At 41.4% G+C, this 144179-nt stretch overlaps 5 protein-coding genes across 6 annotated transcripts; 2 read left to right on the top strand and 3 right to left on the bottom strand.

The window, feature by feature from the left end:
* Nucleotides 1-710: 710 nt before the first annotated feature.
* Nucleotides 711-50352, top strand: DYNC1H1 (dynein cytoplasmic 1 heavy chain 1). 2 transcript variants are annotated; one of them, XM_063440287.1, is made up of 78 exons: nucleotides 711-1037; nucleotides 2426-2513; nucleotides 2683-2856; nucleotides 3136-3391; nucleotides 3955-4141; nucleotides 4239-4510; nucleotides 4896-5123; nucleotides 5440-6516; nucleotides 6600-6779; nucleotides 6997-7146; nucleotides 7581-7727; nucleotides 7839-7979; nucleotides 8687-8863; nucleotides 8957-9067; nucleotides 9165-9284; nucleotides 10376-10615; nucleotides 11082-11237; nucleotides 11470-11583; nucleotides 12109-12219; nucleotides 12342-12551; nucleotides 12744-12890; nucleotides 13362-13528; nucleotides 13617-13790; nucleotides 14544-14709; nucleotides 14970-15158; nucleotides 15298-15492; nucleotides 16290-16572; nucleotides 16743-16843; nucleotides 16964-17123; nucleotides 17743-17983; nucleotides 18531-18714; nucleotides 18862-19074; nucleotides 19163-19401; nucleotides 19755-19911; nucleotides 20001-20225; nucleotides 21036-21266; nucleotides 21392-21532; nucleotides 21720-21953; nucleotides 22966-23172; nucleotides 23268-23389; nucleotides 23894-24059; nucleotides 24218-24381; nucleotides 24491-24620; nucleotides 24736-24869; nucleotides 25434-25548; nucleotides 25636-25797; nucleotides 25923-26137; nucleotides 26241-26445; nucleotides 26611-26784; nucleotides 26884-27003; nucleotides 27892-28012; nucleotides 30236-30431; nucleotides 34509-34626; nucleotides 35073-35288; nucleotides 35535-35747; nucleotides 36557-36684; nucleotides 36890-37043; nucleotides 37195-37341; nucleotides 37423-37573; nucleotides 38534-38787; nucleotides 38923-39057; nucleotides 39650-39744; nucleotides 40333-40507; nucleotides 40596-40671; nucleotides 41266-41426; nucleotides 41907-42018; nucleotides 42099-42159; nucleotides 42495-42618; nucleotides 42833-42946; nucleotides 43551-43721; nucleotides 43929-44146; nucleotides 44282-44385; nucleotides 44953-45164; nucleotides 47812-47965; nucleotides 48353-48495; nucleotides 48726-48894; nucleotides 49191-49318; nucleotides 49905-50352. In XM_063440287.1, exons 1-78 carry the CDS (start codon nucleotides 785-787, stop codon nucleotides 50031-50033), a joined length of 13932 nt encoding a protein of 4643 aa, XP_063296357.1. In that variant the 5' UTR covers nucleotides 711-784; the 3' UTR covers nucleotides 50034-50352. The 2 variants fall into 2 exon arrangements, with proteins under 2 accessions (XP_063296357.1, XP_063296356.1); XM_063440286.1 differs by lacking the exon at nucleotides 30236-30431 and adding an exon at nucleotides 29521-29716 and having other exon boundaries at nucleotides 712-1037.
* A 2325-nt stretch (nucleotides 50353-52677) lies between these two features.
* On the bottom strand, nucleotides 52678-62547 carry LOC134582537 (uncharacterized). Its single transcript, XM_063439204.1, has 5 exons — nucleotides 62420-62547; nucleotides 57601-57665; nucleotides 55808-55861; nucleotides 55185-55256; nucleotides 52678-53879 (listed from the first exon to the last, which is right to left on the bottom strand). The coding sequence occupies exons 1-5, from the start codon at nucleotides 62460-62462 to the stop codon at nucleotides 53259-53261; spliced, it is 855 nt and encodes a 284-aa protein (XP_063295274.1). The 5' UTR covers nucleotides 62463-62547; the 3' UTR covers nucleotides 52678-53258.
* Nucleotides 62548-81709: 19162 nt separating this feature from the next.
* On the bottom strand, nucleotides 81710-89012 carry LOC134583066 (heat shock protein HSP 90-alpha). Its single transcript, XM_063439821.1, has 11 exons — nucleotides 89001-89012; nucleotides 87183-87350; nucleotides 86720-87086; nucleotides 85453-85586; nucleotides 85052-85366; nucleotides 84780-84945; nucleotides 84472-84662; nucleotides 83873-84020; nucleotides 83298-83566; nucleotides 82882-83215; nucleotides 81710-81995 (listed from the first exon to the last, which is right to left on the bottom strand). Exons 2-11 carry the CDS (start codon nucleotides 87348-87350, stop codon nucleotides 81886-81888), a joined length of 2202 nt encoding a protein of 733 aa, XP_063295891.1. The 5' UTR covers nucleotides 89001-89012; the 3' UTR covers nucleotides 81710-81885.
* Nucleotides 89013-92863: 3851 nt separating this feature from the next.
* On the bottom strand, nucleotides 92864-101120 carry LOC134583212 (heat shock protein HSP 90-alpha-like). The gene is made up of 11 exons (XM_063440054.1): nucleotides 100763-101120; nucleotides 100216-100377; nucleotides 98886-99252; nucleotides 98411-98544; nucleotides 96616-96930; nucleotides 96004-96169; nucleotides 94983-95173; nucleotides 94619-94766; nucleotides 94234-94502; nucleotides 93431-93764; nucleotides 92864-93285 (listed from the first exon to the last, which is right to left on the bottom strand). The coding sequence occupies exons 2-11, from the start codon at nucleotides 100375-100377 to the stop codon at nucleotides 93176-93178; spliced, it is 2196 nt and encodes a 731-aa protein (XP_063296124.1). The 5' UTR covers nucleotides 100763-101120; the 3' UTR covers nucleotides 92864-93175.
* An 8451-nt stretch (nucleotides 101121-109571) lies between these two features.
* WDR20 (WD repeat domain 20) lies at nucleotides 109572-143097 on the top strand. The gene is made up of 4 exons (XM_063438954.1): nucleotides 109572-109883; nucleotides 126206-126388; nucleotides 129562-130839; nucleotides 141918-143097. The coding sequence occupies exons 1-4, from the start codon at nucleotides 109635-109637 to the stop codon at nucleotides 141969-141971; spliced, it is 1764 nt and encodes a 587-aa protein (XP_063295024.1). The 5' UTR covers nucleotides 109572-109634; the 3' UTR covers nucleotides 141972-143097.
* The last annotated feature ends 1082 nt before the right edge of the window (nucleotides 143098-144179 follow it).

Raw genomic sequence — 144179 nt, 5'->3', positions numbered from 1 at the left:
CAGTCACATAAATCTGATTATTGTTCACAATAAAAAGGTTAAGAACCCCTGGTTTATAGATTGTATGTTACTTCATGGTAATCACTGCATTTACTGAATGATAACATGGAGGCAGCACCCTCTCTGCCTAATATATGAGTGCAGAGCATCTCTCGCTCAGAAAATATGAGTACAGAGCATCTCTCCCTTTAAAAAAAATATGAGTGCAGAGCATCTCTCCCTTTAGAAAATATGAGTGCAGAGCATCTCTCCCTCAGAAAATATGAGTGCAGAGCATCTCTCCCTTTAAAAAAAAAAAAAAAAATATGAGTGCAGAGCATCTCTCCCTTTAGAAAATATAATTGCAGAGCATCTCTCTCTTTAAAAAAAAATATATAAGGGCAGAGCATCTCTCTCTTTAAAAAAAAATATGAGTGCAGAGCATCTCTCCCTCAGAAAATGAGTGCAGAGCATCTCTCCCTTTAGAAAATATGAGGGCAGAGCATCTCTCCCTCAGAAAATAGCTGTGTAATGCAGGAAAGCCAAGCCCAGCATTGTCTAAGCTGTCTTGCTGGCACCTGCCGCAATGCATCACGGAACTTGTAGTTCCCTCCTAGCCCGTGTTAGTAGAGACACGCTGCGTTTTTCACTACATTTCCCGTGAGCCTTATCGCGCGGCAGAGCGGTCCCGCCTCCTGCTTGTCTGGGTGGAGAAGCAGTCCGCCCGCCTGTCACTTGTCTCTTGTGTCTCAGTGCGAGCGGTAACCGGTCACCGAGCTCCCCCACCCCCTGTCACAGCAAAGCCATGGCGGATCCCGGCGGAGGAGAGGACGGTTCGGCCAACCTGGAGGTGTCTGCCGCGGTGCAGAATGTGGCGGACACCTCGGTGCTGCAGAAACACATCCGAAAGCTGGTCCCCCTTCTGCTGGAAGATGGCGGCGAGGCCCCGGCCTCCCTGGAGTCCGCCCTGGAGGAGAAGAGCGCCCTGGAACAGATGAGAAAGTTCCTGGCTGACCCCCAGATTCACACCATCCTGGTAGAGAGGAGCACCCTGAAAGGTGCTCTAACATGGCTGGCTGGCTGAGGGTGGTGGGAATGGGAGGTGTAGGAAAGGGGTATGACTCAAGGCTGGGGGTTGTGGGAGTTGTAGTGGGGAGATCTGATCCTGGGTTGTTGGAGTTGCAGTGGGGAGATCTGATCCTGGGTTGTGGGAGTTGCAGTGGGGGATGGACTCCTACACCAATTCAGAATTGGATAGATGCCCATTAGTTTTGGGGAGTTGCAATGGAGAGGATCAGGTTGAGGGTAGTGGGAGTTAAGGTGAAACTGAAACTTTAAAACGTTTGAAATATAATTATGGTCTATGGGTTCTGAGAGTTGTACTGGGTAGGAGTACCCTGGAAGCGGAAGGTGTCCTAAAATGACAAGATGAGGGTTGTGTGGTGAAGACAAAAACAGCATATTCGGTATATAATTGCTGGCCAAGGGTTCTGAGAGTTGTAGTGCTCAGTAGCACCTTTCATGCTTATTGACACATTGTGGATGTCAGTTGTAACAGAACTGTAACTCTCCCACAATAATAACATGTAATACAGAATACCTGGCTACCTGCCTATAAATATTGTATTCTTTTAAAAAGACACTTTTGTTGTTTTGATACCCATCACCAAACAAAGTATAAAAAAATTGTTAGAGAACTGGTTCCCAGGGCCTATACAACATAAACCTATTACACGTTCTGCCAGAATTACGTACTATTTATTCCTGGTTTATGAGGAGACAGACTAACTCCAGGGGTCAGCTCTTATGACTGATCTGTCATGTGCAAGCATTGAATTATATAGATAGATTATCTTCTTAAAGCACGTACAGCATTGGTAATTGTTGACATTTAGCATATTTAGGAGACGAGTAGAGCAAATAAAATTTTATACAAAATCAAGCACGCTCCACTTTTACTTAAAACCCTAATATAACCACTATACATTTTACTTGGATGAAAATTAGAAACATGGTTCAGCTGTGGTAGAAATTAAATACATATTCTGTATTGAGGCAAGCTAATTGTGGATAGATAAATTGTGTACTTAAACTCTTAGCCATTTAAGGCTACTGATGGATGTTTTTTTTTGTCAGAAATCCCATTTTATTCTGCCCTTTCTTTTATGCAGTTGCACAGTTTTCCTGCAGAAGTATATTTTATATAATAAGTTGCGTGGTTTACGTGAAGTCGCATTTGATGGCTAGTTTTCTTCCAGACGTTCTTTGTGTAGGGTGTGCCCACGCGGACATAAGACTGCATTGCAGTGTTTAATAATGCATTTCTGCCCTGTAATTTGCTGTGCCGACACCAGTAAAAGATTTGCTGACTGCTTTAATAGTCAGGTTGTGAACAGAATATTTTACACGTAAAATTTTAATTTGGATAATCTTTAATTTTGTACAGAGGATGTTGGTGATGAAGGGGAAGAAGAGCGAGAATTCATTTCTTACAATGTTAACATTGATATTCACTATGGACTTAAGTCAAACAGGTAATGTATTACCCCCTTTTACCAAAAATAATGAAAATTGTCTCATGCTACTAGTATATTCATTAAACTGTAGAGGATGGATTGAAAGAAAGTTGTCCGTTTACTGTTGGGAATAATAAAGTTTATTTTGTCTTGCCCTTTGTTGTTTTGCCGTTTTTGTCCATTCTAGTTTGGCGTTTATCAAACGTACACCAGTCATTGATGCTGACAAACCTATTTCATCCCAACTGCGAGTTCTTACACTCAGTGAAGATTCTCCATATGAAACATTGCACTCTTTCATCAGCAATGCTGTTGCTCCTTTTTTTAAATCTTACATCAAAGAATCTGGGAAAGCAGACAGGTAATGTTATTCTCTTCCTGATTTAGTTCTCCCTATCCATTTGGTATTTATCCATATGTAGTTTTTATTGGCATTTAGATAGTGCCTACTTATTCTGCAGCACTGTGCATTTATATATTGGGGAAATCGAAGTGCAAGTATTGGACAGATTAAATAAATGTTGACAGATACAAAACTGTAAGGGGCTCCTCAATGACCTTACTATCTAGACATTGCTGACAGAACTGTCTTTTGTGAAATGATTGGGGATATAGAAATATCAATGTTCTTCCTCTTTAGGGATGGTGACAAAATGGCTCCCTCTGTTGAAAAGAAGATTGCTGAATTGGAAATGGGACTTTTACACTTACAACAGAACATTGAAATCCCAGAGATTAGTTTACTGATACATCCAAATATCACTAATGTCGCAAAACAATGCTATGAAAGGGGAGAAAAACCCAAGGTCACAGATTTCGGTGACAAAGTGGAGGATCCTACATTCCTTAATCAGCTGCAGTCTGGTGTTAATCGTTGGATCAGAGAAATACAAAAGGTATAGTTCAACCTCGTATTGTTTTCATTTGTTATCCTATACACCTAGGATTGGAAGTGGTATGCCAGCCCTTGCTGTTTTAATTGCAATCAATAATGCACTGCGCCTGGTGTTAAAATGTTTGTGGAATTTATAAGATATACTGAAATATTTACTTTAAGCTGATGCAGTAGTTAATATTAAATGTACCAGTCCCCTAGCAGGAGGTAGAATGTGGCAGACATATCGGTGCAGCAGAAACACAATCGAAAGGTGGTCTCCCTCCTGCTGGAAGATGGGCATGCAACCCCTGGAATCCTCCCTTAGGGCTCTTATTTAACTAGACCTATTGATATGGTGATATCAAAATGTAGTCTGTCAGTGATCCTTAAAGGCTGGTTGAGAGCTACCTAAATAATGAATAAATACTTCCATGGAGTTAGACATCTTAATTGTTCAGGTGTTTTACACTTAAGGTATTTGTGCAATCATTAACCAAAAGTGAATGCAAAATTTTTATTTTATTTTTTCTTTGGCATGTCAACATAAACTTTACAACCTAAATTTCATTATTTTTTTTTTAGGTAACCAAACTTGATCGCGATCCAGCATCTGGTACTGCTTTGCAAGAGATCAGTTTTTGGCTAAATTTAGAGCGAGCCTTATACCGCATTCAAGAGAAAAGGGAGAGTCCAGAGGTTCTCTTAACTTTGGATATATTGAAGCATGGCAAACGTTTCCATGCCACAGTGAGCTTTGATACAGACACAGGTAAATATGGGATTACTGACATTAACAAATGTTTTAAACATCTGTATCTACATCCTGATGTGGGACTTTTAATTAATATACATTAATCAATTCGTAGGTCTGAAGCAAGCACTGGAAACGGTCAATGATTACAACCCTCTAATGAAAGACTTCCCTTTGAATGATCTCTTGTCCGCCACTGAACTTGATAAAATTAGGCAAGCACTTGTTGCAATCTTCACTCATCTCCGAAAAATCAGGAACACAAAATATCCGATTCAGCGGGCCCTGCGACTCGTAGAAGCCATATCAAGAGACCTCAGCTCTCAACTTCTCAAAGTTCTGGGGACAAGGAAACTCATGCATGTGGCATATGAAGAATTTGAAAAGGTGCGTTGTAAAATCAGTTTTTCTTTAACTTTGATGAATAGTCCTAATTTGAATGACATTAAGAATTAACAGAAAATTTACATATCTATCTTTGAAAGCTAAAAATAAAGCACATGTAAAGCATAAATAGCTAGTCTTTGAAGAATGTAATCGGAACTATTTCTGAGGACAATTTGAAAGTAAAAGTACTCTTCAAGCACAATCACCACCACAGCTTATTGTTTTGGAAACAATACCACGAGCCTGTATGTGCTGTCTCTCAAGTGTTTGATTAAGAGTTGCTTATTTATTTTGTTGTTTTCTGGTGTTACTGTGCTTAATAAAACAGTGTTGTGTCTTGCTGTGTTTCAAAGTTCGTATTGAAAGGTTTCTTTTTTTGATACAGGTCATGGTTGCCTGTTTTGAGGTTTTCCAAACTTGGGATGATGAATATGAGAAACTCCAGGTCCTACTGAGGGACATTGTCAAAAGAAAGCGGGAAGAAAATTTAAAAATGGTCTGGAGAATTAATCCAGCTCACCGCAAGCTGCAGTCTCGTTTGGACCAGATGAGAAAATTCAGACGTCAGCATGAACAACTCCGGGCTGTCATTGTCCGTGTCCTTAGACCTCAGGTAAGTTTTTATTTTGATTACATATTAATTCACAACACTACATCACAAAATCTAAACCTACTGAGTGGATTTGTAGACACGTTTGGTATTTAGAGGTGCTCTACCATGCCCAATTGTAGCTTTAATAATGGTTAAGATGATAGTTTCCGTGGCTCATATAATGACTTTGTAACTTTTAATATAGTTTTATATAAACCTTGATAACCAATGGATAACACCATTACATAGGTGGGCAATTGCTATCTTTCATTAACCATTAAAACAAGTGGTAGGAAATCTCCATATATGACTCATGGAGTATTCTCCTATTTTGCAGGTCACTGCTGTTGCTCAACAAAATCAAGGAGAAGTTCCGGAACCCCAGGATTTAAAAGTAACAGAAGTCCTCTTTGATGCTGCTGATGCTAATGCAATTGAGGAGGTGAATCTTGCATATGAGAATGTCAAGGAGGTGGATGGTTTAGATGTTTCAAAAGAAGGAACGGAAGCCTGGGAAGCAGCTCTGAAGAGATACGATGAGAGAATAGATAGAGTGGAGACGAGAATTACTGCTAGACTTCGAGATCAGCTGGGTACAGCAAAGAATGCCAATGAAATGTTCAGAATCTTCTCACGATTCAATGCCCTCTTTGTCAGACCACACATCAGAGGTGCCATCCGTGAATATCAAACTCAACTTATCCAACGTGTAAAGGATGACATTGAATCTCTTCATGACAAATTCAAAGTGCAGTACCCTCAAAGTCAAGCATGCAAGATGAGCCATGTTCGCGACTTGCCTCCAGTCTCTGGCTCCATTATCTGGGCCAAGCAGATTGATCGGCAGCTCACTGCTTACATGAAACGTGTGGAAGATGTTCTTGGCAAAGGATGGGAGAACCATGTGGAAGGGCAGAAACTAAAGCAAGACGGAGACAGCTTTCGCATGAAACTGAATACTCAAGAAATCTTTGACGATTGGGCAAGGAAAGTCCAACAACGTAACCTTGGTGTCTCCGGGCGCATTTTTACCATTGAAAGCACACGAGCCAGAGGTCGGACTGGAAATGTGCTGAAGTTGAAGGTCAACTTTCTGCCTGAAATCATAACCCTCTCCAAAGAAGTCAGGAACCTAAAATGGCTCGGCTTCCGTGTTCCGCTGGCAATTGTTAACAAAGCTCACCAGGCGAATCAGCTTTATCCTTTTGCAATCTCTCTGATCGAGAGTGTCCGTACGTATGAACGCACTTGTGAGAAAGTCGAAGAGCGTAACAGTATTAGCTTACTTGTTGCCGGCTTGAAGAAGGAAGTGCAAGCTTTGATAGCAGAAGGAATTGCCCTGGTGTGGGAGTCCTACAAACTGGATCCTTATGTCCAGCGTTTGGCAGAAACTGTTTTCAACTTTCAAGAAAAGGTATTTAAACTTTCTTCATGCTTTGTTTTGATAGCAGTTTTTATCGTATTGTTTTGTTTTATTTGCTATGTTTCTTTACACAGGTTGATGATCTTCTCATCATCGAAGAAAAAATAGATTTGGAGGTCAGATCATTGGAAACGTGCATGTATGAGCACAAAATATTCACTGAAATCTTGAACAGGGTTCAAAAAGCTGTGGATGATTTGAACCTTCACTCCTACTCTAACCTGCCCATCTGGGTTAACAAACTGGACATGGAGGTAAAATTAATTTTTAAAGATGTATTCACCTGCTGATAATGGATGCAAAAATTGTTATAAACACAATGATGTGGTGGTTTTTTTTTTTTTTTTCAAAAGTCAGTGCTTGTATGATTTGATCAAAATAAATGTTAGAATTGACGATTAACCTTGACTTTTAGTTTTTGTCAAGCTTGTATTACTTGTAATATATTTGTCATTGTGTTTGATATTGTAGATTGAAAGAATCCTTGGAGTCCGTCTTCAAGCAGGTTTGAAAACATGGACTCAGGTTCTTATGGGTCAATTTGATGACAAAGCAGAAGTTGATATGGACACTGATGCACCACAACTCAGCCATAAACCAGGTGGTGAGCCAAAAATCAAGGTAAGTTTAACTTTACCTAGAGAATAGTTCCCTTTTATTGCTTCTTGACTAATCCATTAACAAACTGTAGCTGATTTCATTCTGAACAGGCTTTCTCACATGAACACTATCTCTCTTTAGAGTAGCACCTCTGTATTACATTGGAAATCTTTAACAGAGTATAAACTGCATTATTCCATCTAATTAACGTGGCCAATGTGGGGTGCCACATGTTTGTTTATTATGCGCCCACTCCTTAAACACTGACTCTTTCCCACAATTTCTGTAGGTGGGATTTTGGTAAAGTGGGTGTAGGTATTCCACAGTCTAGATATTTTTATAGGGTAGGGTTACATCAGATTCAGAGCTCAGGGATCTCTTGGTTCTTTAAGTGAACAAATGTTTAGGCACTTTTCCCTTTGCCAAGTAACGCTTGCTGCTTGTTATATTTTCAGAACATTGTGCATGAACTCAGAATTACCAACCAGGTTATTTACCTGAACCCACCAATTGAAGATTGCAGATACAAGTTGTTTCAAGAAATGTTCTCATGGAAGACGGTGATTTTATCGCTTCCCAGAATTCAGAGTCAAAGATACCAGGTACATTAACTAATAGCAAAAAGTTACATGTGTAGTGTGTGGGTTTGTTTTGTTATTTTAAAAACAAAAAAAAACCTGACTTGTATTATCGGATTTTTGGATCTGAAATAGGTCGGTGTCCACTATGAATTGTCAGAAGAGGAGAAATATTACAGAAACGCATTAACTCGGATGCCAGATGGGCCTGCCGGTCTGGATGAAGCTTACTCTGCTGTGATGGGCATTGTGACTGAAGTTGAGCAGTATGTCAAGGTGAGATAAAGATAAAAGCATAGAATGCAACTTAAGTGTTTTAGTAGCTTAACATAAGCCACTTCAGAACTGGTGACTTATTTTGGGCTGTATCTGTAGAGCTTTGTCTGGCCATTTTTATTTTATCTTTGTATGATTTAAATGATCCAGTAAAGTGGAAAATGTATCTCTTGTTCCTGTTAATTGTCTAGAAAAACAATAAAACCATTCAGTATTTTACACTTTTTCATTAAAGTAACCATTCAAGCAGCATGACCACTAACCACTTGCTGTAATGGCTATGGTGCCAGGAGGACCCTGGCACCACCGCCTCCACTACAAATGCTGGGCAGCCAGAAGTTCCTTAGCAGGGACGCAGCTGACATTCTCAGCCGGTGACCTAAACCTCGCACTGCAAGACTTCGCCCAGGAATTGTTAGGCCACTCCTTGCACCATAAGCACTGCAGCAATCATAGTAGTTATGGTTCTTGAAGTGTTCCTTTAAATCAAAACTTAAAATTGCAGGTGTCGCTTCAGTGTTTTTATTTGCTAAATTAAATGTCTGCATGTATTACCCCTCCACTGCTTAATTGTGTTGTGTAAATGTTCTCTCTGTAGTATAGACGTTTTATTGTGTGTCCGTACTTCTCGTCTTTTCAAAAGTTTCACAATGGTTTTGTTTGACTGTCCAAAATAACTATATTAATAACTTTTTATCTTTAAACAGGTGTGGTTGCAGTACCAGTGCTTGTGGGATATGCAAGCTGAAAATATCTATAATCGTCTTGGTGAAGATCTGAATAAATGGCAGGCTCTACTTGTCCAGATTCGAAAGGCCAGAGGAACATTTGATAACGCAGAGACCAGGAAAGATTTTGGACCGGTTATCATTGATTATGGAAAGGTATGTCTGTTATGCAGTAAAGAACTAGCTATTACAACAATAAAACAACAAAAAATGGTGTAAATTTTTATTCACTTTTCTCTCTTTGAACAGGTCCAGTCTAAAGTCAACTTGAAATATGATTCCTGGCATAAGGAGGTTCTGAGCAAATTTGGTCAGATGCTTGGACAAAATATGACAGAGTTTCACTCACAGATCTCAAAGGTATGAAATAAATTGGATAATGGTCTGTATCCCTTATTCCCTTATTCGGTGGTTTCGTTTAACCAGTTCATAACACTCTGTAACCTTTTGTTTTCAGTCGCGCCAAGAGCTGGAGCAGCATTCAGTTGATACAGCCAGTACTTCGGATGCGGTGACCTTCATTACCTACGTCCAGTCTCTGAAAAGAAAAATCAAGCAGTTTGAGAAACAAGTCGATGTAATTATTCTTTTATTCACCTCACTATTTTTTTTTTTTTTTTTTTTAATGTATACTTTTTTGATTTGAACAAAAGAGAAGAAAAACCTGTATAGCCTAAAATAGAGTGGATGAGTCACGTGTCGCATTCAGTTAGTACATTTTCGTTGATCATATTTGTGATTTAATACTGCTTTATTGCTTGATACTCATGGGTACTGAGAAGATTGCATCATGCCAATTTGGATAATTTGTGTGTGTTCGCCAAAACAAAAATTCTGTATCCTTTTAGTACTGGTGCATATACTTACTCTTACTAAGGAATTTTCTTGCCTACAATACAGCTATTACTTAAAGAGACACTATAGTCACCAGAACAACGACAGCTTTATGTAGTTGTTCTGGTGAGTATAATAGTTCCCTTCAGGCTTTTTTCATGCAAACACTGCCTATTCAGAGAAAAGGCAGTGTTTACATTGCCTATAGGGACACCTCCAAGTGGCCACTCCTTATATGGCCACTGGAGGTGCTTCCTGGGTCAGTGCTGCCGAAAAAGCAGCCCTGACATTCAGCGTTTCTACACTCTGCATGGAGACGCTGAATTTTCCTCATAGAGATGCATTGATTCAATGCATCTCTATGGGGAGCTCCTGAATTGGCATTCGGCCCCGCCCCGTTCCGATTTTATCCTTTCCAATGCTTTCCCTATGGGAAAACATTGGATTGGCTAACAATCGGCCATTTTGATGTCACAAAGGGGCAGAGCCAGTGCCAGCGGACCCGAGCAGCGCTGGAAATAAGGTGAGTTTTAAGCTTTTATAGGGGCGGGGGACAACCTAAATGGTGGGTTTTGCACTATAGGGTCAGGAATACATATTTGTGTTTCTGACCCTATAGTGTTCCTTTAATTTAGGTGAAACAGTGTAACATTTCCTATTTTTGTCAGTTTTATCTGAAGCAGCTGTTCGTGTATCTTCTGCACTTTCCACAATTAAATGTGAAAGTGTTTATCACTCTTTAACTTTATTATTTTTGTCGTAGAAGTCTAAATGTTGGCTTTGTGTTTTCAGAATATCTAATGTATTTTTTTTTTTCTTTTCCTATTTTATTAGCTCTACAGAAATGGACAGCGCTTGCTTGAAAAACAAAGGTTCCAGTTTCCCTCGTCCTGGTTGTACATTGACAACATTGAAGGGGAATGGGGTGCATTTAATGACATCATGCGCAGAAAGGATTCTGCCATCCAGCAGCAAGTGGCCAACCTGCAGATGAAAATTGTCCAGGAAGACCGCGCTGTTGAAAGCCGCACCATTGATCTGCTGACGGACTGGGAGAAGACCAAACCAGTGGCTGTAAGATATTTTCTCTTCTAAAACTGCACATGCAACATACTCCTTAGAATAATGTAATAATTAAAAATAAAATTAATCAAGGAAACAAACCAGATAGTTATTTTTATTATTGACAATATACTTTTGAGTTTTATTTAAAAGTATTCCTGAGTATGTTCTAAAAATGTAACCTAAACGTAATGCTAGTGAAATCGATTACTAATGTCTAGATTGCGCTTTCCTTGCTGTGTGTGCTCCTCCGCCTTGTATGCTAATCTCAAGCATTGCATTCTGCATTTCATATTCTAGGGTTATTACAATCATTGGCTTTGTGAGAGCATTTGAATACAACATTTAAATAGATGGTGAAATTTATATTTTAGCACCACATGTTTTGAAAGATAAGAGCTGTACATTTGAGAATGAATAGCGCAAAAATATATATATTTTCTAGACTTATAACAAATCTGTTTATTTAATCTTTCAGGGAAGCTTGCGTCCAGAGGATGCTCTTCAAGCACTCACCATATACGAAGGAAAGTTTGGCCGATTGAAAGATGATCGAGAAAAATGTGCTAAGGCCAAGGAAGCCTTAGAGCTAACAGACACTGGACTCTTGAGCGGCAGTGAAGAACGCGTTCAGGTAAGCGTTTTAGATATTATTTTGGTGCATTCATATCACTCTTAGGGTTACTAGAACTTACTTCACATTACTTTGCACTGTTTTCTGGTCCTATGCGGTCATGTGTAGTTCCATGCCTTATAATATGGTCACTTATGTCCTGTAAACTTTTCCTTCATTTAGATTTTTTTTGAATGCCCCATTACCTCATCACTTTAACTTATTGTAAACTGATGTTTTCTGTCACCTGTAGGTAGCTCTGGAGGAATTGCAAGACTTAAAGGGTGTTTGGTCTGAGCTCTCGAAAGTCTGGGAACAGATTGACCAAATGAAGGAGCAACCATGGGTGTCTGTACAACCACGCAAGGTATTTTCTATATTGTTTCAAAAAGCTATATTGTTGCATAATCTGAGCCAAAAGAAATGTATAGCCTCACTCCAAGTTTGGCGATTGACGCCTGGGCTCATAAAAGGTCTCTGAATCCACGCCACACCAAAGCAGTGCGAATTAAAGAAATGTTCATGGCTAATTAAGGAAGGGAAAAGGGCTGGCAACACAACAGTAATAGTTGTAAAACCAAACTGTTGACATATAAGTGAATACTGCTTCTCCAAGGGTCCTTTGCACAGCTCAACATCTGGACATACAGCCTAGGAATTCAGTTTGCACCATTTGGGGGGGGATGCTGCATGTGCAATCACTTGGTCCTGTCTAGGACTTCGGAAATGTGCTGAAAATGCATATTGTCATCACAGTGTAAACAATATATCTACATTTTCCTTCCTGGATATGAATCTTTACGATTGTGGATAATAGTTTAGCTTGGTTACTGGTGTATGGAGTTATTTAAATTGTATTGCACTATTTTTACACAAATGTTTTCCTATTTAGCTGCGGCAGAGCTTAGATGGGCTGTTGAATCAGTTGAAGAATTTCCCTGCCCGTCTGAGACAGTACGCATCCTATGAGTATGTTCAGCGACTTCTGAAGGGCTACATGAAGGTACGTCATTCAGTTTGTTTATTAGTAAGCTGTTTGTCCCATAAGGTAAGTTCCATACAGAGCTTGAAGTGTTTATTTATATTTTATTCCCCCCCCCCCCCCCCCCCTCTATCTGTAAACAGATAAACATGTTAGTCATTGAGCTTAAGTCGGAGGCCCTAAAAGACCGACATTGGAAACAACTAATGAAGAGACTTCGTGTGAACTGGGTGGTATCAGAACTTACCCTGGGACAGATCTGGGATGTTGACTTGCAAAGAAATGAAGCCATTGTCAAAGATGTTTTACTTGTGGCGCAAGGTGAAATGGCGCTGGAGGAGTTCTTGAAACAGGTACATTTATTGTGAGATGCACCCAGCAGCCCCATGGAAGTTATTAATAAAGCAGAAGGTCTCAAAAGTAACTTTGCCCCAAAATTCCTCTTTAAACTCAACCCCCAATGTCTGTCAAACTCCTAGATGTATTAAGACTGATAATGAATTTCTTAATCAATTTGAATGCCTGTAAATGTGTCTTGCATCCAGATTCGGGAAGTGTGGAATGCTTATGAGCTGGATTTGGTCAACTATCAAAACAAATGCCGCCTGATCCGTGGCTGGGATGATCTGTTCAATAAAGTCAAGGAACATATCAACAGCGTCTCTGCCATGAAGCTTTCTCCTTACTACAAGGTATTCTATTTGTCCTTACCGTGCACATATTTTATTAACTATTTTGTATTCAGTAATAGAGAAGTTTGGGCCTTCTCAAACTTGAATATTAGAAGGAAAGATAGATATACAATAAATTCTCTTCAGGGGTCACCTGAACTTATATGGTTTTAGGGGTCACTGATCGCATCCTCAAACATTTTGGTGCCCCTCTTGTTAACATAATTCAGTCCATGCACTAAGTGAATAGGAGAGATTCATATGGTGGCACTTGCAAACTGCACTTTCAAACCGCTACCCAGCAAGTTGCTTCCCACTTCTGTAAAATTGTAGCTCTTGTTATCCTTTGTCATCATGTGGATGATCAAGCAAACTGATGTACAGAAACATTGGCTTCTCAGTAATGCTCCTACAGTTATTACATTAACTAAACTTCAATATTGAAAACTACAGCTTTATATTATGTTGCCCATCCTTTGTATCTGAATTCAGGTTTTCGAAGAAGATGCTTTGAGCTGGGAAGACAAATTGAATCGGATTATGGCACTTTTCGATGTGTGGATTGATGTCCAGAGGCGCTGGGTGTACCTGGAAGGCATTTTTACTGGCAGTGCTGATATCAAACACCTTCTTCCTGTCGAAACGCAGCGATTCCAGAGGTATTTTGCACTATCCCAGCCCGAAAATAGCATTTTAGTTGAATTTTAATTGTATTTATTTATTGATAACAAACTTTTCCACTTACAGCATCAGCATGGAGTTCTTGGCTCTTATGAAGAAGGTCACCAAATCTCCCCTGGTCATGGATGTGCTGAATATACAGGGAGTTCAGAGATCTCTTGAAAGATTAGCAGACCTTCTGGGCAAGATCCAAAAAGCTTTAGGAGAATATTTGGAAAGGGAGCGCTCATCATTCCCTCGGTAAAGACCATTTGACTGTTATGCTTTGAGGTTTTGTTTTTTATTTTTTTTCTGGGGGAGTGGAGGGGGGAGTTGTACAACTGCTTTTCTTTTCCTAAATTTATTTTTTAAATTGTCTCTTGACTGTGGAACTATTGAGGCAGCTTTTAACAAATGTTGATTTATTACATTGATGTGTGTGTGTGTGACGTGCGAGCGTAACCATAAACCTTTTGGGAAATTTGGGTGAAATATTTAGGGAGTATAGTCCTCTGAAACGATATACTAAATAATTCTAGGTTTTAACTAGCTTACAGTGTAATATACCCCTTTTTTGAGTGCGGGGGGTTCATTATTCTAGTAATATATCACGAGGGTACTTCTAGTGCATCAAAAAGAGGCTTCAGGCACTCATTGGGTTCAAGATGCAAAGAAGTTTAATTGGATTACCCCGTACAGAGCAACACTGTTTTTTTTTTTTTTGAGATTGAGAGAACATTTTTTTTCTATGAGAGGTCTATGCTTGGATGTACTATATGCAAGGGATTTGCTGGCCCTGCTTCAGCTAAGCACCACGGTGGCTCTTGGAATAAGTGTTGTCCTTCTTTTCTTTTGTGAAGGATACTTTGTGTGATCTCAGGTTCCAAGTTTGGTGTGATAGCTTTTAGTATGTTGGCAAAGTCATTGTGACCTTTATAAATGGTACCATGAAATACCGTTCAAACTAGTAAAGTCCTCTGAATAAATGTTTTTTGTTTTTTTTTTCCCTTTTAGATTTTACTTTGTTGGTGATGAAGACTTGCTGGAAATTATCGGCAACAGCAAAAATGTGGCCAAGCTACAGAAACACTTCAAAAAAATGTTTGCTGGTGTCTCAAGCATCATTTTAAATGAAGACAGTTCCATAGTTCTGGGAATTTCTTCACGAGAAGGCGAAGAGGTACATATGATTCAGTGATTTCACTGCCATAGAATGCTGTTCTTAATGGTGACATGCCCCCGCAATGAAATACATGCTGTTTATTTGTTAAACACGAAACTGGAGTGAGTTGGGAGCTGAACTTTAAACATTTAGGCAAAAATAGTCAAGTTGTAATAATAGCAGGTTGTTTCAGCCATGTTTAGTAAATAAAACCTCAATTTACTTAAAATCTTAATGTCTATTCTCTACTTTAAAATATTCTGGATATTTTTTTAAAGGTTCTGTTTAAGACCCCGGTGTCAATCACAGAGCATCCCAAAATCAATGAGTGGCTTACTTTGGTTGAGAAAGAGATGAGGGTGACTTTGGCTAAGCTGCTAGCAGAATCTGTCACAGAAGTTGAGATCTTTGGAAAGTCCACATCAATTGACCCTGCCACCTACATATCCTGGATCGACAAGTATCAGGTACGTCTTTTTAAGTGTTCTGTTTTTGTTTTTTTTTGTTTTTTTAACAGTTTTCATTGTAAGAAATTTTGTGTTTTACAAAATTAAACACGTGTGACTAATGAGTTTTTTTTATTTATTTATTTTTCTTCTATTGTAGGCCCAATTAGTTGTTCTTTCTGCTCAAATCGCTTGGTCTGAAAATGTGGAGAATGCCCTAACTAACATTGCCAACGGAGGAGATGCAAGCGCAATGCCGGCCGTGCTTACCAATGTGGAGGCTACTCTGACTGTCTTGGCAGATTCAGTGTTAATGGAACAGCCACCTTTGCGTAGGAGGAAGCTTGAACATTTGGTAATGCATTTCATGTGCAAATAGTAGTCATTTAATCATTGTCCCTTTTATTTTACATTATATATATATATATATATATATATATATATATGTGTATATGTATATATATATATGTATATATATATGTGTATATGTATATATATATATGTATATATATATTATAATTATATTTTTTTTTATTTATTTTTTTACGGCAAGTAATTGCCTACTTGTTGGCTAATATATTTTGTTTATAATGATTTGTGCAAAACAAAGTTTAAAATCTTTTACATACACTTATCTAAAGGAATTGCCTACACCTCCTGAGATTTCTGGGAGGTTGCTATTCTAGGAATAGCTCACAGGGATGCTTTTAGCACCCCCAGAAAGAGGCTTCAGGCACTCACTGGGTTCAGTATAATTGGATCATCACATACAGAGCAATGTTTTGACCTTGTTAAGTAACATTTTTGGTTCTGGACTGGCTTTTTGATAAAGTCAGACTATTGTGTTGTGTGATATTTTAATTCTGTTTAGGATTCACGTGCACCCCATGTTGGGAATATTTACAATGCCTCTAAGGTGGAAGTTGTTTTAACCCATCTCTCATAAATTAGGAAGTATGAACTTTTGCTTTCCTTCAATTTATTTTTAAATGGTGTACCTTCTGCATGCTATTCTTTGCTAGAAATTCCTTAAATCCCTTTACCTTCTATTTTCTAAGTGGCTAATTATTTTACAACTGCTCTACCCATTCTCTAAAGAACTTTTCTTCCTCTTATACGATCATATTAATAATGGTATACATTGTTTTATAGATCACTGAGCTGGTGCACCAAAGGGACGTTACAAGAACTCTCATTAAAAACCGGATTGACAACCCGAAGTCCTTTGAATGGCTAAGCCAGATGAGATTCTACTTTGATCCTAAACAGACAGATGTTTTGCAGCAGCTTTCAATTCAGATGGCAAATGCAAAGTTCAATTACGGCTTTGAATACCTCGGAGTTCAGGATAAACTTGTGCAAACTCCTCTCACAGATCGCTGTTACTTGACAATGACCCAGGCCCTGGAGGCAAGACTTGGAGGATCACCATTTGGTATGTACTATAAGAATACAATATTTCTGTGAGGGTGTAAAGATATAAACTTTTTCTTTAAAAGTTGATTCTTTTGGTTTCTATTGTCTTTACTATTACTATATATTATACAGTATACTACCACTGGTAAGTTCTGTGTTGCTGAATAAACCTTTTATCTCTGCAAACAGGCCCTGCAGGTACTGGGAAAACTGAGTCTGTCAAAGCCTTGGGACACCAGCTTGGCCGCTTTGTGCTGGTCTTCAACTGTGATGAAACATTTGACTTTCAGGTTAGATTCACCCCCTTATCCCTGTTTATATTACAGAGTAGCAATTCTAGTTTTTGTTCTTATTATATGTGCTATTGTAGATGTTTGTTTAATCTCATTGTCATTGTCTCTCCTTTCAAGGCGATGGGTCGAATTTTTGTGGGTCTGTGTCAGGTCGGTGCCTGGGGCTGTTTTGATGAGTTCAACAGACTTGAGGAACGCATGCTGTCTGCAGTTTCTCAACAAGTACAGTGTATCCAGGAAGCCCTGCGAGAGCATTCCAATCCCAACCGTGACAGGAGTACGTAATATGTTTTTGTTTTTCTCGTGAACAATAGTGTGGTTAGAGCTCAAGGGTCCCTCGTTTAGTTTCTGCTGGAGAGGTCAAATAGTTAGGCTTGCAGCTGCATTTTGAATGGAACAAGAATTGGATTTTAGCTGCATCTGAAACATTTGCAAGTGAATGTGACAGTCGCTCAGAGTGGCCCAAAGTGTAAACCAGAAAAAAAAAGCTTAATCTGATTCCTATTCATTCCTACAAAATGCCAGGAAGTCTTGAAATGTGCAAACTCATAAGAGGTTTGTGCACATGTCCACAAGAATTCTTTGCTCCCAAACTCTTAGCAGCAACTGCTTGCACAAGCTGAATTGTTAACGATAAAGGACAGACTTCTGATTCTTTGTAACAGAGTAGCGGATCATTTCGGCTTATAGTGTGAATACTGTATTAAGTATGAGCAGACACGGCTTACTAGCCTTCATGTTTACTGATCCCTATTAACAAAAATCAGCTGCATTCCAATGTCTTTTATGTTTATATATGTTGTTAAAATGTTTGATTCAAATGACAAGCTTGGAGATCCCGTTGTTTAACTACAGTTATACACAATTCAATGTTTTGTTTTGTTTTCTCTCTCTAGCACTTACGATTACTTGTGAACTGCTGAACAAGCAGGTGAAGGTCAGTCCTGACATGGCCATCTTCATTACAATGAATCCTGGATATGCTGGTCGATCCAACTTGCCTGATAACTTAAAGAAGCTGTTCCGAAGCTTGGCCATGACCAAGCCTGACCGCCAATTGATAGCACAGGTCATGTTGTACTCCCAAGGCTTCAGGACTGCAGAAGTGCTTGCCAACAAGATTGTCCCATTCTTCAAGTGAGTTTCTATATGGGTCCTTTATATTTGTATTAATGAGTATGGTATTAACTCCATGTATCTCTGAGCAGCGCAGCTTGATTCCATGACATAGTAATTGTTGAGTTTACTCTGACTTTCCATATCTTTATCTCGTCTCTCTTTTCCATGGTTTCCCTTATTTTGAAATTGCTCACCTCTTTTTCTCTTCTCACAATCAAAAACTTTTTTGATCTCTTATCAGAATCTCTTTCCCACGTACAAGACTGTGTGTAAGTTGCCCCATTTCTCACTACTGCCAAATCTTAATCTTTCTCCTTTAATCACATTTTCAGATCCCTTCAAAAAGCATCTCTTGAGTGTTACATTTCATTCCCCTAATCTCTGTACTCAATCCATAAAATACACTAAGCTACATTCTTCCTGCTCTGCACCCATATTTGTTCTTTGTATTTCACCGGTCTCATTCCCCTTTGCCTGGTAAGCAGGACACTCAGAAACTACTTGTTCTGTAAAGTGCACTAGTTTACTTTAAATGGTATTAAAATATAATTTTTTGTCCCTCCAGGCTGTGTGATGAGCAGCTTTCTTCTCAGAGCCATTATGATTTTGGTCTGAGAGCTCTGAAGAGTGTCTTGGTCAGTGCTGGCAACGTGAAACGAGAGAGAATCCAGAAGATCAAGAGGGAAAAAGAGGAACGTGGAGAATTTGCAGTGGAAGGGCAAGTTGCTGAACACTTGCCAGAGCAAGAAGTAAGATAACTTATCTTTTAGGTTTATGCGGGAGAATCCCAGACATTCTCGATTCCATGTAATGATTCTTTAATGTTATGTAGTTTTGTTTATTTGTACATAACTGTACTCTTTCGTTGTTGATCCATATTTATTTTTTTTCCTTAGATTTTGATCCAAAGTGTTTGTGAAACAATGGTGCCAAAACTGGTTGCTGAAGATATTCCTCTGCTGTTCAGTCTTTTGTCTGATGTTTTCCCTGGCGTCCAATACCAGAGGGGTGAAATGACAGCCCTTCGTGAAGAGCTGAAGAAAGTATGCCAGGAAATGTACCTCACGTACGGTGATGGAGAAGAAGTTGGTGGCATGTGGGTGGAGAAGGTAAAGTGCAATTTATTTTCTCACACTTTCAAACTGGACGATGATGGATGTTCTCAAAGATTTGTAATTTATTTTTCTCCCCTTATAGGTTCTACAGCTGTATCAAATCACACAAATCAACCATGGTTTGATGATGGTGGGTCCATCTGGAAGTGGCAAGACAATGGCTTGGAGAGTCTTGTTGAAGGCTTTGGAAAGATTGGAAGGGGTTGAAGGTGTTTCCCACATCATCGATCCCAAAGCGATCAGTAAAGATCATCTATATGGCACATTGGACCCAAACACCCGAGAATGGACTGATGGGTTGTTTACACATGTTCTCAGGAAGTATGTCCTTCTGTAACATCACTTTTTTTTTTTTCTCTCGAACTATGTACAAGAGGTCATTAGAGAATGCTATAAGGTTTTATCTGTCTCATACTTAGTGTTTGTACACTACAGAAACACTCCTTGCTAACAAACACCCACCATATCAATGCAAACTTCAGTTCATGGCTCTTAACAAGATGTTACCTATCAGCCATATTTGTGATCGGTAACCTCTTTTTTAAACATTTTACAAACTAAACATTAAATCTGTTTAGCATTGTAAGACTTTGAATAATCTCTGGAAGTTCTCTAAATTTAAAAACGTTCATAAACGTGAGAATGAATTACCCCTCACTCTGTTCCCTCTTTAGGATTATAGACAATGTCAGAGGTGAACTACAGAAACGACAGTGGATTATCTTCGATGGTGATGTAGATCCAGAGTGGGTAGAAAACTTGAATTCTGTTCTGGATGATAACAAACTTCTAACTCTTCCCAATGGAGAACGTCTCAGCCTCCCACCAAATGTAAATATATGAATTGGCAAACTTTTTTGCATTGTTCAGCTATTTTTGCTCAGTGTTCCAACATTGTTTTTTTCTTTTTTTTAATTTAGGTGCGTATTATGTTTGAAGTACAAGATCTGAAGTATGCTACTTTGGCCACGGTATCCAGATGTGGCATGGTCTGGTTCAGTGAGGATGTCTTGAGTACAGATATGATCTTCAACCACTTCCTGGCCAGAATGCGCAGTATCCCTCTGGATGAGGGAGAAGATGAGGCCCAGAGAATGAGAAAGGGCAAAGAAGATGAAGAAGAATCATCCTCCCCAATGCTTCAGGTACAAAAAACTTAAAGGTAAACAAAGATGGTCTAGGAAAGTGTAGTGGGAATTTGAGTTACAGATTCAAATCTGTGCTGACCCAAGAAACAAAAAACTTCTACTATAATAAATACACACCCTTCGGCACTCATTAAAGTGGCCTGATCACTTACTCCAAAATGAGTATGAGTAGGGACTACTTTGTTTTGGTATATTCCCTACACTTGACAAAACTTCACGGATGTCTCATTTATTGTCGTCAAGTTCTGTCATTTTCCCCGGCTGTCACTAGTGACGGCTTTAGGGAAAAGGCATGAGCTAAAGTACAACACTGACATGCGCTCTTGGCCAATGAAGTGCCAGGAACTGTAGAGGACCAACTGGATGAATATGGCAGTGGCCGCTAGGGACAGGTTCAGGTAAGTAAAAGTTGGCTATCTCTGCATATCAAGCAGAGCAGCCGCCATTGGGGTTCTTTATATAATACGCAAAGACCTGAGCCGCTTTAATGAGAATGGATGGTGCTATAGCAATAATATTATAGAAGGCATCTAGCTAGCAACAATATTTAGATGCTTTACATACAGGGTGCACTAATTCAGGGAGTACAATAAATGAGTGTGTTACATGCTCCTACTTAAATTAGAGGAATTTCAATGTGTTTTCTTCCTTCTGGAATAATTTATAAATAAGTAGCCCCTGTTGCCCCCTACTGGTCATATATGGTACTGAAGGCAAATTGACAGTCTCCCTTGATTGCGTGCTGGCAGAGGTACTGCACATAGAGAGAGCCTTTCCTGCAATATTTTTATTTTTATTTTTTCACAGATCCAGAGGGATGCTGCAACTGTCTTGCAGCCATATTTCACTTCGAATGGACTGGTCATCAAAGCTCTTGAGCATGCTTTCAAGCTGGAGCACATCATGGATCTAACACGTCTACGCTGCCTGGGATCTCTCTTCTCCATGTTGCACCAGGCTTGCCGCAACATTGCCCAGTACAATAACAACCATCCTGATTTTCCAATGCCAATTGACCAGCTTGAACGCTACATACAGGTAACTGCATGTGAAACAAAACAAAAACATTTCTCTGTTAAGTTTGGTGGAAAAGTGTTTTGAATTCTAGACTATATCTATTTTTGTTTTCATTTTTATGTTTAATTGTGTTTTTGTCTTTTCAGCGTTACCTCATTTATGCTGTTCTTTGGTCATTTTCTGGTGACGGCCGTCTGAAAATGAGGGCTGAACTGGGCGAATACATCCGAAGGATAACCACCATACCCCTTCCAATTGCACCCAACATCCCAATCATTGATTACGAGGTATCACAGAGTATCTACTTTTAATATTTGCCACATTAAGAGTGACCTTGATTTAGATAAATTATTTAATGTTCTTGGTGCGTGGGTGTAAGCTTTAATATTGCTTCTCAGACCCAAATTTACTATGTGTTCTAAAATAGTTTGTGTAGGCAACTTCCTAATTGACATGCTTACGGTAATCTTTCAGGTGTCTATCAGTGGTGAATGGGTGCCTTGGCAAGCCAAAGTCCCTCAGATCGAAGTGGAAACCCACAAGGTTGCTGCCCCCGATGTTGTCGTGCCCACTCTGGATACAGTTCGTCATGAAGCTTTGCTGTACACATGGCTGGCAGAACACAAACCACTAGTCCTCTGTGGTCCTCCTGGATCTGGAAAAACCATGACTCTGTTTAGTGCGTTGAGAGCACTCCCTGATATGGAGGTAAACTGTCTCTTATTATGTCCAATCCCATACATTCAATTTGACTCTTCGGTTTATTTTTTTGTTGGTTTTTTTTATTCACTCCAGGAAGGGGCTCTTGAGAAACCTCCTGAAAAAATGACCTGGGTTATTGTGTCTTCATACATTTTTCACCATGTTACAAAATGGTTATACACCTTTGAGAATGTTGCTCTTTTTGCTGTTAATGCTTTAGCAATAGCTTTAAAGGACCACTATAGTGCCAGGAAAACACTCGTTTTCCTGGCACTATAGTGCCCGGAGGGTGCCCCCACCCTCAAGGTCCCCCTCCCGCCGGGCTGGATGGAGAGGAAGGGGTTAAACTTACCTCTTTCTCCACGCCGGGCGGGAGCTCTCCTCCTCCTCTTCTTCCGTCACCGGCTGAATGCGCATGCGCGGCAAAAGCCGCTCACGCATTCAGCCAGTCCATAGGAAAGCATTCTCAATGCTTTCCTATGGAAGCTGGCGACTTCTCACTGTGAAAATCACAGTGAGAAGCGCAGAAGCGCCTCTAGCGGCTGTCAGTGAGACAGCCACTAGAGGCTGGATTAACCTTCAATGTAAACTGAAAACTGCTATGTTTACAGCAGGCAGGGTTAATCCTAGCTTCAGCTTCCATTAAGCTGAAGTGGTCTGGGTGCCTGTAGTGGTCCTTTAAGCTGAATGGCAGAATGGTGGCAAATGCAAAACCCTATGTTACGGTGTAAATTTTTTTTTACTCTTTAACAAACCAATTGTGGCATTTCCTTAGAATATATAAATGCATTATATATTTGTTTTTGGCAGTTGTAATATTAACTCTTAATATGTCAAAGCTAGAATGAAGTTGATTTTTTTTTTTTTTTTTTTTTTTCCCCTCTCTCAATATCCATACTATCATAAGTTTACTCTCGCTTTCATTTGAATTCCTGTGTTGTGTAGGGGCATACTATATGATGGAGCATGTACACTAGCTCTGCTAGACATGTATTCATTATCACCACTTTACTTGTAGGTCGTTGGATTGAACTTCTCCAGTGCCACCACACCAGAACTTCTCCTTAAAACCTTTGATCACTACTGTGAATACCGCCGAACACCAAACGGTGTAGTTCTAGCACCTGTACAACTTGGGAAATGGTTGGTGCTCTTCTGCGATGAAATAAATCTTCCGGACATGGACAAATATGGCACACAGAGAGTTATATCTTTCATCAGACAGGTATCGCACATTGATTGTTTGGTGCATTTGCTTGTGGTTGTACCTTGTTCTCCATTTGTTCTAGGTCATTAATTAACTGTATATGTTTAATTTAGATGGTTGAACATGGAGGCTTTTACAGGACCTCTGATCAAACGTGGGTGAAACTGGAAAGGATTCAGTTTGTTGGTGCTTGTAACCCACCGACCGACCCTGGAAGAAAGCCTCTGTCCCACAGGTAGTGACCAATTTAGATTTGTCATTAATCCTTTTGAAGCTATAACTGGTGATGTTTCAAAACAGTTGTTGTAAATGACCTAAAATAAGATCTCAATGGGCATAAATATTACTTGTGGCCTTCGTCTACGATTAATACCAAATTATAGCGAAACTTCTTTATTAAAGTTGACCTTTTTCTCCTGGTTAACGCTAATAAAGATGTTTCTCTATAATTTGACAATCCTAGCAAAAGGTCACATGCTGTATGTAATATCTATGCCCATTGGAATCTAATTTTAGCTTGCTTTCCTTGTACAGTTTTTTGGTTGTTTAATTTTAAACCCCACTCATCATGAAACATAGTTTTGCATTTGTTTGTGTTTTTCCTTGATCTATTATATGCATTTATTGTACCATAGGAGCTTACACACCTCATCCACAAGTATACTAAATACATTATTCCACTTTCTAATAACATTGTTTTCAATAACTTTTTTTTTTTTTTTTCTTTTTTGTATTATAGATTCTTGCGTCATGTACCAGTAGTTTATGTAGATTATCCAGGTCCAGCATCATTGACTCAGATCTACGGAACATTCAACCGCGCAATGCTGCGACTCATTCCTTCTCTGCGCACGTACGCAGAGCCTCTGACTGCAGCCATGGTAGAGTTTTACACAATGTCACAGGTATGTTTTTATTATATGAAGAAGGGAATTACTCCATGAACAGATGGAGAGGTGGGTTCTAATTAAGTAAGCAAACTTCTGAATTTGTTTACGAAAAAGTTAGAAATGCCAAATAATTTTTTGCATATGAATGGTTTAACACGGTTATTTAATATTAGGAGAGGTTTACCCAAGATACCCAGCCCCATTACATCTACTCGCCCCGTGAAATGACCCGTTGGGTGAGAGGTATATTTGAAGCACTGAGACCGCTTGAAACGCTTCCTGTGGAAGGATTGATCAGAATTTGGGCACACGAAGCCCTTCGACTCTTCCAAGACAGGTATTGAGTGCATTCTTTCTTATTTGTGTACATTGAAGTTGATTCGTTTATTTATTTATTTATTTTTGCTGCCATAAACTACTAATACACAATGTTTTGTTTAAATTAGACTTGTTGAAGATGAAGAGAGACGCTGGACAGATGAGAACATAGACATTGTGGCTCTGAAACACTTCCCTAACGTGGAGAAGGAAAAAGCATTGAACAGACCCATTCTGTACAGCAACTGGCTCTCAAAGGTGCATTATGTCCTGATTTGGATATTATTTATTGCCCTCTCCCACCCCCCATGAATAAACAAAACGTTCTTGCATGTACCCGAGTCGGTTTGCAGTAACAACTCTTTCCTTGTAGGATTACATACCAGTTGAGCAGGAAGAGCTGAGGGATTATGTAAAAGCACGTCTGAGAGTATTTTATGAAGAAGAGTTGGATGTGCCACTTGTACTGTTCAATGAAGTTCTGGATCATGTCCTGAGAATCGATCGGTAAGATTAAGATGGGATTAAATATGGATCCTTTTACCAGCAAAACCAGATAAAAAGTAATTACAAATTGTTTGCTTCTGTGTAAATGTATTCCTCATACTGAAACCACACCAAATGATCTGTGATCGTCACCTTTCCACCAGCTTACAGGAATGTGGGACCTCTCAATACCCTCTACCTGCTCTGTTGCAATTTGCGTACCTGAATATAGCACTACACATTATTACGTGAATTATTATTCTATTACATTAATATGGGACTGTATTAACTAAAACAAAAGGTGCTCTAAAATATAATCCTATTTGGAAATTCTCACCAGCCATATACTCTCAAATCCAATTTTTTGGTTTTATTTATATGATTTGATAGCTGTGTTTTAGCTACTTATGCACATATTAAGTTTTCTGTAAAATTTTATTTGCCCAAAACCACTAAAATGAACGGTTTATACCACCAGAAATTCTTCAATTCTTCCTTTCACATGTCACACCTATCTAGTCTGCAACGTATTTGATTCTGCAATTTGATAAATCCTTTGAAACTTTTTTTTTTTTTCTCCTAAAGTATTTTCAGACAACCACAGGGTCATTTACTGCTCATTGGAGTGAGTGGGGCAGGGAAGACTACCCTTTCACGTTTCGTTGCTTGGATGAATGGTCTCAGTGTCTATCAGATCAAGGTAGAGTAACATTTATGCAGACAAACCATTTGACTATGCTCTGAAATAATCAGAGGTAACCAAACTTGTGCGTTTTGAATAATTCAGGTGCACCGCAAATACACTGGTGAAGACTTTGACGAAGATCTAAGAACAGTACTGAGACGTTCAGGCTGCAAGAACGAAAAGATTGCTTTCATCATGGACGAGTCTAATGTCTTGGATTCAGGGTTCCTGGAACGCATGAACACACTGTTGGCCAATGGAGAGGTAAGGTCCTTTTTATATATATATATATATATATATATATATATATATATATATATATTCTCCTTTGTAACTATTGTGAATGGAAATCTCAGATCAGTGTTGACTGCTCTTTTAATCATATTTAGGTTCCAGGTCTGTTTGAGGGTGACGAATATTCAACCTTAATGACACAGTGTAAGGAGGGAGCCCAAAAAGAAGGTTTGATGCTGGATTCACATGAAGAATTGTACAAATGGTTCACTAGCCAAGTTATACGCAATCTTCATGTTGTCTTCACCATGAATCCATCCTCAGAAGGTCTGAAAGATCGAGCTGCTACATCTCCAGCTCTCTTTAACAGGCAAGTTTCAAAAGTGTTTAGCACTTATTGTATTTGGCTTGGCCTGGAATGTGTAAATGTTTGATATTGTAGTAAACCCATTGCACTTTTCTGTATTTTTCAGGTGTGTTTTGAATTGGTTTGGTGACTGGTCCAATGAAGCACTCTATCAAGTCGGCAAGGAGTTCACAAGCAAAATGGACCTTGAAAAGCCAAACTACATTGTGCCAGACTACATGCCTGTTGTTTATGATAAATTGCCGCAGCCACCTTCTCACAGAGAAGCAATTGTCAACGGCTGTGTGTTTGTCCACCAAACTCTTCATCAGGTAAAATTACTTCCCCTTTCCTTCTCTAAATATAAAACAAATTCCAGTCCTGTGAGATTGAAATTGGTCAAGTTAGTATTGCTGTTGCAATAAAAAAAATGTGCCTTGGTTATTTTATTATATGGCTTGCACACGAACATTCAATTTGTATGTGTTCATTTTCAGGCCAATGCAAGACTTGCAAAGAGAGGAGGGAGGACCATGGCCATTACACCACGTCATTATTTGGACTTCATCAACCACTATGCCGATCTGTTCAACGAGAAACGCAGTGAGCTGGAGGAACAGCAGATGCATTTGAACGTTGGTCTGAGAAAAATCAAAGAAACTGTGGATCAGGTATATACAGTGCAAAAAAAAAAAAAAACAACCAAAGATGGGCTTTTCCACATTATGGCACAGAATGAATCTGTAACTAAGGATTTTTTTTTTGTTTAGGTGGAAGAACTGCGTCGGGACCTGCGTATAAAAAGCCAGGAACTAGAAGTCAAAAATGCAGCAGCTAATGACAAACTAAAGAAAATGGTGAAAGATCAACAGGAAGCTGAAAAGAAAAAGGTAACTTGTTTTTTGTGATTGGACATTGATATACAAAATGTTACTCCAAGCAATATAACTATGTTAGTTTCCTGAAGTGGTTATAGTGCATCGACTCAGTCTGTGCAGTGTTTCAACATGAAACCCTACCAGATCCCAGATGTTTAGCTTTTTTTTTTCTTCTTCATTCTGAGATTTAATTGCACTTTCAGCTCCTGTCAATCACCTATCCATAAAAAGAGATCCAGGCTGTCTATGCCGATTGTATCCAACCTTTCTATGCGGCTTCAACATGCTGTAGGCACAAATTAGTCCTTCTATGGGGCCATGCCAAACCACAGGCCCTGGCTCTGCCAAGCGCAAACGAACAACCGTGATTAATCCTCCATTACTTCTCGGTTGCTCGGCTATAAATTGTAATGGTTTCACATTTGCCGAATGTTGATTATAGCGCACAAGTTAACACTTGTTCCCAACTGCAAAGTTCACTCCGACTGCTCTGATTACAACAAAAGGCATTTCTACAGTATTACAAAAATTTGCCTGTATTTTTTTAAAAGTTAACAAAACATCCCAGAGAAAAGGAGACTAGCTTTGGCTTAAAATTGATGGACTAGTAGAAACTTCTTGTGGCACTGGTTATGATCAATGCCCAAATGTTGAGTGGAACTGCTTTTTGGTCTGAATTACTTATCGGGTGAGCCTCTGAGGGGGAAGAGATTTATGGGATGAGCCTCTTCCTGATGAGGGACAGACCCACTAAAAGGGGCACGACGGAATTTTCCAGGTGCATTATTATTTTTTTTGCATTAAAGGAACACTATTTATACCCCATCGTTTCCCACCAACTCTTTTTAGTAGTGTGTAGGCAGAGGTTCTAATGCGTCCTCAACTTATTTCTTCCTACAGGTAATGAGCCAGGAGATCCAAGAACAATTACACAAACAGCAGGCCATCATTGCAGACAAACAGATGAGTGTAAAGGAGGATTTGGACCAAGTGGAGCCTGCGGTCATTGAAGCTCAAAATGGTATATTTTTCTAGACCTTCTAATAACTGCAGGGATGGTTAATCATTTGTTTTTGAAGGTTCCTGAGTCTATTCTCCGCTTGGAATGATAGCTGTGCATTTTGAGACCCTTTCACGAATAAATAGCTAACCATCACTGGCTTTAAAAGGGCTACAGTACAGATATCCTGCGATAAAGTAATTGTTATTTGTTGGCTGATTACTGTCTTAGTTGCTAGCGAAAACAGGACATTTTTCAGTGTCTTTTTTTTTTTTGCTTTGCAGTTTGGTGGGGCAGGATGGACATTGTAGTGTTTTATCTTTGCTAATCCTCTACATGTTCTATTGCGCTCCTTTTTTTTTAATTTTATTATTTTTTTATATTTATAAAAGAAATTGGTTTTGCACAGACACAGCTTTTACATGGAGATCAGCAAGTCAGGGACTTGTCAAACTGAATGCTTTTAGCCCAGTGAAAAAGGTGTGTGTGGGATAACACAAGCTATTTGTTAAAAAAAAAAAATCTTTCCAGAGATGCAATGTGATGAACTGCGCCTGTCTGCTGACAAACATGACAGCTGTGGTTAATGTTACTTTTAAAATCTCATGGCACTTCATAAAAAGTGATGAAAATGTGCATACTGCTCCTGGAAAGCTAGCATTTTTATTTTATTAAGTGCTAGTGTGGTTCGAGTCCATATTTTTCAGTTTTAAAATAAGATAAAGATGTGACTTTAAGAGAACACAAACATTTATTCCTGACCCTATAGTGTTTAACCCACCGTTTAGGTGGCTTGCCTCTCTGCTGCCCCCTTAAAAGTTGTTAAAACTCACCTTATTTCCTGTGTCGCCCCTAGTCTGCCAGCGCTGGCCCCGCCCCCTTGGTGACATCAGAATCCCAGCTTTTTAGCCAATCCATTGCTTTCCTGTGGTGAAAGCATTGGATTGGATAAAATCAGCAAGGGGCGAGGCCAAACACTGTTTTAGCCAATCCGCACATCCTGATTGAGATGCATTGAATAAATGCATCTCTATGAGGAAAATTCAGCGTCCCCACGCTCTGAACGGCAGAGCTGCCTACTGTGCAGCACTGAGCCAGGAGGCACCTCCAGTGGCCATCTAAGGAGTGGCCACTTGGAGTGGTCCATAGGGGCAATGTAAACACTGCCTCTTCTCTGAATAGGCAGTGTTTGCATGAAAATGCCTGAAGGGGGCAATTTTACTCAACATAAAAACTAAATTAAGCTGCAGTTGTTCTGGTGACTATAGTGTTGCTTTAATTCAGAACTAGATGGCTTTTTTGCCATACTAACAGATTTAAAAAAATAATAATAATTTTAAATTACTCTATCTGTATTGTAAATGGAGATGGTTATAGTATGTGTGTTTAAATTGCATGTTTTATACTGTCATCAAATGAATTCTCTAATTAAATTTCCCTACTGTCTTTTTTTCTTTCCGTGTTTTTTTTCTTCTGTTTCCTCATTTCTCTCTGCTCTGTGATTGATCCAATTTGATCACGATTGTTAGCTGTTAAGTCAATAAAGAAGCAACATCTGGTAGAGGTCCGTTCTATGGCTAATCCACCAGCAGCAGTGAAACTGGCACTAGAGTCCATCTGTCTGCTGCTGGGTGAGAGCACCACGGACTGGAGGCAGATTCGGTCCGTCATTATGAGGGAAAACTTCATCCCAACTATTGTAAACTTTTCCGCTGAAGAGATCAGGTGATTAAATGAATTGCGTGCAACCACTGCTGAGGATCGAAGGCAATTGTTCATATTGGATTGTCATATTTAATTAATTTCTTTAGTGCGGGGTGGGGATGGAAACCTCAGAATATAAATTGAAATGGTCTTGTTTAAGATTAATCCATACATTCTGTAGTTCCCATTGATCTATTGGCCCTCGATCAGAATGTAGAATTCCTCCAATCTGTGCCAAAAAAAAATCTGATTGGCAATGTTATTCACTAAAGTGTAAATTGTCCAGAATTGTGAAGGGAATTTCTACTTTTAGGCCCCAATATTTTAAGTTCACTTTGAATTACTGATAATTCACACTTTGCCCTAATCACTCACAAGGATGAGATAAACCATTCAAAACCTTGTACTACATAAGCCCAATGATTGCTACCATAATAAGGAATCTTATGTCCTCGAACTCGAATTGCTTTCACGGTCGCCAGCAGTGGTTTGAGAATGTACTAACACATGCATGTTAATACTGTTTTCACCTTCTAATAGCGGTGAGTTCTATAAAAAGACAGCACCTTGTTGAAGTTAAAGCAATGGGAAATCCTCCTGCTGCAGTAAAACTGGCCTTAGAATCTATCTGTCTTCTTCTGGGGGAGGAGACGAGTGACTGGAAAAAGATCAGGACAGTTTTTCTCAGGGATAATTTCATCACCAACATTATCAACCTTAATGCCCTGGATTTAAGGTATTTACAGTGCAGCTCAGTCCCTTTGGCCTGTTTATTTGTCATGGTGAAGACAGATACTGTCCATTTCAATTTCTTAAAGTGAACCAGTCATTGGAAAAAAGCCATGGTTGCATCAGTTCAAGCAAAATTATGGATCTACACTTTGTGCTAAAAACACTTGTGTGTTTAAGTTCCGAGCTGCTGGATTTGGCCATGACACATGCATGGCAATCAGTGACCTGCCTTAACATGTTCTATTGGCTGGTTAAAGCAGTGGTAACGTCACTGCCTTAGAACTGGGAAACGAAGGTTTGAATCCTGTAGAGTTGAATACCATAGATTGGAAGCTTGGTTGCGCTGGAACTTCTTCAGCCCTTTCTCTAATTGTACCGGACTGCGAATTATGTTGGCGCCCTATAAACTACTACGTTATGGCAGGACTAACATTTTTCTGTCACTTGCTAGCGTTTAGCCATGAAAAATGTTGCATTAACCCCTTCCTTCCTCCTGTCTTTGATAGCAAAATCATATTGTGAACGTTGCCACAGCTCATATCTGCATCTCCCAGGAGCGTAGTTTAAATCTTTCAGAACTAATAATCTGCTCTGTCCCCTTAAACCCTACCTCTGCTTTCTTCTCCCACCTACCACAGAGTCACTTTGGCAGTCCTCGGTGGTAAATTATTTTTCCTGCTCCTTTGAGTGCAGTGTTTGTGGGCCTATGTAATTGGCAGTTTAAAGCTCTGGTGGGGAGTGAAGAAATCTGCTTCCTGGACAGGCTGGCAAATTGATAAGGGAGAGAGATCAATTTGTTTCATCTGTACATTGTACTAACCAAACTATTTCCAAATTAATAGCAAGTTATTTCAATCTATTTATTCTGCTTCCGTAGTCTGTGCGATATAATTTATTTATTTATAAAATATTTTACCAGGATGGATACATTGAGATTTCTCTCGTTTTCAAGTATGTCCTGGGTCCACAAAACATTGCATTGTTACAATAGGATGCAATATTACAAAAATACAATATACAAATATTATCTATCTATCTATCTATCTATCTATCATACATAACCAGTAATAAATATAATTAACCATGACCGTTGCATTCTGTACATAGATAGATCTCTTAAAAGATTTTAGATTGAATAAAGATTTGACTGTGTCCCTGAGGTTATTCCATAATTGCGGTGCTCTGTAGGAAAAGGAGGATTAAGCCACTTTATTTTTGTATAGCACTATGCTAAATATCGTGCTAGTACTGTATTGAAGGTTATAGGAGGTGGGAACAGCCCACTCAGGTAGGGTGGGAGCTCCCCAGAAATGCTCTTATGCACAAGGCTGGAAAGATGAAGTGTGTGTCGGGATTCTAGCAACAGCCAGTTTAGCTCTTTTAACATGTCCGTTACATTCTAGTACAAAGCGGTACTGTAGGGCTTTGGCAGGATTTGTTTCTCTACAGGACACCTAGTTTTGGGTAAAGTTTTGAAGATATTTTTTCAATGTGAAGGCCAAAGGATAGATTGGGGTCTGCAACATACCTGGATATTTAAAAGAGCAGACTGCTGTCAGTGTGCTATTTGAATTTGTTCTGATACACAATTGTGTATTTTGTAGTTTACGTAATTTAGTTACAGTTCCAAAGATCATTGTAAGGGTTTTGTCAGTGTTTAGGAAGAGTTTTTTTTTCATCCGCTATCCCCTTTTCTACCTCTGTGAATTGGTTTGGAGCACAGCCTTAAGCTGCGGTAGTTTGGGTTTACTAGCGTAGATTAGTGTCGTCTGCATACATGTGTACAGTTGAGGATTTGCAGACGTTAGGCAGATCATTTATAAATAATGTGAATAACAGAGGTCAGAGTATGGAGCCTTGGGGAACACCACACGTGGCTGGAAGAAGGAGGGAAGCGCCATCAGAAATGGTCACATATTGCAATCGGTCTGAAACATACGATCAAAACCAGGTTAGCGTACGATCACCAATGCCTTTTTGCAAAAGAATGCCATGGTCTACTGTGTCAAAGGCCTTGGCAAAATCAAGGAAAATAGCTCCAGTTAAGTCTCCTTGTTCCATGCCAATTTGGATGTCATTGCAAACTTTTAAGAGAGCAGTAGCAGTTGAGTGATTTGGACGGAAGCCTGATCGGTCAGGGGTCAGCTAATTTGATAGTTGATAATCGCATAGTTGCGTGTGGACGCATTTTTCCAAGAATTTTGACAATACTGGGAGCAATGATATCAAGCGATAGTTAGATACCAAAGTATAGCTCTGTACTACTCTTGCAGTCTTCCAAAGTTTGGGTATGTATACTGGCACCAGGGATTCATTGATTATGGTAGTGACAGGTTTAGCAATTGCTGGCACACTGAGCTTCAGCAACACTGCTGGAATTTTAGCTGGTCCACACTGGTTTTTCACTTTTAAATTATTAAGATGTTTATTAACACTAACCTGCACAGGTCTAAAATTGAATTTTTCTACATGAGGATTTTGAAGATTTGATCTTTATTTGAGATCTGAAAATGAGTGTAATTTGTTATCTTAAAGCGGCACTGTCATGGCCGAATCCTGTTGTGTTTTTTTAAACCCCCCTCCCGGCTCCACTACATCTAACTGACCCTTTAGTTGCCCCTAAGCCCCCCATATAACCTATTTTTTTTTTTATCTTTATTTTCTGCCCCAACCTATATTCAGGGCGCCGCCATCTTTGTGTGGGTAGATTAAGTCCCTGTGGGACGAGTCATCTGCCCATACTAGATAGTGCTGTAAGATTCCCGCACATGCTCAGTTAAACACTTAGGCATGTGAACGGTAATTTCATCTATTCATTCGTCAGAAAGACGAATGAATTACTAGAAATTTCAGACGAACGTGTTCGTTTGTTCATTCAGTTTATTACAAGGAGGTAGCTACCGGCGCACAACAATAAGGGGGACCAATTGTCCTCCCCCAGCCACCACCGCTGAGCGGCGGGTGGGGGCCCTAAATGAAAATTCCCCCCCTTCCAAGGTGACTAGGAGTCACCTCCCACCCACCCAACCAAAAAAAAAATTATTCCCTACCTACCCCCCTCACCCTAAAAATAGTGAAAGGGGAATAAAATAACCTGTAAAGAAAAATAACTTACCATTTGATGTCGTCTTTTTTTCTAAAATCTTCATTTTTCAGCCCCAAGAAAGGCCAAATAAAAAACCATCATACCTGTTGAACTTGTAAAAAAAAAAAAAAAAAACCAGACACTAAAAAAATTAATCCATTTTCACCCGACGAGGGCAAGGCGCAGACTGAGCTCCGCAGGCCGGGGTAAGGCTTATAAAGCCTTGCCCTGTCCTGCAATTAGGCTCCCTGCAATTGGTTCTTTCCAAATAACTGGGTTATTCAAAGGGAATTTAAAATTTCAGGCCAAAGTAGCAAAACTGAAAGCATCTCTACCTTAGACAATGTTTCCAGTTCTTTTAACCTTGAATTTAAAAATTCACTTTGAATTCTCCCTGTAACCCTGAATAACACCATAAAGCCGCCTTGCAGTTTGTCACAATATGTGGATCAAATCCATCATTTAGCAGGTGCAACCATATATTTTGTGGATGACTGGGCACTTTACAATTGAGCTGTCCACCCTGTTATTCCTACCTTTGCTGTGAAAGCAGACAATCCATTTAAAAAGACTAATATGAAATTCTTTTGACTAATACTTTTCTTCTCTTCCTTCAACCATATTCCCTCACCTTTGCAAACACTACAAATAGCGCAGAGCTTGAGGAGCCTTTCATATATGGTCCCATTGTGGTTGATCGTCCTCACAGCACACGGGACATTTCTCCAACACCTGTCATAGTAATCGGAGTGGACAGCGATGTTGTAAATTGGTTTGTTCATCCAGGTTGTCTCTTTAAAATAAGGAGCATGTCACTCCGTTGGGCTAGAGATTTTAAGTGTTCCCGTAAAAGATAATTTCATGTAGAAATTGTCCCAAATAATTAGCTTGATCTAGATTTGAATAATGAAATCACAGGTCTAATCCTTTGAAATACCTAGCAACAATTCTAATAAAAAATTATTTTTTGCTTTATATATTTTTTTTCTCTCCCAGTGATGCCATCCGGGAGAAGATGAAGAAAAACTATATGTCAAATCCAAGTTACAATTATGAGATCGTAAACAGGGCTTCGCTGGCTTGTGGTCCCATGGTAAAATGGGCTATTGCACAGGTATGTTTTAATGTTCTAATCTAGACAGATGTTTTCGTTGTTTTTTTTTTGTTTTGTTTTATACACTTTTACATGCAATATTCTGTAACATTGTACCTTTTAGTGCACAAGAAGGCTACATCAAAAAGCACCATGTCCACTTTGTCTCCAATAGTTACTTGTAAAACATACCCAGAAAGTAGGTCATGTTAGAAATAACGCCATAAAGATGGGTGCATGACCTGCAAACAGTCATTACGGTTTTAGAGGGTCTGTAAGTAATAATTTGACATTCCTGATGTTGTGGACATTTTCTGTCCAACAGGCAAGGTTAGTATCTTGGTAAAGGCAGTTTTAATTTTGTAGTGTCACAGGTTAGTCCTCAATGGTTTCTTGCTAAACCTCCCAGCTTTTTATTGCCTACCTAATTATTTTTGTTATTGTACCCCATCTCCTTGTGGTAATAGCTGAACTACGCAGACATGTTAAAACGTGTTGAGCCTCTCAGAAACGAGCTGCAGAAACTGGAGGATGATGCCAAAGACAACCAAGCTAAAGCAAATGAAGTGGAACAGATGATCCATGACCTGGAAGCCAGCATTGCGCGCTATAAGGAGGAATACGCTGTTCTGATTTCTGAAGCTCAGGCAATTAAAGCCGACTTGGCTGCTGTTGAAGCAAAGGTAAATAACATCCTTCCACTGGGATTGTTTAATAATATGGTTGGGACTTAGACCAGTTAATAGGTGCTTCAACTTTTTTTTTTTTCTTCAAATAAACTGCACGCCTTTTATTTAGCTATTTAATACATTCCAAGCCAACCATTCTTGGTGGAAGCAACTACTGTGTTGTGGTTGGTTTCCCCAGTTTCCTATTCTGAAATCACGTATTTAGTGAACAATTTCTCCATCCTTCGTGTCCTGATGTAGGTGAACCGCAGTACTGCCCTCCTGAAAAGTTTATCTGCTGAACGAGAAAGATGGGAGAAGACCAGCGAAACCTTCAAAAACCAGATGTCCACTATTGCTGGTGACTGCCTGCTGTCTGCAGCTTTCATTGCATATGCCGGCTACTTTGACCAACAGATGCGTCAGAACCTATTCACAACATGGTCTCACCATTTGCAGCAAGCCAACATCCAGGTGACTATTTCCACTTTTGTAAAAATATTTGGTGTCCCGTTTAACCCCTTAAGGACCAAACTTCTGGAATAAAAGGGAATCATGACATGTCACACATGTCATGTGTCCTTAAGGGGTTAAACAGCAGTTGTTCAAAATGGCCACCAACAAGGACATTCTATGTTCATTTCTTCTGTTCCTATAATGTGTTTTTACGGTTTGAGAGGAGTTATTATTTAATTATTTCTTTTTTTTTTTTTTTTTTTTTTTTTTCACCAATTAAAACCTATGCATGTGCACACACGCTACAGAAATGCAAAGCATTTAAAATAGAAAAAAATCAGGATTCCAATTTGCAATCTTCTTGAAGATGGGTTGCTTGAATGACAGGGTACCTATAGAATAATGTAACAAAAAAGCAATGTATGCCCATTTACAAAAAACGGCAAGTGGTTAGCGTTTCTTGGATAAATACAGAACTTCAGTGCATGGACCTCATTGGCATTCCATGTAGAAGACCTCTTCTAGATCATTGGTTAGACATTAACTCTTGACACGGATAAGCAAGTGTTGTAACATCCTAGATAAACATTCTGTGCAGTTTGAATGGAACGCTGTCTTGTTTGGAATGTTAGTCTTTATTGGGGGTAGAACTCTGGCAAAGCTCTTCTCTACTTAGAAGAAAGACTTTGTCCAAGAGACCAATTCTACTCAGTCCTGTCCGCATTAGGACTAAGGGCAAGCGAAGCAATGATTAGAAAGCCCTACTCTATTTATGCAAAATATTTCTGATATGCAACCAATGTAAACAATTTTTTTTCCCCATGCAGTTCCGCACAGACATTGCAAGAACAGAATATCTCTCCAATGCAGATGAACGCCTTCGCTGGCAAGCAAGCTCTTTACCCGCTGATGATTTGTGCACAGAAAATGCCATCATGTTGAAACGGTTTAATAGGTATACAGCCAGCTTACATTTTGTTCCTTAAAGCAGAGTTAACTGGTTAAGCTCGAAGAATAGGATTCGAAATCTACTAAATATTTTTAATTAGCGTTGCAATAAATGATGCATTTCAGGTTTTATGAAGTTGATCGAATGTCTAGTGTATAAGCCAAGTGACTAGCAGAATGTAAATTCAATTTGAACACTTCTGTTTGTGCAGATATCCTCTGATTATCGATCCTTCTGGTCAAGCTACGGAGTTTATCATGAATGAATACAAAGATCGCAAAATTACACGTACCAGCTTCTTGGATGATGCGTTTAGGAAGAATTTAGAAAGTGCTCTCCGTTTCGGTAACCCACTTCTGGTGCAGGTGAATATGGTTTATTTTTTTTTAATTTCCTTACCTTAAATAATGGCTACACAAGGTGATTATTGTATTGCATAAAATCTGTTCCCTTGTACTAGCTTTCTATCTTTCTTAGCTTGTGTATATTTTACTATGTAATACTGCCTTTACTTAGGATGTTGAAAGCTATGATCCAATTCTGAATCCTGTACTGAACCGTGAAGTTCGTCGAACTGGTGGCAGAGTGCTGATCACTCTAGGAGATCAAGACATTGATTTGTCCCCATCATTTGTCATCTTCCTCTCGACCAGAGACCCCACAGTATGTAGCATTCTAAAAATTACTGCTTTCTATATTATGTCTGTTCTGTGCTTACGGTGTCTTTTTTTTTTTTTTTTTAAGGTTGAGTTCCCACCAGATCTCTGCTCCCGTGTGACATTTGTAAACTTCACAGTAACTCGCAGTAGTTTGCAGAGTCAGTGTTTGAATGAGGTCCTTAAAGCTGAAAGACCTGATGTAGACGAAAAGCGATCAGATCTTCTTAAACTACAAGGTACAGGCTGCTGAATATGTCCAGCTTTGTAGTGATCTATTTTAAAGTGCTTTAACTTCAACATTTAAAGTGAATAAAATTCAAGTATTCTGATATTCACTGATAAGATAGATAATTAAACATAAGGTATTTATTTTGGGAAAAGGTTAATTCTCTAAACCCTACCATTACCTACCGATCTGTGGATGTGTGTAGCTCTTAGAGTAAGTCCTCGGAATTATGGAGAATTAAAAAGGAAGTTACAATTTTTAAGCAAATGTATTTGAAAATGTTACCATTTCAGCTACATTGGCCTAAACTTTACAATGTAATCTCTAGTTTTCACAAGTATCTCAGAATTGGTGTCATTGGCTGAAAATGGTGAGCAGAACTTGAAAGTGTAGGGGTGTCAGCATTACAATTGGGGTTCCCATCTGGCAATAATTTAAAATTAAAAGTTAGTTTGGCTAGACATATACATATTGTGTAGGGTAAGGTTTCAATAAAATGTCTAATTTTAGCAGATGCATTTGGAGGAAAAAAGAAAGCTGGTTAGGCTGGAACATTTTTCTTACATATTATTGTGCCTTGGTCCAAAAAGGAACCCCTGGTCTACACAAAGCTGTGACTTGGTTCAGGAACCACCGAGACTCTCACACAAAGCAGGCCTCTTAATGTAATCTAGAACTAGTCCAACAGCTACTATGTGAAATAATCTTCTCTAGAGTTATTTAGTTTTTGTACATTATATACAGCAGCACTGTGTTAAAATCCTGGATTTTGCTGGTTTATGTAGACCAGTGATTGCGAACCTTGATACTACATGATGACCAGATTTCTCAGGATTCTCATCCACTGTAAAGGATGATTGAGCATCTTGGGAAATGTCCTCTGGGAACCTTGGCAAGGGTTAGCCATCACTGATGTATAAAATTTAAATCACAGCAAAGATGTTTCTGAAATGTGTTCCGCGTCATTTAGGGGAATTTCAGCTACGTTTACGACAGCTGGAGAAGTCCCTTCTCCAGGCTCTGAATGAGGTGAAAGGACGCATTTTGGATGACGACACAATTATCACTACGTTGGAGAACCTCAAGAAAGAGGCGGCAGAAGTCACCCGTAAAGTGGCAGAAACGGATATCATCATGCAGGAGGTGGAGACTGTATCTCAGCAGTACCTACCTCTCTCTACAGCTTGCAGCAGCATTTATTTTACAATGGAGTCTCTCAAACAAGTAAGGCTTGTATCAGTTTGTCATAAAACTCTTTTTACTGGGTGTGTTTTATTAGAAGATGTTTTTTCTTTTTTTGTCGAGTTATACTGCCCAATTAATAAACTAATTTTTTTCAAAAAAAATTGTTTCTCCCAGATACACTTCTTGTACCAGTATTCATTGCAATTTTTCTTGGATATATACCACACTGTACTATATGAGAATGCGAATCTGAAAGGTACCACGGACCACACTCAGCGTCTCTCTGTGATCACTAAAGACCTCTTCCAGGTACTCTTGAATATTTGTAACTAGAATGGTTTACATAGTTGTTTGTTTTTGTTTGGTTTGTTTTCTTCCTTCGGTAGAGTCAATGAAACCTAGCTTACTTCTGTAGACCTGGTAGGTAGTGGAGCCTAGCTTCCTTCTGTAGTGCCGATGGAGCTTAGCTTCCTTCTGTAGTGCCGATGGAGCCTAGCTTCCTTCTGTAGTGCCGATGGAGCCTAGCTTCCTTCTGTAGTGCCGATGGAGCTTAGCTTCCTTCTGTAGTGCCGATGGAGCCTAGCTTCCTTCTGTAGTGCCGATGGAGCTTAGCTTCCTTCTGTAGTGCCGATGGAGCTTGGCTTCCTTCTGTAGTGCCGATGAAACTTGGCTTCCTTCTGTAGTGCCGATGAAGCTTGGCTTCCTTCTGTAGTGCCGATGAAGCTTGGCTTCCTTCTGTAGTGCCGATGAAGCTTGGCTTCCTTCTGTAGTGCCGATGAAGCTTGGCTTCCTTCTGTAGTGCCGATGAAGCTTGGCTTCCTTCTGTAGTGCCGATGAAGCTTGGCTTCCTTCTGTAGTGCCGATGAAGCTGTGATTTACTATTCTTCTATTTTGTCTTTAGGTTGCATTCAACAGGGTGGCGAGAGGAATGCTACACAATGATCACCTGACATTTGCCATGCTCCTCGCAAGAATAAAACTGAAGGGAACGATTGGGTAATTGTTATTATCTATGATTAAAACAAGATGTCTGTGCTGTAGAGCCCCATCATAACTGGAAGGGTTCAACACAGGAAAGAAACATAGATTAAACAGGAGTGCTTCGTGTCACTTGGTGACAAAATTATGCCCAGTGTGCCTGAAATCTGATCATTTGTGTCCTACAGAACACGCTATTAAAGCAAATTCTGTAAAATATTATGTAGTTACTTAAAATTATGATTCCTGTGCTTTCACTTACATGTTGCTATGGTCTTGCAAAAACACAAATATTGTACCATGATGATTTCTTGAAAAAACGTCTGGTACTCTGTCTTGACTTGGCAACTTTCAGATCTACTTTATACACGGTGACGTTTTAGGCAGAATTAGCCATATTTTAAGACTTCCTGCAATACTGGTTGTCTAATCTCTCTCATTGCGGTATGTTTTGCAGCTCGTGTTTTATTCATTTTAAACTTTTTTTACTTTACCCAAGAGCACAAAATGGCCATCACGACTAACCGCTGCCAGACAGGAACACATGTCCTCTCTTTCTCTCGAATTCCAATTATCTCTAATAAAATGCTGGATTTTGTTTTTCAGGGAACCTACTTATGATCTGGAATTCCAACATTTCCTAAGAGGACGAGAGATTGTTCTTGGATCATCATCCGTACCCAAAATCAATGGTCTTTCAGAGGAGCAAGTGGAAGCCATGATACGCCTTGGCAACTTGCCAGAGTTCAAGGACGTGATGGCAAAGGTCGAAGCAGATGAAGTAAGTGTTAATGTTCAAGTCATTCCAGTGTGACTTCTATTTTAGGTGGTTATCGAGCTCGGCAACTAATCTAATCTGTGTTTTGTAGCAATTCTGCATCTGGCTGGAGAGCAGCTCCCCAGAACAGACTGTACCATACATCTGGAGTGATGAAAAGCCAGCAAGTAAGTGTTAACAAATCTGTGTGTGATAGTACATTGCTATACTCCAGGAGCTCCATGTTAGCAAACTATAGTCCATCCTTTTTATTTGCAATTCCTGTTTTTCATGTTTTAGCTGTATGTATTGATATGTTACTGTAGAGTAGTGATTGTCGCTATGTTTGCCATGATGCATTGCCAGAATGCCAAATATGAGCCATCACTTTTGTAATGCTAAGGGTAACTAAGGCTTTGTCATTCTCTTTGGAGGACTAGTAGTTTAGAGTAATGTTTTAAGTGATTCAATTTAAAATGGTAAATTGCAAAGCAATCGCTCACAAAAATCTTACAGCACTCTTTTAAAGAGTGCAAATGACCCTGGTCCAGCAAAGCATATGTAGATGTTTCTAAACTGAAGACCACACATCTCAGCAGCAGTTAATACTCACTCAATATTTTTACTGCTGATTTGCCTGGACTTTGAGGCAAGATAGACATTGAGGCTAGTTACCCCAGTCGTGTGGCAGCTAGTTTGGCAGTTTACTGATGCACATTACATACTTGTGGCCTTCCTGATGAGGGTTTATTTTCTAATTTGGATTTGTTTGTTCCTATCAGCACCTATTGGGCAAGCTGTCCGTCGTTTACTCCTTGTTCAGGCTTTCCGACCTGATCGCCTGCTAGCTATGGCGCACATCTTTGTATCTACAATCCTTGGCGATTCCTTTATGACCGTCATAGACCAGCCGCTGGACCTGGCACACATTGTGGACACAGAGGTATAACATTTGTTGCTACCTCCCCATCTTGCCTCTTTCCTTATTAAATTGGTTTAAAAAAAAAAAAAAAAGCTATTGTCTAAAACGGTTCCAGTTGCTAAACACAAGCTCGAGCAAACTTTGTGTCTAATCATCTTCCATCACAGTTTCTACTACTACTACTAGAGATTAGGAGCATGTATAAGCGATGCTAAGCGTATCCATATGAGCAGTTGACATGTTTAAGGCAAATTCTGTATCAGTTAAAGGTCACTTTGTTCAAAGCCATGTTGCTAGTGCGTGAATCAAACTCTTTGGTAACATTTTCTCCTAATCAATATATACAGTTTGTGTAATGAACATAATTGAGATGTACAGGGTGCAGTCAGAATTATGTTTCAAAATGTTTTTATGGACTTTATTGGTGATTACTGGTTCTATGAACTATTTCACTGGTGTCGGGATTTGTTTAAAATCCATTCATGGTTGCCATCTGTTTAGGTAAAACCCAGCACACCAATTTTGATGTGTTCTGTTCCGGGTTATGATGCCAGTGGACGTGGTGAAGACTTAGCAGCTGAACAAAACACCCAGATTACATCTATTGCTATCGGTAAGTGAACGTTTGTCAAGCCGAATGACATTCGTTAAGTTGTTACATGCCACAATCTAACCATTCATTCCGTTTTCTAGGCTCGGCCGAGGGTTTCAGTCAAGCTGAGAAAGCCATAAACACAGCTGTGAAATCGGGCAGGTGGGTTCCATATATTGGAAATAATGTTTTCCAAACACATTAGACATTGTATAAATTAGACGTTCTCTGGCAATCGACTACTCTTTAAAGCCCGAGTTACACATAAAATCAATCATTCTCACCAAGATGGGTGGATAACTGAGTGCATGCAAAAAACATTAACCCACAAATAACAGAGCCACATGTAAACTTTGACGATTGCACGGGGAGGTGATCAAAGGGGAGGAGGGTAGTTTTCGATGTGTTGCATTTCAAGGACAAATGTATAGCAGTATGAAGTATTGTGTGGAATTTTCCCTTGCTGTTCTAAATGTCCATTCTGTGCGTTTCCCTAGATGGGTGATGCTGAAAAACGTGCATTTGGCCCCAGGCTGGCTGATGCAGTTGGAGAAGAAACTTCATTCCCTGCAGCCACATTCCTGCTTCAGACTTTTCCTAACAATGGAAATCAACCCTAAGGTAGGACTTGGCTTATTATACAGTCTGTTCCTTAGAGACCGTACTCGGTTAGCAGGAGCAGAGCTTGTAGAGCTGCAGGATGGCCTGTGCCATCACAGGTTCCTTAAGAACTTGCTTTTTACTGGCCTTTAAAAGCGTGGCTGTTAAACATGATATGAGAGTTGTGCGTTTTTAGGAAGATCCTTTAGTTACACCAGATTGTGTTCTATTACAGGTACCTGTGAACTTACTCCGTGCTGGACGCATCTTTGTCTTTGAGCCACCTCCTGGTGTGAAGGCCAACATGCTGAGGACTTTCAGCAGCATCCCTGTCTCCAGGATTTGTAAAGTGAGTACATGTTCAGTCACCTGGCGTTCGCTAGGACTTATCATTATTTGTGGTTACTACATCATAGCAAGGGGAAAAGGTTTAAGAAATAACTTACCTCTATAATGATGATACATTTTCTAAGGTACAGTTCTCCCACTAAATGTATTGATGATCAGGTAGATCTAAACGCTGCACTTGTACATCACCAAGACGTTTGTAGACTAATGGATATCGGAGGCTCGCTTCCTCATTTAAACGGACACCAGCCTTTCTACTATGCCACATCCTGGGGGCAGGATACTGTGTATGCATCCAGGCAAACATGTATAGACTTGAATCCAATGGACTGTTTGCATCACTTTTTAAATGATTGCCGTTCTTGGAGCAGGTTTCAGTGCTGCAACCTGATCCAGCCAAATAAGTTAATCACTAAAGCCAGTTCTGTATATCCATCCCTCCTAAAAATGGTAGTATTAGCAAAATGGAACTTATGGAATGGTTCTTTAGCCTAAACTCCTACTTGTACAATACCTTAGATTTTTGTTTAGACATTTTTATATTTGTATGCTTTGTTAGTTTAAAGAAATATTATTTTTTTAAAAAATCATATTTTTGTCTTTAGGCTCCAAATGAGCGTGCTCGTTTATACTTCCTCTTGGCCTGGTTCCATGCTATCATCCAAGAGCGTCTGCGATATGCACCTTTAGGCTGGTCTAAGAAATATGAGTTTGGCGAATCCGATCTCCGATCTGCCTGTGACACTGTGGACACGTGGCTGGATGACACTACAAAGGTGAGGCATTGTAAACGAAATACTAGGAAGTATGTAAGCATAACCTGACGGTGTCAGTCAGTGATAGGAAGCAGTTGTGTGGTCTAGTGGATGGAAGAGTGTAGCATTATGGGAATTGCCATTCTCCGCTGCTGTGGCAAAGGTATCAAATCTTGGAGGAAATAAAAAACCTTTTAATTTTTTTATTTTTTTTTTACTCCACTTAAGGGACGTCAAAACATTTCTCCAGATAAGATCCCATGGTCTGCCTTGAAGACTCTTATGGCCCAGTCCATTTATGGTGGTCGAATTGACAACGAATTTGACCAGAGGCTACTCAACACTTTTCTTGAGAGGCTTTTCACAACTTCTAGTTTTGACAGTGAATTTAAACTGGCTTGCAAAGTGGACGGACATAAAGATATCCAAATGCCAGATGGCATAAGGTAAAGTTAATCAAACGTCAATATTGATCATCTTAAATTGGTGGCTGGGCTTTTTATTTTCCTGGTGTTGAAATCCCTTCCTATCTTATACATTTTATAACCTTCATTTAAACATTATTTGTTTGTTTATTCTAGACGTGATGAGTTTGTTCAGTGGGTGGAATTACTCCCAGACACACAGACCCCATCCTGGCTTGGCTTACCAAACAACGCAGAGCGAGTACTCCTCACCACACAGGGTAAAATGTGTCCTATTTGCAGAATATCTGCTCACGCTGCTTTTAATACATTACAAATATCTGTGTTCTGTCCCTGTGCATCTCTCATGCTTTAAATGACAAGACTTATGCCTTATAAGTGTGCTTATTAAAATGTGTGAATTAGTAACCTGTCTGTTCGTCTCTCGTCAACCATTCATTGTCTGTCTCGTAACTGTAACTGGTGGTCTGACCTCATCCTTCAACAGTCTTGTACTTTCCTCACATTTCTCTGATCAATCAAACTTGCCTGATATCTCTTGACCTGATATTTATTTATTTTATTTTGTTTCTGTTCTAATTTTGTGTTTAAGTATGACAAAATAAGACCACACACCAATGTTTGTTAATAACCAGTTAGTTGCCAGTTTTCATGATCGTTGCTTGTAAATTTATGTCCCACTTTACTGCTTTGGACATGATGTTGTCTACAATGTGTCGACCTTTAGAGGGGTTTTTTTTTTTTCCCCTGTTGCTTTTGTGTTTAGTTTTTTCTTTATTTGCTTTACGTTCCCCCGCATCTTGTTTTTTTTCTCCCTTGTGGTTCAGGCATTGACATGATCAGCAAAATGCTGAAAATGCAAATGCTGGAGGATGAGGATGACCTAGCTTATGCAGAAACCGAGAAGAAACAAAGAACAGACTCCACATCGGACGGTCGCCCAGCCTGGATGCGAACCTTACACGTGACTGCTTGCAACTGGCTCCAAGTTATCCCGCAGTCTCTCAACCATCTAAAACGCACTGTAGAAAATATTAAGGTTAGATCCCAATCTGCAGAGTTCAGTTTTCCATTTGTTTACTTTTAAACTCGTTATTCGATGCAATCTGTTAAATTGTTCAGTTAACCTCAATCAAGCACTTTTTAAAACTAATTCTAAATTTTTCCTGTTTCTAAAAGTCCTAGTGTAAATGAGCACTTAATTGGACAGTGTGTATAATAGTAAAGCAATTGTCGAATCTGTGTGAACATTTTACAGAATGCCAGAAAAATTGCAAAAATACAATATAGGTTTCAACATTAAAAGGACACCAACACAACTTCATCTAAACCAGGGGTAGGCAACCTTTTAGCAGCACTGTGCCGATATAGGATTGTGATGTCCCGTAATCATGGTGTGTATGCTGCCGTATTCTGCTTGTGTTATTTTTACTGTAATTGCTTTGTATTGTTGTATTTGTGCGTATATGTAGGGCCGTCTTTAATAGTGACTGGACCCTGGGCAAAGCATTTGCTTGGTGCCCCCTGGACCCTGTCCCCCCTTCCCAGGCATGCAATCACGTCCTCCACCTCAATGCAGTGGCGGACCTAAAGTAGAGAGGTGCAAGAATGTTTTGGGGTCTCCCTGTTGCACGGGTGATTAAAAGGTAGATCTCCATCTGTCGTGCAACTCCAGAAATGCATTGATAGCTGGGGCTCTACCATTTACCCATGTTTGCAGGTCTGTATTTAGCACTAAGCAGTTTTTGTGTGTTCGAATGTAAACAGGTTTTTGTATGGAATTTGTTTGTACGTGGTGTTGGCGTGATTGCAAGCATGTATTTGTGTAGTGTTGGTTTTTGAATGCAGCGGTGTATTTACATATAATTTTGGTGTGTAACACAGACATGTGTTTGTACGTAGTGTTGAGATTTGAATGCAGACGTGTATTTGTGTGTAGTGTTAGTGTGTGAATGCTGAGATGTATGCACATATACATACACACTGACATGCTCACACAGATACACACACACACAGACATGCTGACATACAAACATACTGACACACAGATATACTGACAGACATACTGACACACACAGACATACTGACACATGCTGACACACAGACATGCTGACACACAGACATGCTGACACACAGACATGCTGACACACAGACATGCTGACACACAGACATGCTGACACACAGACATGCTGACACACAGACATGCTGACACACACACATGCTGACACACACACACGCTGACACACACACACGCTGACACACACACACGCTGACACACACACACGCTGACACACACACACGCTGACATACATATTGACACAGACATACACTTTAAAACCCTAACTTTCCTGCTGGTGGTTGAAGGTGTTGGGAGTTGGGGTCTAGAGCTCTCGGCCAGCCGCCCTCCAAACTGCCTACTCTTCTTTCCCGCGCGCTCCTCTCTTTGTGGGAGGAAGTGATGTGCGGCTGTCACTTCCTCTCAGCCTGCTCATGAAAAGCAAGGGGGCCGCTCGCGCTGTTAAAGCGCCTCAGCGTGCGGCGGGCCCCTGCTGACAAAAGCCCACCAGGTGGTCCTTTGTGCACCAGGTGGGCCTCCTTAGTGTGCAGATTACCGGCCAGAGGGTTAGAAATAGTTGAGGCCAGCAGGGCTCACGTTGCAGCTGCCCAGTTTGCCCCGCATTAAAGATGGCCCTGCGTATATGAGCTATTATATTGTTTATGTTCAGGAGTAGTTTATGGTATTGTGTATGATACATATGAGTGTGGGCTGTGTATGGGGGCTGCTTGTGCAATTGTGTGTGTGTATGGATATGTCACAGTGTGTGTTTGGTAGTGTATGGGGGCTTTTTGGGGTATTGCATGTGGGGTTGTGTGCATGTATGTGGATTGTTAGTGGTGTTTTGTTTTTGTGCGGATTGTGTGTATGTTTGTGTGTGGGCTGTCCGTATTATTTGTATGAGGGGAGGGTTATTCTGCATTTCTGTGTATATCTAGCAGTGTGGGTGGCTTCCCTGGGTTCCAGTGGGGGGCCAGGCTGGCCAGGGACAGGTCAAGGACAGGAGCTGCAAAAGCAGCTGCAGGCTGCTCTACTACAGTGTGGATTCCTATTCACAAGTGCTGGGAGGAAGTGCTCTGAGATCACAACCTCTACGTGCTGCAATGCATAAATTGAGGATTGTCCTTCACCACCTTTTCGGATTAGCAGATATCTGAGGACTCCTGATAGGCCAGAGCCTGTTTGGCTCTAGCAGCCTCGAGTGCCGTGCATGGCACTAGTGCCGTAGGTTGCCTACCCCTGATCTAAACTAAGGTATGGTGCCAGGAGGCCACTGGGCACTCTCTTACCTCAAGGAGTTAAACTGTACTTGTTGTGGTTTAACCCAAAACATGCCTCTAGTGCCAATCTTAACGCTCCCCCTATGGTGCGAGCGGGGACACCAAGCCCATTGTTACTCTTTTCTTGATGCACAGTAACCACTGTTCTGTTTGGTCCACTTTTAAAAGATTACTCTTGGTAAATAATACCAATAATATCTAGAACAGAGCAGAGTCCTATTACACGTTGCCTTTGAAAAAGGATTGTCATATACAGAATGTTTGGTCATGTGCCACCCAAAATGCACAGGACAATATGTAATGTGAAAATGACTGACCCACTCCTTTTTTGTTAATAATTGGCAATCTAGGACCCGCTCTTCAGATTTTTTGAACGGGAGGTTAAGATGGGAGCAAAATTGCTTCTGGATGTGCGTCAGGACCTAACAGATGTTGTCCAGGTGTGCGAGGGGAAGAAGAAGCAAACAAACTATCTGAGAACGCTGATCAATGAGCTGGTTAAAGGTGAGGAAACATTGTGCTATTTCCATTATTATTATTTTTTTTATGATTTGAGCAAACTATTATATTAAGTAAAATGATCGTTAACAGATTTAACAAGTCCTTTGATGAAATACTTGACCAACATAAATCTAGGATAACTTATCGCATAAATAGATGAATTGTATTCTACGTTTCTATGAAAATAAATGGGAATTGTAGAAGGATCACTGACTTATGCACAATGTCAATTGAGCTGATCTAGATACCTTCACTCTGAGTCACTGCAACTGTACATACCGGTAATTAACTTTCTGCACCATTGGATATATTAGTGCACATTTTCCAGTCAAATATTTTGCATGCGTTACTAGTTGCCTCCACATACTAATTAATGCTACTTAATTACAGGTATTCTGCCTCGCAGCTGGTCTCGATTCACTGTTCCTGCTGGAATGACAGTCATACAATGGGTCTCAGATTTTAGTGACCGGATCAAACAACTTCAAAATATCTCACAGGCCGCAGCTGCAAGTGGAGCAAAGGAATTGAAGGCAAGATTTAGGGAAACAACTTAGTGGGGCTTTTTAGACAGAAGTTCCATGCTTAGTAGAGTTTGGCTCCATTAATCTTTGTAGCCGCATGTTGGTGATTTACTTGGGATGGGTTAATATACTTTTTTTTTTTCTCCTCCTCTACAAGTTCTCCTAATTCACCGCTGTGAGAAAATACATTACTTCAAGAGTTTCATCAATCTAATCTAACGATAACATTTCTCTTGTAGAACATCCACGTGTGGATTGGTGGCTTGTTTGTCCCAGAGGCTTATATCACAGCCACAAGACAGTACGTCGCACAGGCCAATAGCTGGTCTCTGGAAGAGCTGTGCCTGGATGTGAGTGTTACTACATCCCTGACTGCAGTGCTGGATGCCTACAGCTTTGGAATCACAGGTGGGTTCAGATTTTGTGACCTGGTGCAGAGACCCATGAATGAGATCTCAAAGGAAGGGGGAGTGTTAATGTCTAAAATCTCACTTATTCCTTTTATATCTCTACTGGCATGTATGTATGTCATAAACAGATTGTGCCATTCTACAGAACACACATTAAACAATTTCAATCGTGTTGTTGCCTGTGAAAGATTGGACACTTACACAACATTCATATCAGTAAATGTTTTATAAGCTCACCTCGTTGCTATTTTAGGTTTTGAATTGTAAATTTTTGCATTTTTTTGGGGTCTTTAGGTCTGAAACTTCAAGGAGCTACATGCACAAACAATAAACTGGCGCTGTCCAATTCCATCTCCACCGTGCTACCACTGACACAGCTGAAATGGAGCAAGCAGACCAATGCTGAGAAAAAAGCTAACGTGGTGAGTTTGCCATATGCTCCTAGCCTGTGGGTACAGCCACATTCTATGGTGACCTTGTGAGGAATGAGATGTACAGATCGTGTACAAACAGTGCTGTAAATTGGCTTTGGCTAAATGTTATGGTAACATGCGGAGGACTTAGTTAATTGCTAGAATATAGCTATTTGAGCGTCATGATGCATACACAGACTTTGGCACAAGGATACATGACTAACGAGAGGCTTATGGTGCAGTCTTTTACAAAACATTTGTGTAAAAACTATAAAGAAAATACAGCACTATTATGCCATTACCGTCCTAAAGTATAAATATTTTATATGAATCTGTGTCTCGATAAAACCATGCCATGAGAATAAAGTGCTGGAAAATCATGAGGTGGGTCTTCATTAACTCCTGAAATCAAATATTTTTGCAATATATGCATTAAGAATTCGCATTCATATTACGTTGACGATCTCAATATAAAGCTGTGGGAAATAGAACATGTCTGCTCCAAGAGTTTTAATTGGTATTTTATTTTTAATCCAGTGTTTACTTTCATGCTCAAGCCTCCTCTAATTGTTACTTATTCTGTAATTTACTGCAGGTGACGCTGCCAGTGTATTTGAATTTTACACGTGCCGATTTGATCTTCACGATTGATCTTGAAATTGCCACCAAAGAAGGTCCTCACAGCTTCTATGAGCGTGGCGTTGCCATACTCAGCACAGAGTAGACCTGCGTCTCAAGCTGTCGTACATTCGGCTTTAAATGCATGTTTTGCTTAAAATTAAGTTTAGTGGGAGCTGGCGTACAGATTGGGGGTAATACTGTAAGTGAAGTGCGGGATGCAAAATGAAGGACTTGGCAAGTAGACACAATGGCTGAGGTGAATGGATTTCTAGTTGGATATGGGAAAGTTGTGTAATGTGAATGAAAGGAATGAGCAGGTTAACATGAATAATGAACAGCTATTTACTGCAGAATTAGTATTGTAGGTGTGCTGGATATTGTAATGGTACTAATTTTAAGCTAATAAATGTGCATGATCTGAACACTGTATTGTCCTTTCTTGAAGCGATTTGGATAAAGATGATTAGAATAAAAGTGAGGGGTTTAAAGGCTCGAGTTCCTTGTTTTCTCGCTCATCTGTGATACATTTCTATGTCTTTGTGCTCCTAGCTAAAACCTTACTTTTTATGCCCTTCTGCATATCACAGGCATAGTATACAATACTATCTCGGTACAAGAATCTAAACCCTCTCCTGTGCACAAATTATGTAGCCGCCTACAGAATGTATTCTATGGGGTATAGAGAGGGAATCACAGCACTGCAGCAGATGGACTTCCAAAAAAAAAAATTCCACTACAGTACTGTTTCTAAAACCTAAACTGACTTAAAGCGACACTAGTCTCCACAACAACTACAGCTGTAGTTAATGTAGTTTTGGTGAGTAATAGCTCCCTTCAGGCGTTTTCATGAAAACACTGTTTTCATAGAAGATGCAGGGTTTACATTGCCCCTAGGGACCCCTCCAGGTGACCACTGGAGGAGCTTCCTGGCCCAGGGTTGCAGAGTAAGCAGCCTTGACGTTCAGCGTCCCCGCGCTCTGCATAGAGACTATGAATTTATTAGATGCATCGATTCAATGCATCTGAGGTGCTCATTGGCCAAAACTGTTAGCCAATCATGAGGAAAGCATTGGATTGGCTAAAAAAAAAAATCTGCAGTTTTGATACCAAGGGGCCAGCACTGGGAGAGCTGAAAATAAGGTGTTTAAAGTGGGCAAGCCACCTAAATGGTGGGTTTTCACTTTAACAAAACATAACTACCATGGAGAATGTTACATTAATTTTGAATTCCTAACATTTCACTCTAGCTATGCAATGACCCTTATTTGTAGCAGTGGTTTCACTGCGGTCAGTCTCTTGCCCTGGGGATAGTTCTCTGGTCAGAGCCAGTATTACTGTTCCGTCACTTTATGGAGATGTTTTACTTTTCACATCAGCTTCCTCATACCTGGAACAGGCTCTAGCTTGGAAGCCCATTCTGACATGTGGATGGGTTATTTAGAATGAAGTCTGCTTAATTCCAAGCAACTTGCTCAATTATAAAGTTGGCATAGGGCTGGTTGAATACATAGGAAATGTTAGTTTAGTACCCAAAAGGTATAGCATGGTTCCCCCCCCCATCTATGTGGCTTGGTTAATCTGGCACTGTAGAGGGATTGGCTCATTTTGGAGAGTTGCACTAGATCATTCCTTTTCGACAAACAACTCTGCATTAGTAAACATATCAAAGCAGACTAAACTTAACAGAGCAAAGGGAGGTATTGCTATAACAGGACCCTATTTGTCCTCACCAGTACGGTTTGTTCAAAATGGAATTTACAACTATCTTGTTCAGTGTTCACCGCACTCACTGTAGGTTTGATATAGCACTATAGTTACTTGATATGAAAAGCCTTAAGGACAGGAAGAAACCAATTGTGTGTGAAAAGTGGGGGGTGTTAGATGCACAAGTAAATATTCAGATTTTCTTGCAAAAGAGAAGGTCAGTCTCCACCTAATCTAGTGGAGGCCTACAAGGCACCAAAGTATACCAAGAAATGGTCTGGGAAAGTAAAGCTTGCATCAAACATTGAAAGGGTTATTTACTAAATAACTTAAACATGTCAGCCAATATAGCTAAAGTAAAGAGATTCAGTAAATTACTTTGGTCTTGAATTACTTACATTAATCGCTGATCCATGCCAAGAGAAATATCCATTTAAAGACTAAATCATTGTGGGGTTTAGTTTTTTTTTTTACTGACTTGCCTGCCAAGATTACCCATGGACATCCGTTACACACTGACATAAGTTTGACTTAATGTCAATTAGCAGAGCACAAGAGTGACTGAAACTCAGTGCGCTCTTTGATGGGTCTGCATTTTGTGCCATTACAAAACCTTATCTAGCTCCCTCTGCTGGAGAGGGACACACTCCAGATAATCTTATCCGTGATATTAAGCAGAAAAAATAAATAAATCTTGGCACAGAAAGCAAGGGGTCCATGTCTGAATTACCCTTTACCTAGACTGACCCTAGGCAATTTACAAGCAACCCAAAAACAGCGTACAAGTTAATACAAAGAACAGAATATTTTGTGGGACCCCACTAGGTTCTCAAACTAGTGTCAACTCATTTAAACCATCCATTGCAAACCCACCATTTCTGACATTGTCATTCAGATAGTTGCTGGTCTCCAATGATAAACTATTCTCTTGGGAATTGCACTATTTCCCCTTTCTTTCTGAATACTGCACCAGGTAGGTTTAGTTTTCTCTTGTTGTTGTAAGTGCATGATATTTACAACATATGACTACAGTGACCGATTCTGGAATGCTCAGACATTGAATGCCTTGCTCTGCCTCTCCCCTTATTGTTACAGTACCCAAACACAAGATCAGCGTATTTGGATTCAATCAGATTTGCACTCTATAGTAAATGACAAACCACAGCTTCGTGAATAAGACTACCAGCGGACACATTCACAGATTAATCACCACTTTTAATAGCCGATGACAACCCCTACATAGGATTTAAAGAGTTAGTTTGATCTCACTATAAAACAAGTTACATAACATTTCACTGCAGCGTTGTTGCAGTTTTATTTTAAGGAGGTACATATCTAGTAAGTGTCATGTGCAGATTGGGATGGAAGCTGAACTCATGTGAAAACAGAAAGTTAAGCTTCTAGTAGCAAATACTGGAGGATTTCAGATAGCCCTTCCTAGAAGTCAGACAGTATTTTAGGTCTCCTACACCCAGCACCATACTGTAGGTTTAACCCCTTAAGGACACATGACATGTGTGACATGTCATGATTCCCTTTTATTCCAGATGTTTGGTCCTTAAGGGGTTAAAGGTCACCATGTACATAGATGGTAGAGAAGTGTAAAGAGGTACCTGGCAGGTGTCTAGGAATTATGTTGAAACCTAAAGATCGTGGAAATCTGAGAAGGGGATTGAAAATGTACCATGGTGTCTGTAACTCGTGCCTTCTTTCTTCTATGTTTATCATTGTTATAATCCATTTTGAGTCCTAGCTTCCGCTTTGCCAAAGAAATGGGAGACATGGAACAATCCACATTTTCCTCCGTTGGGGGTAGATTTCCTTGAAATCTAGGGGAAGTAACAGTTCCACTGTGATTAGCAGTTCTTGAATCTACACCAATCAGAAGAAAGTGGCCAGAATTAGAACGCCGGTTTTCCGGTGCTGCTCTAGAATCCATTGAAGTTTCTATAAGATCTTGAACACTTTTGCTATTATCACAGAGTTTTTCTGACGTTTGAAGAGAGGTTTCAGAGTCGGTCAGCGACTTCATGCAGATGTCACTGGATTCCAGTGCTGGGCTATTTTTCTGCTCACTTGGTGGCGGTATGTGATCAGGTACTAAAACTGTACCTTCCTGGTATTTCGGATCCACTGTATTTTTGAGCAGCGATTTCTTGCCCCTTTTAGGTAGACACCGACTGTAGACAGCAGAGTCGGAATGTGTGGAGGCTTCTTCAGAATCTCCATCATATGGATCTAGGAACTAAAGAATTACACCCATAAGCAAGCACAAAAAGGGAAAATAAAATCAAACTTACTTTTTGGTTTTGCTAGAGATATAGATATAGATATACACACACACAAAAAAAAATACCTCACTGGCTTATTTTAAATTTACATACCAGTTTACCACAGTAAACACTGCAAGTTTACTGGGGTCATGGAACAAGTAACTCACTTAATTATTGTTAGTACTTGATAGAGGGTTAAATCAAGTGATTCCAGCAGAACCTAAGAATAATACACAACAGGACTATGGCAACAGTCAGGTTTTTGAAGGAATTCTTTGATCAAGATTGAAGGACCACTAGTGTCACCAGAACAACTATAGCTTAATGTAATTGTTCTGGTGAGTATAGTCAGTTCCTGTAGGCTTTTTACATTAAACAGTCTTTTCAGAGACTGCCTAGGGACTCCTTAGAGATGGCCACTAGAGGTGCTTCCCGAGTCAGTGCTGCACACAGTGAGCATGGACAATCTGTGTTTCCACCCTCTGCATGGAGACACTGAGCTTTCCTCATCGAGAATCATCTCTATGAGGAGATGCGGATTGGCCAGGGCTGTGTTTGACGCGTGCTGGCTCTGCCCCTGATCTGCACTTTTGATGATGTCAGCCAAGCAGGCAGATCAAGGGCAGAGCCAGCATCAGCAGACTGGAATAAAAAGGTAAGATTTTTGCTATATTTAGGGGGGCAAGATAGTGTTTAACAGGAATAAGTTTGTGTTCCTGACTATAGTATTCCTTTAGTTTTTTTGTTTGTTTTAATTGGTTATCAGGTAGGACCTTCCATTAAAAAGAGACACTAGAGACCACGTCAACTCATTGAAGTGGTCTGGATGCATATTCCCAGGTCCCTAACCCTGGAAAGGTAATTATTTCAGTTTTTAATTAACTGCAATAATTACTTTTATAGGTTAACTTCACCTCTAGTGGCGGTCTACCAGTGTTTGCCGTCTACCAGGAGAGACAGGAGACACGGGAGCTATTGTGCCAGGAAAACAACTTTGTTTTCCTGGCACTAGAGTTTCCCTTTAAGAAAAGTCATTGAGCCTTAAATTCTGTAGCAATGTCAAATTTTATGAACAGCTGCATTTCCCAAAAAGAGTATTCAGAAAATCAGGTTAATAGTCCAACAGCATCTGGTTATTATAAGGAGAAGAGAATTTCAACTGGACGTCCAAACCTCCATCTATCTGACCTCAACGTTGCCAAGAGTTTAGGTCACTGAGAACTCTGCCATCAATGGAGGGATGTATACAGGCCCCAAACCACCACCAGCAGCTTTACCTGTAGTTTTGTGGATCTTTTTCTCCACGATGAGCCATGGTTTGGAGTGCTTGTAGGGCCCGGTCCAAAGATCTAGTCAAGAACAAGCACACAAAACAAATGTAAACAAGTCTGTCCCAAACAATTAAATGGAAGCTTTAACCCCTCAAGGACAGACGACGGATATATTCCGTCATGATTCCCTTTTATTCCAGAAGTTGTGTCATTAAGGGGTTAAAAACAAATGGAATTTTGCACTTATTAAAATTCAGAGATTTAGCCAATATTTGATATATTAAATAAAATAAATGATATATATATATATATATATATATATAAAGAAGTCCCATTTCAAGCTACCTGCACTGGATTAGCATAATAAATAATAAAATAGTGGTAATTTATGATGCAGATCGTTTAGCGCCTGAAAGCCCACTCACCGCCTTACTGTGCCAACATAACTTAGTCTTTTAAGATCTATTTGGGGCTAAATATTGCAGTTCAGTTTACCATGCACTAGATCCAGTGGTCACTCAATAAGCCCTTTAGTCATGACATCTACCAGTCTACCCACTCACACAACCCATATGCAATTTTCATACAAAATATAACTGTTGGACTAAAAAGCAAGTTAAACTTTATACCTCGTTGTCAGATTCCGAGTCCGTGCTCAATTCTACTTTTACTTTACATTTTCTCTAAAGGGGAGAAGGAAAATTAAAAAATAAATAAATAAAAAAAAGTTATATATGCATGTAATATATCCAAGTTGCGTAAGAGTTAAAAACATTTGATACATTGCAGTGAGAAATAAGTCACTCATTGGTGGCTTTCCAAAGACAAACAGATACCATTTATGCAAATCAGGGTTGACTGGTCCAATTGTCACAGCCTTTTATTAGTGTGAATTAAATTACAGGGAAATAAAGCCAGCACACTTAACAATTGTCACTTTGTTTCCCCTCAGAAACGACAAGGAAACTCCAGATTTTAGTCTGAAATTGGCAAACTGCTACTTTTATTTCAGAATAGTGAAACTGATAATAAAGCCATCTCCTTGCCAATTCTCCACTATACCTAATGAAGTGAATAAACCAGTGTATGCATATTACAGAACTGGAGATTTTGGACGCTACCAGATTTTTACTTAAAAAAAAAAAAAAAAAAAAAAAAAAAAAAATTGACACAAACTGGGGGGCGCCATGATCATTGCAGCACAATGTGGTTATGGTGCCACCGTCACTTTCTCCGTAAAACTGCTTGAATGGTTTGACATGGCCTCTTCACTCCACAATTAACTGTGCCAACACAGAAGGCTAATCCCTGCAATAGCAATACACGGTTTAAAGATAGTTTGATACGGAACCAAGGGATTTCCGAGGCAGGGCGCCGGTGACATGAGCAAGCTTAGAGTGTCCCTTTATATGCATCTTACAGTGGTTTTAAAAGGTCCATGGAACCAATCTCCATTTTCTTACATAAATTGTCAGATAATCTATCGATTACATTGAAATAACACTGGGCACCATAACAACCTTTTGATGAAGTGGTTAGTGCTTGCAGTGTTCTTGTACATATACAAATATTTGTATAACCTTAACCAACACCTTCTAGAAGCAAATAAAGGGTTAACAAAGAAATGGGAAAAGAACCAAATAGAGACAGGTCACAACATATAAAACCCTAAATAGGCCCTCCCGCATACTCGGTTTGAAAGTTGTTAGCTAAACTAACTGTGACTTGACTAGATAAATGCCAGTCTTGGAATGTCCTCACTTTTATAAAAAGTATTTTCAGAGTTACTCCCAGAATTCCATTGTGCATTTGACATCAATGACTTCTAAAGCAAGGACAGGTTAGCCTGAATTTATTCAGGATTTCTTTCTATAGGGGGGACGGGAGGCTCTGCAGCAATTTCCAGCTCTAGTAACAGAGGAAGGGAGCAGTGCTAGGCGGACCCAAGGTAACAAGTCAAACTCTTCTAAAGTAATTTGACTACTTAATACCACAAGTGATCTTCCCTCTTAACACGACAGAGGAGGTTCTTGTGGTTATGGTGGATGGAGTGTTCCTTTAATTCATATTTTTCATTTATTTTTTGCAAATACTTACAAAACAGATGTAGAAAATGTATAGCAGGAAACATCAGAGATCTAAGCTTGCAACGAGGTACTGATGATGGCTGGAGAGAGATTGACCCTTCTAGACTGTGGTAAATCCTCCCAGTGCCTAGAAGTGACATTCCCACATAGTCATAATGAGTATTTAATAAATATTATTTTTTTTCCTTTTTTTTTTTTTTTTTTTTAAGGGTGCAGCGGTGACATTGCCACTTTAAATGATTTCTTTATAACTGCATCCCTTTTAATAGGGTTTTCCTGTTCCTCCACCAGCTATCACCCTCACTGCAAAAAGGGCCAAATGAATTTTCACTTACCATGTACTTGCAAGCCAGTCTGTCTACAAAGTCTTGGTGTCTCTCCGATTCACATGTGACCGAACCTATAAACAGAAGGGTGGACGTTATAAACGTGGGACCAATAGAATATTGGAAATGTACGACACCAAGCACCCACAGGGACCTTTCGTTATTTGTCAGTTTGTGAATGAGAAATTAAATAAGATCGATAGAACGAACAGAAGAATTATGAAAACTAGGTGTTGCTCATATAGCGCAGTTACTTTGTGTCAAATGAGGCATTAGAGATTATTTAAGTTAAATGGACACTATAGTCACCAGAACAACTACATTGTTCTGTATAGCTTATTGTATTTGTTCTAGTGAGTAGAATCATTCCCTCAGGCTTTTTGCAGTAAGTAGTCTGTTCAGAGAGAATGTAGTGTTTACATTACAGCCTAGGGATAACTACACTGGCCACTCCTCAGATGGCTACTAGATGTGCTTCCCGGGGCAGTGCTGCAGAGTGTACAATACTGCCATTCAGTGTCTCCACTCTCTTTATAGAGAAACTGAACTTTCCTTATAGATATGTATTGATTCAATGCATCCGAGGAGATGCTGATTGGTCAGGGCTGTGTTTGGCTTGTGCTGGCTCTGCCCCTGATCTGCCTTGACAGTCTCAGCTAATTCAATGTTTTCCCATGGATCAACACTGATGATGTCAGCCATGCAGGCAGATCAGGGGCAGAGCCAGCAGCAGAAGACTGGAGTAAAAGTATGATTTAGGGGGCAAGGGTGGACCAGGGGGTTAGATGGTGTTTTTAACACTATAGGGTCTGGAATAAGGTTTTGCCGTGCATGCGTGGGAGAAAAGGTAAATAAAATTCCTTTGTACTGTGACCAGAGGGGGCCGTCACCTGAACGCTCACTTATGGTTATACATGTTTGTGTTCCTAACACTATAATGTTTCTTTAAAATAAAGTTTAATTTACCATGATGCACTGCGCTGCCAGGAAAGGTATCTGTAGGAAGATTTTAATTTGTAGAATTCTACAACAGCCATTTAAGGAGACAGACGTGGTGAAGTGCTGGCAATTTATTATGAGAGAGACAATGGTCACCTCAAACATATTTCACAATTAAGTGGTCTGGGTGCAGTGTCCCTGTCCTTTGAACGCTGCAATGTAAAACATTGTCATACTGACATCCAATAAGGAAGCGGAGTAAAACCTACTCATGTGACGCGGAAGCCAACAGGCAAACACTGAATACAATATTACCTATGGGAAGCTTGAATGTGCATGTGCATCCCTACCTTTAGTAGGGTTTGACAGATTAATGTAGGACCCACAGATATGGCCATATGGTGGAACAATCCCCATATTTGTTTGCGGAGATATGTGACTAAGTTACCTTGTAAAAACGAAAAAATAAATAAAGGTTTGTGTACCGTTCATTAAAGGGAATCTCCAGTGCCAGGAAAACAATCTGATTTCCTGGCACTGCAGGTTACCTCTCCCTCCCACCCCCCAATCCCCAGTTTCTGAAGGGGTGAAAACCCCTTCAGTAACTTACCTGAGGCAGCGACGATGTCCCTCGTCGCTACTTCCTCCTCCGCGCCGCTCCTCCTGACTGCGTCGGCCAGTGGGCGAGACTGATCCCGCCCATCGGCCGAGGAGACCTAATGTGCATGCGTGGCAATGCCGTGCATGCGCATTAGCGCTCCCCATAGGAAAGCATTAAAAAAGCGTTTCAATGCTTTCCTACGTGGAAATGAGCAACGCTGGAGGTCCTCACACAGCACGAGGACGTCCAGCGACGCTCTAGCACAGGTTTCCTGTGCTAGGAACCAGGAAGTGCCCTCTAGTGGCTGTCTAGTAGACAGACACTAGAGGTGGTGTTAACCCTGCAAGGTAATTATTGCAATTTATGAAAAAAACTGCAATAATTACACTTGCAGGGTTAAGAGTAGTGGGAGTTGGCACCCAGACCACTGCAATGGGCGGAAGTGGTCTGGGTGCCTGGAGTGTCCCTTTAATCTGTATTTTGGTCTTTATGGCTGAGATATGCATGTTCCAGAAAGGCTCTGCAGCATCTAAAGGCCTCAGATCTGATCAGCAGGAATCAGATTTCTACATTAGGCCTACTAGCCATCAGACTGATTCAAGACCCTCCATAAAAATATGAAGAAGGAAGGTAAGGGTCTTTGTCAATCTAAGAGTTACTGAAATGGAGAGATTTAACAAGTAGTGTCAGTTATGATTGGGATTTACTAAAATAAGCTGGATCTGTAATTATTAGATGCGTTTTACGCCATCTGTAGGTCTGTATCTAGAAACAAGGCTGCTGTGTGACAACCATTCCATAAAGATATATTGCAGTGTCCATCAGGTAATTACTGGGGACTGACTACCTACCCACACAGGGCTCTACCTTCCCTTGAACTGAGGGCTATTAACACAGGGCTCTGTATACTATGCGGTAAGTACACAAACACCTACAGTCCCTGGCACTGTATACTGGGCGGTAAATACCCACCTTCCCCGGTACTGGGGGTCTATTAACACAGGGCTCTATACTGAGCGGTACGTACACAGGGCTCTATACTGAGCGGTACGTACACAGGGCTCTATACTGAGCGGTACGTACACAGGGCTCTATACTGAGCGGTACGTACACAGGGCTCTATACTGAGCGGTACGTACCCACCTTCCCCGGTACTGGGGGTCTATTAACACAGGGCTCTCTATACTGAGCGGTAAGTACACAGGGCTCTATACTGAGCGGTAAGTACACAGGGCTCTATACTGAGCGGTACGTACACAGGGCTCTATACTGAGCGGTACGTACACAGGGCTCTATACTGAGCGGTACGTACACAGGGCTCTATACTGAGCGGTACGTACACAGGGCTCTATACTGAGCGGTACGTACACAGGGCTCTATACTGAGCGGTACGTACACAGGGCTCTATACTGAGCGGTACGTACACAGGGCTCTATACTGAGCGGTACGTACACAGGGCTCTATACTGAGCGGTACGTACCCACCTTCCCCGGTACTGGGGGTCTATTAACACAGGGCTCTCTATACTGAGCGGTAAGTACACAGGGCTCTATACTGAGCGGTAAGTACACAGGGCTCTATACTGAGCGGTAAGTACACAGGGCTCTATACTGAGCGGTAAGTACACAGGGCTCTATACTGAGCGGTAAGTACACAGGGCTCTATACTGAGCGGTAAGTACACAGGGCTCTATACTGAGCGGTAAGTACACAGGGCTCTATACTGAGCGGTAAGTACACAGGGCTCTATACTGAGCGGTAAGTACACAGGGCTCTATACTGAGCGGTAAGTACACAGGGCTCTATACTGAGCGGTAAGTACACAGGGCTCTATACTGAGCGGTAAGTACACAGGGCTCTATACTGAGCGGTAAGTACACAGGGCTCTATACTGAGCGGTAAGTACACAGGGCTCTATACTGAGCGGTAAGTACACAGGGCTCTATACTGAGCGGTAAGTACACAGGGCTCTATACTGAGCGGTAAGTACACAGGGCTCTATACTGAGCGGTAAGTACACAGGGCTCTATACTGAGCGGTAAGTACACAGGGCTCTATACTGAGCGGTAAGTACACAGGGCTCTATACTGAGCGGTAAGTACACAGGGCTCTATACTGAGCGGTAAGTACACAGGGCTCTATACTGAGCGGTAAGTACACAGGGCTCTATACTGAGCGGTAAGTACACAGGGCTCTATACTGAGCGGTAAGTACACAGGGCTCTATACTGAGCGGTAAGTACACAGGGCTCTATACTGAGCGGTAAGTACACAGGGCTCTATACTGAGCGGTAAGTACACAGGGCTCTATACTGAGCGGTAAGTACACAGGGCTCTATACTGAGCGGTAAGTACACAGGGCTCTATACTGAGCGGTAAGTACCCACCTTCCCCGGTACTGGGGGTCTATTAACACAGGGCTCTCTATACTGGGCGGTAAGTACACAGGGCTCTCTTTACTGAGCGGTAAGTACCCACCTTCCCCGGTACTGGGGGTCTATTAACACAGGGCTCTCTATACTGAGCTGTAAGTACACAGGGCTCTCTATACTGAGCGGTAAGTACACAGGGCTCTCTATACTGAGCGGTAAGTACACAGGGCTCTCTATACTGAGCGGTAAGTACACAGGGCTCTCTATACTGGGCGGTAAGTACACAGGGCTCTCTATACTGAGCGGTAAGTACCCACCTTCCCCGGTACTGGGGGTCTATTAACACAGGGCTCTCTGTACTGGGCGGTAAGTACACAGGGCTCTCTGTACTGGGCGGTAAGTACACAGGGCTCTCTGTACTGGGCGGTAAGTACACAGGGCTCTCTGTACTGGGCGGTAAGTACACAGGGCTCTCTGTACTGGGCGGTAAGTACACAGGGCTCTCTGTACTGGGCGGTAAGTACACAGGGCTCTCTGTACTGGGCGGTAAGTACACAGGGCTCTCTGTACTGGGCGGTAAGTACACAGGGCTCTCTGTACTGGGCGGTAAGTACACAGGGCTCTCTGTACTGGGCGGTAAGTACACAGGGCTCTCTGTACTGGGCGGTAAGTACACAGGGCTCTCTGTACTGGGCGGTAAGTACACAGGGCTCTCTGTACTGGGCGGTAAGTACACAGGGCTCTCTGTACTGGGCGGTAAGTACACAGGGCTCTCTGTACTGGGCGGTAAGTACACAGGGCTCTCTGTACTGGGCGGTAAGTACACAGGGCTCTCTGTACTGGGCGGTAAGTACACAGGGCTCTCTGTACTGGGCGGTAAGTACACAGGGCTCTCTGTACTGGGCGGTAAGTACCTACCTTCCCCGGGTTCCCCACGAGGCGGGCGGCGCTGGGCAGACATCGCAGTAATCCCGGACCAACAGCTGCCGATTTAAATCCCCGCTTCCTGGCTCAGACCACGTGTCACCGTAAAGCCACGCCCACAGAGTGGATGCCCACTGGTAGCTGCTGCTCCGCATTCAAATAAAGCAATTGGGTTCACAGGGATCATGTGACTGCCGGGTCACGTGGTACCGAGAGGAACAGGAAGCGGGAAACTCAAATCAGACTGAACTGCTGTGCTGGGCAACTCTCTGTCAATCATTCACTGGCCTGTCACTCATACACAGTGACTGTATCACTGATCTGTCACACATACACTGTGACTGTCAATCATTCACTGACCTGTCACTCATACACAGTGACTGTCTCACTGATCTGTCACTCATACACTGTGACTGCCTCACACTCTCACTGATCTGTCACACATACATAGTGACTGTCTCACTCTCTCACTGATCTGTCACTCATACACAGTAACTGTCTAATTCACTGATCTGTCACTCATACATGGTGACTGTCTCACTGATCTGTCACTCATAAACAGCGAGTGTGGGAGAGAGTGAGACATTCACTGTATATTTGTATCAGATCAGTGAGAGAGTGAGGCAGTCACTGTGGTGGAATCTCGGTAAAAATACCACGTGGCATGTGTACGTGCATATGCTGACGTATCGATCAGTTGGTTGCACGAGGCAAGATACGATCAGTAGTGTACGGAGCATGTGCAAGAATACAGGATGTAGTATTCCCCTCCTGCATTGTGCTGGACAAGCCATGCGGTCAAGCAGGAAGTTAATTCTTGTTTGTATTGATGATTGATTGCTGTATTTTGGTGACGTTAGTCCCTCTGAGTCCCGATCGGTGATCCAATAAAGAATCTCTTCCTTCCTGAAGAAACCTGTGTCCATCTCTCTGTGCTTCGCTTCCGTCAGTTTCTCCGGTATCATTTGGTGCATTGGCCGGGAAGCTCATCGTTCAACGGTAGCTGAGAGGCAGAGGCGTGAGACGGTCTATCTTTGCCCACGTTCTCTACGGCTGCACCCCTGAACTTCTGCGTGGACCTCCCTTCGTCTCGGCGCCACTGGTCTGTTGTCCAGGAGATCATCGGCCTCTACGTAAGAAGTGCTGGGGTGTCCCCGTCGATGAGTGTGAACTCAGGTTCAGGAACGAGGAGGTAAGACAACTGCTGTTTTAGACGGCAGACCCACTAGGGGTATACCAATTGTGCGGTAGGCCCATAAGGGGTTTGAATTGTGTATGGAATCTGCCCCCTCTGTCGGAGGGAAGGAGCGAAGGCGCACCGCTCGATCGAACGCTCTTTAGTCAGACCGTTTGATTTTGTTAGTCAGGCGGGGCTCTGGTGTAAATAGCCCTAGCCGGACACCGGTGTCTTGTCTAGACTAGCGTTCTAGGGTGTATATTTTGTTCGCTAGGTCGGAGGGACCGGGAGACTAAGCGGCGTCTGTGTAAATTCGGTTCGCTAGCTCTCAACCTATCTTGGCTAAGTGGGAAGGCGTGTAAATTTGGAACCCACTAGATTTTTGATAGTAATCGACTAAGAGTCGTCTGTGTAAATTCGGTCCTCTAGCTCGCTATATTTGGTGCTTGGGCAGTGTGGCTAACCAAAACGGATGTAGATAGTTTTAGGTAGTCCATTCAAGGTACTGGCCAATAGTTTAGTTGGGAATTGTAAATGTGATAAAGATTGTTTAGTAAAGTGTATATCTTGTTAGATAGCGCAAGCTCAGCCGTCTAGCGAGAGTGTTAATAGTGTGTTGCTGGAGGGCGTGGCTTGAGCGCCGACGGAGATGGCCGCCTAACTGAGGAGCTCCGTCCCGCTATGCCATAACAAGAGCACTATACACAGCATAAACTACCCGATGGGACGCACCAAAAGGTCGGACTCTCACCCGACGAAGAGGGGCTCCCAATCCTCACCCCAGTCGGGCACGCTAGACGGCTACCTCCGCACGCCAAGCAGGCAACAACGAGCCACACCAGGCCCCAAGATGGCCGACGAACAGGCCGCGGCGCCGCATACACAAATGCCCGATACACAGGGACTCTCACTGGCAGATATCAGAGCTGACATCAGGGCCCTCACTGCCGCAATGGTCACAAAATCCGACCTACAAGCCCTATCCGACAACCTGAATGAAGCAATCAGGTCAGAAGTTGCCACACTACAACGTGATCTCACTGCCCAAGATGGCCGCCTACAAACCCTGGAAGGCACCCACCACACCACGGTGGGAAGACTCGACGCAACATGCACAGCAGTGACCAGACAGGGTAACATGTTACTCCAATTGAGGAGGCAAACAGAAGACCTGGACAATAGGGGCCGCAGGTCCAACATACGGATCCGCAATGTCCCAGAAGCCCCAGGTGAGGAAGACGTAGCAGCAGTACTGTCAGAACTATTCAGCATAATTTTAGGCCCAGAAGCCCCACAGCGCTTCGACTTCGACAGAGCCCATAGGGCCCTAAGACCCCGCGCGGCGGAAAACCCGCCTAGAGACATTATATGCTGCCTGCATGAATACAGGATGAAGGAAAGCATTATGACTAAAGCTAGAACCAGGCAAACTTGGCGGTTCCGCGGGGCAGAAGTCGCCCTATTCCAAGATTTATCACCCCTCACTCTGGAGGCCCGCAGAGCCCTGAGGCCAGTGACACAGCTACTACGAAGCCGCAATATAACCTACAAATGGGGTTTCCCCTTCTCCCTAAATGTCAGACATGAGAACGCATGGAAATCCCTCCACTGGCCGGACGAAGTACCCGCATTCTTACAAGCGCTGGGACTACCCCACACCGAAGTAGAAGACTGGGTCCTGAGCCCCCTGGGCCGCAGACCCAACATACAGGCACCGAGAGCACAGAGGCGCCGCAGAGAAGACTCGCCACACGGACGACAGGCCCGAAGACACCAAAACCCTGCACCGCCGGAGGATAACTAGGCCCTAGGACACGACTCAGTCCGCCGGCTTATACCCACAGAGCCATGGACCCTCCCGTTGACTGATACCGACGACGATCCGCCTCGATGACCCCAAAGATAAGTACATGATGCACCCGGACTTAGACTGATATTTCTGTACTGATATTTCCCCACTGACTTTCACTCATGCCCTGGGACTCACCCTGCCACGTAGGCCTATGCTCCCGAGAAGCCCGATGCCCCCCCCCCCCCCCCCCCCCCACCCTTTCTGCTCACGGACAGAGGCCCTACCACCGCCACCTGGAACGTTGGCCGACAACTATAACCGGGGATACCACTGATGTTTGGGAGGGGTGTGGGACGGGGACGATGCTGCAGCCCTAATGACATGAGAGGGTGCACCGTAGAACCCCCCGCGGGCCTGAACTCATACATTGCATAACTGAGGCTACTGACTGTAACACTCTGAACGCTGGTTGATGGGGGGGGATATGCTGGTACTGTACTACTGCCGGGGCTGGCGCTGGTGGGTGGTGGGGGGGGGGGTGGTGGGGGGGGGGGGTTGGGATGGGTCGGCGGGGGGGGGTTGGGATGGGTGGGGGGGGGGGGTCGGCGGCTGGGGATGCCGACAGGGCTCCCTGGGAGGGACCGCCGTCCCGCGGGTGGACTGGTGGGGGGGGATGGGTTGGGGGGGAGATACGTTGTGTGGGTCAATGTGATACTGTTAGAAATGTAAATGCAATGGGAACCATTTAGCCAGCAGAGTTGTAAGATATGATTGGAATCGTAGATACTGTGGTTACTTAACGTTGCTTGCAGATCCGCTTGCTCACCGAGAGGTCAGACCTCGCGGGACTCTCTCTCCCCCCCCCCCTGCCCCCCCCCTCTTCCCCCCCCCCTCCTCCCCCCCCCCTCCTCCCCCCCCCCCTCCTCCTCCCCCCCCTCCTCCTCCCCCCCTCCTCCCTCCTCCCCCCCCCTCCTCCCTCCCTCCTCCTCCTGGCCTCCCCCCCCTCCTCCCCCCTTCCTCCCCCCTCCCTCCCTCCTCCTCCTCCTCCTCCCCCCCCCCCCCCCTCTCCCTCCTTCGCCGGCAGAACCGGTGCAAACTGTGCGTGCGCCGCCCCCCCACCAGCTGTAGACAACCCCCGAGACCCAACGATCTTAATGACAGACGGGAGACGGGAGGGGACATGGCAAGATAACACGGAACGGGCTGATACTCCAGCCGTCGGACGCCTGCGAACAGGGGCGCCCCCCCTCAATTAAACCTAAGTTAACTACATCCCTATTCGGGCCACATACCTAACACACACGTAAGACACAGCACTGTGCACCCACAACGCTACAACTACCGCGGGACCGTAGACTCCCGAGACAAAGACCGATTCACCTCACGTTACACCACCAGACATAACGGTGGACGACCACTCCAACAGGCACGAGCCACCTCCAACCTGATACCCGTGTAGACTACCCACTGGGAGACCCCTGCCGAAGCCTTGCTGGGCAAGATACCCGGCGGTACGGCATTGTCTATCTCCCCAGATACACGGAGACACCCCGCATTGGGGTAACATCATACCCCCTACCGAACCTGACCTCCCCCCCCCCCTCCCCCACACGCCCTACTGCCGACACAACAGAACACCTGGTAACGTCTGCTCCACATACACCCGCACCCACACATTGCTTCGAACACGACACATCACACACAACCAAACACTTATCAGCAACACTAATCTCACCTACATACCCCCCCCCTCCCCTCACCGCCTGCCTGCACCCCTCTGACCCCCCCCCCCTTATTCTCCACCCCAGGAGCTTCCTCTCCCCCCCGGGTGTGCCCGGGTGCGCCGACCAGAGAAGTGTACACCACCCCTGCGGAACCGGCGAGGTACACCTGGAACTCCACACCTAGAAACACATAAATGGCTTATACGCCGTCCCCCCTGGTGATCCGCTCGCAAAACTGTAGGGGCCTCAATGCTCCAGAACGAAGGTCCCACCTTCTACGTAGCCTCAGGCAACAGCATGTGTCAGTCGCACTGCTGCAGGAAACGCATCTCAAACCCGAAATGAACAAGCTGTTAAAAGATACCCACTATGTACACAATTACTTCAGCAACCATCCGACCGCACGCAAAGCCGGAACGGCAATCCTCCTAGCGGCCCACCTCCAATTTACTCCCATGGATACGCTGTCAGACGCAGGAGGCAGATACCTCTTCATTAAAGGGGAGATAGCGCGCAAAACTTATACGTTCGCCACCGCCTATGCACCGAACTCCGGGCAAGCCAGTTTCCTCAGACGAACCCTGACCAGACTGTCGCGTTTCACTGAAGGCACCCTAATATTCGGGGGTGACCTCAATATACCATTAGACCCTCGGATAGATACCTCCACAGGTAGCAGCAGCGTCCCAGACTCGGCGATTAGGACGATACGAAAAGCGCTCAGAGACTTGCGCCTGATCGACGCTTGGAGAGCCCTTAAACCCGATACCAGGGACTACACCTATTATTCCACATTACATCGACGTTATACTCGAATCGACTACCTATTCTTACAACAAGAAGGGCTGACCCATCTACGGAAGGCTGACATCCTCACCACGCCGTGGTCAGACCACAGTGCGGTACAGATAGATATCACATCACCCCTATTCAGACCAAGCAGGACCTCCTGGCGAATGAACGACTCCCTGCTCCTGGACGCTACCTCGAAGGCTCAGATCGCGGAACACCTCAATCAGTACTTCGCCGAAAACAACACTGAGGGAATGTCCGCCATGACGCTCTGGGAAGCCCACAAGAGTGTCATGAGGGGACACCTCATTCAGATGGCATCCCGACGGAAGACAGAAGCCTCTGCGCAACTCAGGGACCTCACGCAGAGGATCTCTGATTTAGAACTAGCGCACAAACGAGATCAACAGATACAGACCTATAGGGACCTAATAACCGCTCGAAAACAATTAACGGATCTCCTCACCTCCAGATACGCCAGGACTGTGAGACGCTCAAGGGCGTTTTTCTACCTCCATGCCAACAAGGGAGGCAAGCTGCTCGCCCGAATGCTCAGGGGTACGCAAGGGAAAGCGCAAGTACACACCCTACGAACAGCAATGGGAACATCGACACAATTCCCGGAAGAAATAGCTGATACTTTCAAGCGATTCTACACAGGTCTATATAACGTCCGCGAAGGAGACACCGAACCGGATATAGCCGCAAGACGGACCGATATCAGGAACTACCTCGACAACCTGCCTCGAGACACGTTAACACCATTAGAAGCTGAAGATCTGGACGCACCCATCACGGAGGAGGAGGTACGCCGAGCCCTGAAGACGACCAAATCCGGGAAAGCTCCAGGCCCTGATGGCTACCCAGTGGAATACCTCAAACAGTATGGACACATCCTAATACCGCACCTCACTGAGGCTCTCAACGGGATAAAAGACGGACACACCTTTCACAGAGAGGCCCTGGCGGCAACCATAACAGTGATCCCCAAACCGGGCAAGGATACTGAGCAGGTGGGAAACTACCGCCCGATTTCTCTCCTTAACACGGACATTAAATTATTCTCCAAGATCTTAGCGATGAGGATCCATCCTCACATGCCCAGATTAGTACACCCCGACCAAACAGGATTCATTCCGGGACGGGAGGCTCGGGACAGTACATTACGACTGTTTACCATCCAGCACCTAGCCAAGCACTCGTCAACCAAACTGTTACTGCTTTCTACGGATGCCGAGAAAGCATTCGATAGAGTCGACTGGGACTTCATGACAGAAACCCTACGAAGGACGGGAATGGGCGCGGGCATGCTCACATGGATCTCGGCTCTCTACAGTCAACCTACAGCTCGAATCAGGGTTAACGGGGCACTCTCCGAAAGCTTCAACATTAGAAACGGCACGAGACAGGGCTGTCCACTGTCACCCCTGATATTCGCACTCACCCTGGAACCACTGCTGGAGTACATAAGGAGAAACGAGCAGATCATGGGCTTCCGGCACAAAACAAGCGAACATAAAGTAGCCGCATATGCGGATGATATGCTCTTCTTCCTGGATAGTCCAGTAGACTCACTCCCCAAGCTCATGACCGAGTTCGACAGGTACGGCAGACTATCTGGACTCAAACTAAACCTCCCCAAATGCGACATCCTGAACGTCACGACCCCGAAAGCAGATTGCGACAATATAATCAGCAGGTTTCCTTTCCACTGGTGTAAGGACAAAATGAGATACCTCGGACTGTGGATACCAGACGCGACTAAAGAGGTCTATACCCATAACCACGCCCCGCTCCTGGCTACCATCCTAGCGGACCTTAAACGATGGAACTATCCCCACATATCCTGGTTGGGGAGGATCGCAGTCATAAAAATGAACGTCCTCCCACGGATACTGTACGTCCTTCAGACGACCCCGCAGACAGTCCCGCAAACATTCTTCACAACCCTAAAAACAGCGCTCATCCGATATGTATGGCGGGGAGAAAAAGCGAGAGTCAGCTATGACAAACTCTGCCTCCCCAGGACCTGGGGTGGATTGGCACTACCAGATATCAGAAAATATCATCAGGCAACAATCCTACAGAGGATCAAGGAACTACACACAGACTCACCACACAAAAGATGGGTGACACTATGGAGGGAAACGGTGGACAAACAACTACACACGCTTGTCTGGCACAAGGACGCAGGAACACAACCGGCCCTGGAAGCCGACTCGCCTATCGCGCACACCCTAACACACTGGACCACCCTGAGGAAGGACAAAAACATCTCACCCAAACCTAGCCCCCTCATACCAATCACGTACAACCCGAACCTAGGAGACAACTTGCCACCAAGTGCCTGGCCGATGGCTGATCAAGCCGGATATATCCCAATCCACGCGGTCCTTCATAATTCGGGAATACGCCAGCTCAGGGACATCGCGACGATGGGCCCACCAACGCTTATGCACCAATTCCACTACGCCCAACTCACACACTACTACCACAACATGCCGCACAGAGGATCACTACACAGGGACCTAACTTGGTTCGAGAGTCTCTGCACGCAGACGCCAGAAACGGACAGTAGGGTATCAACCATGTACCAAAAACTAGTAACGGGACATCGAACCCACAACTCTCTCTACAAACAGCAATGGGAAGACTGGACAGGGACTACGTTCACAACCGAACAATGGGAAAAAATACTGCTTCTACAACACAAAAGCACATCCAGCTCGCACCACCAAGAAACAAACTACAAGCTTCTATCCCACTGGTATCGCACACCGAGTCTGATACACCGCTATAACCCAACGATCCCTAACACCTGCTGGAGATGCGGCGAAGACCCTGGTACCCTACGACACATATGGTGGGACTGCGCTAAGATCAAACCGTTCTGGACCAGTGTTGAGCACGAAATAAAAGAAATCCTGGACGAGCCAACACAGCTGACTATAGAGGCAGCACTCCTACACCACACGGAACTCCCAGTGCCGGCCTACAGGAGATCAATCTTGAGACACTTGCTCAACGCGGCTAAGACTCTCATACCTCTACACTGGAAGTCGGTGACTCCACCCACACTGGAACACTGGAAGCGAAAGGTGGAAGACATTAGGACAGCAGAAGCCAAAATCGCGGAACTACAGGGGAGATACGAAAAACACATTACATGCTGGACACCCTGGATACTATACACGGCCTAAATGATGGCAGGGACGATCGTACCCACTGAGGGGAAATGGGTCGAGAGACTGGGAGGGGGACATGGGCACGCCCTGGGGGGATTTGGCAGCATCCTCCCCCCTCCCCCCCCCCCACCTCACACCCCCCCCCCCCTCCCCCCCACACCCTCTCCGATCTAACACACACAAGCAACCACACACACACACCGATCAAACCTCACCGTACACACGGGCATTATCAGAAGACGATACCAGGCTGTTACACTATAACCCCCATTACACCCAAACTGACGATGCCACGGAACAGGCGCGGTTACCCGCACCCCAGCAATATCTACATAGGGTACATCTCCCTCAGATACATGATAACTGCCGCTAGCCAGCGCCCGACAACACCCCCCCCCCCTCCCCCCCCCCCCCTTTTTCCTCCCCCCCCCCCTGTGAAATACAATTTGATTTGATCGCTTACACTCAAAAACTCCTAGTGAGTACAGTTTAACTAGTTACCATACCGATGCAACGTTACCTTCATCAGAAGCGAAAATTACTAGAAGTTATCAGAGACATGTTGTAATGGGGATCTGTGATACACTGGAATGAGCACTACATACCACCGCCAAACCACTTAATCCCAGTCTTATTTATATTATATCCTAATGTTAAGCTTTATTATCATAAAGATAAAAAAAAAAAAAAAAAAAAGAAAGGGATACAACGAGAAAAAAAAAAAAAAAAAAATGTACATGTCTGTTACATGGGACCTGCGAGTCCAACTAGTTACTACTATTGTCGCTACACTGTGACCTGCGCGTCACCACTACATGTTCACGTGTTCAACTACCCCACTTTCTCAAACTGTCTAACCCTTTTAAACCCTTGACAAGTTGTTATTGGGACCTGCGTGTCCGCACTGCATAATACCACATAATATGAAAACTACCCAATAAAAAATATATTTACAAAAAAAAAAAAAAATAGTGTGTTGCTGTATCATAGTGCACGGTACCATAACCCTGTATATTTACTGACACTGTATATAAGTACTAATCATTGTCGTCTATTGCATGTTTAACACCATAACCACTAATAATTGTATTGTGACCTTAAATTGTGCTTTGACCTATGCTAACCGTACTGTAACCGCTATTTGTAAAAGACGATGTTACTGGGGTGTGTTATAGACGGGTAATTTGTATATAGAGAATTATAGCGTGGGTGACTGTATAGTTTCGCCAAAGGGCATAATATTGATTATCTAGTGACTGGTGTAACAGCTGTGTGTGTACGGGAATTCCCTGAGTGTTTATTGTGTTATTGTGTACGTTTCACTTGGTAACTGTACCACGTGGTGCTGTTGCCAGAGGAAACGGGTGTGATTGTTGAATAGTACGCGTGCATAGTATTCGTTGTCAACGACGTTCCATTGATAAGTATGGGCGCGTCGCAGTCAACGATTCCGGATCCCTTAGGTTGTATGGTGAAGAATTTTAAAAAGGGATTCAAGACATGTGATTTTGGGGTTAAAATGTCTCCTGTACGTTTGGTCACTTTGTGTACTAGGGAGTGGCCTACTTTGGTTGCAGCATGGCCGCCACGTGGCAGTTTGGATCCAACTCTGGTACAGCGCTTACACGTGGCTGTATCGGGTAGGCCTGAACTTTACGGGCAGTTTCCTTATATTGATTGTTGGAGACAGGCCGTAAATGACTCGCCAAAATGGATTCAGACATGCCACGAGGAGCAATGTCGCCTCATGGTGGCTAGGACTTGTTTGTCCACTAGGACTGGTGTTAGGCCCATTTTGGACACGCCCCCTGAGTCCGAGATCCCTTTGCCGCCCCCTTACTTTCCGTTAAGAGGAAGTGACGCAAATGCAGGAAGTCCTGCACCCCTTCCCCCATTGCCCTCATCTACTTCCGCTTCCTCCTCCAGTACAGAATCCACCCCCTCTCGTACTAAATCTCCCCTTCCGGAACCAGAGCCAACCCCCATTAGATCTGAATATCCTGATTTGGCGCCACTTCAGACTTCCGGTCAAGCTTCTTCTAGCTCGGCTCGAAGTGTTTTATTTACTACCTTTTCCCAAAACCAAGCTCCCACACCCTCATGTTTTATTACCCCCCGACCGGAACCTCTAACTGACGCCCCTCCACGTAGCCCCATACTAACCCGACAACTGACCGGTACCCAACAATTAAAACATTATCAGATGCCTCTTCGTCTGAATCCCGGGTCAGCCTATATCGATGCCGCAGGTCAAATGGCACATGCTGACCCAGTCTTCGTATATGTCCCGTTCACGACAACCGATCTCTTGAATTGGAAGACCCACAATTCCTCGTATACTGAGAAACCACAAGCTATGACTGATCTGTTCACCTCAATAGTTCAGACACATAACCCGACATGGGCTGATTGCCAGCAGTTATTAATGACTTTGTTCAATAATGAGGAAAGGACAAGAATTAATCAAGCGGCCATTAAAGCGCTAGAGGATAAAGCCCGTGCTTTGAATCAAGCCAATCCATCAGCATGGGCCGCAACACATTATCCTAACACCGATCCCGACTGGAATGTAAATGGTGCTGATATGGTTCAACTCAGAGCCTATAGAGACGCTATAATTGCTGGCATGAAAGCTGGAGGAAAGAAAGCCATTAATATGTCGAAGACAGTTGAGGTGATTCAGAAAAGTGATGAAGCGCCCAGTGTCTTTTATGACCGATTATTGGAGGCATACCGCTTGTATACCCCCTTTAATCCGGAAGACGCAGATAATTCCCGAATGGTGAACTCCGCCTTTGTCAGCCAAGCTTACGGAGATATTAAGCGAAAGCTACAGAAGTTAGAAGGGTTTGCAGGTATGTCTATCACCCAACTAATGGAGGTAGCGAATAAAGTATACATGAACAGGGAAACAGAAAGTAAGAAAGAGGAAGAGCGCAAGATGCGTAGAAAGGCAGATATGTTAGCGGTAGCGATCGCAGGCGTAGATAGACGGGGCCCAGATAGAGGCGATAGTAAGTGGAATGAGGAACCTCTAAGTAGAAATCAGTGCGCATACTGTAGGGAAGAAGGGCATTGGAGAAATGAGTGTCCGCGAAGAGAACAGTGTGAGAGAGACAGACCTAGGACAGGTTATGGAAACTTTAGAGGCAGAGCGAGAGGTAGAGGAGGCCCCGGAGGGAGCAATGGTAATAGAGGGAGCAATGGGAACAGAGGAAGTGTTAGGGAAGATAGGTATTTCCCAGCAGCGCAAAGGTCCCGCGATAGAGAAGGCAGGGACTTTGTAGGATTGGCTGACACGGTCATGGAGGACTATTGATACCGACCGGGCTCCATCCCCCTTGGTCGAGCGGAGCCTATGGTCGATGTATCAATAGGGGGAAAAAGGAGTGCGTTCATGATCGACACTGGTGCTGAACATTCAGTGGTGACTAATCTAGTTGCTCCTCCATCTGGAAGGACTATTACTGTAATAGGAGCAACTGGAAGAAGTGCTGAAAAACCGGTTCTTAAAAGTCGACTCTGTACATTGGGAGGCCACGTAGTAAAACATCAATTCCTTTATATGCCTGAATGTCCAGTCCAATTGCTGGGACGTGATATGCTATCTAAATTACAAGCGCAGATTACGTTCCTACCAAATGGAACAACATCCTTAAAGTTTAATGGACCTTCAGGTATTATGACATTATCCGTACCAAAGGAAGAAGAGTGGCGACTTTATACAGCGTTGACTAGCCAAAACCCTAGGAGTGATGAGTCCTTATTCAACATACCAGGAGTTTGGGCAGAGAACAACCCACCAGGACTGGCCCGCAATATTCCACCTATTAAAATTGAACTAAAACTTGGGGTTTATCCAGTGAGCCTAAGACAATATCACATCCCGCAGAAGGCTAAGAAGAATATCCAATCTTATCTGGATAAGTTCATACGGTATGGTATCCTAAAATTCTGTACTTCCCCCTGGAACACCCCATTGCTGCCTGTTCAAAAGCCCGGTACAGATGAGTATCGACCTGTGCAGGACTTGAGAGCAGTCAATGATGCGGTTGTTAGTATACATCCAGTTGTACCCAATCCATATAACCTGCTTGCTTTAATTCCGGGCGGGGCTACTTACTTTACAGTCTTAGACCTCAAAGATGCCTTCTTTTGCCTCAGGTAACCATATTTCCCAAACCCTAATTTGGCATTCACAATACGAGTGTAAAGGAGATGTATCAAGATGTAGATACCAAAATATAGAATATAGTGTGTGCCATTTAGGAGTAGGAGAACCTAAGTGCTTCAGTCCAGAGTATCAACCCCGTACAATTTGGTTGACTCTCAGGAATGGAGATCCTCAGGGGACCCTAATTAACAAGACAGTATTAGAATCCGTATATTCTTCGGGTGTTTTGCTATTTGATGCGTGTAAGGCGATATCAAGTGGTAGAAAGCCGTGGAATGTATGTGGGGATCTTAGATGGGAGAGGACGTATGGGTCTAACGATAAATATATTTGTCCCAGTAGTAAAAATAAATATGTGAGTCCTAGATGCCCAAATAGAGATTATAACTTTTGCCCATATTGGTCTTGTGTGGGGTGGGCAACTTGGGGACAGACAGTAGACAAGGACATGATAGTGACTAAGTTGCCTACCAGCCCATATTGTAAGTCTATGGAATGCAATCCAGTCCATATACTTATAAATAACCCCGACAAGTTCTTAGACAAGTATGGCAATTTATTTGGGTTTCAAATATATGGGACGGGTTTAGATCCTGGGACAATATTGTTTATAGGGATAGAGACTGATACGGTATCCTCCCAAACTCATCAAGTATACCATTCCTTTTATGAAGAGATGAGTATAGATAATAAGATCCCCCATAATGCTAAAAACCTGTTCATTGATTTAGCCGAAAGTATTGCCGGTAGTCTTAATGTTACCAACTGCTATGTGTGTGGAGGTACTAACATGGGAGACCAATGGCCTTGGGAAGCAAAGGAGGTAATGTCCGGTTCTGAGGCAGTTGACCAATTAATATCTACACAAGCCGATTATCATATGAGTGTTAGAGGTAAATCTGAGTGGAGATTAAAGACCTCCATCATAGGTTATGTTTGCATAGCAAGGAAAGGAATAATGTATAATACTTCTGTAGGAGAATTAACTTGTCTAGGGCAAAAAGCTTATGATGATGATACAAAGAATACAACTTGGTGGTCGGCTTCAAATGTCTCAGAACCATCTAACCCGTTTGCTAGATACGCCAATTTAAAGGATGTGTGGTTTGATCTATCCATCACATCTACCTGGAGAGCCCCAGCAAATTTGTACTGGATCTGTGGTAAGAAAGCCTATTCGGAGTTGCCACAGGACTGGGAAGGGGCATGTGTGTTGGGTATGCTCAAACCATCCTTCTTCTTGTTACCTATTGAAACAGGTGAGACTTTAGGTGTTAAAGTATATGATGTGAATCATAGGAAGAAAAGGGGACCCATAGAGATAGGCGCCTGGGAAGATAATGAATGGCCTCCCCAGCGTATTATAGATTATTATGGGCCAGCCACGTGGGCAGAAGATGGTACCTTTGGTTATAGAACCCCTATTTATATGCTCAACCGTATTATAAGATTACAGGCGGTGGTTGAGATTATTACTAACGAGACATCACAAGCGCTCAATCTTCTAGCGAAGCATAATACCAGGATGAGGACAGCAGTCTACCAAAATAGATTAGCCTTGGATTACCTTTTGGCAGTAGAGGGAGGTGTATGTGGGAAGTTTAACCTGAGCAATTGCTGTCTTCAAATAGATGACGAAGGACAAGCAATAGCTGAGCTTACTAGCCATATGGTTAAACTAGCGCATGTGCCTACTCAGGTATGGAAAGGGTATAATCCAAGTAGTTGGTTTGGTAGCTGGTATGAGTGGTTTGGAGGGCTTAAGGCAGTGGTAGGTGGAGTCCTACTGATTTTAATGTTGTGTCTACTCCTGCCGTGTCTTATACCCTTAGTAGTTCGGTCTGTGCAAAGCCTGATAGAAAATATAGCAGAGAGGAAGGCTGCTGCACAGATAATGGCGATTTATAAATATGAGGCTCTAGATCAGGGAGAACCAATGCAGGAAGATGAGTGTTGAAGATTCACATCATAAGATAAGTCTGGTCTGGTTCAAGGTAACTTGCGGTGTATGCAAACCAAGGTTAAGTGATGCCTCAAGTAATTGTGAAATATCAAGAGGCATCAAAGGGGGGAATGTGGTGGAATCTCGGTAAAAATAAATTTAGTAGGCCGAGATTACCACGTGGCATGTGTACGTGCATATGCTGACGTATCGATCAGTTGGTTGCACGAGGCAAGATACGATCAGTAGTGTACGGAGCATGTGCAAGAATACAGGATGTAGTATTCCCCTCCTCCATTGTGCTGGACAAGCCATGCGGTCAAGCAGGAAGTTAATTCTTGTTTGTATTGATTGGTCAAGAGAATGTGCGGGTGGAGCTTAATATGGGAGGAGTTATGTGCCTATATAAGGAGCCTGCACTATTGTCCGGGGCTCAGAACTTGCTGTATTTTGGTGACGTTAGTCCCTCTGAGTCCCGATCGGTGATCCAATAAAGAATCTCTTCCTTCCTGAAGAAACCTGTGTCCATCTCTCTGTGCTTCGCTTCCGTCAGTTTCTCCGGTATCATCACCATGTATGAGTGACAGATCAGTGAGAGTGTGAGGCAGTCACTATGCATGAGTGACAGATCAGTGAGAGTGTTTGACAGTCACTATGTATGAGTGACAGATCAGTGAGAGTGTTTGGCAGTCACTATGTATGAGTGACAGATCAGTGAGAGTGTGAGGCAGTCACTATGTATGAGTGACAGATCAGTGAGAGTGTGAGGCACTCACTATGTATGATTGACAGATCAGTGAGAGTGTGAGGCAGTCACTATGTATGAGTGACAGATCAGTGAGAGAGTGAGGCACTCACTATGTACGAGTGACAGATCAGTGAGAGTGTGAGGCAGTCACTATGTATGAGTGACAGATCAATGAGTGTGGGAGAGAGTGAGGCAGTACCTGATCTGTCAATCTTTAGCACAGACTCTGTCTCACTCACATTATCTACTCTGCTCACTGTTTTTCTCCCACTCACTCTGTCAGTCTAGCTCTCTCACATTCACTCACGCTCTGCCTTTTCCTCACACTCTCTATCTTCACACTAACTCACTCTATCTTTTGCATTCTCTCAGGTCTATTATTTACAGACAGACTTTTGTTTGGGTGGACAAAATTCTGTGAAAGCTCTGACCAGATTGGCATTCATCATATTTATTACAGCCGTTATTATATTTACTACAGCCAAATTGCTTAACCTATCCAAATCTGCGCCATTCGACTGGACGCATTTTGGCCTGGTTTAAAATTCTGTGCTTTTTGCATGTAACCCCTCTGTAAAGTGTAGGATCTGCAATATTTATCAAACACTGATTTGTTGAGTTCCTCTGGTAGGATACACATTATCTTACACAGGATTTGTTTTCAAGTGGATGATTATTTTAAGCAATATTTGCCTACTGCATAACCTAGTAGCCTATGCTGTAGGTGGGGGGCATGTCTACTAAATAGTAAGCAGTCAGCTGCTCGCGATAATTAAAATTAGCAACTGGGCCTATAGTATGGTGATGGTGTGATTGAATTACCTGTAGAACTGTCGCTGGTTGTCTCAACCTGTTCCACTCATTTCTCCGTGTCAGGTCATCCATACCCAGCAGGTGGGGGGGCTATATAATAAATAATATAATAATATAATATAAATAATAATATTTCAACATTTTGGTTATTCAACTTCTAGTGTTCGCCATATCTATTCCTGGTAGTAGTTATATAGAAAGGTCCGTTAGTAATATGGGAACTTAATTTGGTTTTGATTAGTTCCCATCCCACAGATGGACTTTGTCCATTCTGAGTAAGGGAACTAGCTTGCTCAATGTGAACAGAAGAGTTCCCAACTCATCCTGCTAATCGATGGTGTGCCCCCTAGTGGCCAGATCCTGTATAAAGCTAGGAACAAGATTACTCAAAATGAACATGCTGGTCCTCCCTTAGTGGACAAGTCCTACATAGTATGGTATGGTCCTAAGTAAGAACTAATTATTGTACCACTAATGGACCTTTCTACATTAAAGGGACATGCATCACATTAAGACAACTATTTACCTGATAAATAGCAGGTAAACACGATTTTCCCCCTCCCCCCACTCCAATGACATGTTTCTTCTTTCCTATGCTTTTCTCACTAACTCCAAGGAGGACACTGATCTAACCAATCAGGGCCCTATCCCTAGGAATGATGGAAAACTGTTGGGCATGCCTGTCAGATTCACACATGTGCATTTAGGTATCTTCAGCTTGCAACATTCTGACATGGGGAGGGGAGATGGAGTTGGATCAGTGTGATCACGCAGAGCAGGCTTTATAAATGATGATTACTACTTCTCAAAGTTTGTTGATTTATTTTTGTTTTCATATTTGTGTAAAAGTGTTTGCTTGGTGGTTTTAAAAAAAAATAAAAAATAAAAAAAAAAGTCAAATGATGCATGTCCCTTTAAGGGAGGCTAGATGGGTTTTGTAAATATGCATCTAGGTTATATCAAAGTGAAATTCGTGGAAAAACTAATAAAGATGCAAGTTTTAGGTCAAAATTGCTGAACTGTGGTGCAGGTTCCAAAAAATATCATTCCACTGGGAGGGGGAAATAAACACTTATTGATTATTCAATAATCTGTGACCTGGGGATAAGACATAGGTTAGTGTAGCTGACCTGACTTTGATTCATACTAAACTAAAGCTGTGTGGCATTTCTACAATGTCTGATTGTTTTGATCTGGTACATATTTATAACACAGAACAGAAACAAGGATCCCATGTTTCAGAATTTTTATTTCACGGCTCACCTCCCCTTAGATTCTCCAAAGGGGCAAGTGAAAGAATGTGCATCTTGGGATTGCACAGGATATCAATAAGATTACAATACTTGAATTTTGACAGGACTGTAATATCCAGTCTAGTGTCCACAGAAATGGTATGTGTTCCATTGGCAAATACAGTATGTTCTACATTTAAAGAACCACTCCACACCAATAGCACCTCAGCTTGCTGAAGTACTTTATGGGTGATTAGTACCCTGGGTTAACCCCAGTTTATAAAAGTGCTGATTTCTGAGAACCATATTTCAATAACTTGAAGAACCACCTATTATAAAAAAAAATAACATTGCAATGGTTTTCTGTATGACTATCAGTCTCTCACATGGTTGGAGGAATTTTGGCCAACTCTTTACAAAATTACTTCAAATTGCAGCAAACCTCAAACGGTGTATGCAAAACTCTTTTAAGGTCCTGCCACAGCATTTCAGGTCAGGTCATGTCTAGACTTGGGTGGGCCATTGCAAAACCTTGATTCTTTTCTTTCAGCTATTCTGTTGTAGACTTTGCTTTGTGCTAGGAGTCATTGTCCTGTTGCATGACCCAATTTCTGCCATGCTTTAGCTGTTGGACAGATGGCCTCACATTTAACTCTAGAATACTTTGGTATACAGAGGTTTTTATGATCAACTCGATCACTGCAAGGTTCCCAGGACCTGTGGCTGTAAAACATGCCCACATCATTACCCCCACCACCACGCTTGACAATGGCCGGGTTTGTGCGGTTGTCACCAAATGTGACGCTGTGCATTATGGCAAAATATCTCCTGGTTTTGTCTGTCCAAAGGATCCTTCCAGAAGTCTTGTGGTTTGTTCAGATGCAACTTTGCAAACCAAAGCAGTGCTGCCATGTTTTGATAGAAGAGGCGAAATCCTGGCAACCCTTCCAACAAACCATACTTATTATGTCTAATTGTAAAGTCATTGACTTTTAACATGCTGAAACCTGTAGAGTGAGCTGTAACGTTGCAATTTCTCTGAGCATTGCAGTCTGACCTTGGGGTGAATTTGCTGGGATGTCCACTGCTGCAAGATTTGCAATGATCTTGAATAATCTCAATGTAGATTTATACTTTAAATTGTCTGGAAAGCCTTAACCCATGGCTTCTCAATTTTTGCTGTAGGTTTGTTAAATAAATCATTCCTGTGAGGTTGTATTTACCCAATTTTAAGACCTGCCAAGGAACAAATTAATATATATTGATATGTAAAAGCATAAATGTACTCTATCCTCCATGACTGTAGGAGCCAAGTCACTGTTTTCTACTTATGCAGTCCTAACCCCTATGAGGAAAGCATTTTGCTGAGTTTTATTGCCTTTTTATAATAAAACATTTATAGGTACAAGTGTGTATTCCTGACCCTATAGAGTTACACTCTTTAGCCCCACAGACCCTTAAGTAGAAAAGGTCCCTTTATTCCAGCACTGTGTGCCTGTGCTGGCCTGCCACAAGCCACCTTTGTGGAAATCAGAATTTATAAACACCAATCCAAAAGTTTCCCATAGGAAAGTGTTGGGAGGCTAAAACACTGCATCAATCAGCATCTCTTCAGAGATTTGATTAGATTTACTTTGATACATTAATACAAATCATTCAATTCTCAGGGAAAGTTATGTGAAGATTGTCACATGAAAGCAGAGAATTTCTTCAACATTGCATTTTTTATTTATAGTTTTATTTAAACAGTGCAATTCAACAAAAAAAATAAAAAAAATAAAAAGACACTATAAATATCTGGAATGCATATAGCAAGCTTCCTTAACAGGAAGTACAGAAATGGCTAACCCGTTTAGATTAACATGGAACGTTTAATTTAGTTCAGTCGACTTCCTCCATTCTAGAGGAGTCTTCATCTCCTTCAAGGGGAGGCATTTCTTCTGTTACTGGTTGATTTAACTCTTCAGTTGTAGAATCATCTTCATCAATACCTAGAGGGCAAGTAAGACTTTAAGGTTATGATTGCTTGACAATTTTCAAAGTTTGGATATAATTATATATCGGGTTCAGTTTCCACTCCACTAGTCATTTGAGACACTAGCCCTGGTGATTAAAGAATCACTCTGGTGGGTAGGCTACGGCTTGTAGTGGTGAGTAACATTGAATGCCTTGCTAGTAGCACATAACCAAATTTTAAGCCCAATACATAAACATAGCCCCTTCCCCCACTAGATTGGTTCCTTTTAAAGTTAAACTTTACGATAACTATTTTGAGATTGGACCTTTACAGTGCAGTATGCCATACAGGGCACTATGGGGAAGGTCTCCCCTTCAATTTTCAGTAAAATTTGAAGATCTGTTCTTTTCCATTCCCCTCTGACACAGGGGCTGCACCAAGGTCCAAACACAGCCTCTCAGATTCCTGGGATTAGACCACATTGCTGACTCAGAGCGCATATGCACACTCCAGGCCAGCAAGGGAGTTTTATTAGACTCCTAATGAGCAAAAAGGGAAGGGAGAGTTTGGTTCTTGTTTGTGTGCAGACAGTTTATGCACAGAATTGACATTAGGCAGCCTGGAACAGAGTTCTGGGCTGCCAAAGTCACATGTTCTGGGGTGCGTCTTGCCCTGACAGTGTCAAGATCTCCATGTGCAGCATTTCAAGATGAAACATTACACATTCAGGTGCTAACCACCATGTCACTGAAGTGATCATGGCTGTTAGAGTAACCCTTTGACTGCTTACATGGAGTTTCACATTAATAGCACAGAATGACCAAGACTTAATCAAAAAGCATTGACTTCAACTTTTAGTAGTTTATGTGTACAAACCAGAGTTTTAAGACACCGATATATAGTTGAAAAGCTCAACTTACCTAAACCAAGTTTAATCATTCTGTAGATTCTGTTGGAGTGTGTCTGTGGGTCTTCAAGGCTGAAGCCAGAAGATAGGAGGGCAGTGTCGTATAGCAATATAACCAAGTCCTTTACAGACTTGTCATTCTTGTCAGCGTCAGCCTTCTGTCGTAGTGTTTCAATTATCGAGTGATCTGGGTTGATCTCAAGGTGTTTCTTTGCAGCCATGTAACCCATTGTCGAATTGTCCCTTAATGCCTGAGCCTTCATGATACGCTCCATGTTTGCCGTCCAACCGTACGTGCTTGTTACAATGCAGCAAGGAGAAGTGACAAGTCTGTTTGACACCACAACCTAGAATGCAAATATCAGCATTAGCAGATGTTCACTCTAAATAAGGAGACACCAATTAGAGAAAAACTGATTAAATCCCTACCTTTTCCACTTTCTTTTCTAGAATGTCCTTCATAATTTTGCACAAGTTTTCAAACGTTGATTTCTTTTCCTCCTGTTTCTTTTTCTCTTCCTCATCTTCTGGAAGTTCCAATCCTTCTTTTGTTACAGAGACCAGTGTTTTGCCTTCAAACTCTTTAAGCTGCTGTACACAGTACTCATCGATCGGTTCAATCATATATATTACTTCAAGACCATGTTTCCTTAGCCTTTCCACAAATGCAGAGTGTGCCACTTGCTCTTTTGTTTCACCTGTTTAAGAAAACCGGTGGAGACTCCATGAGGCCAAATTAAGTTGTCTCAAAACAGTTTTGGTCTAAGTTGCTTTGATACTGCTGGACAGCATGCACCCAAGAGCTATATATTTTAAGGATCCTCATGGTGGTTTTAAACCTTTGATGCTGGCTTAGTCTAACCAGCCTTCACACATTAGATGTGAAGATTAACAAGTGAGAATCATATTAATCACTGTTTGTTGCCATGATGCAAGGTTTTTAATTTAAGATAGAGACCAAGACAGTTTGTGGTGCTTAGAACTGCCAACTGCACTATTCATACCTGTAATGTAATAAATATGTTTTTGGTTCTCTTTCATTCGTGTGCAGTAGTCTTTAAGGGAGACCATTTCATCAGCAGATGCTGAAGTATAAAATCGCAGAAGTTCTGAGAGTTTGTTACGGTTTTGAGAGTCTTCATGAATACCAAGCTGGAATTGAAAAGGATACAATTAAGACTTGTTATGACCTTCGTGCTGTAGCAGTTTAGGTGCCATGGCAACACCAAATTATTAAGAGTTTCAGAATGGTTTGACTTTACCTGGGGTCCACTGGGTGCTGCTCCCAGCTGGATGTTACCGCTAGGAGCCATTGTTAAACACTAAGACAAGTCATTTGACTATTCATCCAGTTCATGGAACCATGCTTGGCTCAGAGCTTCCAACTAGGTAGAGGAAGAGACTGGCACCTGACACCAGGCAAGTCAAACCTATAGCAAATTCTTATATTTGACACCATAACCAAGTCCTAACTATTACAATTCTTTGAATGTTTCGTTAAACTGTAAGATACCAGTTTAGAAGTGTACCGATAAACCAATTCCTTAAACCATCTTATTTTAAGCCTTCAAAATAGTTTGAAGCTACAGTTTTGATTACTCACCTTTATGTTCTTTGAAAACTGCTCATAGAACTTTTTGTAGTTTTCCTTATCCTCCGATAGTTCAGTGAAGAGCTCAAGACATTTTTTTACCAGGTTTTTCCTGATAACCTTTAAAATTTTACTCTGTTGCAACATCTCTCTGGAAATGTTCAGTGGGAGATCCTCAGAATCCACTACGCCTCTGATAAAATCTAATTAAGACATGAGTAGAGGATAAAGTTAGTACTTTTAATGAGCTAGTAAAATTAAACCCTAGATACAAGTGCTTTAAAATAAAATAAAAAAAAAAATGAAAAATTTTTACTCACTCAAATATTCAGGAATGAGCTCCTCACAGTTGTCCATAATAAACACTCTACGGACATACAACTTTATGTTATTTTTCTTTTTTCGGTTCTCAAACAAGTCAAAAGGTGCTCTCCTTGGCACAAACAGCAGGGCTCTGAACTCCAGCTGGCCTTCAACAGAGAAGTGCTGCAATAGAGTTATGTATTAGAAAAAAATTAAGCCATCACATGTACATTGATCAAGCACTTGCAACTCTTCTTGCACTGCGGACCATTTTACAATTGAGATTTACCTTGACAGCCAGGTGATCCTCCCAATCATTAGTCAAGCTTTTGTAGAATTCTCCATACTCCTCAGTAGTTATATCGTCGGGATTCCTAGTCCAGATGGGTTTTGTCTTATTAAGCTCTTCCTCGTCAATGTACTTCTCCTTAATCTTTTTCTTTTTCTTCTTGTCACCATCTTTTTTGTCATCTTCCTCTTCATCAGATCCAACATCTTCAATCTCTGGTTTATCTTCAGTTTCCTCCTTTTCTTCCTCTTTCTTTTCCTCCTTCTCTTCTTCAGCTTCATCATCACTGACTTCTTTATCGCGTTCCTTTTCCACCTTAAAGAGGATACATAAGGTTAGAGCTTTAGGTTGTAGCAAACAGTGTTTTTATAGGGGAGCTTAGAGGTATACAAGTAACTTACAAAGAGTGTAATGGGGTAGCCAATGAACTGGGAATGCTTCTTCACAATTTCCTTGATCCTTTTTTCTTCCAAGTATTCAGACTGATCCTCCTTCAAATGCAAGATGACCTTTGTACCACGACCCAGTGGCTCACCTGTTAAGAGTCCAGATTCAAGACTGTTTACTTTATGAGAGCTAAAAGCAGTAGAGCTTCAATACAACCTAGAAATCCTATAATCTAAGCTCTTGAGCAGGGCCTCTACCTCATGTTATACTCCATATAAATTACTTGATAATGACAAAAAGCAGCAGGAGAGAATACCTTGCATTAACCTTCTAATGTTAACATATTAAGAAACACTGTAGGCACCAAAACAAATTTAGCTTAATGAAGCAGTTTGTTGTATAGGGTCATGCCCCTGCAGTCTCACTGCTCAATTCTCTGCCATTTAGGAGTTAAATCACTGTGTTTATGCAATCCTAGTCACACCTCGAATGTAAGTGAATCTCTGCATTAAAAAAAAAAAAAAAAAAACATTTAAGAGGCTGTTAGATTCATTAAGGTACATTTGTTTTGGTAGCTATGGTGTCCCTTTGTGTTCCTCAAGCATTTTTGTTTCAGGGCCCCTTGTAGACAGATCATAAGATGTCTTGGTCTTGCTGCAGCTTCTCACTCAGATAACATCTTTAGGTTTTCAGTCCAAATGCTGCACCATGCCAATAAGATATTCTTAAAGCAGTATTAAAATGCTTCTCTAAGGGGACCGATAACGGAAGTGTCATAAGACTAACAGTTTTCACTTAAAAGTGCCTAGAATTATAGGTTTCTACAAGATGGTGTTTACGTTTGACAGTGTAGTGACAGCATTTAGGCACCAAGGACACTTCAAGTTGTAGTGATTTTGATTCTTAGAGTATCCACAACAGTAATAGGTTTTTACAGAAGCCATTCATGCATTTGCAGTCTAGATGTTGACACCAACTCATCTGATTAACCCTTCACTTGTCCATTGGCTGAAATACAAGGGTTCTCATGTGGACTAACAGGCATTCAGCATCTTAAAACAAAACCAAGACAACCACTAGAGGTTGACAGATATAAGTGTAAACACTGCTTTTTCTGAAAGAGGTATTGTTCACAGATGACAGATTGGATGGGGCATTCTCTTTGAACCAGAACCATTGCATTAAGCTGTAGTTCTGTTGCTTAGAGTATGCATTTGAGGTTATTCTTCCCTTTGTCCAATCATAGCTATAATGTAGAAGTGTAAGAATATAAGGTCTTACTGTCGTCTACTTTTACAGTGAATGATCCACCAGCTGAAGACTCCCAGGCGTACTGCTCATCATCATTGTGCTTGGTGATCACCGTAACTTTCTCTGCAACAAGGTAGGCTGAGTAGAAACCAACACCAAACTGGCCAATCATTGAAATATCAGCCCCTGCTTGTAGAGCCTCCATGAAAGCTTTGGTTCCAGACTTGGCAATAGTACCCAGGTTGTTAATAAGATCTGCTTTGGTCATCCCAATGCCAGTGTCAATAATCGTGAGGCTGCGATCCTGTTTGTTTGGAATCAGGCTAATATTCAGCTCCTTTCCAGAATCCAGTTTGCTTGGGTCGGTCAGACTCTCATAGCGGATTTTATCCAGAGCCTAAAATGAAGTCAACATGTTAAGTGTAAGGTCAAAATTTGACAGTAGAAAAGAAAAAAGCTTAACCATATGGTTACAAGTACATTATGTACATACATCAGAAGAGTTAGAAATTATTTCTCGAAGGAAGACCTCTTTATTGGAATAGAATGTGTTTATAATCAAGGACATCAGCTGAGCAATTTCAGCCTGGAAAGCAAACGTCTCCACTTCATCGTCCTCCATTTGTAGGTCCTGGGTAGAAGTTTTCACTTCTTCTGGCATCTAGAATATGCAAGAGAATATTAGAGAACATTCTAGTTAGCAGGAATGTTGCTTGTTACAGTACAGCGATTTGACAGGTTTTTAGGACCCTTTAATTGTTAGCCAATAGAAACAAACTATGTGAAGTTATATTTGCTAAAAAGCACAAGTATTAGGTCCTTCAAAGGCAGAGTGCAGAAGTCCAAATGCCAAACTAGATCAATAAGCAATAGCACATTATTTATTAATTGCATCACTAGAACTTCTAATTCTAGATGAAGAGCATTGTAGAGCAGATAGAGAGTTATGCCATAGTGCCTCCTGCTGGTAAGACATTTGAACTACCTTCTTCTAGAAGCTACTATGAAGTAGCCAAGCATTCACCCCCACCATGTAGCTTAAGGTGAATTTACACAACAAAATTCTCAGTTTTTGTATGAGCCAAGTAGGTCTATCACAACTACTCAGAAAATCATGTCCATTGACCGTAAAGGCAAGAAAACGGTCCATGCTAGAGTTAATATAATTGTATAGGTTACACCACAAATCTCTCAGATTGTAAAAAATTTTTTTAGAAGCTACAAAATGTTTATGCCAAGAGACCAAGCTTGGATTAAAAACGGCAAGTATTCCTAAATCAAAGCTTTAGCTCAATCTGCCATGGTAATGCAGATCTTAATAAGATGCTGCTGCAGTAACCAATAACAAGGTTACAAAGAGTTAAACACTATACACAGCATATCAATGCACACAGTAGGAAGATAAAGACCATGTCAACACATGCCTGTATGTAAATGGTCACAGAATAACAGCCTGCATTAACAAGGCACAAAACCAAACCAGTTATTTAGACAGATTACAGTAAGAGCATGAACAAGAGCATCAAGGGGCTACATTAATGAAAAAAAGAAGTAACCCCTTAATTCAGACCATTATTGATGGACTCCAACCTCTAATACTGTGCAGGTCAACAAGAAAAGTCTTACTAGCACATCTCTTCAGCTATCCTAGTCATAACCCAGAGTACCATAGCCAAGCCATATCTCAGGTCTGGTGAAAAAAAAAAAAATTAACACTGTTAGAAGACCCTACAATACAAAGTGTTAAAAGATAACCAGCACCAGGAGACCCTGCCATACAAAGTGCTAAAGGATGACTACCATTAACAGTGATCCTATAATATATTAAGTGTTAAACAATGACCACCATTAGGAGATCCTCCCATACAAAGTGTTAAACCATGACCACCATTAGGAGATCCTACCATACAAAGTGTTAAACCATGACCACCATTAGGAGATCCTACAATACATAGTGTTAAACCATGACCACCATTAGAAGATCCTACAATACAAAGTGTTAAACCATGACCACCATTAGGAGATCCTACAATACAAAGTGTAAAACCATGACCACCATTAGAAGATCCTACAATACAAAGTGTTAAACCATGACCACCATTAGAAGATCCTACAATACAAAGTGTTAAACCATGACCACCATTAGAAGATTCTACAATACAAAGTGTTAAACCATGACCACCATTAGAAGATTCTACAATACCAAGTGTTAAACCATGACCACCATTAGAAGATCCTACAATACAAAGTGTTAAACCATGACCAGCATTAGGAGATCATATAAAATTAAATAGTGTTAAAGTACCAGTACATTTATCTCCCCATGCAGTAACCCAACCCAACCAATGCAGACCAGGGAACCAACAAGAGAGCTGCCAGAGACCCAGGTAGGAGGCTGCGACACTCTAGCCGTCACTGACCGCCTCTCTATGGTGCTGAAGGACAGCGCGTCCCATAGACATTCTCTCAGGATGGCCAGACTGACAGCCACCCCTCGGGGGACCCTGCCCTGGAGGAGGAGGGATGTCTCTGCAAACTGGGCACTTATAAAGGATGGCGAGGTTGCAGGTTACCATTACGGGAGGCCAATGAATGGCAGCGGTGAGTGTATACCTTTAAGTCCGCTTTACTCGGCTCCAGGATTCACAGCGTAAATACACTGCAAAGCGCACTGAGCGCCGAGCCGCAGACAGCGCCTTTTATACCCAGCCGCCCGCCTCGCTCCTTCCAGAAGCCTCTGGAATCTTCACTGACGTATCGGAGGGCGGGAGGATCCGCGCGGACGGCCGTGCCCGGCCAATGGGAGCGCTCGGAGGGACTCGTGCTTGTGCTTGTGCTTGCGTTTGTGTGTGTGTGTGTTTGTGTGGGCGCAGCAAGGAGAGCTCGCGAATATTCTCAAACGCTCTGGCGGTTTGAAGGTGTGCGTGACGTCATCGGTCCGTGGAAAACACTAGAAGCATTTAGAATGGTTGCCATGGACTCTTTACCTCAGCCAATAATAGTAATAAATATAATGAGCATTACACTTTAACTAACCAACATTACACTTTTTTTTTTTCAAATGTATTTTTTATATATGATATAGAATTTTATTCTAGATTTCATAAAAGGTTTATTTATTTTTCTCCAGCACTCAGCAAGGTCTGATTACTGAACAGTAAGTTCAAAAAAGTCAAATTAAAAATAAATGAATCCAGTTTATCAGAATTTTAGGATTTATTTTTTTCCCCCAACTATTTTGGTCCATTATTGTAAGCTTTGAAATCACTGCTATTTGCTTTCTAGTAAATGAGAAGCCTTTGCCTAGGTCTAGGACACAGATATTTTGTTTTATCGATGTTGATGGGGTTAAATGTCACAGCTGCATAATAATGTTGAGATATATATTTATATTAGCAGGAACAGCATACACGGAGAGACACAACCAAGTTGCTGGTATTGTGTACTGAAACATCTGCACAGACTATGAATTGGACCCGCCTAAGTCCAGATGGGAGATACCACAAAGGGTAGTTGAGAATGACAGAGCTAAGATCCTGTGGGACTTCAAGGTCCAGACAGGCAAGCAAGTGCTGGCCAACTATCCCGACATCGTGGTGGTAGACAAGGAACGGAAGACTGCAGTCGTGGTGGATGTGGCAATACCCAGTGACTATAACATCAGGAAGAAGGAACATGAGCAGGTGGACAAATACCAAGGACTGAAAGAAGAACTAGAAAGGATGTGGAAAGTGAAGGCAACAGTAGTCCCAGTTGCGATCGCAGCACTCGGGGCTGTGACTCCTAAGTTGGGGGAGTGGCTTCAACAGATTCCAGGTGGGACATCTGAGATCGATGTCCAGAAGAGTGCAGTTCTAGGAACAGCTAAGATACTACGCAGAACCCTCAAACTTCCAGGCCTCTGGTAGAGGACCCGAGAATGAGGAATAAACATACCACCCAGAAGGGGTGAGAAATCAATTATGACACATTTTTTCCCACAGAATACCATTTAAATTAAACGGCTTGATTTCCAGATGGAGGCAGTTGTATTTTCTTGCCTATGACATACCACCCAGTCACCCAGGACTTGTACATGGCTCCCAGCCATCACCTTCTCCTGAAAGAACTATGGCCGAACCCGAATACCCCTTCTAGGCCGTGCCTCCCAACCTAGCGCACCCCTACAGCAGCCCAAGGAACTTCAAAAACCTGCAGAGATACAGCAAGCCTGACAAGGAGCTACCTACAAACCTCCTGGAAATCCAGATCGGATCGCAGAGCCGCCGCGGTTCGGAGTCAGTCTTCATTAAGGTCGCTCTCACTCCCAGGGCCTCCAAACAGGATGCTATTTGTAGGGATGATAGAGGAGGTGGTGAGGCATTGAACCAAGGACGAGGGAGCTCCATGTACTGACTCCATATGCAAACATTGCAAGTGACTTCCCACCCAGCACTCTGGAACCTCCTTGCTGGATCAGAGGATGCTCACAGCCCAGTCAAAACTTACAAAACGTATCATCTGCACTATTTGGGCTAGGCACCTCCGATCCGATTTCTTTATGGACTGAGCACCTGTCTAGGGGGGAGCTATCTGGGGGTGACACAATTTTGGTGATGTAGGTACAGAAATTTATGATTTTGGGGTGTTTTATTGTTCTGCGCCAGGGTGTCTGACCATATCATTGAACTCGTTAGGTACAGACACACAAGGGCCAGGTATTGTGCAATCTCATTGTTCGTCGGGTGAGCCCCTATTGGATCCAGGTATAAAAAGGGGAGTTACTAATAAACTGTGTTTGTTTTACCCCTACATCAAGCCTCATCTGATGACTGGGGGGAGCCATAACTGCTCAGAGGAAGCTTGTGCTGGGCCATACATTTTATTAACTTTTCAGTCCTGGATGCAGGCTTGGCATCCTTTTCCTAGTGTTGTACTCCCTACAACTGCAGTACTTGTGCCTACATAATTTAAAGCGGCATAGTCATGCTTAATAAAGGCCTCTGTGTAGGCTGAAATCTGCCTTCCTGCAGAAATCCTGAGTGCCTAGACCTAATTTATTTTATCTACTAAACTGGGTTTTGCCAACCCTGACCATGATAAGCACCTAGATTCCTAAGTGTGAGTGCGTTATCCTCCGTTTGTGAATTACTACATAACTTAAATCGGCATGATTACTTTGCAGATTTTGCTTTTAAATTTATCATTTTTTTTTCTGTTCCTTTTATTCTCTATGGCTTTATAATTTGAAATTCACCTAATAGGGACTACTTTTTCTCATGTGATCTTCTGAGGAGGAGGACCCACAGGAAATGCTAATTCTGCAAGGTCCCCAGACGGTAACAGTGCTGCTTTAAGAGTATGCACCTCCTCTCTCACCACTGCAAGTTAAACAATTACGAGATACAGTGTTCTCAAGAATGGGAGAATAGGGACCACCGGTTGCTGGTATTTTGTTGATCGTTTTAGAGCGACTATCTTATTATGAGGAAGAGTAGACATCAAATGTTAGCACATTTTGGAAAATAGGCTCACCAATGTCCTTGGATTTCTCTACAGAAAAAGGCCTTGAACTTTCTTTTGACATTAATGTAAAAGAAATAAAATGGAGTGGAAATGTTGGGTTTGGAAGCTCATATACAGCTATTGAAGGAATCAGCATCATTGTGCTCAGAGCTCACACAGAACACATCAGTTCGCTCAGAAGATAACTCCTCTCCCTAGTGCTTTGTTACTTTTCACAAAAAAACATGCTTTATTACAATGCAAAAATCTCAAAAATGTGGGGGAAACGAGATAAACCAATGCAAAAAAAATGTGTGTACAAGCTCTCCATGAAGTGATATGTTCAAAGTGTTTTTGAAAATAACTGCGTTAACCTTCAATATGTGTCTTAATAATCAATGTAACAAGCATGTCAAACAGTAATGAGTAAATTATGTCCATCAGGCCTTGTCTGAGAAAAACACTTTGCTGATAGCCGCAGCAACACTCACAGAAAAAGTGGCTTGGAAGTACATAAAACAACAAACTTTTTAAAAGCAAAGAAACAAGTGTTCATTGAATTCTATGAACTTTTTAGAAGTATGTTAATTTAATGTGATGTTTGAAATGTAAAATAGGAATTGGGAAACAAAGCATTGACAAATATTATTAATTTGGTAATAAAATATTTTATTAACACTCATTATCATATAACAATCTTAAATAATTTGGCAGCAGATACATCACACAAAAACCCATAAACCAATCACACAAACTAAAATACAAAAACAATAAAAGGTGCATTTGTGAAATACTGCAATAATCTATACATTCTTCTCTATGGCAACTAACAGTTCCAGCTGAGGACATATTAATAAACACATAGCCCAAAAATTTTTATTTTATAAGAAAATCTTATAGTCAGGCACTCTCCTCAGGAGATGTATATTCAATAGTTCTAGGAAAGATATTCACATCTGATAACACCAGCAACAGTGAATAGGAGTAAAGTCGTCAGCAAAATTAATCAACTTCTTCCATTCTAGATGAATCCTCTTCTCCTTCCAAGGGTGGCAGTTCCTCCAGTACTGGACTTGCCTGTTCTTCTAGACTGGACTCATCTTCATCAATTCCTTTAAAAAAAAAAAAAAAAGACAAATGACATTGAAACCTACTGTTCCCTTCGGACCACAGAAATATGTTTTCATTTAATATACCAAGGAGGTTATAAAAATTAATTAAAAAAACAACATTTTCACTATGAAACTAATCTCTTACCTAAGCCAAGTTTGATCATTCTGTAAATGCGGTTAGAATGTGTCTGTGGATCTTCCAGGCTGAATCCAGATGACAGGAGTGCAGTTTCAAAGAGAAGAATTACTAGATCCTTTACAGACTTGTCATTCTTATCAGCCTCAGCTTTCTGCCTCAGTGTCTCAATGATTGAATGATCTGGGTTGATCTCCAGGTGTTTTTTGGCAGCCATGTAACCCATTGTCGAATTGTCTCTAAGGGCCTGAGCCTTCATGATACGCTCCATGTTGGCAGTCCAACCATATGTACTGGTCACTATACAGCAAGGGGATTCAACCAAACGATTTGATATCACCACCTAGACATAACATAGAAAAGATGGTTTGGGTTATTACATGGTACATAGTAATCAAGGTTGAATAAGTTCCTTTAATTTCAACATTTCACACATCTGTGTATGCTGTTGATCCAAAAAAAGGCAAATGACCCAATACGAAGCGATTTTCAACTGCGCACATAATTAGAAAAATTCCTTCTTGACTCCAAACAAACAGCAATCAGATTTCTCCCCGATTAAACCAGCTATTATCCTACTCATGTATCCTTAGGTATTACAGCATAAAATTAAATATTGTCATACCTAAGGTCTATAAAATGTCTCAATACTGATTTCTTGGCTGGATGAAATAACAGCTATTTTAGTTGTTACTACTGTGAAGAAATGTGATTTACTCTACGACTTAAGCTTACCACATCATATTGACTAGTGACATGTTTTATATATAGCTTTCTTTTCATTCAGAAACAATACATAGAAACAAACTAACCTTCTCTATTTTCTTATCCAAAATGTCCTTTATTAACTTGCAGAGATTCTCAAACTTGGCTTTTTTCTCCTCTTTTAGCTTTTTCTCCTCCTCATCTTCAGGAAGTTCCATACCTTCTTTAGTGACGGAAACCAATGTTTTCCCATCAAATTCTTTCAGTTGTTGGATACAGTACTCGTCAATAGGCTCCGTCATGTACAGCACCTCCAGACCGTGTTTCCGAAGTCTTTCCACAAAGGCTGAATTAGCCACCTGGTCCTTTGATTCCCCTGTACCAAATTGGAACCCACATATTAGGAGGACTGCACAAGATTTGAGACGCTCTTGAATATCATGACCCAAAGAGTGAAGACAAAACAAAAGAAGATTGAATATTATCTATTACCTGTGATATAATAGATGTGTTTCTGATTTTCCTTCATGCGTGAGACATAATCTGTGAGTGAGATCATCTCATCTCCAGAAGCGGAGGAAAAGTAACGTAAAAGTTCAGACATTTTCTTACGATTCTGTGAGTCTTCGTGAATTCCAAGCTGAAAAATAGAAAATGCATACATTTTATTAAGGCATTAACACAAAAATGATGGTAAAATTGTCTTACCATCCTATGGCAACAATATAAAAATGACATTTGTATTATAGGCATTTGCAATTTAATAATTAAAATTGTAGATCTGATGGTGGGTTTTTATTGGCCTACAATTATTAGTATGCTTACTATAGATCACACAGTCTATAAATCAACTTACCTTTATATTCTTGGAAAACTGTTCATAAAACTTTTTGTAGTTGTCTTTGTCTTCTGCCAGCTCAGTAAATAGTTCTAAACATTTTTTCACCAAGTTCTTCCTGATCACTTTGAGGATTTTGCTCTGCTGGAGCATCTCACGGGATATGTTCAGAGGTAGATCCTCAGAATCCACCACTCCTTTCATGAAATCTGCAAATCAATACAATAACATGAGTCAAAAAAATACCTCTCTGTTTGCATGAAACCAAACATCTATCCTAGCTACACAACTGTAGAAATTAATCGAGCATAGTTTGATAGAAGTTGATATAAGTTCTACATCTAAATCCCCAGATGTTGTAGAACTACAAGTCCCTTGATGCTTTGCATGCCTTTAGAATGCATTAGAATGACAAAATATCACGGACACGTAGTTTTGGACACCTCTGTTCTAGAGTATGTTCAACTCAGTTGTGATACAGCACTAGGCACATGATATAAAGTTTGAAAACAGACAATCATGGTGGAAAAACAAACCAAAGCAGATGACTTAGTCAATATGGTAGTTCTTCACGCAATTAACATTTTAAGTTTTTTTTGCTTTCATAGATACAAGAAGTACTTTCTTTTTTTAGTCCTTAATAAAGGAATGCAAGTACATAACATCACCATAATCTTTTCTTGAAATACTGTCAAAGACTGTAGACCTGTATGAAGCCAATAAAGGCCTCCGTTATATTTTTGTATAAGCTTTTTAAATGATTTCATATTTTTCAAAAAAAATCTCATATATATATATATATATATTAAAAAAATCTATATATCATAAAACACCATAATATTTTTCAAAATGTTAAATCATTCAAAAAGCGTATCCAAAAATATTAAATCGAGGTCAAAGATAATTACGCAAGACAAGCCAAACTGGAATATGGTCATTACGGACCAGACATTGGTGACAGTAAAATCCAAGTTCTTTAAGGAGTTATTGTTAATGCTCTACAGTTGAGCGTTATTATTCAGGTATAGGCATCACTTACTGAGATATTCAGGGATCAGTTCCTCACAGCTGTCCATGATAAAGACTCTACGCACATACAATTTTATGTTATTTTTCTTCCTTTTGTTCTCAAACAGGTCAAATGCTGCTCTTCGTGGGGCGAACAACAGCGCCCGGAATTCTAACTGTCCCTCTACAGAGAAATGCTGGCAAATAGGACATTTAATTTTTCAGTACGAAAAAAAAATGGAAGACATCTTTGCAGAGAAAGGTCTACATTTTAACAGACAACAGTAAGCAGAACAATCTCATTTATATCACTGAATAAGTGCTCCTGAGCCAATCCTCCTTTTTAACACCTCTTTCATTTCTTAACCTGATCCTCTATTTTTTACCATAGCCTTAAATCCTCATTATATTTTCTAACCACTTACTCTAGCAGGTGACCAATTTGATCACAACTCTGTAGAGTGTGGCCAAATGAGAGGTCAGTTTGAATGCATTGAACTGCATTCAAACTGTTAACTACTGTTCTAGTGTCACTTCAAGATGATGAGTAAATTATACTGTTGCATTCTTGTAATGTGTATTTACTACAAAACTATCATTTAACACTCAAGATATTAATGCTCAAGAGTTGACAAATGCTTACTTTAACAGCCAGGTGATCCTCCCAGTCATTTGTCAAACTTTTGTAGAATTCTCCGTACTCCTCCGCAGTAATGTCATCAGGATTTCTGGTCCAGATGGGCTTGGTCTTATTCAGTTCCTCTTGATCAATATACTTTTCTTTTATCTTCTTAGTCTTCTTCTTCTTTCCCCCTTTCTTTTCATCCTCCTCCTCATCAGAGCCCACATCCTCAATTTCAGGCTTTTCTTCTTCTCCCACTTTCTCATCCACCTTTTTGTCTTCTGCTATATCTTCGCCTTCATCATCACTGATCTCCTTCTCTCGTTGCTTTTCCACCTACGTATTAAAGTCAGAAGATCAATAATTGCTCTATATTGCATTCTGCTGGTTTTGTCTGACATCTTATTTGCTGTTCACTGGTGGAGTCTTGTCTACATTCCTGTGGCTTTAACCAGTTTAGTGCCTTGTAAATCTGATTGCCTATGCCCAAAATCAGATGTAATTAAAATATGAGCTTGTCTGAGGTTTACCACTGAGAAGTGCAAAGACTTTATCAAATAAAGCATTTCATTTTACAAGCCAAATCACTGAAGCAATCAGATGTTTACCCTACATATAACACGTTGACCCATCTTTTCAGTGGGTGCATAATTTTAAATCCCCTGCTCCCTCTTTATTTGCTCTGTACTATGCACAAGTAAGTTGTGACATCTCTCCAGAACCAATGGTGAAGCACAGAAATTCATATTGGACCACAACTCCGTCTCTTCATTGGATCTCCCTAATACACAAGGCCGAATGCATTTAGAATAACAAAGGTAAATCAACACCAACCAAAATAGGGGGAGGGGGCAGACACAGAGAACATGTGTGTAAAATCCACTTATCTTAATACTAATATATATGCAGTGTACCTTAGTGCAGAAAATGCAAGTAACACAATGCCTCAGAAAAAATATATATACTTAGCTAGAACACTGCAAAGGAATGTGTTCTAGGCCATTCAAATTGAGAAACACATTTTTGCACCTGATGGGTACCACAGACAACCCAAGATGTTTGTGGGCAATATTTGGGTTTCAGAAAGCATCACATATTTAGGGCCCCAAGGCTGACTGATAAAGCCCTACAGCAGCAATGGCAAACCTATGGCACGCCAAGCCCTCTCTGTGGGCACGCAGCCATAGGTCGCCAGGGGGGCCGCGGCAATGCAGAGTAGGTACCTGCCTGCCCAAAACGCCTGCCTGCTTTCGTATCGTTGGTAGGTGGGTGGGATGGAGGGCTGCGAGGGAGCTCTGACTTATGTGCTGTTCCAGCACTGCTCCCTCCGTGCCCTCCGGTGATGATGCCGGGAGATAGGATATTAAGTCTGCGGTGGCACCTGATTGACGTCATTTCCTGTCTTCCAGCGGCATCAGCGGAGGGAACAGTGCTGGAACAGCAGATAAGTCAGTGCTCCCCATGCACACACCCCCGCACAGCAGCGGAATGGAATCGGATGCTGGGGAACCTCCACCGAACACCAGTGTTTTCATTTACTAGAATTTATGTTTTTTCAATAAAAAACAGTTTGTATCATTGAACTCTCTGTTGTTGTGTTCTTCTTTTAAAACAAAATATGTTAATTAGTTCAGACAACTGTATGAGTTGTTTTTTCTAAACTTAAACTTCAGTATTCAGGTTTAATTGCCGTGTTGGCACTAGGAGGAAAAAAAGTTGGTTTGTATTGCGGTTTGGGCACTCTGGCTCAAAAATGTTCGCCATCACTGCCTTATGGAATGTACTAACATATTACATATACATAGATGATACTTACATACAAAGTTATTGGATATCCAATGAACTGTGAGTGTTTCTTTACAATTTCTTTTATTCTCTTTTCCTCCAAATATTCTGTCTGATCTTCTTTTAGGTGCAAAATAACCTTTGTGCCACGGCCAATTGGCTCGCCTAATGGGAAATAGTTTGAATAAGTGTATGTTCTGATATATATGCTATATTTGCGTTGCTCATTCTACAAAAATAATTTTATAGAAAGAACATAGGAAGAAATTGTTTATATGTATATTAGCTTTCTGATATTAAGTTTACTTACTCTACAGCAAGAGTAGCAAATTTTAGGTCCTCTGCTGTTGAAGAACTGCAACTTGCAAGATATTTTCTTAGCAAAGAAAGTCACATGAGCTGAAGTTGTGTACTAGCATGAAATCTCAGTTTGGAGATTACTGCTCTAAAATGCTGACAGTCACACAGTTGCAGTATGGACCGCTCTAATAAGAGAAGGGACTTACTGTTGTCTAATCTGACAGTGAATGATCCACCAGCTGAAGACTCCCAGGCGTACTGCTCGTCATCATTGTGCTTGGTGATCACCGTAACTTTCTCTGCAACAAGGTAGGCTGAGTAGAAGCCAACACCAAACTGGCCAATCATGGAAATATCAGCCCCTGCTTGCAGAGCCTCCATGAAAGCTTTGGTTCCAGATTTTGCAATAGTACCCAGGTTGTTAATAAGATCTGCTTTGGTCATCCCAATGCCAGTGTCAATAATTGTGATGCTGCGATCCTGTTTGTTTGGAATCAAGTCAATTTTCAGTTCTTTGCCAGAATCCATTTTACTCGGGTCAGTCAGACTCTCATAGCGGATTTTATCCAGAGCCTGAAAAACAACATATTTCAAGATCAGACTTAATATATTAATTGAGAAAAAGACAAGTTGACAGCATTGAGAACACAAAAAAATACCATTCTGTTTCTATGAATTTGTATTTGTAATAATTTGAAACCAATCATAAAGGACTTAGTACAGTACAGTATAGCATTATTAAATAAATAAAATATCTGACATCAAGACTTAAACAGTGCTGGCCTTGGCTGTGATGCTCAACCAAGCCTTCAAGTTGTCCGAGTATCATGGAAGTTGCAGTTCAAACATAATTAAAGACCAAACACTGCATAGGTTTGTGAGCTGCAATTTCTGTCATGCCCAGTCAGGCTTATGAGCATCAAGAAAAGTGTAAATCACAAACCTTGGATTACAGGCATTGCTTGATTCTGAACTACAGTTGTCATGATGATCAACTAAGCTTATGGGATGGCTGAGCATCATGGGAATTGTAGTTCACAAGGAGTTACAAATGCTTGTAAAGTGCAATGTTGTTATTACTGCTGAATGTTACTGCTAGTTTTGCATTATTGCAATTTAATATCACATATATTTTATACATACATGACCAGTTTTGTGGGTAGGTGGCACCTAAACGGATATATAAACTGTATATATCTTGCCAACCACATAAGTATCTATACCTCTCCCCCATTGTCCAACCCTTTTGTATAAACTCTCTCCATAAGTATATGGCAACCTGTCAGCACTATTTTCTGCGCTCGGTCGGTCCTCTTGTGTAGCCTCATGCAACAGACTAGTGGCAGTGCTTTGAGTGGAGAAGCAGGGGGCATAACATCTGATCCCCATCTGTGTATCACCACTCACCCACCATCACAGGAGGTCAGCAAATGATACCGACAGCTATGCCACTCTACAGAAACGATCAATGACTGGGGATTTATTGCTACACTATAACACTTCACCGCTGTCAGAACACATTTTGCACAAACTTACATCAGAAGAGTTGGAGATAATTTCTCGTACGAAGATTTCCTTATTGGAGTAGAAGGTATTTATGATAAGAGACATAAGTTGGGCAATTTCTGCCTGAAATGCAAATGTCTCCACTTCTTCCTCCATCGCCTGACCAGGAAGAGTTTTGATATCCTCGGGCATCTAGAAAAGGCATACAAAAAAAAATAAGAAGGGATTCATACAAACTAGTGTTATTTGATGGTATGTCATACTTAGAGACATGGGACAAACATCATCCTGCTTCAACACTGCTTAAAATATTACTACTGACTTGACATTTTTCATGAGTCAGTTCACTAGACTGTCTACAGATTGGACTTTGATTAGTCCATTGAAAGAATATGGAGCCAAGATTAAGCAATATTCCAGTGTGTATTTATAAACTGCCCATGGTGGAAGACAAGTATTCAGAGATTACCGAGGTAACAAAGTCTAGAATTTACCACGTGTGACTTTCCACTACTCAAAAGAAAACATAAGGATTAAGATGTATAATAATAGAACAACCTTTAAAATCTCTGCCCACCTTGTCGGTTTCCTTATGCTGGGATGTGTTCTATCACAGATCGTGATTCGGTAGGATGCTCCTGTATCAGGATAGATTATAGCTGGTCCACTATCGGGATAAGGGTCTATGTCGTCCAGTATCGGGATAGGTGATGTGGCTTGTCCTGTGTCGGGAGAGGGGAAATGGCTTGTCCTGTGTCGGGAGAGGGGAAATGGCTTGTCCTGTGTCGGGAGAGGGGAAATGGCTTGTCCTGTATCGGGAGAGGGGAAATGGCTTGTCCTGTATCGGGAGAGGGGAAATGGCTTGTTCTGTATCGGGAGAGGGGAAATGGCTTGTCCTGTATCGGGAGAGGGGAAATGGCTTGTTCTGTATCGGGAGAGGGGAAATGGCTTGTCCTGTGTCGGGAGAGGGGAAATGGCTTGTCCTGTGTCGGGAGAGGGGAATTGGCTTGTCCTGTGTCGGGAGAGGGGAATTGGCTTGTCCTGTGTCGGGAGAGAGGAAATGGCTTGTCCTGTGTGTCGGGATTCCGAATTCTGCAGTCTGTCGCTGGCTTTATATTGCGATATAGCCTCTCGTGGCTCGGCTGGTCGCTGTCTGTCCCCAGATTTTGCATGCCGGTATTTATAAGGAGATCACTGCTCTCTGGAAGCTTCCTTCCCTCCTGACGATATTCTGGAAGCCGCCAGAAGCGAATCTTCCAGAGACCCAGATCAATTGCTGAACACCCCCCTCCCTCCTCCCGCAATAGCGGGAAACTATGCGCCAGTGGCTGGTGTAGGGTGTCAGGTGTCTGGCCGAAGATGGGGGAAGACTCATTGACCAGGGATCTAAATTAAACAAGTATCATATTAATAGCTCCTGGGTCCCTGCATTTAGAGCATTAAGTCACCAATAGTTCTTGATGTGCAAAGGGCACAGCTTGGACAAGATTCCAAATGTGGAGCAGTTGCTATGGAAACTGATTTAATGTTTCTGCTGATTCTAACATCATTCTTGCATTAGAATGTTGTCACAAATTAACCCTTTATGCACCCCCAATCATTATGCACCCCCTATCAAATCAGGGATGCTTTCTAAAGCATGAGTGTATGGAAAATCAAAGTGAATTTTAAGTTTTAGGTAAATATAGTAAAATTGGAAAAACATATCCTAGGTTTCGCTTAAGCCATTTTTGTCTATAAAGGGAAATTCACTTTGATTCCACTTTGAATTTGTGACAGTTTATATTTCAGCGAATAACCCCAAGTAGTTGATTATTTTACAAATTGATTTATTCACTGAATAGAGAGAAGTGTAGTGAGTGCAAAAGCGGACTATAAACTTGAGGTTATAATAGCCAAGCTCTGGCTATAGCTTAGATAGATTTTTTTTTCCCCCAGGAACGAAGTGTTCCTCCACATATTTTTACCTCCATTGTTTTTTCCACTGTGTGCTAGCAAGGGGATGTTCCATCTTCCTGGCACCAACTGTGCCTTCCTCGTTTGAAGAAGGCCTTCCAGTACTGTTGGTAGTGCACTTAGTGTTGCCCTCTCAACTACAGTACCTTCCTTTCCAGCATATATCACGGAAAATATTTATAATGAATATGGGAGAATTAGGGAGTTCAGGTAATGAGCATGGTACTTATAAATTGTTTAAAACTGTATGACATAGTTCTGAATTGGGTTATAGCAGTGGTATTTTCTAGTTTTGATGGCTGTATTTTGTAGGAGTAGAAGTAGGGACTTAGTATGTTGGACAAAGGCATTTGCTGCTTGACTACTAGGCAACTGTCAGGGATAAATTGATATTTTATTTTATTTAAAGGGACATTCCGAGGACCATAGCAACTCCAGAGTTGACCAAGATGAACTCTCCCCTCATGCCCCCAAAGAACTATTAATTTATTTTTTTTTAATTTACTTTTTATTCATATTGTATTATAGGATAATGTGCACATGTAAAAAAATAAACAGTAGGCACACTACATTTTAATGTTAAGAAGTGCTAATTAACTGGGATTGTATTAGGATTCAAGTCACCTAGGACCTGATTACTGCAAACCAGCAAAAGCAGAACAGTTCCCTTGGAACTCGGTAGGTGAACGAAAACTGGCAGACAATCAGCTTATAAGAAATTGGAGCATTCTCTCATCATGACTGAGCAGAAACACAAATAGAAAAATCAGGAAAGAAGAAAAATAGACAGCTCACAATATAAGCAAAAATCTCCCAAATAGTTTTGAAGCTAGCTGAAGGTTAAGTGCCTTATTTGTTAGAGACTGGGTTCAATGTGGAGGTTCTAGGGCCACCAGTGGGGCTGAACGAGACACATCTAGAGTAGTACTAGAGACATCCTAGTGGATGAAGTGTGTGTAGGCCAGGATTCTCCGTCTTCCACCTCCCACAGTCAGGCAGCAGGTCCTCTCCTTCTCTCTGCATTGAGTATAGGAAGCAGAGTACACACATACATATATATATATATATATTGGTACTCGCTAATATATATATATATTTTTATTAGCGAGTACCAATTTATACATACATACATACATACATACATATACACACACACACACACTTTAGGGGTATAGGGTCCGCCAGGCCACATACAGCTGTAACCCCCTAATGGCGGCCCTGGGCGGATTACAAAATTAGCGGGAGACTTTGTCTCCTGGAGTAGTCCAGGCCCTCCAAGACCGCCGGGCTCGTGATAACTGTCACGGTTGTCACCCTCTGATGGTGACCCTGGGTATAGGTTACTCCAAGCCTCATGGTTAGTGATTTGAAGTGGTCGTGGTGTTTGGAGCAGGATATACAGCTATAAATCGCTGCATACACAGAATTTAATCCCTCTGCAATTGGAAGTATAACCGAACCTCCGGCAGCATAATTGGGGTGTTATTAGCCAGCCCAGAACTAGAGTTTAGCCTAGCGAATGTTAATTCTGTGTATACTGAACATGTGATATAAGTACGCACAGCATGCGGATGACAGACATCCAATCGCGGCATGTACCAACTCCATGTTGCCCATGTCGTCCACTCTGCCTGCCCTCCTTAACATTCCTCAGCTTCCAGCAAGGCATTGTGATGTTAGTGGATCAGGCTGCAGGTGGGCTGAATTTCCTATAAGGCCACTGAAGCCAGGGCCTCAGGGCAGCAGACAGGAGAGGGGCAGCACTGCTAGCAGCCTGGATAGTTGGTGGTATAGCAGGAGTGCTGGGGTAAAAAGGGATCCAACACCCACAGCAGCAGGTCCTCTCTTCCTGGCAGGCAGCCAAACAAATTACAGGAGAGTGTGTGGAGATGACATCAGCATCCTATCCCCAAATGACCTCCTGTACCTCCAGCTGCCTGCTGTTGCTGCAGCAGCCTCAACACCACTGGCCAAGAACTGAGAAATGCTTTGGGGTCCTGTTAGAAGAGGAATGCAGGGGAACGAGGAATAAGAAAAAATTAACCATTGAAAATGTGAGAGAGATAAGGAGATAAGGAAAACTAATGAGTGAAGGGGCGGTGGTGCTGAACAAGCGACTGAAGGGGGATATTAGAGAGGAACAAATAATTGAAGGGGGAGATTAGAGTTGGATGGGGTAGAGAAGAGGAGAACAAGAATGAAAAAAGGGGATAAGAAGAGGGGAGCAATTAGAGAAATGGAGGTCTATGGGGAGAGGGACACAATTGAGAAAAAGTGATAGGAACACATATGAGGGAGAGATAAATTAATAGAAGGGGATACAAAGGGACAGGTGGGAATTGGAAACACAAACACGCCTGCATACATGCAAAATAAAAAAAAAATGCTCCTGTATGATCCAGCACGTAGAACTGTATAGCACAGCTGACAAATAAGTAACGTATTATCGGTCCTTAGAATGGTTGGATTTAACCTACATAGAATAGTCAAAAATACTAGCCGAGGTCAGGGAACACAGAAAGGGACGCAGCGATGAGGAAAGCCAGGAGTCAGGATACCAGAATATAGAGAAGTCAATAATCAAAGCCAAAGTAAAAAAACGGGTAGAAAACTATAAACAGGAACGCGCTTTCGGACAACCACAAAGGAAACCACGACAGGGCACTGAGCAGGATGAGAACTGGGCCTAAATACCCCTCCTTTAGCTCTGATAGGCTGTAACCAGCCTTTGACCCCAAAGTCAGTTACCAGGTTTCATTTGCATAATTGCTGCTCAGCATTAACCCTTCTGTGGATTAGGTTGCTGCTCGGCACACTTTTCCTGTGTGGACAGTAAATGTCATTAACCACATTTCTATAAGCGGATGAATACGTGACACTGGCACTCTACCACTAAATTCACACACTAGCACTCCACACAAATACACCCACCATTCACATGTACTCACTAACCACTCCACACAAATATGCTTCTACATTCACATTAATAATCACACATTGCCTTTCAGACAACCATCCAGCCACATTCTCTGAATCGGTCATAATTACCATTCTTCCCAGTTATACCCTCTCAATCTGTCACATTCACACTTGGCCACAAAACACTTGGCCACAAAACATGGTACCTGCCTCCACCCTTCGCGCAATTGACATACAACCACCCACCTAATCATATTCACCATCCAGACATACCCCATACTCAAACAAATCACATACACCAAGCTCCATATATATGGCGGGCTGGGAAAACTGTCCTTGAGGCTGAAAAAGTTTTTAATGTAGAAGTTGGCTTTGGCACTGGAATGGACGTTATAGCTGCATTTTATTTTTTATTTATTTAAGTTAAGGGGGAGCCATGGCTAGCACACCAAGGGTTACTCTAACTAAAAACAGTGTTTTATGAAAACACAGTTTTTTTGGTTGCAGTAACCCTTTAACCCGAGCAGGCCTCTGTGTTTGGTGAATGTAAGCCTCTATACCTGGTTCAATGACCCATGTTGTTCCAACACAAAATGCACCAAGTTATAAAGACCTCTATCCTACACCAATAAATCATTAGTATAAGGCAATTAGAGCAGGGCTGTAGAGGAGCTAGTACTGCCCCTCATGCTTCCTCATTATGACATCTCCATCAGAACAGGTGAGTTTAGGGTGAATCCCCCACATTTTGTGAAATTGCTTAAAAAATATTTTTTTTAAAACTGAGCACGTCACTATTATCACCATAACCACTACAGAGCCTCTTAAAGTGCGTTGCACGGTGCAGGTGCGCCGAGACACACAGAACTGGCCCAGAAAGTGCTCAGATTTCAGGGTGAGCCCCCATCACTACCTGGAGACATTAACCAAGAGGAATGTTGGCTGAGTTACTGTGTGTTTACTTAACTCTTTATTTGCAGTGTGACTGAGAGTATGTGATTGCTTTTGATTGCATCTATGAGAGTTCCTGTGAATAATACATTGGCAGTGAGTCCTCTCATGTTCTTAATTTTTCTTTTGTCTATAATCGCTAGAGTTGTCCCCATCGTGTTGTCATCAGCATCAGAAACATTTTTGTTGTTCATTTTATCTTCCTCCTCACCAGATAATTAATATACGAATTTTGGTTCTGCTGTTCAATACTCCCCCTCAATACACTATCAAGCTTTCTAGATCTTATTAGTCAGGAGTCAATGGATCTAGTTTCTTTCTTTGTTTTTCAGATTCTAAAAGGTCTTGATGTGACGTTTCAAGACCTGTTGTTGAGTGTGGTGGATGGACCCCGGTACAATCGAATGCAAGCCTTATATGGCCTGCCCCCATTTAGATCTCTATGTGTCTTTTTGCATTAAAAACTTGGACCTTTTTATATAAGCCTGGTTATCTCGAAAATCAAGGTAGGTAATTTGCAGACTTGCTGAAAGTTTGTTTTGGCCATAAACAAACTGATTTGATCAACTGACTGATTAGATTGATCAGCCTCCTTCTAATCTATAGTGAACAAAGTTTTCGTCAGGGAAGGAATTCATTCTTTTAACCCCTTAAGGACACATGACATGTGTGACATGTCATGATTCCCTTTTTTTTCCAGAAGTTTGGTCCTTAAGGGGTTAACAAATAGATTCATTCAGATATGGGTTAATAGGAGATTGTTTCAAACAAATCGAATTGTTTATGGATGTAAGGAATATTTGTGCAAGTCTAGTATTTTTTGACTACTATTTACAGTTTTATTATTATTTAAAACTAAACTGGTACTGTTTCAAAAAATTATTTTTTTTACTTTATTTTAAAAGACCAGCTTAAATTTTTAAAACATACCCACCAGCAAAACCAACAGTATCATATAGATTTACTTTATAATATATATACACACTTCTGTAGCTGAGATGGGGATTAATACAGAAGTTTATTTTACTCTTTAACTAGTCTACAGAAGGTTACAATACAGCAACTGGAAGTTGGGTCAAGGACGTGTGGATTTTTGCAGCCCAATTTATAAAACTGAGTGACTGGTGGTTTCTTGTCTATATTGCTGTCTCACCATTAGCAAAATATATAATGTTGTGGTTAATATCCAGTTACAAATAAAGTTCTACTTGAACAGTACTAAAACAACTGTGTCAGCACAGGAACCATGTGGAGATGGATGTCACTTGAGGGAGTCCAAGATGGAAACAGGTGAAGCCTAATGCAGTGATGGCTAAAAAAAACATACACCACAGCTGTTGCGAAATCTGACTAGACCTTTATTATCATACTTTATTTATAAAGCATCAACACATTCCGCGGTGCTGTACATGGGTACAATTCATACTAGTAAAAAGACAAAGGTACAATGCAGAATTTGACAAACAAACAGAATGAGTTGAGTATCCTATTCCGTAGGAATTGCTATCTTGATGAATAGGAGGGGTGAGAAACAGAAGATGGGGACTGCTAAGGTGAGAATGATGTCGATAAAGAGTGAGACAAACAGAATGAGTTGAGTGTCCTATTCCGTAGGAATTGCCATTTTGATGAATAGGAGGGGTGCAAAACAGAAGATGGGGACTGCTAAGGTGAGAATGATTTTAACACAGAGTGAGATGAGGGCATTTATTGATTAAATGGAATGTGTTATTTACTGAGTTGAGTGGTAGGCTTCCCTGAACAAGAATGTCTTTAGGGAATGCTTGAAGGAAGGCAAACTAGGGGAAAGTCTGGCAGCGAGGAAATGTGCTCCAGAGAGTTGGTGTCGATTTCAGGCTCTTGTCTTGTTGTCCTAGGATTGTTTGCTAAAGTCCTTTATCTTGAGACATCAAGGAACTGTCCCCAGCAACTAGATCAACAAGGACACAGGACCATGCACAAAGAGCTTAACAACATTTTCTGCATGGCCTGCCCCGAGTAGTGGCTTGTCTCTGGGCGGTAGACATGTGCAATTTGTTTCGTTTCGAATGTATATTCGTACGAATTTCATGCCATTCGGACATTCGGATGCTTACAAATGTCCAAAGTGCTGAAGTCCTGAAGCGCTGAAGTTCGGTAGTACCAAAGCGCCGAAGTGCCGAAGTTCGGTAGTACCGAAGTGCCGAAGTGATTCGAATTTCTGAAAAGTGGCAAAACAAGAGAGAGGGAGGAAAAATTACATTAATGATGACAGGAATCTTGACCAATTAGCTAATTCCTTTTGTGCAATGCAATGCTTGCACAATCCGGTTTCACTATTCCCTGTCCAATTAAATGAGCAATAGACATGTGCAATTTGTTTCGTTCCGAATGTACATTCGTACGAATTTTAGGCCATTCGGACCCTTACGAATGTCTGAAGCGCCGAAGTTCAGCAGTTCCAAAGTGCCAAACTGAATGCCGAAGCAGACAAATGTTTTTACTTACCTGAATTTCCAAACAGAACTGAATTTTTTGCCCATGCACATCCCTACTGGGCAGCTCTGCCTCTTTTTCAGATTGGAAACTAGTCACTAGTAACGCAAGTGGTGTCACTAGCACAAACCTTTAGGATCACCAACCCCCTCCAGATTTCATACCTCACAATATTAGGAGATATGAAAAACACAGGTGACATCTTGGTAAGAAGGTCCACCGTTTCCAGCATGGTGCATTGTCTTTTGTATCCTGATGCTGGTTATGATAAATCTACAGAGGGCAGACCAGAAATTGATCAGGGTGGACAAAGGTCATAACCAGCCTAATATTTTGCTGTGTCCTGCATTACAAACAGAACAGCCTCTCCACTCTCAATCATCGGAGGTCCTCATCAAGTCTTTGTAAGATGGAGGAAGATAGAACCGAGCAGATTTGCAACATAATCTGGTCTTTCTCCTCCCTGATGATGAGAACATGGCTCATGGTTGCTGACTGGGAATGCGTTTTAGCCATGTACATGTGGCTTCAGTTGTAGGGTTTCTTGTTTTCAATGCTGTGGCACTGCCATGGCATGTGCCAGGCCGCAGGCATGGATGGGTTGGTTGAAGCTCTTGTCCGCCCGTTACCATCTCGATTTATTACAGGCACTCTGAATCTCATGCAGCGTGCTTTGGGTTCCAAAATGGCAGCCAAGTATGGTTCTTGCCACTATGGTACTCTAGCAGTGCTATTGACTATAACAGGAATTGACATGGGGATTACAAAATTTAGACCATAATTTTTTTTAAAACCTTGAGCTGGAAACATTCTTTAAGTCCGTTATTTTCCCAGCTCAGCCTAATTATGGCCTAATATGTGAAAATGCTTGTCACATTGCAAATAGGGAATGCATGCATTGCACATCACAGCCTGTAATGCCCCCTTAGCAACCATTAGAGGGCGCTGGTGGAACTTTCCAGGACCTGTCAACCCGGGCACCAGCGCGCAGGCGCCCTGGGCCCCGTCTGACTAGGAGCACGGCCCCGCCCACCGCGCGAGAGGCCGTTCTGTCTAATGAGCGAGGCCCTGAGGGCTCGGCCGCGGCTCCGGCGCATGCGCACTCCGTCAGATCCGGGTATTTGGCAGGATGAGAGCTGCTTTCCAAGATGGCGGCGGAGGGAGGAGGGAAGGAAATGAACGAAATTAAGACCCAGTTTACCACCCGGGAAGGCCTGTACAAGCTCCTCTCTCACTCCGAATACAGCCGCCCCAACCGGGTGCCGTTTAACTCGCAGGGCTCCAACCCGGTCAAGGTCTCGTTCGTCAACGTCAACGACCAGTCCGGTAACGGGGACCGAATCTGCTTCAATGTGGGCCGGGAGCTCTATTTCTATATCTACAAGGGCGTCAGGAAGGTAAGTGTGCGGCCCGGGGGGGGGGGTTGGGCTGAGGGGGGTGAGTAGGCCCGAGGGAGCGGGGCGGGCCCCAGTCACCTGCCACAGGTCCGACCCCTCCTCCATGCAGGGACTGTGACATCGCCCCGTGTGGGGAGAGGGGGGCCGGGGGTCACACTGTGTGCACCCTGCAATGGGGGAAATCAGCAAGCAGGGCATTCATCCTGCAACAGCGGGGGGAAAGCTGTCTGTACAGGGCGGCATGGGCTGACAGCAGGGGGTAGGGAGGGCTGCAGGGTTCCTGGTACTGGCAGCAGGGAGTTGGAAGGGCTGCAGGGTTCCTGGTACTGGCAGCAGGGAGTTGGAAGGGCTGCAGGGTTCCTTGGTACTGGCAGCAGGGAGTTGGAAGGGCTGCAGGGTTCCTTGGTACTGGCAGCAGGGAGTTGGAAGGGCTGCAGGGTTCCTTGGTACTGGCAGCAGGGAGTTGGAAGGGCTGCAGGGTTCCTTGGTACTGGCAGCAGGGAGTTGGAAGGGCTGCAGGGTTCCTTGGTACTGGCAGCAGGGAGTTGGAAGGGCTGCAGGGTTCCTTGGTACTGGCAGCAGGGAGTTGGAAGGGCTGCAGGGTTCCTTGGTACTGGCAGCAGGGAGTTGGAAGGGCTGCAGGGTTCCTTGGTACTGGCAGCAGGGAGTTGGAAGGGCTGCAGGGTTCCTTGGTACTGGCAGCAGGGGGTAGGAAGGGCTGCAGGGTTCCTTGGTACTGGCAGCAGGGGGTAGGAAGGGCTGCAGGGTTCCTTGGTACTGGCAGCAGGGGGTAGGAAGGGCTGCAGGGTTCCTTGGTACTGGCAGCAGGGGGTAGGAAGGGCTGCAGGGTTCCTTGGTACTGGCAGCAGGGGGTAGGAAGGGCTGCAGGGTTCCTTGGTACTGGCAGCAGGGGGTAGGAAGGGCTGCAGGGTTCCTTGGTACTGGCAGCAGGGGGTAGGAAGGGCTGCAGGGTTCCTTGGTACTGCCAGCAGGGGACAAGAAGGGCTGCAGGCTTGCATGGTACTGCCAGTATGGGGTAGGAAGGGCTGCAGAGTCCTAGCATGCAGTAGGAAGAGCTGCAGGATTCCTGGTGTCAGTATGGGGTAGGAAGGCCTGCAGTTGTTCACCGTAAGAAAAATAAGTAGCAGCAGGGTCCTTATTTCTAACTAAATGAGTTGTGAGGAGCTGCAGAGTTCCTGATGCGGGGATGCTGGACTCCTGGTACAGATAGTATGGGATATGAGCGTATGCTGATAACACTTGTGAACATGGTGTGAAGAGCTGCACGGTTCTTGGTTTAGGACAATAAGGTATCTGAAGAGATGCTGGGTTCGTGGTGCTTTTATAATTTGGTATGAGAAGCTGATGCAAACCTGGTACAGATTGTATGGGGTATGATGAACTGCAGTGTTACTGGTGCTGGTAGTATAGGATCTGACCCGTATGGTGTATAAACATTGCAGAGTTCCTGGTTCTTGCTGTTTGTAGAATGAGGGACTGTAGTATTGCTAATGCTAACTACCTCCTTGTCTCATTTCCCTATTTTACCTTTAATTGTATTTTACCTTTGATTGTAAGCTCATGGGCAGGGCCATCTGCATTTTATATCGGTCTGTTTATATTGTATTGTTTTCCCAAATGTACAGTGTTGTGGAATATGTTGGTGCTTTATAAATGCCTGTAATACATTTAAAAACTGCAGGTCTGTGGATGCTAAGCATATGGGATTTGAGAAACTATGGGTCTCCTGGGGATGAACATATAGGATTTGAAGGCCTGCGGGCTTCTTGGTGATAGAGTAGAATACGAGGTTCCCAGAGATGACCGAACGGTATGTGAGCGACTGCAGGGTTCCCGGTGATTACATTCTTGGATATTAGTGGCTGCACGGTTCCTGGAGCTGACAGTATGGCTGAGGCACACTACAAGGTTGCGGACATTGTTTGATCTTGGTTTGCTTTAGGTCTCCTGGTGCTGGCAATATGGTTATGGCTGACTCCAAGATTTGTGGTGCAGAAATTGTTGGATCTTAGTGGCTGCAGTGTACCAGTTGTGGGATCTGAGCAACTGTAAGGATTCTGGTGCTTTCATTGAGTGGTGATGTTTGGTGTATTGGTTCATGAAGCTGTCATTGATTCAGAATGTTTGGTGGCTTTGTGGAAAGATGCATCAAAGTTCCAGGTGCTTTCTTTTTGGAATTGTGATAATTTGCTAGGTTCCAGGTGCTTTCAGTGTTGGCTTGTGAGCATTGGCAAGGTTAAGTATAAAGACTTTCCAATGCATTTTTGCAAGCCTCTTATGGTGGGGAAAAATAAAACCCTTAGCTGGCATTGAGGCTTTAATGAAGCTACTCTCATGTGTAAATGAAAATTCCTATTTAACCATAACTCATGAAAAAGTTATTCTGCAGGAGAACTGGTATAGTGTCCCGAAACAAGGGAATTTGTGAACCCTTTCTTTGGTTTTATATAACTGCAGGCTTTTGCATTTTACTTTTCTACTCTATCAATTTATTTGTGCAATCCCATGCTGTCCAGAACACCTCTGTTATGTTTTAATTTTTTTTTTTTTTTGCATATGGGCTTTATATGTCAGGTTAAAGTTAGTCTCCCTGACTGCGTCTGTCACTTTCATTTACAGCTTAAAGGGGCACTATAGTCCCCCAGACCAGTTCATCTCATTGGAGTGGTCTGGATGCAGTGTCCCTGTCCCCTTAACCCTGCAGTTGAAAACAGCAGAATTAGAGAATGTTTAAATTGCAGGGCTAAGACTGACTGTAGTGACTGTCTCCTAGACAGCCATTAGGGGCACTTTCTGCTGTTTCACAGAGTTTAATTCTGTGAAATGACGCTTGACGGACTTCCAGCATATTTTCAATTTGGGTGGGGGGCAGGCGACAGTGACACTGTTACACTATAGTGTTCCAGGCCATAAGCACCCCTGATTACAATGTTGTTGTGCTGTCCTGTTCTTGGCATTTCTTATTTGATTTCCAGTGTTGCTGGGACCTGTGCAGCACCTTGGGAGTGGCTGAAATATTGCACGTGGCCTGTTTCCGAATGCACAGGATCTTTTACACAGTGTTTTGCTTAACTTTTATTTAAAGCATTCTCAGATGTTCTGTACATGTGGATGTTGTAGTATGTCTAATTTTGGCATTCCATTGGAAGCTGATGCTGTAGTTGGAGCCAGCTACTACTGGTTTACAGCAGCTTACCTGGTCGGCTCTTACTCTTTCATTGTTTAATGTTAAAGAATGGTGTTCTGGGGCTGCTAATCTATTCCTTTGTGATACTGTTTAGAGTGTATATAGCACTCTTCAGTTATCTTGTGACAACGTAATAAAAAATAACTTTATTCTTCCCTTTTTATGTCGGTTTAATCAGAGATTGTGTACGTATTGTTTGCTTGATAAGTCCTCACAGAAATCTGTGTAAAGGAAGCTCACTTGGGCAGTGTAGCTTCTTTTAACATCTCATTTCCTATAACAATAATTGTACTGCTCACACAGGTGAATCTATGCTGCATTTCTCAAAATAGAGTAGTGTGAAAGAGCCAGTCCTGTTGCGTTAGGTGCTTCCTACACGGCTTAACCCCACACCACCCCTGCATCAAAGGTATTCCTTTTTAATCTATAAAATAAAGATATTAAGGGGGCACTCTAAACACCGGAAACCCCTTGACTAAGAATGTAAAATATTATAGGTCGTCATGCACATTATAGGCACCCAGACCACTTCAGCTAATAGAAATGGTCTGGGTGCACTGTCCCCTTTGCACTTAGTGCTGCAATGTAAAACATTGCAGTTTCATAGAACTATAATGTTTACATTGTAGCTCTGTCTGCCCTCTGTGTCAATGAGACAGCCACTAGAGGTTGGATTAACCCTCAGTGAAACATGGCAGTTTCTCTGAAACTGTTTTCAGCTGTAGGGTTAAAACTAGAGACCTGTCAATGCTTTCCCATAGATAAGGGGGTCAATGGCTCAGACCCCAGTGACCCTGGATCCCCCTCAGTCCGGGGCAGCTATCTCTTACTCCATTCCCCCCACATGGCTTTAGCTCTGCTTCCCTCCACTAGTGACCTGACTGCGGCTTCCCCAATCACGTTACAGGGAGTGGTTCCCAGATAGCTGTAGGACACAATCTACAAAGGGCTGGGTAGTACATATCTAGAGCTGTAATATCCAGATAGGAAAGGAGTGCCAGCTCCTCTGTCCAAGTGTGTGATGGCTCTCCTGGGTTTTGGGGTTAATTTTAGTTCCTTGACATGCGCACAGACATACCAGTAAGTTTAAAGCAATTGCCACCTATATAAATTCCAAAAAATGGCAGTATACACTTGTATGCTACTATTTTGGTTTCAAATGTGTACCTTGGGATGCCTTCATTCGACATAAACGGTGGCAAAGTATTGGCTAGTGAATACTTAATTTTTTATTTTTGTTTGCATGTGTTGTAGTGTTTCACTTGACAACACAGCTGATGCTGAAAATGGACTGTCATAAACTGTTCTCACTGCTGTGTAGATGAATTCACCCTGCTTAACTAAATGTAGATTAATAGATTTTTATTTTTTATATTTTCTGGCCAACTTTGGTGTGTTACTTTCAGTAAAGGTGTGGTTAAATATTTAATTGGCTTGTAGTTTTTCATATTGGATTCATTAAAAAGTCTAATATTAATGAAATTATAGAAAAAACTAATTTTTAAAATAATTTTGGGAAAAGTAGTTTTCGGCCAAGGGCATCCTGAATTTTCGGTTTCGGCCCAGAATTTATTTCGGTGCATCCCTAATGAAAATAAAATGTATGCCTCAACATATCAGAATTAGTTTTTCTTTATAGTTATTGAAAAGCTGCCTGTACCTCATTAGTAATTTTTTATTAACATATGAAGATTTCTAGTGGGTCATTCCAAATCTTCAAGCGATTCAATGTGATCTTATCTAATTTTTCAGATACAGTAAAATGCATGGGACTAATCAGATCAGTTCTCTGAAGCTTATCTTCTGACTGGTTGCTGGCTTTTCTGGCCAGTTACAGGACTGCCATCACTACCTCGTATGTCTGTTACACAAACCTGTTATTGCTGCTATTATAATTTTAGACCTTGTTAATGGAGTATCCTGCCGATTGGCCTCCTACTGTGGTGGAACTAAGTCACGTGATGCCCTGCAATTCTCTGAAAGAGAGGAAATGCCTGTGAAAAATACATATTTATAACTTCTCTTTAGAATATTTGATTAACCTCAGCTTGCAGCCCCCAATGTCTTATAGGTGGTATTGTGTCTGGCCCCTAAATATGTGAAGCCTTACTTTTCACCCCAAAAGGACTATAGCATTTAAATGTGTTCTATGATCATGTATGTACCAAATCTATCTGGGACATTTTATAGCTATATTTGGCTGTTTAGTTTTTAATTGGATATCACTGGGTCTCATCACAACTTGATTGAGAATACAGAGGCTGCACTCATGCGGGTTATGGGCAGTGATATTGTTTAATTGTGTATATGCTTTACTGTGTCCTTATGTGCTTTCTGCTTATCCATAACTTACTTTTGCCAGATGGTGTGACAGACAAACAAAAGGTGGTTTGTATTCTCTTTAATGTGCCATTTAAAAGCAGTTCTGTAAACACAAATGTTTTGAGGATTTTTGAATTACTTGGTTTGATGTGCTGAATTACTCTTTCATCCTAGACCTGGTGTTTTCACAAACCTTGTTAATATGACTGCGTAAGTCAGACGCTCCCCCCTCCTTCCCCCTGCCATCTATAAAACCTATTAAGTGGCTGTCTATGCACCATTACCACCACTGCATCCGATTTGTAGTGGTTATTGTGTTTTAGTAGGCAGCTGGGACAGTCTACTAGTTTTGGGTAAAAACATGTTTACTTTCAGCTAATTCGTTTAATCAAAGTGTGTCCGGTTCCTTGGGAACTCCCATTTCTGGTCAAACTGGTACGTTAAGATGATGTGATTATGGTAATTAGCGTGCGCCCCTTTATGTTTATACCTTTTGTGAATGTCATAAAAATTCAACCTTTGTACCTGCAATGGAATCTTTACTTAAAGGTACACTATAGTCACCCAGACCACTTCAGCTCAATGAAGTGGTCTGGGTGCCAGGTCCCTCAGGTTTTAACCCTTCACATGTAAACATAACCGTTTCAGAGTTTACATTTGGGGTTAATCCAGCCTCTAGCGCCTGTCTTCCAGACAGCCACTAAAGGCGCATCTGCAACGTCTATAGAAAAGCATTGACATCGGCGGGGGAGGAGAGGTCACCAGCGCCAAGGGAGCCCGGCGCTGGAATAAGGTAAGCTGCTGAAGGTTTTTTTTTTTTGTGTGTGTGTGTGTGTGTGTGTGTGTGTTGTTTTTTTTTTTATTTTTTTTATTTTTTTTATTTTTTTTTTGTTTTTTTTTTATGGACTGCTTGTTACATGGAGCAAATTTCCAGGCTGCCTAAATCAGAGTGCTGGGGGTGCAGCTAGACCCTGCCCAAAAGTGTAAGCATTTCTGTATGCGTTTAAGCAAAAATGTTACTTGGATCCTCCAGTTGCCATTGGTTATGCCCATCTTCAGATATCATTAAAGCATTAGTGATATTAAAGGAACACTATAGGGTCAGGAACACAAGCATGTATTCCTGACCCTATCGTTTTAAAAGCACCTCCAGCAGCCATCTGAGGAGTGACCAATGGAGGTATCCCTAGGCTGTAATAAAAAGACAAAGTTTACAGCAAAAATGCGTGAAGGGAATGATTATACTCACCTGAACAAATACAATAAGCTATAGTGTAACTTTCATTTTGCCTGTGTATATACAAAATTATTTGTTGGGGGACGTTAGCTGACCCTTCCAACCAATGAATTCTGTCTAGATCGGAACAAGTTTGATATATTTAAAGGAACACTAAGCGCACCATAAAGGACAAGTGCTTGGATTGTTAATGCAAAAGTTGGAAAAGTCATTGAAGGTAGGATTGAGATAATCCCCTCACTATTCTCAATAGTGAAATAATACTCCAACTTAATTTCAACCTAAAAAAACATTTACTAGCACATTCTCCAGTGATGTCATGTTATCTCTGCAGCTCCATTAAGTTGGCTTTAACATTTTTATTTTGAAGCTTCTGGGTTGGGCACTTTTGAAACTATTGAAATTTATCTTTAAAGCTAAAGTACACCTAATTATTGATGGTGAATAGAACTCTACAAAGGGTTGCGTGTGGTGTGGCTTTTAAAAATATTGTTTCTGTTTTATAAATTTAGCTTTGCACTGTACTAGGGATCGACCGATTATCGGTTATTATATCGATTATATTCGGTATTTTCGGCAATATCGGTATCGGCCAATTCAGATACTGATATTGCCGATAATACCTCATAGGACCGCCAGGCTCATTACAAGCCCGGCGGTCCTGGGGGGGGAGGGCAGCAAGCGTTTACTCACCTCCCAGCAGCTCCTCCAGCTCCCCAGTGTAAGTCTCGTGAGACCCGCGGCCGTCAGAGCGTTGCCATGGGTTACTGTGGCAACGCTCCGCGCGGCACGCTGGCCGCGAGACTTACACTGGGGAGCTGGAGGAGCTGCTGGGAGGTGAGTAAACGCTTGCTGCCCGCCCCCCACAACTTAGCCAATGCCACTGGACCACCAGGGACTGCTATACCTCCCCCCCCTGGCCAGGTAACAAGCAAGGAGGGAGGACAATAAAAATAATAATAATAAAATTAAAATAAATAATAATTTAATAAAAAAATGCCCCCTCACACACACACACTCGATTATATACACAAACACACTGTGTATATAATGCAGTGTGTTTGTATAGTGTGTGTGTGTGTATAATGCACACTATACAAACACACTGCATTATATACGCACACTATACAAACACACTGCATTATATACGCACACTATACAAACACACTGCATTATATACGCACACTATACAAACACACTGCATTATATACGCACACTATACAAACACACTGCATTATATACGCACACTATACAAACACACTGCATTATATACGCACACTATACAAACACACTGCATTATATACGCACACTATACAAACACACTGCATTATATACGCACACTATACAAACACACTGCATTATATACGCACACTGCATTATATACGCACACTGCATTATATACGCACACTGCATTATATACGCACACTGCATTATATACGCACACTGCATTATATACGCACACTGCATTATATACGCACACTGCATTATATACGCACACTGCATTATATACGCACACTGCATTATATACGCACACTGCATTATATACGCACACTGCATTATATACGCACACTGCATTATATACGCACACTGCATTATATACGCACACTGCATTAAATACGCACACTGCATTAAATACGCACACTGCATTAAATACGCACACTGCATTAAATACGCACACTGCATTATATACGCACACTGCATTATATACGCACACTATACAAACACACTGCATTATATACGCACACTATACAAACACACTGTGTATATAATGCAGTGTTTGTGTAGTGTGTTTATATAATGCAGTGTGTAGTGTTTATATAATGCACACTACACAAACACACACTCTGCATTATATAAACACACTACATTCACTACCTACACACACACACACACACGCATTCATTTTATATATATATATATATACACACACAAACACTTTGCATTTAGTATATACTGCATTCACTTTACGCACACTACCCACACACTACACAAACACTCTGCTTTTATTTTATACACACTACACTGCATCCACAACACACACACACACACACACACACACTGCATCCACAACACACACAGCTCCCCTGTCTAAACACACTGCATCCACTACACGTGGCATGTATATTTTGTGCATTTACTTTTAGAAATAGTTTTTATTTTCCAAAATGGTAAATGTACAGAATATCGGCTATCGGCCTGAAAGTTCACAGAATATCGGTATCTGCTCTAAAAAAATCAATATCGGTCGATCCCTACACTGTACCTTAGCAAGTCATGTTGCTTTTTGCAAGATCTCCGTACTGTATAATTAACATAATTTCAAAATCTTTTTTTTTTTTTTTAATTCTTTATTTTATTTGTGCATATGGTTAACAAGCATGTTTGCTGTGCCACAATAGCTGGAGCAAACTGAACTGAACACTGTATACATAAGAACCTCATTATGGCATTAGAGGCATTGCACATTTTTAAAGTAAGTAATGCACAAGTTAAATCAACGCTTCAGTTACTAAATGCTAATTCAGATATACATTCCGACTTTACTGTAATGTTGTAGGGTCACAGGCTTAGTTAAAAACAGACGTTTATTTCTAGCAAATAGTTTTAACTAGGATGATTATTCAAAGAAGGTTAGGTAGAGTATTACAAAATAAAGTAAGATACGATAAGGTACCACCGGGCAGAGCGCGGCACATTGGGTCATCATCTGTGGTAGTAAGGGTGTTGCAGGTTTGTCTGAGACATTACTAACGTTTATGTCCGTGTAGCGGTGCGTGCCGCCAGAGTGTCCTTTGGCGAGGCGGTTTGTGCCTTCCATGTCTTTTTTTTTTTTTTTTTTTTTTTTTTTTTTTTTTTGTGGGGAGGTAGGACCGCTATCGTTACTTGTGTCGTGCACGTTGTTAAGTATCCTCTCACAGGCATTGGGGATATACCCCGCTGGCACCCAAAGTCCACTAAGTTCCGACTGCCTGCCACCGGGCATAGTATCCGAGGGTCGTGTTACCAAGTCGTGGGGTGAGTATAGTCGCGCTGTGCAGACCAGTGTCCCGGTGTGGGTAGCTGTGTAGCAGAGCTGTTGTCTAGTTTCTCCCCTACGAGGGATTATTAAAGAGTTTTTTGTTTTTGCTCTCTGCGCCCTATTTATATATTGATTTACTGCAGAGCAACTTTTCTCCATAAGGATACCAGGTCTCTCTGGGAGGCAGATTGTTCATATTTGCCACCCATTAGTCCACTATTCTTCTTGCAATTACAGGGGTTAAGCCCCAGGGTATCTCCCAACCATTACAACTCTGGCGTGTGGACTTGTTCCATGTCTAACCAGCGTTGCTTTTCTTTTCTCTGTTGCGAGGGGATGTCTGTTCCGGGCCTTCCTCCAGTGGCGGCCCACGATCTTGTTGTTAGGAGGTTGAAGTGAGGTGCTCTCGCTTGGGGCTTGCAGTGTGAATAGGCAGTAGCGTTATTTGCTGTCGTCTTCTCCTCTCCACCACATTTGCAGTCCATGGTTGTTTATGGGTTCGGCTACGTGGTGTGTGTGGGGACTGCATCAGCGCGGCCTGTGGGGTAGTCTCATCACGTTCAGCCATTTTGTTGAGGCTGCGTGGTAGCCATTGGCGGTCGTCGCCCAGGATCACCTTATGAATGTTTGCCCAAGGGGGGGGGGGAGGGGGGGAGATGGGGAGATGTAACGGGGCCGGGAGGGTTCCAGTTGTGTTGTGGGTCATTAGCTGGGATGGAAAGCAAGGTAGCGGCCGTCTGCCCCACTCCCCTCCTGGGCAGTCCCCAGAGCATCTCACCAGGACCCAGATCCACCCGATTTTCAGGTGCTCTAGCTGCACCGCGGGACACTCCAGGAACTTGTACCACGATTTTCCAGGGTGTTTCAGGCTGAATTTAGTAGGTATTTGCCCAATATTAGCTGAATTCCCCAGGAGCTGTAGTGACTTGCAGCCTGCTAGCATGGCCGCCTGGCCCCCCCTCAAAATCTATTTTAGCTTAAATTTTGCTATTTAGTTTTTAGTTGACTTCAAATTGTAGTTTAATAGAAAGGAGGGGGGGTGGGGGTTAATTGGATTTAAACATGGTATTAATTACATGCCAATAGCATGCAGTGTCGAGTAGCTTTTAAGGCCTGCCTAGTAGCATAGGACTTTATATTTTAAGGCCAGCAAAAGCATGTTTGCTGTATCAGCCGATTACATGAACTCAGAATGATTTGTTTACTTGGATGGAAAAATAAACCTGTGTTTATATCGCTGTGGTGCCCATGCTTCCTGCTATTTCTTGTTCTATAAACCGCTTGCTTTTATTACAATTAGCCAGTGTATCAGTGTAATATTTAAACTGTGCTCTTTGCTTTCATAACATATATAAAGTCTTCGAAAGAAGTGCCGTTAAGGTGTGCTCTCCTACCACATTGTGTAAAGATTGCTCACGCCGTATTACATTAGCAAAAGAATCCAGCAGATCTATTTTCTGGCAGTATACAACTGTGAAGAAACTAATAATTTTATTGTATTGCAGTTAAAAGTGGCTGTCACCTCCCTTACCTTTCTCCTATTGTTTCCTCTTCCAGAATCTTTTTTTTCGGATCTATTATTCTTTAAAACCTAAAATGTCTAGTGTATTTTTCCTACGTTTGGCAAATGGTGGAGCTTAAGATATGTTATTTTGACAAAAGAAGTAGTGCTTGCATTAAGCTCCACCCATTGTCAAGTGTAGGAAAAATGCATAAGACAAAGTAGTTCCTACTTTGACTTGCGTTGTAAAGAAAACTAGATCAGAAAAGAACAGACTCTGAAAGATTAGAAACTCTAAGAGAGTTTAGTTTATGGTGACAGAACTACATAGTGAATCTTTGTATAAATGTATGCATGTGAGTGGCTTTAATGTCATTAAAGGGATACAGTTGGCAGGAATTGACTTGTGTGTATTTGAGATGTATAGATGTTCTATACACACACACACTGTGTTTGGCCATTGAAATGCTACTTGCCCAGAGTGCGCGTGTGTGTGTGTGTGTGCGCGTGTGTGTGTGCGCGTGTGTGTGTGCGCGTGTGTGTGTGCGCGTGTGTGTGTGCGCGTGTGTGTGTGTGCGCGTGTGTGTGTGTGCGCGTGTGTGTGCGCGTGTGTGTGTGCGCGTGTGTGTGCGCGCGTGTGTGTGCGCGCGTGTGTGTGTGTGTGTGTGCGTGTGTGTGTGTGTGCGTGTGTGTGTGTGTGCGCGTGTGTGTGTGTGTGCGCGTGTGTGTGTGTGCGCGTGTGTGTGTGTGCGCGTGTGTGTGTGTGCGTGTGTGCGCGTGTGTGTGTGTGTTCTCCCATTCTCAGCAGCTGAGTAGTGTGGTCTGCAGTCAGAAAGTGCGCTCCACCAGTTAGAAGCCTCCCATACTGGTTTGTGTCATCAATCTTAGCCCACAAACTTCTCTCCATAACACATGCAATTATTCGTTTTTGTTGCTAATGTAAACTTTTGCCTGAAATCTAAATACTAGGGGCATTTTTCAAACCCGGGATTAATCTCTTAAATATCCAACATAAAGCATCTGACTTTTGACGTGAGTGTAGTGCGTATGTATGTTTCTCAGCTGTTCAAGACAATCTTTGCATATATAATATATATGTGCAAACATGTTTCTGTTACATAGCCTGGTTTTCTATTAGAACTAACGTACGAGAGTGAAGTATGTGTTAAGCAGTTTGCTTTTTGGCTTAACATTTTAACTTTTAATATGCTTTAGTTTCACAGAGTAGGAATGATGACAGTTGGCTGCCGACTGACTCCGCCACTGATCTGCAATCCGATTTACGGTCCACCAGCCAGTGGATTTCATCTCTCTCCCCTTCTGTGGATTTGCAGAAAGCATTAGCAACAGGGCCCATTAGGAACCAGAGCGAATTAGGGGATTATTGAGAAGAATCCTTTACAGAAAACGAGAACTGAATATGTAAAGGTTGCTTTTATACAAACCCTAGCTCATACTGCTGCTCATGACCTATTGAGTATTTTATATTTCTGAAGGCTTCACCTTTTTTACTGACTCATTTCCCTTTCTAAACAGATCTGTTTTGCACCGAAAGCCTAATAACATTTTCAACTGAACTGCAATATAAAATTGTAATTTTGTGCATAAGATGCCTTGCCCATGGCAGCAACCCTGATATGTTGTGGTGTTTACAGAATTTAAAACAGTGTGTCCTTATAAAGCACTCCTGATGCTTATTTGCTCACTCCCCATGGCATTTTGGAATTCCCGCTATTTAATAGACTAATATTTGTGTAGTGGTCCTCGTGTTAGTCCAATTGGTTCCTTTTATAGATGCCATTATGGGCCTTTGCCAGTTAAGTCTTCTATATATGTATGATACAATAAATGACACTGCACTCAAAATAAGGCAAAAAATAGTACATATTTAATCATGGATAGTGAAACAATTTCATATAAGTTATAGATATGTACAAAAAAAGAATGAAAAGATGGATACTGTAAATGACAAGTATCCTATGGCAACCAGTGTGATGTCATGTAAAATACACGATATCCTTTCAAGAGTTAAATTCATATAGGTAATCAAGAGTTAAATTCATATAGATATAATAAACGTTGTGGTGGTGTGAGAAATTCTCAACCCGGGATATAGACCAATATGGACCGAAAAATATATACAGTATATACAATAATGGTAGAATAAATGAATGAAAAAATTGAAAAAAGAAAAAACAAAAAAGAAAAATTGAAAAATGAAACAAAAAAAAATGAATGAAAAAAATGTATATACAGTCACCAGTGTGTACACACTATTGTATATGGATCGATCTCACCAATATGTTCTGCTGAAAAAGGAAAACATCCAGTCCCAAATATGACTCTCTTCGTTATGGATTGTAGACTGTTCCTCCTCTGTGGCTTGGTGATGATAATTTTGGCAGATACTTGGTTAGTCTTTAGCCGGTCCAGGTCAGATATATCCAGAGTATGAGCTCTTGTGTATGCTCTTGTATGCCTGTTTTGCGCATGCCGACCAGTTTGTGTTTTTTAAATTTTTTTTTTAATCTCATTTAACATGAAAACACGTGTTCCCACCGTCTCTTCTTAACTCTCTATAGCAGAGTTTCGTATATGACCCTAGTTGTGATATTAATTGTATTGAATTTTTTTAAAAATGCTATATGCTGGAACAAGTTATATATCATTACGAAAAATAATAAATGTATCTCTTAGATGTTTTTTACTTTTTTAGTTTTGTTGTAGAAATAAAATGTACCTGTAACCCAGCACAAGACACACTTCTCTCTTAGCCTGATCATCAGTGGCGATGAGATCTGGTCCAATCCAATGCTTAAAGGGACACTGTAGGTACCCAGACCACTTCAGCTAATTAAAGTGGTCTGGGTGCTGTGTCACTATTGCACTTAGTGCTGCAATGTAAAACGGTGTCAGATTTTTTTGCAAGCTCTAATGCATTAATGCGTGGCCATTGGCGCACATTAGGTCTCCCCCGACGGCAGAGCCTGACCCTGTGCCGTGGCCCATCTTTAACAGAAAAACATTACAGGCATTGTTGACCATCAAAAAAGGCCTTGAGGAAGTGCCCCTAGTGGCACTCTGAATGTCTTAAGCTATTTCTAAAAAGGGACAGGGACTTCATTTTAATAAAGTGGTTTTATTGTTTAGAGTTTCCTTTTTAAATCTTTTCAACGGGGAAAAGAGAATGTTCTTTACTTCAAGAAGGATTAGATATTGTTGGTATTATATGACTGCTTATTTTTTTTTTTAACCAATTTTTTTGTTTTATTAAAAATTTTGGGTAATATAAATTTTGTGAAGGGGTCTGGAATCACACTGTGGTGTTGAATAGTTTTGGAACTCTATGGGTTAAGCACAATATTTTTTTTTTTTAGAATCATGTTCCTCTCTTGTATGGGTAGATCTCCATAGCAATATCCACGTGTTTAGAAGACTGACCTTGACAATGCATTCAGAACTGCTGCTGAAACTGCAGTCTAATGGAACTTTTATGTACGTCAGGTTATGCCTTTACAACAAGAACAGTAAATACTTGGACTCCCATGATGCTTCGCTAGCATACGAGGCCTTAGTACATACTTATTGTAAAACAGGGATGGTCAGTGTCGTTGGCATTGATATCAGTTTGTTTGTTTTTCCAATTCCTTTTTGAATATATTTGTAACATGCATGGATACTCTGCAGTGAATTTTTTTCAGTATTTTAATTTTTCACCTCTCTTTCAATAATTTTATGTAAGGTCATATGAGTAGTTAAGTTTGATCTAGTATTTTGGCAATACGACCAGGGTGAATAATAGAATTAAGTGCAGTAAATGCTGTTTGAGCATGGGCCAAATACAGAATTTAGGAATTCTAAGAATGCTTAGGCCGTAGTGTCCCTTATTTCCCCATTGACTGCTGAAAAATGCTGTTCATACATTTTAACAGGGCTATTAATTTGTATTTGTAACTTTATTTGTGTTACTGTGCACTCCCTTTATTTAGTTCATTGTGTCAGAGCTCAGAATTTCAAACTTAAACCTACCAACCAGGTCTCTGTTACTCCGAATCCCATATTATCCCTGTTTGGAGTATTGGTTCTTTAGTGAGTGCAGGGATGTATGTTTGAAGTCAGTGTTGTTTTGTGTAGAATGTTATTGATGGTTCCAGGATCAGTGTGTGCCATGTATTTTCCTATTGGCTCCAGAGCCCTTGACTGCTTCTCAACCCAATGCCCCCCTATGTGAGAGGGTGAATGAAAATTTGTTTAGATGTTCTTAAATTGTAATAATACTCCTCATATTTGGTTGTTGATGCTTGTTGTCTCTTTGTATACAAATATCGAGGTGCAGTTTATTGGCATTGTAAATTGTTTGTATGTATTGTGCATCTACCAAAATGTCTGGAATAGAAAATATAAATAAAAACTTTTCTCTTAAGATGCCTTTTAATTTGGTGGCTTTTGACAATACGACCCATGGGCTTGCTTTTACATGTTTGTATTCAAAGCAAATTACTTATATAAATGCATCAAAACTAGATCCGTTGTAGTCTGCTAGTAAAGCAAATTTACAATTGTGAGACTGAAGGGATAGCCTATCTTTTAAACAAGAACCATTACACTCTAACCTTCTTAGATGTTTTCTCTCACAACTAACAAAAAGGAAATAAGGCAATAGACAGGCAGTGATCCTCAGGAATTTTTATGATGGCATATGTACCCCTGATGTAACCAAACATCCTTCATGTCTGCTCACCTAGACCAGAAAATCAAAAATACAGTGGGCTGAGCTAAATGAGCCGCTTTGTAATATGCTAATTGACAATCAATTGCAGTTGCACACATCAAAGACCCTGCTGGCAACACATAGACCAGAGCACACTTTATAAAGGCAGTTATCCCTAATTTAATTTGGCAATTACATTTGCTGTTTTAATGTGCAGATAAATGTTGACAAAAGTGCCATAGAGCTAACATAATATATTTTTGGGTTTTTCATATATCTTATCTGTGTTTGTTTTTTAAATAAATTTTTTTCTTTTTTTCTCAGGCTGCGGATTTAAGCAAACCGATAGACAAGCGAATATATAAAGGAACACAGCCGACCTGTCATGACTTCAATCATCTCACAGCCACGGCAGAAAGTGTTTCTCTACTCGTGGGCTTCTCTGCGGGCCAAGTTCAGCTTATAGATCCGATTAAAAAGGAAACAAGCAAGTTGTTTAATGAAGAGGTTAGTCCAATATCTGTCCTAGCTACTGCGTGAAAACTGTGTTACACTCTGGATTGTGAGCGTTTTTGTTGAGTTTTACAAACCTGATCTTGATGGGTAATGCATAAACAACAGTTGTTTGGCAAAATTATACAAGTTGAGCTGTCTATATAGAAACAGTGGATTTATTGCAACCCCTTAAACTTTGTTTTGAAAGGGGTTTTATTTTTTTTGTGGGTTTTTTTAAAAAAAAAAAAATCTTAATTTTTTTTATTTTTATTAAAGGATCACTATAGTGTCAGTAAAACAAAGCGGTTTTCCTGACACTATAGTGCCCTAAGGGTGCCCCCACCCTCAGGGTCCCCCCCCTGTGGCGCTGAAGGGGTTAAAACCCCTTCAGCCACTTACCTTAATCCAGCGCCGGGCTCCCTCGGCGCTGGTAACCTCCCCTGTCCGACGTCAGCTCCCCTGTCTGTCACTGGAGCCAAATGCGCACATTCAAAGTGTCCATAGGAAAGCATTTCTTAATGCTTTCCTATGGAGGTGAAAGGCGCCTCCAGCGTCGCAGATGCGCCTCTAGTGGCTGGATTAACCCCAAATGTAAACATAGTTTCTCTGAAACTGCTATGATTGCATCTGAACGGTTAAAACCTGAGGGACCTGTCACCCAGACCTCTTCATTGAGCTGAAGTGGTCTGGGTGACTATAGTGTCCCTTTAAAATAATCTTGGCATAAAAAAGTCTGTTTTGACAGCCAGTCTCAATTAGGATTATCATAAAACATTTTTCTTAATACTTTCTTCTGATGTCATTCTCTCCATCTGCTTTTAAGCATGTTTGAGCTGCTTTTATAGTCAAATGTATATTGTAAAGTTAGCTGTGTACCACTTGTGAGTAGTGGACCCCATACAGAGCCCAATTACCCTTTAGGAGGTATAGGCTGCCGCCTAGAGCCCTGGTTTGGACAGAGGCCACACTTTGAGCTGGTAAGGAGATCTTTTGACCTCCTTACTTGGTAATGTACCATTTCACTTTAAGAAATGTTGTGGTCTGCACCTGTATCGGGGTCAGATCGGTTTAAGAGCTCTCACAGTTCCCCTGTGCTTCTCAGGGAGCTCTTAAATTGATCTGCACCCTTTATTGGTGCACACCACAAAAAATTCCTCAGGGATCCAACTCTCCAGCATGCTTCTATTTGGTATACACCATATCATATTTGAAAGTGGGATTATGATGCTTTGGTAAATAGGGCTGTGATCTATATGAGCGGGTTTCCAGAGGATTGTCCTTCCTGAAATTAAATACATGGCTTCCATGTTTACATCCATCTGTTTGCTTAGAGGGTTTTATTTGAGGTGTATGTGTACCTTTTGAAGATTTGGCAACCACTTTCTGCGTATAGCCACAAGGCATAGCGAGGTAAATGTATTAATTTTCTGATGTTAAAGGTGCAATCTTTAGGTTATATTTAAATGCTTGCATGAAAGCAGATGTGGAGTTTTTGTTTTTTGCTTTAATCTAGAAGTTTTCAAAAATTTAGAAATTCCTAAAATCTTTTCTGCACGTTGTGTGGTATTCCATTCATTCTGGTGATATGTAAAAAATAAAAAAACTAGACAGATTCCCATTAGGTTTCATGTGATGTAGCTGGTGTTCAATACAGCCAAGTGCCTTAATTAAAGGCACGCTTGGTAACGTCACAAAGCTGGATTGTTGGTGAATCTCCTGAGCCCTCTTCCTATTTAAGGATTACTTTTCTTTAATCCAACAGCGAAAGGGTTTCCTTACTGTAGATCCACTCCTCCCACTGGTAACTCATCAGTATTTAGGGATCTCTGGCCAGTCCAATGCTTTTCACCTTGTACTGGAATGAAGAACATCTTCCTGGTTGTCTGAAAGATGTGATAATGCAACTTGGCACTTTATTTATTTATTTTTTTTTTTTCACCTGTGTAAAAAAGACACTTGTCTCCTAAAACACTTTAACAAGTGGTAAACAAGACTTCATCTGATTTTCTGCTAGAAAGGCAATGCAGCTAGTAATATGTCCGCTTACAGAAATAAATCTAATTTTTAGGAGACTCCTTATATAATGTTAGGAAATTGCCACATTTTCAAAATAAGCCCCTAAAGCACTTCAGCAAGCTTTAAGACTTTAGAGGACTGTAGTGTCCCCCTTAAACGTAGTTTTAAATGGGGATGGGTTCATGAAATGCAATGTTTTGGCTTCAGTTCACAAATGTTTCCAGGTAAGGCTTGCAGTACTACATGAAATATTCTGGACATGGCGTGTTCGGTAAATGCTCAGCATACACAATTCGTATTAACATTTATTTTTTAGCTTAGGTCCATTAAGCTATTCAGGCTTCCGAGACCTGCAATGGCATTAAGTTGGGTAAGAATAGCATCTATTAATCAGCAGGGGGGAAATGAAATCCAATGATCTAGGAAAATTGGATATCTTTCTGTATTTTTCTTATACTTATGATCACATAATATCAATGTCTTTGTCTAACCATGCCTGGTTTTATTGCCGGAATGTTTGTGTAACGTATTCAGATTCCTCATAATTGATTTAAACTTTAAAAGCATGTGCTAGTTGACACCAATTGTAGACAAGGTTATAACTAAAACTGTGGACTCCTAGAATGTTTGTGGGTTGTTTTACTTTTTTTATTTGATTTCTGGCTGTTTATGTGCTGACAAGTACAACCTGCTATGAAATTGGGCATTATTTGATCCTCTTGGGGAGCTTTTACGTTTAAAGGCGAACGAACACACCAAGCAAAATTACGACAGATAATTGGTTAAGAGTGCTGTTGACCGGTTGGCACAGCACACATAACCAGTCACCGCTATCCAAGTTTGTGAAACGGACTTGGATAATGGCTTCCATATTATCTGTTCTATCAAACCATCCTTTAGAGATAGTGTCGGTGCAGTCTAGACTACATAACCACTATAGTGGTCATGTTGCATAACTTGGCTTAGTTTTTCTTTTGAGGTTTTATTTTTAAAGTGCATTATATTTGACGAAAAAGGGGTAAATCTTGTACATGCATTTTTGTTTCTAAGCTTAGAAATAGGCAAAGGGTTTTTAACAGATTTATTGCATGTCTGGTGATATCTTTAACACTTTTATTTTTTATTTTTTTTAATACTTTTGTTTCTCTCATCTTTTCTTTTTTTAATAGAGACTAATTGACAAGTCCAGAGTAACGTGTGTAAAATGGGTTCCAGGCTCAGAAAGCCTCTTTCTTGTGGCTCATTCCAGTGGAAATATGTACTTATATAATGTGGAACACACTTGTGGTACCACAGCACCCCATTACCAGCTACTTAAGCAAGGCGAAAACTTTGCAGTGCACACATGCAAGAGCAAATCCACACGAAACCCTCTGCTGAAATGGACTGTTGGAGAAGGTGCCCTTAATGAGTTTGCATTTTCCCCCGATGGCAAGTTCTTGGCATGTGTCAGTCAAGATGGATTCCTTCGAGTCTTTAATTTTGATTCCGTGGAATTGCATGGTACAATGAAAAGCTATTTTGGCGGACTGTTGTGTGTTTGTTGGAGCCCTGATGGAAAGTATATTGTAACTGGTGGAGAGGATGACTTGGTAACTGTCTGGTCATTTGTTGACTGCCGTGTAATAGCCCGGGGACAGGGACATAAATCATGGGTCAGCGTTGTGGCGTTTGATCCCAATACCACTAGTGTAGAAGAAAGTGACCCAATGGAGTTTAGTGGAAGCGATGAAGATTTCCAAGAGCTGCTTAGTTTCGGAAGAGACCGAGCTAACAGCACACAGTCAAGATTGTCAAAAAGGAACTCTACTGACAGTCGTCCAGTTAGTGTGACCTATAGATTTGGCTCAGTAGGCCAAGATACACAGCTGTGCTTATGGGACCTTACAGAAGATATCCTTTTTCCACATCAGCCACTCTCAAGAACAAGGACACATACAAATGTCATGAATGCTACAAGTCCTCCAGCTGGAAGTGGTGGTTCAAACCCAGGAACCAATGGCAACAGCATCACGACTCCAGGCAATTCCATACCTCCTCCTCTTCCCAGGTCCAACAGCCTCCCTCATTCCGCTGTATCCAACACTGGAAGCAAAAGCAGTGTGGATAGTGCCATTGCATCTGGAGTCAGTAAATTCGCTACTCTCTCCATTCACGACCGCAAGGAAAGGCATCACGACAAGGACCACAAAAGAAACCACAGTATGGGACATATATCTAGCAAGAGCAGTGACAAACTGAACATAGTTACAAAAAACAAAACGGACCCAGCTAAAACTTTGGGGACCCCTCTCTGCCCCCGAATGGAAGACGTTCCTTTGTTAGAGCCTCTTATCTGTAAAAAGATAGCACATGAAAGACTGACTGTGCTTATTTTTCTTGAAGACTGTATAGTCACTGCTTGTCAGGAAGGATTTATTTGCACATGGGCAAGGCCTGGTAAAGTGGTAAGTTTTAATCCTTAACGCTGTGTCAAGATTTAGACCTTGAGTAGTTAAACATTCTGGGAAAAATGCTAACATTTCTTACATGTCTTTCCATTCAATGTAGAAAGATGTTTTGTTTTTAGTTTTCTTTTTTTCTTTTTGAGACATTTTGGTTACTGCATGTCATACTGTTTTGAATCATTTGAAATTTTGCCACAGTAGACAGTTCTTTGGGTTGTGGGTGGGTGGGGAGGAAGGGGGGGGAAACAAAATTACATGTAAAACTGACGCATAATGTGCCAACCAAAGAAACAAAATCAATTTACCTTAAGCACTGTATATTGTAAATTATAGGATGTGTTTTCCCCTTCGTTTAAAGGGGGGGAAAAAAAACTAACAATTGTGCAGGAAAACAAATACATTTTTGTGTTGGTCAGCTTGAAGTCTAATCTGAAGTTATAGTGAGCCCTACAGAGCATGAGAATGGACGGTGCCCTTTCACATACCTGGAAGCACTTGTTCAAGTATCGAAGAAGGAAAAAAAAGTGTATCAATATATATCGAGTCAATCTTAAAAATAACTTACCGTGGACGTAAGATTTATTCGATTAAGCTAATAAGATCTGTATTCCTGTAAATAAAACAGTTACCTTGATATTCTTTAGTATTCTCCATGTGTAACTTTCATACACCACCTTTTTTTTTTTTTTTTATATATATACTGGAACCTTTTATTTTACTCCCCGGTTTAAAAGCGCACATATTTAGAAATGTCTTCTGTCTATATCACTCATTCCAATATCTTGTTTTCTGGATGTGGATAATGGCATTAGTAACGTTATATATAGTATAACACAGTTTTACAAAAATAAACTAAAAAATCGTTTTATCCCAGATGTGGTAATCCTATTGCACACTCGTAGTTGCTGGACACCAGCAATTGTTAATCCCCAACCAAGCAATTGAGCCTTACAAGTGTTTGGTCTTCAAACTTTATAGCAATGCAACATGTTTGCCACTTCTGATACAGATCAGAAGGTGACTAGTCTGTGGCAACTTAAATCCTAATGTATTGGTTAAGCACTTGTTCAGAACATTATGACCTCTGGAAAAATATGTATGCAGGTTTTCTCCAGGCTTCAGCAGAACCAGTTTGAGTATAGTAAACCGGTTAGTTGTTAATGTAAAACCAATAGAACCTCTAATAAAACTGTCTCTCCCTGTCACTCTCCCCCAACGTGTATTAATACACATTAGCTGTATAATGACTCGAAGAATAGGTTCTGTGCTACTAGGTATGTCCGTTTTAAGACCCCTAAATTGTATTTTCACGGCTTAAGTATTTAGAAACCGTGCAGGACCAGAACAAAGACACTTGTACTTGCCTTTTTACGCAATAGCAAAATTTTCATGTTTTTCTTTGTAAATAAAGAATGGAACGTGTTTAAAAAAAAAAAAAAAAATGTTGACTATGCCGCTGCGTATAATGCACAGACTCATTCTAATTGCTATTGATTCAATCTTAATATATGCTGGCAATTTCCAATCAGAATAATGTAAGTATGTATAAATTTAAAAAATAAAAATCTAAAATTTCAAATGTTTCTGAGAGATGAGTATGCAGTACCAAAAATGGTGCACATGTAATTTGTAAGGTGTGGGGATAAAGGCGGGGCAGGTAAGTGTCTTCATCATAACTTTCCCTTTTTATTGTGACCGTTTTTTATGTGTTTTTTTTTTTTTCTTCTGTCTCCCGACGTATTTTAACTTTTTTTTTTTTTTTTATTATTGCAATTTTACATACTCATAGTGACAGTGAAAACAACAGGATCGTTCGTACTTTCTTCTAGGCCCTACAGATCGCACTTAATTAAAATGTAACAATGTGTAACACCAGTTACTACTACTCCCTGGGCTATAAATCATTTTGTAAATCCGCTAGGTCCTATTTACTTGCCAGTGCCTCTTAAGGGACAGATGGGTGTTGGCAGTCTACTGCAGTTCATTTGTGGTGGTAACTTCATGACCCTTTCTTGTCCGCTCTTGGAACTCCTCCGGAGTACCAGCTTTCCATGTTCTTGCTACCTCCTAATCTTTCCAGATGCTAGAAATTGTATAATTGTGTTGCATTAGCATGCTAAACTGGATTCTTCAGGGGATAAAATCCACACTTCAAGAAGTTGCGCTGCATTCCAGCAAGGTTTCAGAGTGCTGTTTTGCATGCATAATGTGATTGCCAACATTTCAAACTGAAATTTGCATTTCCTGTGACTAAAATTTATTTAAATGCCAGACCAGCTAGACCAAGGGTAATGTTCTCTATAGCTGCTGTGTGCCAGCATTTTACACTCTGTGTAGATTTTATTGGTAGGGCTCTTGGGCAATGTGTTTTTTTTTTTTTGTGTTTTTTTTTTTGTGTAATGTTTTATTTATGTTGCCCATGGTTTTTAATTTCTATTTTTCTAAGATGTTTAATCCAGCTGAATTACCACATAAGGGAAAAAGGAAGACTGTGTCAATGACCAAGCACTTAACCCCTTAAGGACACATGACATGTGTGACATGTCATGATTCCCTTTTATTCCAGAAGTTTGGTCCTTAAGGGGTTAAAGGGACACTGTTGGCACCCAGACCACTTCATCTCAATGAAGTGGTCTGGTTGCCCTGCCACTCAAATTTTTAAGCATGCAACTGAAAACATTGCTGTTCTGCATTACATTGCAGGGTTATCAGCCACTAAAGGCGCTTCTGTCAAAACATTCAAGTTAAACTGCTATAACAATGAGCCTCAGAGAGACCACTTAATGGGAGCAGTGTTTTGGTGTGCATGCGCGCTAGTCTCCAAATGCTTTCCTATTGGAAAGCATTAGCTTGGCTGAGAGAGACTGATTTCCGCCAAGGAGGTGGAGCAGGTCACTGGTGTTGAGAAGGAATGAATGAATGTATTCCTAACCCTATAGTTTTCCTTTTAAGGTGCACACTCAGAAATGTTCCCTTACCTGATGAGTCAATGATAAAGCTGTGAAATCCTTGCTCCAGAATGCAGTGGACGTTGCTGAAAAGACAAATATCTTTGTTTATCCAACTAGCTCCAGTCCAATTTGTACTAGGCATTTTTGAATGTTTGAGTGGGAGATGTATGATCTTTCAGAAATCTCAGTTTATTAAAGTTTCATTCAGGTTCAAGGAAAAAATAAATAAAAGAAAACCGTTGGGTTACAGGTATATAATCAACCTAATTTTCCATGTTGAAACGTATTGACTGATCCATGAGTGATGTATATAAGATTATAAAAGAAATTAAAAATGGAAGAATACTCTTGTAAGGCAAAAACAACCACAGAGCCTTTCCATTTGATTAAACTTAAAAGGAAATTATGTTAAATGGGTTACCCCGCTTTTCAATAATCTGTTTGCAGTTCTAGGTGAATATAAACCATTAGTGGCTCTTCCTAAAATGGATATTGCCACCACTCCGTTGGGGAGCCCTCTTGTTTAAAAGATCCCAATAGATCCTAAAATTTTTCTCCAACGATTTTACTAGTCTGCAGCAGCAGCAGCAGCAGCACAGGGCACAGCTCTAGGGGTTTCAGTGGCAAGGGCGCAAAGATGTGGTTGGACAAGGTCAAAAAGTTTGTCTGAGGAGTCTGAAGACCTAGTCTATTTGCTTCAAATGTTCACATGCTTTTCAAACTAGGCAGACTTTTGGGCATTTCTCTTAATGCCTGTTAAAACCGCAAGAAGGTTCTTCCTCAAGAAAAGGCCTGTAGGAGGGAGATAGATGTACTAACTAGAAAAGTCAGAGGAAGCGAATAAAGATGTTAACCCCTTAAGGACCAAACTTCTGGAATAAAAGGGAATCATGACATGTCACACATGTCATGTGTCCTTAAGGGGTTAAAGGGACCCGCCAGGCACCCAGACCACTTCTGCCCATTGGAGGGGTCTGGGTGCGAACTCCCATTACCCTTAACCCTGCAAGTGTAATTATTGCAGTTTTTTTAATAAACTGCAATAATTACCTTGCAGGGTTAACTCCACCTCTAGTGGCTGTCTACTTGACAGCCACTAGAGGGCACTTCCTGGTCCATAGCACACAAAACCTGTGCTAAAGCGTCGCTGGACGTCCTCACGCTGTGTGAGGACCTCCAGCGTCGCTCAATTCCCCCATAGGAAAGCATTGAAAGGCATTTTCAATGCTTTCCTAGGGAGAGCTCTAATGCGCGGCATTAGGTCTCGGCGGGCGGGATCAGTCTCGCCCACTGGTCGACGTAATGAGGAGCGGCGGCTCAGGTAAGTGACTGAAGGGGTTTTCACCCCTTCAGCAACCGTGGATTGGGAGTGAGTGGGGACCTGCAGTGCCAGGAAAACGGATTGTTTTCCTGGCACTGGAGAGTCCCTTTAAGGTTCTAAAGATGATTATAGGAGAATCTTAGACTTTAGAATTTCAGTCTTCTCTATTCAGAGGTTCAGTCTGTAAAGGAACACTACAATGTTAAGAATAGTTTTGTATTCCCCAAACTAGTGATGTGCATTAGGCCTTCCCCCTAGGAAAGCATTGAATCAGTGCTTTCCAATGGGGATATTTGAGACACTGGGTGTCCTCATGCAAAGCGTGAGGACGTCCAGCGTTGTTTAACTCCTTGGGAATCGAGGAGGTGTGTCTAGTGGCTGGCTGGGAGATAGCCACTAGAGGCAGACTGAGCCTTGCAATGTAAACATTGCAGTTTCTCTGAAAAAGTGGTCTGGGTGCCTATAGTGTCCCTAAAACTCTGAGGAAACAGCACTAGACTCTGAGAAAGAGTGCCATTAGAAGAGGTTTCTCCGAGACACTGGCTCTTACAGTGTTCTTTTTTTCAAATGTAAGGCTAAAGTAGCCAAACTAAAAGGATAGCTGACTTAGAGAATGTTTCCAGCTTGGCTACTTTGACCCGAATTTAGAAATGTATTTTGAAATTATGGATATTCTCCGATTAGTAACTGAACTTCTGGAAGCAAAGGGGAACCGCATAGAGGGCATTAAACTTCAAAGCTGTTTTAACACCATGACTTTTTTTTTTTTTTTAAATCAATGGGTTCAAGTCACATTGGGGAAAACTCCACAACCGTATCTTGCCCACAACCCGTCAGTCGCCAAGGAGGAACCATGTCAATGTGATTTTTGAGATTAGGCAAACTATTAGCTGGCTGTCTAAGCAGAAACCAGTTAAAACAAGTGGAGTAGTCCTTGGCAGAAAAATATATACAATTTTTAAAGAAGAAGAAAAAAAATCAGGAATTGCTTCAGAGTCCAATAATTGACCCGATGGCTTGAGCACCACACAAAGCTGCAGAACTTTGTTATGTGTACAGAATAGACAAACTAGATGTTCTAGATGCCTTTTCAGTTCTTCACCATCCTCCTCTTGCTACAGTCATATATTCCCTTTTGGCTGCTGAAAGGACCATGGAGAGAGCACACAGCATAGATCCAGAAGTTGTAAACATTCAATTACAATCCGAGAAAATATCAACCTATAGTTTTGAAGAGAGGGATAAAAAGGATGACCGCTAGTGTAGATCTGTCCTTGTTGAAATGCTTTATACCATTTCTCCAATTGAAATTTGCAAAGGGTCTTAGTCTGTTTGCAGTCACTCTCTCACTATTCACACTGCAGCCAATCCACTCTGTTCTGTCTGCTATACATACCCCTGATCAGAGTCAAAGTTTGAACTAGTTATTACCTGGAATCTGAATATGGTATTAGTCTACCTTAACAGAAGATCTGTTTGAACCTCTGACTGTCAATTGACTTGTTTCCTGGAAAGCTACATTTCTCATAGCCATCATATCTGCTAAGCAGGTTAAGTTAAAGGTCGTCCTCTGTACTTACTTTCCAATTAAAGTAAAGTGGTTTTCGGACTGCTTCCATCCTTCAGACGTGTTCAGTTCTGCTACTCGTAATCAAGAGCTTATTTTGTGGCTTTTTCTGTAAAAATCCTTCTAATCCGCTTCACAGCAAATTTTCTCTTTGTAGATGTCAAGAAACTTTGTTTATTTGAACCAAACATTGTTTCGAAAATTAGACCACCTTCCCCTCCGCCCCCCTCGTCACACTAAAGTAAATATATATATATATTAGACTTACGGTACATTTTTCCAGTGCCGAGGCTACGTCAGCGTAGTTCACCTCCACTCCCTACATGATAGTCCCGTCCAATGCTCCTCATAGAGGACCAATGTGCATTCGAACTTCTCCATAGGAAAGCACTGAGTCAATGCTTTCCTATAGAGGCTTCCGTGTCACGTAATCAAGTTATACTCGGTCAGTGCAGCGGAAGCACCTCTAGTGGCAGTCATGCTGCCAGCCATTAGAAGTGGACTTGACTAGACAGATTCAGTTCTGCAGATTATTAGCCGATAGTTCTGTTTATCGATATCTGCCTTGTAATTTAACCATATTACCGCTAACTTGCTTGTCTCTCCCAGTCACAGCATGCAGTCTTCCACATCTACAAACTCCAGCTGCCACCCAATAAGGTGTCACATCGTGACCTCACGTCACTCTTCTCTGTGAGTTCAGCTGAAGGCAGGAATGTGAAACCTTGAAAAATTAGGCCCAAGGGTGACCAACAATCTGCATCGGCTTAACCCTGCAATGTAAACAAATATATATATATATTTTTTTTTTAATCTGCAGTGTTTTACATTGCAGGGTTAAAAGGGGCAAGTACACTGCACCCAGTCCACTTCAATGAGATTAAGTGGTGACCATAGTGTCCCTTTTGTGTCTACATTTTGGGACTGTCAGTAGAACAAATTCCCTCCCCCTCTCTCTCCAGAGGCTGCATTGAGGTGGAAGGTGCTATTGTGAATGATCAAGCCCATCCTACTTTTACATAAATGATTTAATTTATATATAAATAAAAAAAAAATCCAGTATGCTTGCACTCCAGGTGTAAATGACCCTATTGCCCGGTGCAAATCCAGCAAAATGTGTAGGTATCTAAGTAAACGGATTGCAATCCAGGGTCTTTGAAGTTATAATAAAATGTAACTTTTAATTCATATAAAAAAAATAAAATAAAAGAATATACATCAACGTTTATATAATTAAATATTTGACATCCTGAGGAAGGCTCCTGATGTGAGCTAAAATGTTGATGTATATTTTAATTTTGTTTATATGAATTAAAAGTTAAATTTTATTAACTTCAAAGTGGATTCTGTTTACTTGGATATATATTGTTTTTTTGTTTTGTTTTTTGTTCCATGGATGATCAGCAAGGGGTGATCCAAATGTTTAAATAGCAATTCGGTGCTGTCTGTAAAGCCTCAAACAGATGCAAGTTCTCTCCATACTACCGCTAATTCAAAGAAAAAGGACATTTTATGGTGAATAGAACAGTTTTCTAATGCCTATGAATATGCATGTTTGTGATTTAGACTATATATTCATGCATAATGCACTAACCTTCTGGTCCCAACAGTTTAAAGTTTAGTATTTAAAGGGTTAAAGGGTTACAGTGATTTGAACTGGTCATGGTGCCTGGAGTCTGTGTGTTTAGTGCTTCACTTTGAAAGACTGCACATACAGAGATTAATCCCTTAACTGCTGGGCTGGCTAATGCCAATTCTCTGCAACTCTTCTTGCACAGAATGTCAGTGATTGGCTAGGAGCAGTCAGTGCTTCTGTAGCCGTGCCTCCCAGCCAATAAATGTTAACTGTCACTGCTTCTGTAGCTGTGCAGAAACCCAAAGTGCTTCGCTGGACCACTAGGTATCATCAGAGATCGGCGGTGACCCACGTAAGGGGGACACACTGTTGCTAAACGACTTGCTCCATTACTGGTATACTAGGCCAGGATAGTTCTGGTATCATAATCACTACAACCTGCTGTAGTGGTTATGATGCTTTATGTAATCTTTTAATTAGTGATGCCAACATTCTCTGTATTTTTGTATGATCTGAGAGCTTAGAGACACACTAAGTCAAATAAACCCTACAGCTTAGTGGTTATTTTTCCTAGAGTCTCTGGTGCTTAGATTTTTTTTCAGATCACTTTGGTGCAGTCTGACAAAAATCCGCCTAAGCACTCCTAGCACCACAGTCTGGGTTAGACAAAATTCACTGAATGCAGAATCCACACTTCTGCATTATCAGTGTGGCTAAGTAGGTGCTAGATAGAACTTTAACGTTTTTCTGTCTACTAATTTTTTGACTTGCAAAGAGGGTGGAAAAAACCCAGTAAACATTAACCCCATAATTTAAAGCGACACACCAGACTGCTAAAGCACTTTTGCTTGCTTTGTGTGAAGTGTTTTGTTCCTGTTTTCCCCTCCCCACACCCCATTTGATAATAAAATGTACAGATTTTTTATAGAAATTGGCACGTTTCTAAATTAATCTTTTGTAACAACCTGTCTGTGCACGTTTTCTACCAAATAGTGATTTTATTTTTATGGAAATTACTTTTTTTTTTATTTTAATTTAATTTTTTTACATTTTGGAAATGGAGTCTCCCTTTAATGGGTCATGTTTGTGGGTGAGAAAAGTTAATATTTAAAAGCAGAAATAGGAAATATCGTTTTCAATATACTTAAAAGAACACTATAGGGTTAGTATTTAAGGTTTAAACACTTTTTTTCCCCAGTGTCTGACAACGGCAATTGGGAGACACTTAAAGGGACACTCCAGGCACCCAGACCACTTCTGCTCATTGGAGTGGTCTGGGTGCCAACTCCCATCACCCTTAATCCTGCAAGTGTAATTATTGTGGTTTTTATAAACTACAATAATTAACTTGCAAGGTTAAGTCCTCTTTCTATCAGAGAGCCATATGCTATGCATGAGGACCTCCAGCGTCGCCGGAATCCCCATAGGAAAGTATTGAATAATGCTTTCCTATGGGGAGGTCTAATACGTGCCCGCAGCCATTACCGCACATGTGCACTGGGTCTCCCCCGCTAGCTGAAGTTGGCAGGGGAGGAGCTTGGGCGGAGCTGGATTCGGGTAAGTCACTGAAGGGGCATTCAGCAACATGGGATGGGGGGCCCTGCAGTGCCAGGAAAACGGGCTTGTTTCATGGAGAGCATGAGGACGTCCAGCGTCGATTCACAGTTCAACTCTGTGTAAATGCCAGAAGTGCCTCTAGAGGCAATAGAATGAGGACCTAACCTTGCATTCTAATTATTGCCTTTTTTCTGAAACTGCAATCCTTTATATTGCAGGATTAATGGGATTGGGATGCTGCACCCAGACAACTTCAATGAGATGTAATGACCTGGGTACTATAGTGTCCCTTTAGATCCGTGAAGTTTTGATATATTCTCAAATTTATGCTGATTTTAAAATCTGATATTACAGCCATTTTAGATTCAATTACCTTACTTTTAATTCTTTAACATTGAAATTAACACAATAAATCTAAACGTTTCTTCACCGGCATGCACATGATCTGCCCTGTCATATACCGGTAGATGTGTGTAAAAATTTAAAAGCTGTGTGTGAGTTATAAAAGGTAGTTCTAAAATTATATACAAACCACAAATTGTGTGTGTGTGTGTGTGTATATGTGCATGTGCACATCATGAATAAAATGTTTTTTTTTTTTTTCATTTAAATAAATGCCCACCCAAGCATATTGTATAGCAAAACAGATTATTTTACTACTCTGCTACACATTTTCTTGTTCACCATGTGCAAATGTTGTTGTTCTCCCAGGGCCTTAACTATTAACTATTGCAATCTGGGTGTGCTGTTGACACCTGTGATTTCATCCAATGTGGGAAACTGGACTGCATGATTTATGAAAGTGGATTCATGTAAATTTGTATTCAATTGATGGGGTAACATTTCAAATTTACGATGTGTAAAACTGACAGGCTTTATAGAAAGCCCGGGCTGAAAGAGAAATGTAGCTTTTTAAAATGTTTGTATAGCAGCTATTTATTGAGACACACTCAAAGCTTGCGTAGAGCATAGGATAGCTCGATGCCAAGGAGAGCTAAATCAGGAGAAGAAAAATGAGAGCAGAATAGTCTAACCGTTTGTCACATTTTTTGTATTCTGATACTCATGGGAAAATGTATTCTACCTATTATTTGAAGGGCGTTGTGCAGAGAATATAAATAGTAAGTAGTCAAACGGTTAGAATGGTCTGTATAGTGGGGGTCCACTGGACAATGCTCCCGTCCCCCACTATATCAGAGAGCAAGAGGCTCACTGTCTGACACTCTGCCAATGAGCTAGGACTTACATGGGGTGGGGGGGTCCCAGGGCACTCCTAGCACCGTTACCTCTACAGTTGCTGTAGTGGTTATGGTGCTCGGATCTGTCCATTAATTCTGGTCTCCCTCAGCTATGCTGCAAAAGGTCATATTCACTTCTGAAATGTCCAGCCAGCAACTGTAACTAGTTCAAATAGTTCTAGAATTATTTTTAGAGGCGATGTAATACTTTTTTATTTTATTTTTTTAAATACATGGAAAATTCAATTAAAAATTTTAATTGGACAAAAACAAGTTACTTCCTTCATGGCGATTTTAATGGGATCCACAGCTTGAACCTAGGGGACTCCCATTACTTAAATAAAATATGTGGCAATGCTACCATGTACGGCAAATGTGTACCTACAGATTCAACATATTGCTAGCAATCCAAAAGCTGGAAATATTCTAAGACACTGTGTGTTATGTGGGCTGTGAGCAGTATGAGTGATGGTGTAGTGGCAGTTCTAGTGTGTATGTGTGATGGTATGTCTATTCAATGTGCAGTGTAGACGTGTTTATCACTGTAGTACACAGTGTGCAGTGTGTGTGCAATGTGTGTCCCTATGCAGCAAGAAGCATGTCTGTGTAGATTTGCATGGTGCGTTTTGATTTAAACTGATTATGTAAAATATATACAGATTTAAAAAAAAATATATTATTTATATATTTTTTTTTAATCTATGTACTTTTTAGAATGGTCTGCAATTGCTATAATTATTCCAGAACTGGTAACTAGTAAGCTGTACATAGCAACATGTTTTTTGTTTTGTTTTTTCTTCTTTTCCAAGACTGTATTGTTGTTAAAGATTTGTGTGTTCTTTTTTAATAAAAGATGCTTTGTTTGCAGGGTATATTATCATCCCAAAACCAAGCCAATTCTCCAAGTGGAACTGTAGTATAGCCATCACACTACTGCCTGCAAAACATACACCACAAGACCAGAATGACCGATGATCCACAAGCTGTTCGTCAGCCACAGAACATCCTAATAAAAATGTCAGAATGTACATTTTTGGAATTCTGTTAAAGAAAACTTATAAAAGGAAAAAAAATAAAAATTACACAGTGAAAGAAAAAAAAAAATAATCAATCTTATTGAAGTAATGTTGGCTACTCACCTACAAGTTCCCTTAAAAAAAATAAAAGAAAACATAAAAAAACTTCCTTAGGCGTTACAGTGGAATAATTAGTACATTCATTCCTTTTTGCTTTATACTTTTCAAGTTTAATGTAATTTAATCTTTATAAATATATAGTGTAAAATAAAGTATGTTTATTGAGAATCCCCTTTCCCCCGTAATTTTAGATGGTTATTAAAAATTAATTCACCATTGTGTGTATTGCACTGATTTATTTTGTTTTAACCTGCAATGGTAGGAGGCCTGGAATGCACTTGACAAAGACAGTCATTATTTTCATGGCTTGAAATGTAATTCAGGAAGATGGAAGCTGCAATCTTAGCAATTTTCTTTTTTCATTTTTTTTTTTTATATATTAATATAAAAATGTTGCACTTAAATGCTAGTAGAGAATTTTACTTTTAAATGGGTGTACAAATTTCCCAGGAAAAAATTTAACAAAAAAAAACACAAAAAATGTTGTGGAGAGAAATATCCTTTGTATCTATTAAACATTTATTTTAATATTGTGGTTTCTAATTGCTCTGTATTATATGTGTAAATAATGTAATTCAATTGGTGGGACGAGGGGGTCATTACACTCGCCATTTTCATTATATGAAAATAGTGATTTCTAATTAAACAAAATACTTATTAATATTAAAGTATTGCATATGCTGTCTTTGTTTTAATTGGTCAGATCAGAATTTTGCTGTGCTCAAACCTGTTGTGTGTAAAGAAAATTAATATATATTTTTTCCCCTTTTTCAGTAGGAAACCCTAGGAATTAAAAGGCTATTATTCCTCCTTAGCAAACAATTATTGGTTAGTGATCTGTTGTGAAAAACATAGGGCCGTAATCTAAAATTGTATTTAATCGTATGCAATAAAGTTAACATTTGCAACCTATGTTTTTATAATTTTTAGTTGGCAAAGTTCCATATCTAATGGACTGACAGTTAATTTGGTATTAATAGAAGATTTATAAAGGTAATACAATTTTAATTGCATGTGTAGTTTCCTTCATGTAACGTTCTTCATTCAGGTTACTATTTATGTAACTTTGTTCAAAATAAAGTACAGTTATATTTAAAGGGACACTATAGTCACCAGAACCACTACAGCTCAATGTAGTGATTTAGGTGCCTATAGCATGTTCCTGCAGGCTTTTTAATGTAAACACGGTCTTTCAGAAAAAAAACAATGTTTAGATTGTTGCTATGTAGGGACACCTCTAGTGGCAGTCAATCAGACTGCCACTAGAGGTGCTGCAGAGTTCAAGGAAGAGCTCAATGTTTTAAATAGAGATGCATTTATTCACTGCATCTCTGAGGAGATGCTAATTGGCGCAGCACTTTTCTGTTTATGCGCAGTAGCCTCACAATGCTACACAAGACTGATGACCTCATCCATGGAAGCGGCGCCAGCCACAGTAGTATGTTATTTTTATTTTTTAACCTTTATTCTCTATGGACATGAGGATTGGTGACCTAAACGGCGATTCTTGAACAAAAGTGTCAGCTGGAATATATGTTTGTATTCCTGACACTATAGTGTTCCTTTAATCATAAGTATTTGCCTTTTTTGTCGGTTGCCGTAGGTCCAAAAGGCACAATAGGAGCCCACCACCATTACATCTTTCCCTATCATTATATCCTCTTTGAACAGTTCCATCGAATGCACATGCTCAGGAAGTAATGGGTCTGGAAAATTATTTTCAGATTCCTTTCAACCATAAGAATAATTATAGTTGTAAAAGCTTTAAAAGGGGGGAGGGGAAATTAATTATACGAATTGAGAGCTTCCTTGTACTCACTGCAATATTGTAGCTCAAGCCATGCCCCCAAGAACTCTGGATATGAGAACCAGGATATTACTTGGTGACTCGCATACCATGATGATGCGTGCATGCATTGATTGCAATGATTCTCTATGGAGGAATCATAGGTGCATCGTGGTGAATGCCGCACATGTGCCTACATTCCCCAGGG

The sequence above is a fragment of the Pelobates fuscus genome, chromosome 13 (assembly GCF_036172605.1).
Source record: "Pelobates fuscus isolate aPelFus1 chromosome 13, aPelFus1.pri, whole genome shotgun sequence".
NCBI lineage: Eukaryota > Metazoa > Chordata > Amphibia > Anura > Pelobatidae > Pelobates > Pelobates fuscus.
This window is presented reverse-complemented; position numbering and strand designations above follow the sequence as displayed.

Excerpts from the sequence above, each read along its gene's own strand:
- LOC134583212 (XM_063440054.1), bottom strand. The coding sequence starts at position 100,377 with ATGCCCGAGGATATCAAAACTCTTCCTGGTCAGGCGATGGAGGAAGAA. Across the intron at positions 96,931-98,410 it reads GATATCCAATAACTTTGTAT|GTGGAAAAGCAACGAGAGAA; the intron begins GTAAGTATCATC and ends TTTAATACGTAG. Across the intron at positions 94,767-94,982 it reads AGTTTTCCAAGAATATAAAG|CTTGGAATTCACGAAGACTC; the intron begins GTAAGTTGATTT and ends TCTATTTTTCAG.
- WDR20 (XM_063438954.1), top strand. The coding sequence starts at position 109,635 with ATGGCGGCGGAGGGAGGAGGGAAGGAAATGAACGAAATTAAGACCCAG. Across the intron at positions 126,389-129,561 it reads GCAAGTTGTTTAATGAAGAG|AGACTAATTGACAAGTCCAG; the intron begins GTTAGTCCAATA and ends TTTTTTTAATAG. Across the intron at positions 130,840-141,917 it reads GGGCAAGGCCTGGTAAAGTG|GGTATATTATCATCCCAAAA; the intron begins GTAAGTTTTAAT and ends CTTTGTTTGCAG.
- LOC134583066 (XM_063439821.1), bottom strand. The coding sequence starts at position 87,350 with ATGCCAGAAGAAGTGAAAACTTCTACCCAGGACCTACAAATGGAGGAC. Across the intron at positions 84,021-84,471 it reads AGTTTTCAAAGAACATAAAG|CTTGGTATTCATGAAGACTC; the intron begins GTGAGTAATCAA and ends TTTCAATTCCAG. Across the intron at positions 83,216-83,297 it reads TAGAAAAGAAAGTGGAAAAG|GTTGTGGTGTCAAACAGACT; the intron begins GTAGGGATTTAA and ends TTTGCATTCTAG.
- LOC134582537 (XM_063439204.1), bottom strand. The coding sequence starts at position 62,462 with ATGTCTGCCCAGCGCCGCCCGCCTCGTGGGGAACCCGGGGAAG. Across the intron at positions 55,862-57,600 it reads GACTGGCTTGCAAGTACATG|AGAAAATGTAAAGTAAAAGT; the intron begins GTAAGTGAAAAT and ends TCTCCCCTTTAG. Across the intron at positions 55,257-55,807 it reads ACTCGGAATCTGACAACGAG|ATCTTTGGACCGGGCCCTAC; the intron begins GTATAAAGTTTA and ends GTTCTTGACTAG.
- DYNC1H1 (XM_063440287.1), top strand. The coding sequence starts at position 785 with ATGGCGGATCCCGGCGGAGGAGAGGACGGTTCGGCCAACCTGGAGGTG. Across the intron at positions 6,780-6,996 it reads TTAACAAACTGGACATGGAG|ATTGAAAGAATCCTTGGAGT; the intron begins GTAAAATTAATT and ends TTGATATTGTAG. Across the intron at positions 24,060-24,217 it reads AGTTTTACACAATGTCACAG|GAGAGGTTTACCCAAGATAC; the intron begins GTATGTTTTTAT and ends ATTTAATATTAG.